Below are 142,448 nucleotides of genomic sequence, written 5' to 3' on the forward strand. Positions count from 1 at the left end.
AGATAAATGCTCTTGCTGTTGAGTTTGATGAGGTATGTGCAATCCTCAAAATCTATATGGCACTGGGCATTGGTGGTCCATGCCTTTAATCCCAGCACTCGGGAGGCAGAGGCAGGTGGATCTCTGTGAGTTTGAGGCCAGCCTGGTCTCCAGAGCAAGTGCCAGGATAGGCTCCAAAGCTACATAGAGAAACCCTGTCTTGAAAAACCAAAAAAAAAAAAAAAACCTATATGGCACAGGGTGAGATCTGATTCTTTCAGGTTGGGTTGTCCTATGGCACCCACACAGGTGCCATAGCATGCCCATACTCACACACTTAGAAACCAGCACACACACACACACACACACACACACACACACGAGAACTGACACTCAAAGCTGACCTCCAATATTCATGTATATGGGCCCATACTCTCATAGACAAAAACATGTACTTATATAATATACACATATCATACAGACACATACAAAGACTAAGAAAAGAGAGAGGGGGTTAAAGATGGCTCAGAAGTTAAGAGGACTTATTATTTTGTAGAGGATCTAGGTTCAGTTCACAGCACCCTCATGACAGTGCATAATTGTTTGTAACTCCAGTTCCAGAGGATCTGATGTCCTCTTTTGACCTTCAAGGGTACCAGTACACATATATGTTGCTCATACATACCAACAGACAAAATACTCATACACCTAAAATAATAAAATAAATATAAACAATTTTAAGAAGGAAAGGATCCAGATGAAGAAGTACATAGCCCAAGGCCCGTAAATGTCCCGAAATGCAGTAACTTCTGTCTTTATTGAGTTGATATGTGTTTGCCAACTGAGAAACTCTGAATTCTGCCTTTGTGTGTGTGAAGACTATTGCACAGACACAATTGATTACGCCATTGTCATTGATCAACTAAGCTTTCAGTTCTTCTTCTCTCTTGGGAGACTGAAAGATGAGCTTAAGTTTTAATCCTCTCATCATGTGGTTGGTTTCCCTGGCAACCAGGCCCTTTAACCATCAATCATCTTGCTAACATACAAAAAAAAGATACTTATCTCTTTGGAGATTCCAAGCGCTTTTAGAGTTATATGCTAGAAGCCTGGGACATATTTGTATTATTTCATAGTTTCACATCTTTAAATTTTAAAGAAACATCTGCAATTCCTGCATGAGTCATAATTCCTACATAATGAACTACTGCAATCTTGCTTTCACAACAATATATTTTGAGGATCAGAAAGTTGTTCAGAGCTTTGCTAAGTACCTAGTGAGGGATAGGATGGTATGGAAAATTCAAGATGGTATCACTACATACCCATGTCTGGTGACTTTGTAGAGATGGCTATAAGAATGGATTTAGCTGAAATTTTAGTCTTAGAACAATTAAGCTTCTTACGTAGAAATTGGCTTTCCTCACATGGATTATCTTAGAAGAAGCAGGTGGAAGCTGGATAAGCTTTTTATAACCTAACAATGGAAGTTGTGTAGTATAATTGCTGCCATATTGTGCTGGTTGAATTAGTTACAAACCCACCTTGATAGAAGGGGAAGGAATGTTGACCTTGTTTCTGAATGCAAGAAATGGTAATGAATTTGAGGGTATTTAATAAAACTCTACAGTGTCTAATAGCTATATAATAGTGTGAGAAACCTAGACTGAAACAGCTCTCCTGACAAAACTCTCTCTTACTATTCTAGTTCGAAGTCCCCACAAAATAACAATTTCTCATGTTGTTGTAACCTTGGCAAAGCTAATTGTGTGCATGTTTAGTGGTAGAAACAGTTTTAGGGTGGAGGAAGTAACATAGGAACCTGGAACATAGAGCAAGGCTATTCAGGCTTGCTCCAGGAATATGACAGACTGCTTTTACTCATTGATTTAGTTAGATAAATCAATCCACAAAGTATGATTTTATTATACCATCCATTTCATCTTAGACGTTCACTGTAAATAGTTTTCAACTACATTTCTTGGGCTTATAAAGGGTATTGATTTTTTTTAAACCAAGAAACAAGGCTACATAAACATAACACACACAAACTAAAGATATTCTTTGGTTTTTCCCCCTACCTTTTGTGAGACAAAATTCTTGTGACATAGCCTAAACTGACCTTGAGTTACAGTCCTTCAGCCTCAGTATCTAAGTGTTGGGATTACAAATATCTGCCACCACTTCTGTCTGCACTTCACATCTTACTTTTGCTTAAAATGAGGTGAATGAGAGCACAGAAAAAGGTGTGCATAATCTCTCTCTTTCCTGTCTCCCACCCTCTTCCCCTTGTAGAACATACACATGGACTATCCTCTTTCTCCCATTCCTACTCAGATTTCCAAGACATGTGGAATGTTTCTTACTGTATTCAACCCACCTGGGATCAGAAAGGGTGAAAAGAATATACCAGGCAGAAAAAGGAGATCAAAGAGAGTCAAAAGAAAGAAGTCTATTTTTAAGTTTGTCTTAGGAATATATTTTCTATACTTCACCACTGAAGAGATGTCTAATTGCGGAGCTCCACAGTGTCAGAGAATATATGAGAGCCTGGACCTGAACTCATTATGTATAGGAGGAGGATCTTGAACTTCTGACCCCCCCTGCTGCTATATCGAGTTTATGCAATTGTGTGGATCAAATCCAGTGCTTGATAGGCAAGCACTTTAGCAACTGAGCCATGCTCTGATCCAATTCATTGTTTTTTTTTTTAAATAAAACTTCTCAAATTTTTACCAAACCATTTGTTACAGTTATTGATTTATTTTTTGGAGGAGGGGTATTTGTGTGCATCACAACATACATGTGGAGACCAGAGGTCAACATTTTGGGAGACAATTATTTTGTTCCGTCATGGAGATTGAAGTCAGGTTGATGTACAGAAGATCATGTGAGCAGGTTGAGGGACTTTGATACTCTCTCTTTTTTGTTTCTCTACAGTTAAAACATGGGCCACTTACTCTCATTGATGACTTACTCTGTGCCAGTCATTGTACCAAGCATATTATATCCATATTATTCTACTTACGTGCAATAAGACCACAGGACACTTATCTTGAGAGGGCAGAGATAAACCATGAGCTAACCAGTGCTATGAGGCCCAGGTGCAAGGAGGACAGCTACAGCTTCACCCCAGGACACTTGCCCTGGGTGGGCAGACATCAACCATGAGCCACCCAGTGTCATGTGGTGCCAAGAAATTGGGTGCCATTATAGGGAATGAGTATATGGTGGGGAAATGGGAGAAATGCAAGAGAGGCAGAAAGACTCATGTTCTGGGGAGAGAGGTGGTGAGGAGCCAGCAGACACGAGTGACCTGCTTGCCACCCAGGGCCATGATGATGTTCATACCTGGGCTGTTTCCTAGGCTTATGTCTGGGTCCATGTCCCTGACACAGCAATGATGCTCTGTGTTGATGTCTGTGGCTCCCGTTACCACTGAGGGCTCTGTAGATGTCGGGAGGCTGGTCCACTACCTGTGACCATGTCTGTATTCAAAAGATGTTCCCCCACAGGGGTCATGCTGATCTAAGAGGCCTGTGCTGCCATCCGGGTCCGTGGTGACATCTGGGCCCGGACTATTGCCGAGGGCCATGTCTGGGTCCATGGCCCTGCTGTAGCTGAGCTCTGTTTTGATGTCAGTGGCTCCTGTTGCAACTGAGGGCCGAAGACAGGCCCATAGTCTGGGCCAGGCCCAGAACCAGGAATATGAGTAGGCCCACCCCAACAGCCACCCGATACATGATCTGCTGGAGAATGTGAAGGGGTTGGACCTGCAGATCCAAAGCTGCAGAATCTCCATGACACAAGGCATCAACAGGATATCCAAGGGGAGCCCCAGGGAGGGTCCAGTATCGAGGGTGTAGCAGAAGCCAGAGGGTTCGAACCAGACCAATGACTCATTGAACGAACAAGTACAAGTAAACATGTATGGACTAAAGGGTATACTGTGTGACTCACTGTGTTATACTGCAGCTTCTATGTTGAGACTTTATTTCCTCATGTTTGGCATTTTATTTTTTTTTGGGGGGGTTTGCAAGGACAGAGGGTGGATATGTTTTCTTTTTTATAGGCGTATTTATTTTTACGTGCATTGGCATTTCACTTGCATATATGACTGTGAGGTACCAGATCCCCTGGAACTGGGGTTGCAGACCATTGTGACCTGCCATGTAAGTGCTGGGAACTGAAACCTGGTCTTTTGAAAGAACAGCCAGTGCTCTTAACTGCTGAGCCATCTCTCCAGTCTCCAGAGGGTGGATATGAAGGGACAAGGAGATGAACAGGATAAGGATGCATGATGAGCAAAGAATTAATAAGAAAGATCCCTAAGAATTTTATGAGTTACGTGACATTATCCCTAATTGTAGGTGAGAAATCCAAGGTTCAGTAAGTTGCAATAACTTGTGGTTCACATTGTGATTATAAAGCAAAAATTAGCTAGGAACGCAGGTAATCTGTCTCCCATAGCCTGCAGATGGTAATCTCTGTGGTTTTCTCAGCTGAGCAAGATAGACAAAAGTAATCATAAGGTTATAAGAACAAAGTGTATCATCAGTAAAGCCGTTACTTAGGGGCTATGTGTAAGTAACTGCTATAAATGCCCATTATTTTTCTCCATTTTTTAATTTAAATTAGAAACAAGATTGTTTTACATGTCAATCCCAGTTCCCACTCTCTCCCTTCCTCCCCTGCCCTTTCTGCTCTCCAGGGAGGGTGAGGCCTTCCATGGAGAATCTTCAAAGTCTGTCATATCCTTTGGGATATGGTCTAGGCCCTCCCCCATGTATCTAGGCTCAGGGAGTATCCCTCTATGTGGAATGGGCTCCCAAACTCCATTCTTATGCTAGGGATAAGCACTGATCTACTATAAGAGGCCCCATAGATTTCTGAGGTCTCCTGACTGACACCTACATTCATGGGGTCTGGATCAGTCCTATTTTGGTTTCCCAGATATCAGTCTGGGCACCATGAGATCCCCTTTGTTCAGGTTAGCTGGTTCTGTGGGTTTTGTGAGCCTGGTCTTGACCACTTTGCTCATCACTCCTCATTCTCTGCAACTGGGTTCCAGTTGAGTTCAGTGTTTAGTAGTGGGTGTCTGCTTCTACTTCCATCAGCTGCTGGATGAAGGCTCTAGGATGGCATTTAAGTTAGTCATCAATCTCATTATCAGGGAAGGGCATTTAAGGTAGCCTTTCTCTCAGCTGTTGCTTAGATTGTTAGTTGGTGTCATCCTTGTGGATCTCTGGAAATCTCCCTAGTGCCTGATTTCTCTTTAAACCTTTGATGGCTCCCTCTATTATGGTATCTCTTATCTTACTCTCCTCTATTCTTCCACCAACTCAAACTTCTTGCTCCCTCATGTGCTCCTCACCCCTTCTCTTCACCCCTTCTCATTCTCCTAGATCCCTCTCCTCTCCCCCATGCTCCCAATTTGCTGAGATCTTGTCCCTTTCCCCTTCTCTGGGGGACCATGTATGTCTCTCTTAGGGCCCTCTTTGTTTCCTATTTCTTTGGCATTGTGGAATGTGGGCTGGAAATCCTTTGCTCTATGTCTAAAATCCATATATGAATGAGTAATACCATGTTTGTCTTTTTGTGACTGGGTTACCTCACTCAGGATGGTTTCTTCTAGTTCCATCTATTTGCCTGTGAATTTCAAGATTCCATTGTTTTTTTTTCTGCTGAGTAGCACACCATTGTATAAATGTACCACATTTTCTTTATCCATCCTTCAGTTGAGGGGCATCTAGGTTGTTATCGGGTTCTGGCTATTACAAATAATGCTGCTATGAACATCGTTGAACAGATTCCTTGTTGTATGAATGTGTTTCTTTTGGGTATATGCCTAAGAGTGGAATTGCTGGATCTTGTGGTAGACTGATCCCCATTTTCCTGTGGAATCGCCATACTGATTTTCTAAGCAGCTATATAAAACCAGTTTAGATACTTATATGTTGTAGGTAATTCTACAAATGGCAGTTAGCATTTCCAGTTTACAGGGTACTAAGAATTAATAAATCATCATATATATGGATTTATTAATTACTCACAACCACCTGGATAATAGGCAGTATTATGATCACAGTGTACAACTGAGGAAAATGAGGCAGGCATTCAGAATATAATTAAGATAGTCACAGTCAAGTGCCAAGTAGACTCAGCAAGTATTTGAACACAGGAAATTCAACTAGGGATCCCAAGTTAATGATCATTATACAGTAATGCCCCTTTAGATTGTATCAGTACCTGGAAGCTGAGATTAAAGATACTGTTAATCTTTTTGAAAAGGTGAAGGTATATAGCTTCCTGGAGGTGAGCAAATTGTTTCCATTTTGGTCAAATTTGTTAAGAATCATTGGTGAATAAGGAGGCTCTGTGCTAAACATTTGGGAAAGATGAAAACAGCAATCCTCAAAAGATGACATCTTATTATTTATTTTCTTTTTTAATAAATAAATTTATTTACTTTATATTATTTCTCATATATCTATAAGGTTTTCCTTTTCAACTTTAAAGATTATCTTTATATACTTGGTCCCTTAATTCTAGAGCTCATAGATTATCATAAATTAGTGTCATAGTTGCCTTCAGCTGTCAACCTGACACAACATAGAGTCACCTGAGAAGAGGGAACACTGTTGTGTGACAAAACTTTTCTTGGGGAGATGCAACACACACATGTACTCACCCTAGATAGGGAACCCACAAGAGACCAAAATATGGGCACCACCAAAGTCCATCTTAGCGAGCCAATGAGTTTTATTAGGGTTACAGGAATACGGGTTAAGGATTACTTACAGAAGCAGAAATGACTCAAAGACAGCTTCATCACCAAGGCCCACCCCAGCATGGGTGACAGCTCACAAAAGCTGGGAAACCTGGAGCACACTGCACAGCTTGCCAGCAGCTCAACATGTTGGAGAGAATCCTATCCAAATGACTCAGGTCTAAACCTCTTCCATGTGGCTTGGTTGGTTTATACTTCTTCTAGGTCTGTTCTCAGTCTTCTTTTTCAATTTGACTTGTCAGAGTCTTCTTTGCAACTTTTTTTGCTTACTCTGAGAGGGAGGGGCCTAGTGAATCTCGTCAGATTCAGGGACTTCCTCGAGATATTTTGAATTGCTTACTTTCCTGCTTAAAGAGATCCCCTGCCAAATGGACTGTTTCAATCCTTGAGGAAACTGTTACACAACAAACCTCAACCCAAGAATTCTTCAGATCAGCTTGACCTGTGGCCAAGTCTACAAAACATTTTCTTAATTGCTAATTGATATAGAAGGGCTCAGCCCACTGTGGCAGGTGAGCTTGAGCTGTATAAGAAAGGTAGTTGACCAAAGCAAAGGGAGTGAGCTAATACGCTGCACTCATCCATGATGAGAATCTGCTTCAGTTCTTGCCTCTAGGTACCTGGCTTGAACTCCAATCCTGGCTTCCCTTGAACTACTGTTGTGGCTTCCCTGTAACCAGTAAGCTGAAAGAAACTCTTTCTTCCCCAAATTGTGTTTAGTTAGTGTTTTATCACAGCAACAAAAAAGAAACTAGAAAAGTTAGTTTTGGTTCCAACTTTTCCCTCTTCCTACTTCTATAGAAATGGTACCTTATGTGTAGACGGTTGCCTCCCTTGTCACATTCTCCTTATCTTACACCCACCAATAAACTCGGTACAGAAACGATATTTGGAAACCCTCATTGCTATGATAACTTTGCTTTTCTTCCATTGGATCTCCTCAAGAAATGTCAACCTGTTTGACTACCCATTACATACAAATGTATAAACTAATTGATTTCAATGTTTTCTTACATCTGTCGACACCTACAGCTAATCTCATCTCTCTCTTCTTGTAAACATGTGTCAGGCAGACAGGCTTCTATGCTCAGAAATGATACCATATTCATTCTTATCTCTTTGTGTGTTTTCACTTGTTTATCAACTGGTTCTTCTATGACTGCCATATATTCTAACCAAGGTAACACAATTCTACTATTTCATATATCAACTTGGGTTTCATAAAATATTGTGAATACCTTACAAGTTCATGGTATCTTGCTATAGCTCCCTTTGTTCTTTTATGTCAGTGACTGATAATTTTTTAATTTATTCTTCTTTCATACACTACATCCTGGCCAGAGTTTCCCCTACCTCTACTTCTTCCAGCCCTCCCCTCTCCCCCAGATCCACTCCTCTTCCATTTACCTTCAGAAAAGAACAGGCCTCCAGGGTAGTAACTGAACATGGCATAACGAGATTCAATAAGACTAAGCATGAATCCTTATATCACACACAAGCGCGCGCGTATGCGCGCGCGCGCGCGCGCGCGCACACACACACACACACACACACACACACACACGAGCAAAAGAAGACAAATATACATCAAGAACCTCAAATCAATCCAAAGCAAGCAAAGAAAATAAGTAAAAATCAATGAAGGGAACAACAACAAAATTCAGAAAATGTGTCCTTAGAAAATATGATGAAAATCAGCAAATATCTAGCAAAAAAAATGACAAAAAGAGGAAAGAAATGATTAACACCATGAATGAAATAAAATATCAGTGATTATGATGATTTGGGCTAAGGCAAGAGGATCTTGAGTTTGAAGCTAACCTGGGCTACACAGTGAGACTGCTTCAGAAAAACAAGAAAGCAAACAAGCAAAACTAACAACAGCGAAAGCAAACAAACAAACAAAAAAAACAAAACAGCATCACAATAGGCTTAAAGACATTGAAGGATAGTAAGGGAATACAATAAAACCACTATACATAGCAATTGGTCATTTAGAATAAATGGACCACTGTCTTGAAAATCATAAAGTACCATGGGAGGGCTATAGCTTCAAAGTCCATTATGTACCTGTGTGAAAACATCTTTCTGTAGCCAGTACCATGTATAATGAGTATATACTGATCAAATATATATTACAAATATAATACCAAAATTGTCCTCTAAGGACAGAAGTTTATACCATGACCAGTGGAATTTATTGAAGAATAAAAGTAAGTACATAGGAAGACATAAAAGTCAACAGCTTTGTTTCTTTTTAATTTCTATTTTCTCTGCATAATTTAAAATGCAACAATGAAGTAAAGATTAAAAATTTATATTACACACACTGTATATGAAAAGATGCAAAATTGTATTAAAATGACAACATAGGGCTGTAGAGATGGCTCAGTTGTTGAGAGTGCTTGCTGCTCTTGCAGAGACCCATGTTCAGTTTTCAGCACACATGTCAGTCAGCCACTCTTGACTCCAACCCCAGGGTACCCCTTTCTGATCTCCACTGGAGCAAGATGATTAGTAGTATCTCTCTATTATTTTTTTATGTCTGTAGATAACTCTATAATAACCTCAAAATAAAGGTATAATTAAAAATCAGAACACACAGGAAAAGATAAAATTTCTGAATGTCAGGGTAATATCTAGAATAGGATTAGAGCTGGCTTTTCTTTTTTTCATCTGGGCTTGACAAGACTTTTAATTGGTCTCATATGAACTATCGCATTAGTATATTCATTTGTGATATGTGTGCAGATTAGTGTGGACTCAAGGGTCTCTTTTTTCTCTTTCTGTCTGCCTTGCCCCAAGCTTCTGAAGTTATTTAAACAGTCTCTTCTCACAAAGCATTGACTTCATGCCACTTCGCTCCTATCTGCATTTAGATCTTCCATTTACTCTGTTGAATCTACCACCTGCATAGTTAGGATCAAAGACATACCTTAAGGCTAGGACTGGGAATGGCTTGCAGGTTTTAATCTGAGGAAAACACCAAAGGATTTGGGACATTAATGGTAGGGGGTACAAGAGCCTTAACTCCATCTCTCATGCAACAGCAGAACACAGAAAATGAGGGCAGGGCTTGGGGGATTTGGTGGTGTTTTTATTTTGTGCCCACACATTCAGCTTTAAAAGAGAATCAGAAATTAGACATCTGCATTCTTTTTCCTTTCTAGAAATGCTGATTCCTGTCTTCCCCGGGAATTAGTACTCCCCTCACTCCTAAGTGATATGGCAAATCTCTGTAGACCATTTGAAAGACTCCAAGGTTTGCCTTTGATTTATAAAGAGCTTTCACCTCATTCTTCTTACTCGAATCTGTTTGTGTTGTTTTTTTTAAATTGCTTCTATTTCCATTTTCAGGTATCGAGCGAGCAGTTTTGTTTTGTCAACAGTTTGTTTTTTCTCGATTTTCTCGTTATTCTTTAAGAGATTTATTGATTTTTCTTCAATTTTTTTGTTTTTTTTCTACCATTTCTTTAAGGGATTTTTCTATTTCCTCTTTAAGACCCCTTGCCATCTTCATAAAGTTATTTTTATGGTAATTTGTTTGTGCTTCAGCTGTGTTGGAATGTTCAGGTCTTGTTGATGTATGATAGCTGGATTTTTTTATTTGAATTAGAAACAAGATGGTTTTACATGTCAATCCCAGTTCCCTCTCCCCCTCCTCCCCTACAACTCCCCCTAACTAAAACCTACCTATCATATATCCTTTCTGCTCCCCCTGGAGGGTGAGGCCTTCCATAGGGTGTCATCAGAGTCTATCATGTCCTTTGGGATAGGGCCTAGGCCCACCCCCATGTGTCTTGGCTCAGGGAGTATCCCTCTATGTGGAATGGACTCCCAAAGTCTGCACCTATGCTAGGAAAAAGTACTGAACCCATAGATTTCTGAGGTTTCCTCACTGAAACCCATGTTCCTGGGGTCTGAATCAGTCCTATGCTGGTATTCCAGCTATCATTCTGGGGACCAAGAGCTCCCCGATGTGTAGGTCAGCTGTTTCTATGGGTTTCACTAGCCAGGTCTGGACCCCTTTGCTTATGACGCATCCTCTGCAACTGGATTCCAGTTCACTTCAGTGATTAGTTGTGGGTATTCTGTGGTGACATATTGCCCTTTCTGTTTTTTCTTTTATTTTTCTTTTATTAGTTCTAGTTAGGGAACAAGCATGTTTCACATGTAACTCCCTTCTCCCTCTCCCTCCCCTCACTCCCATCCCTCCTCCCCTACACCCAGCCTACACCCCACCCCATCCAACCACCAATTCCCAGGCAGGGGAGGGCCCTCAACAGGGGCTCTGCAAAGTCCAACAAATCTTTCTGGGCTGGGCCTGGGCCCTTCCCCATGTGTCCAGGGCCAGAGTGTAACTGTTCATCCCACCCGTGGGATGGGCTTTCAAAGTCTCTTCTTGCACCAGGCAAAAATACTAATCCACTTCCAGAGGCTCCCTGGAGTGCAGAGGCCTCCTTATTGACATCCATGATCAGGGGTCTGGATCAGTCTTGTACTGGCCTCCCCGACAGCATCTGGGGTCGATGTGCTCTCCCTTGTTCGGGCCAATTGTTCCTGTGGGTTTCTCCAATCTGGTACAGACCCCTTCACTCTTCATTCCTCCCTCTCTTCAACTAAATTCCCGATTTCAGCTCAGTGTATATCTGTGGATGTCTGTCTCTGCTTACATCAGCCACTGGATGAGGGCTCTAGGATGGCATAAAGAGTAGTCATCAATCTCATTTTAGGGGAAGGGCTTTTAGGTTATTCTCTCCACCTTTGCCTGGATTGTCAGATTGTGTCATCCTTGTAGGTCTCTGGAGATCTCCCTGGTTCCAGATCTCTTCTTGGACCCATAGTGGCTCCCTCTGATATGGTATCTCTCATCCTGCTCTCTCTCCTCTATTCTTCCCCCAACTCAATATTTCTGGCCCTCCATTTCCTCTCCTCTGCTCCTCATCTCTTGCTCTTACTGTAGCAGCTCCCTCCCCCCTACCCTCATGCTCCCAATTAGTTCAGGAGTTCATGCCCCTTCCTTCCTGGGAACCATCAATCCCTTAGAGACCTTCATGTTTCCTTGTTTCGTTGGTGAAGAGGATTATAGGCTGGTAATCCTTTGCTCTAGGTCTAAAATTCATATATGAGTGAGTACATACCATGTTTGTCTTTTGGTGACTGGGTTACCTCACTTAGGATGATTTCTTCTAGTTCCATCCATTTCCTTGCGAATTTCAAGATTCCATTGCTTTTTTCTGCTGAGTAGTACTCCATTGTATAAATGTACCATATTTTCTCTATCCATTCTTCAGTTGAGGGGCATCTAGGTTGCTTCCAGGTTCTGGCTATTACAAACAATGCTGCTATGAACATGGTTGAACATATGTCCTTGTTGTATGAACATGCACTATTTGGGTATATACCCAAGAGAGGAATGGCTGGATCTTGAGGTAGACTGATTCCCATTTTTCTGAGCAACTGCCATACTGATTTCCAGAGTGGTCTTACAAGTTCGCACTCCCACCAGCAATGGAGGAGTGTTCCTTTTTCTCCACATCCTCTCCAGCATAGATTGTCATTGGTATTTTTGATTTTAGCCATTCTGACAGGTGTGAGGTGGTATCTCAGAGTTGTTTTGAGTTGCATTTCTCTGATGGCCAATGATTTTGAGCACTTTCTTAAGTGTCTTTCAGCCATTTCAGATTCCTCTGTTGAGAATTCTCTATTTAGTTCTGCACCCCACTTTTTAATTTCATTGTTTGGTGTTTTGGTGGCTAGCTTCTTGAGCTCCTTGTATATTTTGGAAATCAGTCCTCTGTCAGATGTGGGATCGGTGAAGATGTTTTCCCATTCTGTGGGTGATCGTTTTGTCCTACTGACTGTTTCCTTTGCCTTGCAGAAGCTTCTCAGTTTCAGGAGGTCCCATTTATTAATTGCAGACTTCAATATCTTTGCTACTGGCGTAATGTTATGGTGAGATCTTTGATCCATTTGCACTTAAGTTTTGTGCATGGTGACAGGTATGGATCTATCTACAATTTTCTGCATGTCTGAATCCAATTGTACCAGCACCATTTGTTGAAGATGCTATCTTTTTTCCATGGTATAGATTTAGCACCTTTGTCAAAAATAAGGTATTTGTAGGTGTGTAGGTCTGTATCAGGGTTTTCAATTCAATTGCATTGGTCTATCTGTCAATTTTTGTGCCAATACCAAGCTGTTTTCAGAACTATGGCTTTATAGTAGAGCTTGAAGTCTGGGATGGTGATGCCTCCAGAAGAACATTTATTGTATAGAGTTGTTCTGGCTATCCTGGTTTTTTTCTTTTTTTTCCATATAAACTTGAGTATTGTTCTTTCAATGTCTGTGAAAAACTGTGCTGGTATTTTGATGGGGATTGCATTGAATCTGTAGATTCCTTTTGGCAACATTGCCATTTTTACTATGTTAATTCTACCTATCCAAGAGTATGGGAGATCTTTCCATTTTCTGGTATCTTCTTTAATTTCTTAAAGTCGAAAAGTTCTTATTGTACAGGTCTTTCACTTTTTTGGTTAGTGTTACCCCAAGATATTTTATGTTGCTTGTGGATATTGTGAAAGGTGATGTTTCCCTGATTTCTTTCTCATTGGATTTATCATCTGTATATAGTAGGGCTACTGATTTTTTTGAGTTAATTTTGTATCCTGCTACCTTGCTGAAGGTGTTTATCAGCTGTAGGAGTTCCCTGGTAGAGTTTTTTGGGTCACTAATGTAGACTATCATGTCGACTGCAAATAATGAAAGTTTGACTTCATCCTTTCCAATTTGTATCCCTTTGATCCCCTTTTCTTGTCTTATTGCTATAGCCAGAACTTCAAGTACAATATTGAAGAGATATGGAGAGAGTGGACAGCCTTGTCTTGTTCCTGATTTTAGAGGAAACGCTTTGAGTTTCTCTCCATTTAGTTTGATGTTGGCTATTGGTTTGGTGTATATTGCATTTGTCATGTTCAGATATGTTCCTGTTGTTCCTGTTCTCTCCAAGATATTTATCATGAAGGGATGTTGGATTCTGTCAAAGGCTTTTTCAGCGTCTAGTGAGATGATCATGTGGTTTTTCTTTTTCAGTTTGTTTATATGGTGGATTACATTGATGGATTTTCGTATGTTGAACCATCCTTGTATCCCTGGGATGAAGCCTTGATCGTGGTGGATGATTTTTCTGATATGTTCTTGGATTCAGTTCGCCAGTATTTTAATGAGTATTTTAGCATCGATGTTCATGAGGGATATTGGTCTGTAGTTCTCTTTCTTAGTCTTATGTTTGTGTGGTTTGGGTATCAAAGTGATTGTAGCCTCGTAGAAAGAGTTTGGCAATATCCCATCTGCTTCTATTGTGCGGAACAGTTTGAGGAGTACTGGTATCAGCTCTTGTTTGAATTTCTGGTAGAATTCTGCAGTGAAGCCATCTGGTCCTGGGCTTTTTTTTTTTTTTTTTTTTTTTTGGTTGGGAGGCTTTTGATGACTGCTTCTATTTCATTAGGGGTTATGGGTCGATTTAAACTGTTTATCTGATCTTGATTTAATTTTGGTAAGTGATATTTATCCAGAAAACTGTCCATTTCCATTAGATTTTCGAAATTTGTGGAATACAGGTTTTTCAAAGTATGACTTGAAGATTCTCTGGATTTCCTCAGTGTTTGTTGTTATATCCCCCTTTTCATTTCTGATTTTGTTAATTAGCATGCTCTCTCTCTGCCTTTTGGTTAGTTTGGCTAGAGGTCTTTCTATCTTGTTGATCTTCTCAAAGAACCAACTCTTTGTTTCATTGATTCTGTTTAATGTTTTTCTAGTTTCTACTTTATTGATTTCAGCTCTCAGGTTGATTATTTCCTCGCATCTACTTCTCCTTGGTGAGTTTGCTTCTTTTTGCTCTAATGCTTTCAGTTGTTCTGTCAATTCTCTAATGTGACTTTTCTCCAGTTTCTTCATGTGGGCACTTAGTGCTATGAACTTCACTCTTAGCACTGCTTTCAGAGTGTCCCATAAGTTTGGGTATGTTGTGTCTGCATTCTCATTAGATTCTAGGAAATCTTTAATTTGTTTTTTTTTTATTTCTTCCTCAACCCAGGAATGGTGCAATTGGGTGCTATTCATTTTCCAAGAGTATGCAGGTTTTCTGCTATTCGTATTATTGCTGAATTCTGGCTTTAATGCATGGTGATCTGATAAGATACAGGGGGTTATTTCAATTCTTTTGTAACTATGGAGGTTTGCTTTGTTGCCTACTATGTGGTCAATTATAGAGAATGTGCCATGTGGCGCCGAGAAGATGGTATATTCTTTTGTATTTTGATGGAATGCTCTATAAATATCTGTTAACCCCAGTTGGGTCATAACTTCTTTCAGATCCTTTGTTTCTTTGTTAAGTTTCTGTCTGGTGGTCCTGTCTAGTGGCGTAAGGGGGGTGTTGAAGTCTCCTACTATAAGTGTGTGTGGTTTTATGTGTGGTTTGAGCTTTAGTAATGTTTCTTTCACTAATGTGGGTGCCTTCGTATTTGGGGCATAGATGTTCAGGACTGAGACTTCATCTTGATGGACTTTTTCTGTGATGAGTATGAAATGCCCTTCTTCATCTCTTTTGATTAATTTTAGTTTAAGGTCCAGTTTGTTGGATATTAGGATTGCTACACCAGCTTGTTTCTTGGGCCCATTTGACTGGAAAATCTTTTCCCATCCTTTTACTCTGAGGTATCGCCTGTCTTTGAAGTTCAGGTGTGTTTCTTGTAAACAGCAGAAGGATGGATTCTGTCTTCGTATCCATTCTGTTATCCTATATCTTTTTATGGGTAGGTTAAGACCATTGACATTTAGGGATATTAATGTCCATTGTTCATTGGTTCTTGTTTGTTTTGGATTCATTGTTGGTGGTGTCATTGTGTGTGGTTTTCGCCCTCCTACTTCTTTTTGTGTTTGGTAAAGTTAGATTATCTATTGCCTGTGTTTTTGTGAGTGTAGTTATGTTCGTTGGGTTGGAGTTTTCCTTCCAGAACCTTCTGTAGTGCTGGATTTGTGGATATGTATTGTTTAAATCTGTTTTTATCAGGGAATATCTTGTTTTCTCCATCTATAATGACTGAAAGTTTTGCTCAGTACAGTAGTCTGGGTTGACATCCATGCTCCCTTAGTGCTTATAGGATATCTATCCAAGACCTTCTGGCTTTCAGAGTTTCCACTGATAAGTCGGGTGTGATTCTAATTGGTTTGCCTTTATATGTTACATGCCTTTTTCCTTTGCTGCTCTTAATATTTTCTCTTTTTTCTGTAGATTTGGTGTTTTGAGTATTATGTGTTGGGGGGACTTCTTTTTGTGGTCCAGTCTGTTTAGTGTCCTATAAGCTTCTTGTACTTTCATAGGCATATCCTTCTGTAGGTTGGGGAAGTTTTCTACTATGATTTTGTTGAATATGTTTTCTGTACCTTTGAGCAGTGTTTCTTCACCTTCTTCTATACCTATTATTCTTAGGTTTGGTCTTTTCATGGTGTCCCATATTTCCTGGATATTTTGTGTTAGGGATTTGTTGGACTTGAGGTTTTCATTGGTTGATGAGTGTATATCCTCTAGGCAGTCTTCAATAGCTGAGATTCTCTCTTCTGTCTCTTGGATTCTATTAGTTATACTCATGTCTTTAGTTCCTGATCGTTTATCCAGTCTTTCCATTTCCACCATCGCCTCATTCTGTGTTTTTTTTTTATTGTGTCTAATTCAGCTTTCATGCTTTGAACTGTTTTAAGAGCTTCCTTCCCTTGTTTGGTTGTTTTTTCTTGGGTTTCTTTAGATTCTTTAAGAGGTTTGTTTATTTCTTGAATATTTTGGTTTGTCTTTTCCTCTATTTCATGTAATTTTTACTTGCTTTTTCTTCTATTTCTTTAAGGGATTTTCTTGTTTCCTCTTTAAAGGTCTCTATTATCTTGCTGAGATAATTTTTGAGGTCCATCTCTTCTTCACGCACTGTGTTGGGCTTTTCAGATCTTGCTGGTGTGGAGTCCCTAGATTCTGGTGGTGTCATATTGGTCTTTCTGTTGTTGATCAAGTTCTTATTCTGTCTTCTTCCTATATCTTTTTCCAGTGAGTGCAGGTGGGGTCTCTCTATCTCCTCTTGTTACCCAGTAGTGTGTGGGGGGCAGGAATTCAATGTCTGCAGCTCTGTATGGTCTTGCCTCTCCTGGTAGTCTCCTCACTCTGAAGGAGTTAGGCCTCCATAGGGGTCAGGTGTGTGAGGGCAGGACAGTAAGTAAGAGTGGGGTGTTTCCAGGCTCTGGGAGTTCCTCACTGCTTGGGCAGGTCTACCCCAAGCAGGAGCAGGCCCGGGGTGATCGGGGTGGATGGGGCTTTGGAAGAGAGTGGGTAAGACCAGTGGATCACTCACCTCGTTGTGGATCGGTCGGCGGAAAGGGAAGGAAGAATAGTCTATACCCAGATTTAGGGAGCTCCTCCCTGCCTGGGCGTGTCTACTCAAGGTATGTACAAGCCCGGGGAGATCTGGGTGAATGGAGCTTTGGACAGGAGTTGGGTAAAAGCAGGGGTCACTCATCTAGTTGCTGATGGGTCAGCAGAAAGGGAAGGAAGAGTAGCCTGTACCCAGATTCAGGGATCTCCTCCCTGCCTAGGCGTGTCTACTTCAAGCAGGCACAAGCCTGGGGAGATCTGGGTGAATGGCACTTTGGACAGGAGTTGGGTAAGAGCAGGGAGTCACTCTCCTGGTGATCAGTTGGCAGAAAGGGAAGGAAGGTCCGATATATTGCCCTTTCTGTTATTGTGTTCTTATACTGGTGTTTAGGATCTGGATTTGGCATGATTATGGTCTGGGTGTTGATTCCTGTGTTTGTCTTTGTTGGATGGGTGTTTTCTTCCTTCGTTTCTGTTTCCTCTCAGGTTTTCTGGCCTAGGTGGCCAGGGGTTCTAGTGACTGATGAATCTTCAGGTCCATTAGGGCATCTCCATTGGGGTTTGGAGGCCTTGGGTCCCTTGATTTGATCTGACCACCAGTAAAGCCTGAGTTTTCTTCTAAAATCTTGGCCCAGACAGGCTTCTGGTAGAGCTGCTGGGACTGTTCTTCTGAATGGTGTGGACTGTACATGGGCCTGCGGTGTCTGTTCCTCCAACTGCTGTGAACTGTATCTGTGTCTATGTATTAAGCAGGAGTTCTGGGGAAGGGCTGCTTGCTGACTGGTAAGGGTGGTTGTGGCTGGGGTTGGAGAGCAGGACCCAGCAACAGTAGCAGGGCCAGGGACAAGCTGATACATTGTTGGCCTTGTGAAGGGTCATGGCACTTACCTGCTTCTGAAGGCATGTGGTGTGAGTCAGTATTAAGTAAGAGCTATTGGCTTGGATTCTTGAGGGAGGGTTTTTTTTTTGAGGATTTTCATTACATTTTCTAACATTTCATTACAAAGTTATCAAAAAATGGAAAATTTTACAGTGCTATACAGACTTATCACATATGAATTTTATAATTTATGTTTTATTGAGCTTCCCTTATAATACCCTTATGCATTTATACATTCATTTGATTTCTTTGCAGATGTCAGTACACTTCCTTTTAATCACATTGCTCTGCTGGATTGATTATGGCTCTTTTAAATTTGCGCATAAAATTTGCATACACAAATGTACACATCTTACATCACAGATTGACTAAGTTATTTTCTAATTTATTTATTTATTTATTTATTTAGTGTGTGTGTGTGTGTGTGTGTGTGTGTGTGCATAGGCATATACTCAGGCACATGTGTGGAGTTCAGAGGATAACCTTCAGAAGTTGATTCTTTCTTTCTACCATGGCTTCCAGGATTTAACTTAGGGTGTCAGGCTTTCACACAAACAAGATAACCAGCTGAGCTACCTTGCTAGTTGCTAATAAATACTTATTGGTATATATTTGTCATAGTTGGCTTCCATTATCAACCTTTGACACAGCTCAACTGAAGAATTGCCCACACTATATTGGCATGAGGCATTTTCTTGATTGCTAATTGATAAGGGGGGCACAACACACTGTGAGTGGTGTCACACCTCAGCAAGTGGGCCTGGGCTATATAAAAATGATAGCTAAACATGAGCCTGGAAGAAAGTCGGTAAGCAGCATTCATCCAAGGTCTCCCCTTCAGTTCCTGCCTCCAGGTTCCTACTTTATATTCCTGTCCTCATTTCAATCAGAAGTATAAGATGAAATAAATCCTCTCCTCCCACATGTCTGATTTTGGACACGGTGTTCATCACAGCAACACAAAATAAACTAAGATAACATTCATTGTATGTATTTATGGGCTTTATGCATTTTCATACAAATATGTTGAGTACTTTGACCATACTGAGTGTTTTTAGGCTGTAAAGAACTGAGAATCTACAAAAGTGAGAATTCCTGTCTCTTCCTGTCCCCTTTCCCCCCACCCAACTCACCTGGAGAAGACACTAGGAAATCAAATTACCTTGTTATTTCTTTTATGAATCTGGCGATGAAATCTAGGAAAGTTATTCTGACTTTCTTCCTCCCTTGAAGAATGTCCTTCCCAGAAGCTCTGGAAAGACAGAGGCTACAAGAATGCCAGTAAGCAATCGCTGGGCTACTCCTGCCCCCACTTAGGACAGAGGTGAGCTTCAGTACCTGCCTTGGGCCCAACTTCTGCCTGCCCACTCTGGGAATTCTGTCCTGGGGACTGCAGGCAGGTCGACTCAGCCCCTGAGGACCAAGCAACCCAGAGTTTTCTGACATCACTGTGCTGTGTGCTCTGCTAGTCCCTCTCCCACCCACAAGGAGAGCGAGTGCCTCAGACCACCTGCATCCACCGTGAGACCCATCAGAGTATTGGAACCACTTGCACCCACCAGAAGAGATCCTTGGACCCATACGTACCAGTAGAGGAAGAGACACCACCTGCACCCACTGGAAGAAGAGATGGGAAGACGACAATATAAGAACACATTCAATAACAGAAAAACCAACATGATACCACCAAAGTCTAGGGACTCTAAGCCAGCAAGACCTGAACATCCCAACACAGATGATGAAGAAGAGAACGACCTTAAAAAACAACTTCATGAAGATGATAGAGACCCCAAGAGAGGAAATGAAAAAGTCCTTCAAATAAATGGAAGAAAAGACAAATGAAAAATTGCAAGAAACAATTCCAACAGTGCAAGGTTTGAAAGCAGAGATAGAGGAATTCTGGAATGAGAAAAGATGGGTAAATGATCAGGAACTACATATGCAAGCACAACCAACAGAATATAAGAGATGGAAGAGAAAATCTCAGGCATTGAAGATACACTAGGAGAAATAGATTCATTAACCAAAAAATCTTAATTCCAACATATCCCTAACACAAAATATCCAGGAAATATGGGACACCATGAAAAGGCCAAACCTAAGAATAATAGTTATAGAAGAAGGTGAAGAAATCCAACTCAAAGATGCAGAAAACATATTCAACAAAATCATAGCAGAAAACTTTCCCAACCTAAAGGAAGACATGCCAATGAAAGTACAAGAAGCCCACAGAACACCAAATAGAGTGGACCACAAAAATGTCCCCTCATCACATAATAATTAAGACACCAAACATACAGAATAAAGAAAGAAAATTAAGAGCAGAAAAAGAAAAAGGCCAAGTAACATATAAAGACAAAATGATCAGAATTACACCTGGCTTCTCCATGGAAATTCTGAAAGCCAGAAGGTCCTGGATAGACATTTTATCAACACTAAGAGACCAGCACAGACTAGTATACCCAGCAAAGCTTTCAGTCACTATAGATGTAGAAAACAAGACATTCCATGAGAAAACCAGATTTAAAAAATACATAGCCACTTATCCAGCCCCATAGAAAGTACCCAAAGGAAAACTCCAACCTAAGGAAGTTAACTACACTCACAAAAACATAGGCAATAGATAATCCCAATTTACCAAAAGCAAAAAGAAAAAGCAGGGTAAATCCACACACAATACCACCACCAACAACAAATAAAAAACAAACAAGAATTAACATGCAATGGTCCTTAATTTTCCTCAATATTAAGGTCTTAACTTGCCTATAAAAAGACACAAGATAACAGAATGGATACGAAGACAGAATCCATCCTTCTGCTGCGTACAAGAAACACACCTCAACTTCAAAGACAGACATTACCTCAGAGTAAAGAGTTGGGTTAAGATTTTCCAATCAAATGGACCCAAGAAACAAGCTGGCGTACCTATCCTAGTATCTAACAAATTAGACTTCAAACTAAAATCAATCAAAAGAGATGAAGAACATTTAATATTCATCACAGGAAAAATCCATCATAAGACGTCTCAATTCTGAACATCTATGCCCCAAATTCAAAGGCACCCATGTTCATAAAAAAAGCATTATTAAAACTCAGATCACAACCAGAAGCCCTTCCACTATAATGAGATTGATGACTACTCTTTATGCCATCCTAGAGCCCTCATTCAGTGGCTGATGGAAGCAGAGACAGACATCCACAGAAATACACTGAGCTGAAATCTGAAATTTAGTTGAAGAGAGGGAGGAATGAAGATCGAAGGGGTCTGTACCAGGTTGGAGAAACCCACAGGAACAGTTGGCCTGAACAAGGGAGAGCACATCGACTCCAGATGCTATCTGGGAGGCCAGTACAAGACTGATCCAGACCCCTGAACATGGATGTCAATAAAGAGGCCTCTGCACTCCAGGGAACCTCTGGAAGTGGATTAGTATTTTTCCCTGGTGTAAGAAGGGACTTTGTGAGCCCATCCCACGTGAAGGGATACACTCTGGCCCTGGACACATGGGGAAGGGCCCAAGCCCAGCCCAGGAAGATTTGTTGGACTTTGCAGAGCCCCTGTTGAGGGCCCTCCCCTGCCTGGGGAGTGGTGGGTGGATGGGGTGGGGGTAGATTGGGGGTAGCGGAGGAGGGATGGGGGTGAGGGGAGGGAGAGGGAGAAGGAACTTACATGTGAAACAAGCCTGTTCCCTAACTTGAATTAATTTAAAAAACCTCAAATCACATATAAGACCTCACATAGTTATAGTGGGAGATTTCAACACCTCACTCTCACCACTAGGCAGGACCTCCAGACAGAAACTTAACAAAAAGACAAAGGAAATAACAGAAGGTGTAACCCAATTGGGATTAAAAGACATCTATAGAACATTCCATCCAAACATAAAAGAATATACATTCCCTTCAGTACCACATGGGACCTTCTCTAAAACCGACCACATAATTGGCAACATAGCAAACCTCAATGGGTACAAAAAATTGGAATGACATCCTGTGTCTTATCAGTCCACCATGCTTTAAAGTTAGAATTCAACAACATGAATTGCATAAAACCTACAAACTCATGGAAATTGAACAATGAGCAATTGCATCATTCCTGAGTCAAGGAAGAAATAAAGAAAGAAATTAAAGACTTCCTAGAATTCAATGAAAATGAAGACACAATATACCCAAACTTATGGAACACTTTGAAAGCAGTACTAAGAGGAAAGTCCATATCTCTAAGTACTCACATGAAGAAACGAGAGAAATGTCACACCAGAGAATTGACAGCATAACTGAAAGCTAATGTGGAAAATTACCAATATGGAGCCAGGTAGAAATACAAGGGATTTTAATAGGGAAAAAGCCTTACTTACAGAGCGACCTAGCCAGCTGGTGGGCAGCAATCTGTACAGTAAGCTGAAAGTGAAAGAGAAACAGAAACTGGCCACCTGACCACCTCTCATTCTATGTCACCCTGACCACACCCTCGAAGGCATGGTCAGGCACACCTGTAGCCAGCCCCTAAGCAGGCGTGGCTACAACTTCCCCTACAAAAAGCACTAGAATAAAAAGAAGTAATTTCATCCTGGAGGAGTAGATGCCAGAAAATAATCAAATTGAGGGCTGAAATCAATACAGTAGAAACTAGGAAAGCAATACAAAGAATCGTTGTAAAGAAGAGTTGTTTCTTCCAGGAAATCAACAACATAGAAAAACGTTTATCTAAACTAACCAAAAGGCAGAGAGAGAACATGCAAATTAACAAAATCAGAAATGAAAAGGGAGACATAACAACAGACACTGAGAAAATCCAGAGAATCATCAGGTCATACTTTGAAAACCTGTATTCCTCAAAATTCAAAAATCTAAAGGAAATGGATAATTTTCTGGATAGATTTCACTTACCAAAACTGAATCAAGAACAGATTAGCAACTTAAATAGACCTATAACCCCTAATGAAATAGAAGCAGTAATCAAAAATCTCCCAACCAAAAAAAGTGCAGGGCCAGATGGCTTCAGTGAAGTATTCTACCAGAAATTCAAAGACGAGCTAATACCAGTATGCCTCGAATTTGTCCACACAATAGAAGCAGAAGGTTGATTGCCAAACTCTTTTTACAAGGCTACAATTACCTTCTTACCCAAGCCAAACAAAGACACAACTAAGAAAAGAAAGCTACAGACCAATATTCCCCAAGATCATTGATACAAAAATACTCAATAGAATACTGGCAAACTGAATCCCGGAACATATCAGAAAAATCACCTACCATGATCAAGTAGGCTTCATCCCCAGGATGCAGGGTTGGTTTAACATACAAAAATGTATAAATGTAATCCACCATATAAATAAACTGCAAAAGGAAAACCACATGATCATCTCACTAGATGCTTGAAAAGTCTTTGACAAAATCCAACACACCTTCATGCTAAAGAAAGATCAGGGATACCAGGAACATACCTGAACATAATAAAAGCAATATACAGTAAACCAACAGGCAACATTAAACTAAATTGAAAGAAACTCAACACGATTCCTCTAATATCACGAGCAAGACAAGGCTGTCCACTCTCTTCACATCTCTTCAGTATTGTACTTGAAGATCTAGTTAGAGCAATAAGACAACAAAAAAAGATCAAGGTGATACAAATTGGAAAGGAAGAAGTCAACCTTTCACTGTTTACAGATGATATGATAGTTTACATAAGTGACCTGAAAAACTCTACCAGAGAACTCCTACAGCTGATAAACACCTTCATCAAAGTGGCAGGATACAAGATTAACTAAAAAAAAAAATCAGTAGCCCTACTATATACAGAAGATAAATGGGCTGGGAAAGAAAAGAGTAACACCACCCTTAACAATAGCCAGTGAGTAGTTTGTTTTCTGTTTTTATTTAAATTAGAAACAGTATTTTTTTGTATGTCAATCCCAGTTCCCTCTCCCTCCCCCTCCCCTCTTCCCCTGCCCTACAACTAACACCCTACTTATCCCATACCCTTTTCTGCTCCCCAGGGAGAGTGAGGCCTTCCATTGGGGGTGGGGTCTTCAGAATCTGTCATATCCTTTGGGATAGGGCCTAGGCCCTCCCACATGTGTCTAGGCTGAGAGAGTATCCCTCTATGCTACGGATAAGTACTGATATACTACAAGAGGCCCCATAGATTTTCAAGGCCTCCTAGCCAGTGAGTAGTTCTTACCATTGTGTTTTTATTATTATTATTTTTATTATTCAAACTACTGGAGATCCAAACCAGGGCCTCCTGCACATTTCCCAAGTGCTATTCTCAGAGCTTGCTCCAATTGGTCTCAACCTTCAGCGGCATTCTTCCTTCCTTCCTTCCTTCTTCCTTTTTAGTCTTTTATTCATTCTCATAAGCGTGTATTGATATTGTTATTGTTGTTTTACATTTCCTTAATTGAAAATAAGAGTGGATAAATTTCCATGTGTCTAATTGCCTCTATATATCCTATTTAAAGTACTCATTAAAGTTTTTTTTTTTACTCATTATAATTATTTAGTAGGTGTGTCTGTGTTTGTGCCACCCTGTGCCTGTGAAGGTCAGAGGACAACCTTCATGAGTTTGTTCTATTGAATCCAAGTTGTCAGGATGGCATAGCAAATACTTTACCAATTAAACCATCTTGCTGTGCATCCCTCATTTTTTCCATTAAAAATATAATCACATCATTTCTTCTTTTCCTTCTTCTAACTCCTCCCATCACACTCCCTCAATCCCTCTTAAACTCCTGGCTATTTCTTCCTTAATTGTTATTGTTACATTCATACATGAAAATAATAAAAGAAAAAGCAAGTATGTGTGCGTGTATACACACACAAACACACACACACAGGGATACATGAGAGAGCTCTATGCAACTTGCTGAGTCCTTTTAGTGTTGCATGTATATGATTTTAGGTTGACCACTTGGTACTGGACACTAATTAGGAAACTTTTCTACAGGGATAATTACTTTTGTTCTCAGAATTCCTTAGCTGCCTGTAGTTCCTTATATAAGGGTGGGGCCCCATGAATTTTCACCCTCCTACCTTAGTAGGTCTATTTTTGTTGTTTTTGTTCAAGTTTTGTTTAGGCAACCATCTTGTTGAGGTATTATGAGTAGATTTTCAGTAATTACATTACATACCATATGTATGAATGTATGCATATATATACACACACTTATATACAGTTTATTGTTTTTTATTCCTAAGTAATAATATTTCATTGTGTGAATAAAAATTGTTTATCTATTCCTTTATAAATAGACACCTCGGATGTTTTGTGTGAATAAATTTCTACAAATCATCATACACAAGTCTTATTCTAAATATATATTGTCATTTATCTTGGATAAAAACACAGCAGTTCAATTGCTGGATAATAAAATAGTTACAGGTGCAATGTTGAAAGAAAGTGTCACACTTTTCCAAAGCGTCAAGAAATACTTCTATTGTCCAAGGTGACTTAGGCCATCTCTGACTCCTGGTTTTGCCAGGATTAAAGTGATCTTCATTCTGGAAATTGTGGAGATGGCATGATTTCCACCCCCTTCCTGGATCAGAATTGATTTAGGAATCTATGTGGCTCTCTTAGCAGCTCTGCTCTCACAGCTGTCAGCCCTGGTCAGAGGGAGGTGGGAGGTTTAATTATAATTCTTCTGACAGTTCTGAGCAGAGAAGCCAGTGCCTACTGCAGCAACAGCTGAGCCCAGCCTGAAGCTGCCATGTGGAAGGCCCACCTCACAGTTATTTGACTCCTCTCCTAGAAGCTTGCTTAATGGACCACGAGTTTCATGTTTCCACATGCTCAGCCCTGTTCAGATGCAGGTGGCAGCCACACTCCAGCTTAAGAGCCTTTATATCATTTTCCTCAGCTTACCCGTAGTGTTAGCTGCCATTTCAAGACATGTGCAAGACCACTGCAAAGTGGAGTTTTCAGAACAACTCCGATTTTAATTAGTATCAGCAATAAAGGAAGAGCTGTGTTTGGTTCATTTTCCTATTTCATACAAGATCTAAGCCCCTCTTTAAAAATGTCTTACTGAGATCTAATTAACATACTATAGAATTCATCCATTTAAATATAAAGTTCAACAATAGAGTTGCATAATTATCATCAAAGAACACTTTTATTATCCTTCAAAGAAGCCTACTATCAATTAGCAATTATGCTCCATTTCCCCATGCACTCAACCTCTGAATACCATGAATCTATTTTCTACCCCTGTGGATGTGTATGTTTCTGGATATTTCATAAAAATGGACTCATAAAATATATGGTCATTCATATATGGCTTCTTTTAATATAATGTTTTGACCATTCTTGTTAAGGCATGTGTCAGTATTGGATTCTATTTGATTTGTTCATAATATTTCACCATAGATTTTTTTTTTTTGGTTTTTCGAGACAGGGTTTCTCTGTGTAGGTTGGAGCCTATCCTGGCACTTTCTCTGGAGGCCAGGCTGGCCTCGAACTCACAGAGATCCTCCTGCCTCTGCCTCCCAAGTGCTGAGATTAAAGGCATGCTCTACCAACACCCGACTCATCATAGGTTTTTTAAATCACATTTTGGCTGTTCATTTATTTACTGATGGACATTGGAATTATTTACCTTTATGACTATTATGACTAATGCAATATGCATCTGTATATAAATGATTTTTATATTTCCTTGGTATATGCCTAGGAGCAGAATTGCTGGATCATATGGTAACTCTAATTTAATTGCTGGAGAAACTGTTTTCTAGACCATTTTCTAAAATGAAAGTACTATTCTGACTACCAGGATATGAGGGTTCCAGTTTGTCTAGTCTTGTCAATACTTTCATAAATTTTCAACTCAAATTTATTGTTTGAATATTTCATACAGTTATGCAATGTATTTTGACCAAATCTACCCCCATTACCTCTGGGATACCCCATAACCCTTTTCTGTTCCAAATTCACATCTTTTTTATTATTACCATTACTAATAACTCCCCAAACCAAATTAATGCTGGCAATATATGCACTGTATGGGCCTATGGGGGGAGGCATAGGGAACTTACCAGTGGCCATCTACCCAAAGAAAGTGAACCTCCCTTCCTTAGTAGCCATCAAATATGAATAGCCTCAACTCCCAAAGGGTTGGGCCTCATATACCACTCCCCAAATCCATGATAAAATTTTGACTGGCTTGATCCTGTACAACAGCGGCTCTCAACCTGTGGGTTCCGACTCCCACGGGATCACATATCAGATATCCTACATGCCAGTTATTTACATTGTAATTCATAACATGAAGTAGCAACAAAATAATTTTATGATTGGGGTGTCACCACTGTATGAGGAACCATATTAAAGGGTTGGAGCATGAGGAAGGTGGAGAACCACTGCTGTAAAGGTTTTATGCAGGCAACCACAACTGTGGTGAGTTGGCATGTGTGTAAGCCATACCAGGCAGGTCCAGAAGACAGATCTTCCTCCCGTCCTTGGATCTTACATTAGTTTTACCTCCTCTTTGGTGATGTTCCCTGATCGTTGACTGGGAGGCAAAAAGATAGATATATCCCATTTAGGATTGTACTCACAGTCACTTATTAGCACTTTGACAAGTTATGAATCTCTGAATGAACCATTACTCACTGCAAAAAGAAACTTCTCTGACCAAGGCCAAGAGCAGCACAGATCTATAGGTATAAACATAGATTCAAGAAGGAGATTTGATAGCATGAACATCTACTGAAACATCACCAGAAGCTTTTCACTAGGATCCATGATCTTTTCAGTCATGGGCTTTTGATCAGGATTACAGTACCAGACATGAAATACCTCAGATGGATTAGCCTGAAATCCAAGGAAAAAGTGATTGATTATGCCATACCATCATTCCATTATTGCATCATGGGCACAACTTTATTGGTATGTTATTATTGTACCATGCAGGGTCCAGCGTTGGGTGAGATTATTGACATCTTTTCTCCCTCAGTAACTTGCATAGCATGTTCCAGTACTGTGAACACTGGCCAGTAGAGAGAGTTAACTGGTCAGTTGGGATTGATTTCTCTATGTCTTGTAATCAAAGTGGTGGCATATTCAGCAACTTGGTCTTGCCATCTAGTTTGGATGTGCAAAAGGATCAATAGTGATATTCTTTGGGTGTCCCTCAAATTTCCATGACCAAATCACTCATAAGGAGGCACCCTATTCCTGGAAGTAAGAATAACAACCAATGTCTTCTGGGAGCAGTATTGTCCATATATGTAGGGTGAAATAGCTTTGTGGAAATCTACTAGATTATGATATAATTAAAAATATATATTTTAAAAAGAACTTTTGATTATGTCTTTTTTGTTCTGTTTTCCTAGTGAGTATGAAATAGAATCATATAGTGGTTTGAATTTCTCTAATGACTAATTATATTAAGTATCTTGTCATGTGTTTATTAACCATTTGTGTATTTCTTTGGAGAAATGTCCACTCAGAGCACCAGGCAGAGAGAGGGGGTAGAGAGGGAGACACACACACACACACACACACACACACACAGAGAGAGAGAGAGAGAGAGAGAGAGAGAGAGAGAGAGAGAGAGAGAGAGAGAGAGAGAGTATGGCATGGGCTTTTAAAACTTCAAAGCTCAATCCCAATGGCATTTCTCTTCCAAAAAGGCCACACACACTCCAACAAGTTTTGTTCAAGCTAAGGTTATGAAGACTTCTCAGCAATTTTTCCCACAGAGTGGATATACCTACATTTTACAACATTGGTTGCACACTTGAGTTCTGCTTGGAAGTTTGCTATACACTTTTCATAGGATACAAGTGTAAAATCACAGCAATGATAGTACCTAACTACATTAAGCTTGTACATGGATGACCTTGTTCAAGTATCAAAACAAATAATTGAGGTAAATACTAATGTTTCCACTTTAAATATGGGTTGGGGGGAGAGGATCAGAGGTGTCACCTGCAAGGAATGAAAGCCCTAGAATTGTAGCCATATTCTAACCATAAAATAAACATGGAGGTCAAGTTGGAAAATTTGGAAAGAACTGGCTATTGAGAAATTTGTAAGAGTTATGGTACTTAATAATCACTGAGCTCTTCATGAAAAAATGTGTTAGGATGGCTCTTACTATGAGTCTCAGAGATGTTCAGTATTGTCTCTCACCTTATCAGTATTGTCTCTCACCTTACCTCCAGTTCTTCCCAAGTTTTCATCTTCCCATGTTCACCATTTATTTTCAAGTGAGACCAAACTGTTTCCCATTCTGTGGAGGTGAATCACAATTAATTGGAGCCAATCAGTGGTATCACTCCTCTTACAAATGATTAGTCTGGGTCAAGTTTGATTAAAACTGTCAGTTCTGGATATGATACATAGAGCATTATAATGCTGTGCTTAACTTGAACCAACATTGCAGATCAACTCTCTGTTTTTTTTTCCCTGAGGGCCAATGAATTTTAAGACCAGCAACTTTTAATAGGAGTACTAAATGTTTCATTGTTTAATTAGAGGGCCCTCAGTCTTGGGTCCCTTTTGAATTTATGAATTTGGATTATATGAATGGTTGTATTTTACAACTTAACTACAGCATTATATCCTATATGTGCCTTTCTTTTACTTTTAAAATTTGAGGGAAAATTAATAGGTTTTGTTATCTCATCTTCACAATGCATATCATGTTCTTCTTTCGTATTTTTCCCTCATTATCTTCTCTAATACCTCTGCCATTCCTACTGGTCCCCTTTCTCCCCTAAAATCATCCCACTAAACTTCTCTGTCATATCTATCTGTCTGTCTATCTATCTATCATCTATGTATAAATCTAGATTCTCCATATTACAGAAACATAATATTTGTCTTTCACTTTGGTTATTTGCTTGACATGATGACTTCCAGTTCTATCCATTTTTATGCAGATGAAATTATTTTTTTAGGATAGACAAGTAATAATCCATTCTGTAAATTTATCACATCTTCTTTCTTTTTTTTTGTTTTTTGAGGCAGGGTTTTTCTGTGTAATAGCTCTGGCTGTCCTGGAACTTGCTCTGTAGACTGGGTTGGCCTTGAACTCACAGAGATCTACATGCCTTTGCCTTCTGAGTGCTGGGATTAAAGGCATCTGCCACCACTGCCTGGCCCACATTTTCTTTATTCATTCATCTGTTGATGAACATGTAGGCTGATGTTACATCTACTGAATGGAATAATCTATGGTTCATCACTTTGAATCTTAGCAGCGCCTTGACTGTTCCAGTCAATTAAGTAATTCAGGAGAGGTGCCACATTATTTTAGCATCTAAGTATTTAAAAACAATCACACTTTTTTGAGATGAAGGCATTTGAGTTCCTGAAATCACTCAGCTGTCTAAATGCAAAGCCTGTCAAAGGAGCTCTGTGGTTATAAATCTTCTATTGGCACTCCAAATGCTATGTTCCCAGAGATGTGAAGTGGGCACCACACTCAAGCAGACATAACAAAATAATCATAATCATATCTCCCACAAATTCTCCTACAGGCTGTAACAATAACTTTTTTCTGCCAGCCGCCTGAGTTCTGCCACCACATAAGGGCCCCAAAATAGCACACAGTCTTATATTAATTACAATGCTGCTGGCCAATGACTAGGATTTCTTACATGCTAGCTCTGTCTTAAGTATCAACCATAATCATCAATCTATATATTTTATAAAGGCTTATCTTATAGAGGACGCCTGCTGTATATGTCCTCTCATCCTGGAGATCACATGACAACTCTTGTCTCTACTCCATATCCCAGAATCCTCCTTCTCTCCTAGTACCACCTATCTTGCTTTCCTATTGACCAACAGTGCTTTATTTATCAACCAATATGACAAAGATATACACAGAAGGACTTCCCCCATCAACAGGCAAATTCATGTATCCCAAAAGTTATTTCATTTCTCTATAAATAATATTCCTCCTTTCCTTCTAAAATTCATTTTTTTCTAGAGTTTTCCCTCTGCTCCTCCCTCTTCTCCATTAAAACAGTTATTGCATAAATCCTAACCCCTTCCTGAAGTCATATTCTTTATGAACTTCCAGATACACAAACATGACTAACTTTAATTTTCCTCTTGCTCATCAGCTTTTCTTCAGTTTACTTTTCAGACCTCAAATATATAAAGAACTGGAGAAATAGTTTTCCTCTTCAACACCAGCTACCTCTCTATGAGACAAATGAAACCAGTTCAAGTAGAGACTCCACAAGGACTCAGTACGAACAACTGAGGCTCCCAACTCACAGCCAGATATTTGAGTGAAGTAGCCTAGAAAAGATTCCAGCATTCTACCTGAGGCACAAAAGTTTTAGGGCAGGCACAAATCACTCTTAACATGCACTGTCTAAATTCCAAACCCCCCAGAATCTATGAGAATAATAAATTGTTGCTTTATGCTTTTGAAATAGTAACATAATTGTAAGAACTTCAAGGACATTTGTATATGATGCTTTTTAAATAATACTATTATTTAATTTTATAACTAAGAGCCCTGAATTTTATATGCATCATTTCACTTAATTCTTACAAATTACTTCCAGGCTTGTTATATTATCTACATTATATAGCTGAGTAAACTGAAGCTAGATAAGAATAGATAATATGCTGGGGCTAGACAGTTAAAGTATACATGTTTTCCCCAATGTTCCATGATTTACTCAGGATGACCATGTATTATATGGAACAAAAGATAGGATTTTAAGATGTGATTCCAGAAATCTGTTTCCATTTCCATTTCTTGTCTTTCTCATCTACTATAAAGCCATATTCACTAAATGACTGTGATTAATATGCTACATTAGGTTCTGGTTAGGTCCCTTGTTTTCATCTACTTAATGTGCAATGTTTTAAAAGTTATTTCTATTTTACATAATTATATTATCTTTACAGGTGCCACTGTATTAACATGGAGGTCAGAGGACAATTTGTGAGAGACTGTTCTCTCCTGCTACCATACAGAGACCTAGAATTTAGCAAAGATCATCAGGCTTTGGATGTATTTCCTTTACCCATTGAGCAATCTTGCCATGTTGCAAAAAAATTAAAATTACATATAGCCTGATATAGCCTGTTTCCTATCCAGGAGAAAGTTTGGCCAGTGTAAAAAAACAGCAAGGGGTACTTCCTATAACTAGTAGTTGAACAAAAGCAGAATAATATTCTAAACCTATATCAACAATGAGCATATGAGTGTTTATGTAGTCTTCCCAAACATTTAGAAAAGTATGAGGGATATGTGTGGCCATGAACTTATACCAAATTCCAGGAAATACATCCCAGGCAGCATATGCTCAACTATAGGTAGAACCACTTATGAAGGATGTTTCAAAAATATCCTCAGAGGCAGAAATGATGGCTCAGTGGGCAAAGGCTTTTGCCACTGAAGCCTGTTGATCAGAGTTCCATTTCCACAGTCCATCTAAGGGTAGAAATAGAAAACTGACTCCACAAAGTATACCCTTTGATATCCCTACTTGTGCTGGAGCATATTGGCCTACAAGCACACAGCTGTCATGCACATAGGTAGACATACACAAAACTAAAAATTTCCATGTATAACCCAGTAAGTCGAAAACTGAAATACATAATACAGTTTTAAGGAGGTTTCATTCCAACAAATTGTTTTGAGCTTGTGCTCTGTGCTAGGCTTTGTGCTAAACGATAAAATGACTAAGAGACAAAGAAGGAAGGAAGGGACAGGCACTGTCCATAGAATTGATGGTGTTCTTGATTGAGTCTTCAATGAATGAAGTTATTATACCAAGACCATGGGCGAGTGGCAAACCTAAACAACGGATGATGATGCAGCATAATTATTGACCTGGATTTGTATTTGCCTGGAAAATATCTTTCCCCCATTTTCTTGAAAATAGATTTTTTTTAAAAAATCACATAACATATCTGTTATAGTTTCCCCTTCCTCTCCTACTCTCAGTTCCTCCCCATCTTTCCTCCCATCCAGTTTCACCCCCTTTCTGTCTCCCATTAGAAAAAAAAAAGGCTTCTAAGGGGTAATAATAAAATAAAATAAAATGTAATATCATAAGATGGTATAAAAATAATGTATCAGAATAGAACAAAACAAACAGAGGAAAAGAGCACAAGAAAAGACCCATTCATAGACTAATATACCTACTTGTTCGCTTACTCAGGAATCTCATAAAAACACTGAACTGGAAACCATAGTGGATATGCAAAGGACACTCTTTTTTACTTCCTTTGCAGCAGGGTTCCCTGAGCCCTGGAGGGAGGCATTTTATGGGCACATATCATTTAGGGCTGAGTGTTCTGAGGGCTTTCATTCTCTGCATAATGTCGGGTTGTGGGGTTCTCTATTTTTTCTCACATGTTGCTTCTCTGATAATGGCTGAGCAAGGAACTGATCAGTGAGTATAGCAGAATGTCATTAGGAGTCATTTTATTTCTACATTTCTACATTTCTTTCTTTATTTATTCATAGAAAAGTGTATTTGGTTTTACCCATGGTCCCTGGGCTATGCAGTCTCAGGTTCTTGGTCATCTAAGCAGTGTTGGGTATGGGTTCTATCTTGTGGAGTGGGCTTTAAGTCAAATCAGATATTGGCTTGTTATTCCCTCAAACTTTGTGCCACCGTTATACCAGCATGTGTTGCCGGCAGGATACATGTCATAGTTAGGGATTCTGTTGCTGGGAGGAGACATCATGGCTACAGCAACTCTTATAATGAAAACATTTAATTGAGGGTGGCTTGCTTACAGTTTCTGAGGTTCAGTCCCTTATGATCATCAAGGGGTGCATGGCTGCATGCAGGAAGGCATGATGCTAGAGTTGAGAGTGCTAAATCTTACAGGCAATAGGACGTCAACTGACTGTCACACTGAGGAATCTTAGGGAAAAGAGGCCTCAAAGGCCACCTCCACAGTGACACACTTCCTCCAACAAGGCCACACCTCCGAATAATACCACTCCCTTTGGGGGGCATTTTCTCTCAAACCTCCACAATACCATTGTAGATCAAAAGGTTTATGACTGGGTTGGTGTTTAAGTTTCTTTTTTGGTAGCCTGTAGAGGAAGTTTTGTCTCAAAGATGCTAGTATGTGGGGTTGAATGGTCTATGTATGTAGGTACCAGCTCTTCTTCTCTATGTTCACTGTGTGTTGTTGTTGTCTTCATCAATTGGACCTGGCCATCTGATTGTGGAGAGCAAACTATAGTGTTGGCAACAGCCTGGATTGTTTGGGGCTCTCCATGGGACCCCTTTGGTCAACAACTCAATTAGATATAGCCCAATCCAAAGAATGGGAGCTTCATTTGGTGACCAGACGTTTGTATTTTCAAGTTTTCTGCCACAATATTCTGATGTTTATGCTATTGCCTTTTTAGGGGAAAAGGCTTGGAGCTTCCTAGTTCTCCATTTTGCTGATGCCAATGACTCCATCCCTTTACTTTTAACCCATTTGTGTTTATATGAGTTTTGTATAGGCAAAATGAAGTTAGGTTCTTTTTTTATATTTATTATGATAGTGTCTACTTAAGCCATTTTCATTAAAAATGAATGGAGTTACATAGTTTCTCCCATCTTTATAACTGTCCACCATTGTTCCTCAAATTCATGATTATTTTGCCTCAGCTTTCCAAGTACTAGGATTATTTATATTTCCCACTATACCCAGCATCTGAATTTATTTATTTATTTATTTATATTTAAAATGTATTCATTTATTGTTGTTGTGTGTATGCACAGTGTGTGGTGTGTGTATATCATGGAGTGCATGTGGAGATCAGAGGACAATTTCTGGAGTATGTTCTCTCAATCCATCTCTATGTGGCTTCTGGGGATCAAACTCAGGTGGTTAGGCTTGCAAAGAAACCATCTTTATTCAGGACACTTCTGGATTCCTATATGTCCAAAATGTCTCATTTTTCTCTGCTACTCATCTAACAGTTATATTGTTGTTATGTTTGAATCTCTGTACTATTTTAACTTGGACATTTGAGGATATTGCTCTTGTTGTTCCCACTTCTGATGTTGCTAATGTCATAATGATTCTTATTCCATTGTTGGTGGTCTTGATTTTTCTCTTTGAAATGCTTTACTATTTTTATATTATTCTTGACAGTCTAACATTCCACTATGGTGTTAATATATGTGTTTTTCTTCTTCTTGGAAAATAACAATTGTTTAATGAAGAAATAAAGTAAATAACCTGCCTTTAATTAGTGGGGTGGGGAGGAGGGAGGGAGGGAGGGAGGGGGAGGGAGGGAGAATATGTTCAACCTAGCCTTTAAACTTGGTCAAAAGGTAATTAGCTACGATGCTAGCATTAATAACATCCAAGTAACAAATATTACCTACTAAGAATTCAAAGATGCTGGAAGCTTTGCTCCATGAAAACAAGGAAGCACACCAAGAAAGAAGACACAAGACTTGGTAATTAGGGATCCAATAAGGAGAACTATGAAGGGATGTGATGGGAAATGTACTTCTGTGTATGTTCATCTTATTGATTGTTAAATAAAGTACTGTTTGGCCAATGGGGCAGCAAGTTAGATGGGTCTAGGAGTCATGGAGGATTCTGGGAAATGTAGTAAAGAAGTGGCGATCCAGGCAGGAAGTGACATAGCACGGAGACTCATATTTAAGCAAGGACAAGCAGGAAGTGGCCCTTTTCCCTCTTCTTGCTGCTCTGTGCTCTGAGCCATCATGTGATCCCAGGGATGAGGACACCAGCAGAAGGCATCTGATAAGTCTGATAAATACATAGATTCATGGTAGTTAAGGCTGAGCTAGCAGATGAGAAATCCTAGTCATTGGCCAAGAAGCATTTGTACCTAATAGAAGTCTCTATATTATTTGGGGCCCTAACACAGTGAGCAGAACTCAAGCAGGTGGCAGAAAGATTTATCGTAAAAGGGATGTACTAGAATACTGGCTGTGTATCAGGTCTATAGATTACAAGGTTAGAGACTTTGGGAAGAATGCTCTTAGGTTTGGGAAATATGAAGAACTACTTGAGAAAAAGAGGATGGTTTTTAAAAAATACACACATACCTTCTGTTAGTTATTTTGTTTCTTTGCTAAGTTTCTGTCTGTTAATCCTGCCTTTGGTGAGAGCCAGTGCTGAAGTCTCCTACGATAAATATGTGAGGTTTTATGTGTGATTTTATGTTCAGAATTGAGACTTCATCTTCACGGACTTTTCCTGTGATGAGTATGAAATGCCCTTATTCATCTCTTTTGATTGATTTTAGTTTGAAGTCTAATTTGTTAGACATTAGCATTACTGCACCAGCTTGTTTCTTGGGTCCATTTGATTAGAAAATCTTGTCCCAACTCTTTACTCTGAGGTATCGCCTGTCTTTGAAGTTGAGATGTGTTTCTTGTATGCAGCAGAAGGATGGATTCTGTCATCGTATCCATTCTGTTAACCTGTATCTTTTTATAGGCAAGTTAAGACCATTGACACTGAGGAATGTTAATGACCATTGATTGTTAATTCTTGTTTGTTTTGGATTTGTTGTTGTTGGTGTTATTATGTGTGGATTTCCCCTTTTTTTTCTTTTGGCTTTTGGTAAAGTGGGATTATCTATTGCCTATGGTTTTTTTGAGTGTAGTTATCTTTGTTGGGTTGGATTTTTCCTTCCAGTACTTTCTGTAGGGCTGGGTTTGTGGGTATGTATTGCTTAAATCTGCTTTTGTCATGGAATATCTAGTTTTTTCCATCTATAGTGATTGAAAGCTTTGTTGGATACAGTAGTCTGGGATGGCATCCATGTTCCCATAGCATTTGTAGAACATCTATCCAGGATCTTCTGGCTTTCAAAGTTTCCATTGAGAAGTCAGGTATAATTTGGATAGATCTGCCTTTATATGTTACTTGTCCCTTTTCTTTTGCTGATCTTAATATTTTTTCTTTATTCTGTAAGTTTGGTGTTTTGATTATTGTGTAGTGAGGGTACTTGTTTTTGTGGCCCAATCTATTTGGTGTTCTGTAAGCTTCTTGTACTTTCATAGGCATATCCTTCTTTAGTTTGGGGGAAGTTTTCTTCTATGATTTTGTTGAATATGTTTTCTGTGCTTTTGAGCTGAATTTCTTCACCTTATTCTATACCTATTATTCTTAGGTTTGGTCTTTTCACGGTGTCCCATATTTCCTAGCTATTTTGTGTTAGGAATTTGTTGGACTTCAGATTTTCTTTGGTCGATGACTCTATATCCTCTAGTGAGTCTTCAACACCTGAGATTCTTTCTACCATCTCTTGTATTCTATTGGTTATACTTGCATCTGTGGTTCCTGATCATTTACCCAGATTATCTATTTCCAGCATCCCTTTATTCTGTGTTTTCTTTATTGTTTCTATTTCCTCTTTCAAACCTTGAACTGTTTGAATTGTTTCCTTCACTTGTTTGGTTGTTTTTTTTCTTGGCTTTTTTTTAGATCCTTTAAGAGATTTGTTTATTTCTTGAATTTTTTTTGCTTTGTCTTTTCCTCGATTTCATGTATTTTTGTTTGTTTTTCATCTATTTCTTGAAGTGATTTTCTTGTTTCATCTTTAAGGGTCTTTATCAGATTTATAAGATAGTTTTCAAGGGCCATCTCTTCTTATTCCCCTGTCTTGGGCTTTTCAGGTCTTGCTGGGGTGGAGTCCCTAGATTCTGGTGGTGTCACATTGGTCTTTCTGTTGTTGAGTGTGTTCTTATACTGTCGTCTTTCCATCCCTTCTTCCAGTTGGTGAAGGTGGGGTCCCTTCCTCTCCTCTAGTATCCTCAAGTAAAGGACAGAAGGTGGAGGAGGGATCAAGAGTGAGGTGTACAGATTTAGGGTGGTCCTCCCTGCATGGGTGGGTCCAATCTACTCGAGGGGCAGGCCCAGGAAGATCCAAGGAGTGGGTGATGGGGGGAGTTGGGTCCGGGGCAGAACACAGAATCACCTCAAAGCAGTGGGAAGAGGGCAAAAGGGGGCCAAGGTTGAGTTGTGGCCAGACTCAGGGTGGGCCTTCTTGTCTGGGAAGGTCTACTATACTCTAGGGACAGGCCCAGCAAGAAATCAGGAGAGGGTGATGAGGACAGTTGGGGCCAGAGGAATGCCCAGACTCACCTCAAGCAGAGGGCAGAGGCAGAGGAGGACCAAGAGTGAGGTGTGATCTAAAGAATTCTACCAGGTAACTCCTACATGTGATAAACACCTTCAGCAAAGTGGCAAGATATAAGATTAACTCAAAACAATCAGTAGCCCTACTATATACAGACAATAATGTGCTCAGAAAGAAATCAGAGAAACATCACCCATTACAACAGCCACAAACAACATAAAATATCTTGGGGTAATGCTAACCAAACAAGGGAAAGACCTGTAAAGCAAGAACTTTGAGACTTTAAAGAAAGAAATTAAAGAAGATACCAGAAAATGGAAAGATCTCCCATGGATAGGTAGGATCAACATAGTAAAAATGACAATCTTGCCAAAAAGCAATCTATAGATCCGATGCAATCCCCATCAAAATACTGGCACAATTCTTTACAGACATTGAAAGAACAATAATCAACTTTATATGGAAAAACAAAAGACCCAGGAGAGGCCTTTCCTCTGACCAATCCACAACGAGGTAAGTGAGCCTCTTGCTCTTACCCAACTCCCTTCCAAAGCATCATTCACCCTGATCTCCCCGGGCCTGTGCCTGCCTGGGGTAGACACACCCAGGCAGGGAGGAGCTCCCTGAATCTGGGAACACTCCACTCTTCCATCTCTTTCCACAAACCGATCCACAACGAGTGAGGAGGGGCAAGACCATCCAGAATTGTGGACATTGAATTCCTGGCCCCAACACACCACTGGGTCACAAGAGGAGATAGAGAGACCCCACATGCACCCACTAAAAGAAGATATGGGAAGAAGACAGAATAAGATTTCACTCAACAACAGAAAGACCAATATGACACCACCAGAATCTAGGGACTCCACACCAGCAAGATCTGAAAAGCCCAACACAGAGCATGAAGATGAGATGGACCTCAAAATTATCTCAGCAAGATGATAGAGACCTTTAAAGAGGAAACAAGAAAATCCCTTAAAGAAATAGAAGAAAAAGCAAGTAAAAAATTACATGAAATGGAGGAAAAGACAAACCAAAAAATTCAAGAAATAAACAAATCTCTTAAAGAATCTAAAGAAACCAAAGAAAAAACATCCAAACAAGTGAAGGAAGTTCTTAAAACAGTTCAAAGCATGAAAATGAAATAGACACAATAAAGAAAACACAGATTGAGGCGATGGTGGAAATGGAAAGGCTGGATAAATGATCAGGAACTAAAGATGTGAGTATAACCAATAGAATTCAAGAGATGGAAGAGAGAATCTCAGCTATTGAAGACTCACTAGAGGATATATATTCATCAACCAAAGAAAACCTCAAGTCCAACAAATCCCTAACACAAAATATCCAGGAAATATGGGACACCGTAAAAAGACCAAAACTAAGAATAATAGGTGTAGAAGAAGGTGAAGAAACACTGCTCAAAGGTACAGAAAACATATTCAACAAAATCATAGTAGAAAACTTCCCCAACCTACGGAAAGATATTCCTATGAAAGTACAAGAAGCTTACATGACACCAAAGAGACTGGACCACAAAAAGAAGTCTCCCTGACACATAATATTCAAAACACCAAATCTACAGAAAAAAGAGAAAATATTAAGAGCAGCAAAGGAAAAAGGCATGTAACATATAAAGCCAAACCAATTAGAATCACACCCGACTTCTCAATGGAAACTCTGAAAGCCAGAAGGTCTTGGATAGATACCCTACAAGCACTAAGGGAGCATGGATGTCAACCCAGACTACTGTACCCAGCAAAACTTTCAATCACTATAGATGGAGAAAACAAGATATTCCATGACAAAAACAGATTTAAACAATACATATCCACAAATCCAGCACTACAGAAGGTTCTGGAAGGAAAACTCCAACCCAACGAACATAACTACACTCACAAAACACAGGCAATAGATAATCTAATTTTACCAAACACAAAAAGAAACAGGAGGGCGAAATCCACATGCATTGACACCACCACCAATAAATCCAAAACAAACAAGAACCAATGAACAATGGACATTAATATCCCTAAATGTCAATGGTCTTAACCTACCCATAAAAAGATATAGGCTAACAGAATGGATACGAAGACAGAATCCATCCTTCTGCTGTTTACAAGAAACACACCTCAATTTCAAAGACAGGCGATACCTCAGAGTAAAAGGATGGGAAAAGATTTTCCAATCAAATGGGTCCAAGAAACAAGCTGGTGTAGCAATCCTAATATCTAACAAATTAGACTTTAAACTAAAAGCAATCAAAAGAGATGAAGGGCATTTCATACTCATCACAGAAAAAGTCCATCAAGATGAAGTCTCAATCCTGAACATCTATGCCCCAAATACGAAGGCACCCACATTTGTAAAAGAAACATCACTAAAGCTCAAACCACACATAAAACCACACACTTATAGTAGGAGACTTCAACATCCCCCTTAAACCACTGGACAGGACCACCAGACAGAAACTTAACAAAGAAACAAAGGATCTGACAGAAGTTATGACCCAACTGGGTTTAACAGATATCTATAGAACATTCCATCCAAACACAAAACAATATACCTTCTTCTCAGAGCCACATGGAACCTTTACTAAAATTGACCACATAGTTGGCAGCAAAGCAAACCTCCACAGTTACAAAAGAATTGAAATAACCCCCTGTATCTTATCAGATCACCATGCATTAAAGCTAGAATTCAAGAGCAATACGAATTGCAGAAAACCTACATACTCATGGAAATGAATAACACCCAATTGCACCATTCCTGGGTCGAGGAAGAAATAAAAAAAGAAATTAAAGACTTCCTAGAATTTAATGAGAATATAGACACAACATACCCAAACATATGGGACACTCTGAAAACATTGCTAATAGGGAAGTTCATAGCACTAAGTGCCCACATGAAGAAACTGGAGAAAAGTCACATTAGAGAATTGACAGAATAACTGAAAGCTTTAGAGCAAAAATTGGCAAACTCACCAAGGAGGAGTAGATGCCAGGAAGTAATCAACCTGAGGGCCGAAATCAACAAAGTAGAAACTAGGAAACAGTACAAAGAATCAATGAAACAAAGAGTTGGTTCTTTGAGAAGATCAACAAGATAGACAAACCTCTAGCCAAGCTAACCAAAAGACAGAGAGAGAGAGCATGCTAAATAACAAAATCAGAAACAAAAAGGGGGATATAACAACAGACACTGAGGAAATCAAGAGAATCTTCAGGTCATACTTTGAAAACCTGTACTCCACAAATTTCGAGAATCTAAAGGAAATGGACAGTTTTCTGGATAAATATCACTTACCAAAATTAACCCAAGATCAGATAAACAGTTTAAATCGACCTATAACCCCTAATGAAATAGAAGCAGTCATCAAAAGCCTCCCAACCAAAAAAAGCCCAGGGCCAGATGGCTTCAATGCAGAATTCTACCAGAAATTCAAATAAGAGCTAATTCCAGTTCTCCTCAAACTGTTCCGCACAATAGAAGCATATGAGATATTGCCAAACTCTTTCTACGAGACTACAATCACTTTGATACCCAAGCCACACAAAGATATGACTAAGAAGGAAAACTAAAGACTGATATCTCTCATGAACATCGATGCTAAAATACTCAATAAAATATTGGCGAACTGAATCCAAGAACATATCAGAAAATTCATCCACCATGATCAAGTAGGCTTCATCCCAGGGATGCAAGGCTGGTTCAACATACGAAAATCCATCAGTGTAATCCACCAAATAAACAAACTGAAAAAGAAACCCACATGATCATCTCACTAGATGCTGAAAAAGCCTTTGACAAAATCCAGCATCCCTTCATGATAAAGATCTTGGAGAGAACAGGAACAACAGGAACATATCTAAACATGATAAATGCAATATACATCAAACCAATAGCCAACAAAAAACTAAATGGAGAGAAACTCAAAACGTTTCCTCTAAAATCAGGAACAAGACAAGGCTGTCCACTCTCTCATAGCTCTTCAATATTGTACTTGAAGTTCTAGCTAGATCAATAAGAAAAGAAAAGGGGATCAAAGGGATACAAATTGGAAACGAAGAAGTCAAACTTTTACTATTTGCAGATGACATGATAGTCTACATTAATGACCCGAAATATTCTACCAGGGAACTCCTACAGCTGACAAACATCTTTAGCAACGTAGCAGGATACAAAATTAACTCAAAAAAATCAGTAGCCCTGCTGGCCCCCACAGAGTGCAGAGAGTCCAGAGGTGAGCTGATTTGGCCCCTAACTTGGGCCCAAATTCCATCTGCCTACCCTGGCAAACCCTGCCCAGGAATCTTCGACAGGATGACTTGACCCCTGAGGACCAAGTAACCCAGTGTCTGCTGACATCTCTGCACCAGTGCTGCTCTCACCCACCTGGAGAGCGAGTGCCTCTGTCCTGCCTGACCCCAACTTGAAACCCATCAGAGTATCAAAGTCAATTGCACACACCTGAAGAGAACACCAGACCCATACACACCAGGAAAGGAAGTGACACCAACTGTTCCCACTGGAACAAGAGATGGGAAGATGACAATATAAGAACACATCCAGCAACAGGAAAACCAATATGACACCACCAGAGCCTAGGGACTCTACACCAGCAAGACATGAACATCCCAACACAGAAGAAGCAGAAGAGAGCAACCTTAAAAACAACTTCATTGAAATGATAGAGAATCTAAGAGAGAAAATCAGATAATCCTTCAGAGAAATGGAAGAAAAGACAAACCAAAAGATGCAAGAAATCAAGGAAAGCCAAAAAATCCAAGAAAATACAATTAAACAGCTGAAGGAAACAGTTTGTGACCTGAAAACTGAATTAGAGACAATAAAGAAAACACAAACTGAGGGAATGCTGGAAGTGGAAAAGCTTAGTAAACAATCAGGAACCACAGATGTAAGCATAACCAATAGAATACAAGAGATGGAAGACAGAATCTCAGACGCTGAAGACAAACTAGAGGAAATAAACTCGTTAAGCAAAGAAAATCTGAAGTCCAACAAATCCATAACACAAAATATTCAGGAAATTTGGGACACCGTGAAAAGACCAAACCTAAGGATAATAGGCATAGAAGAAGGTGAAGAAACCCAACTCAAAGGTGCAGAAAACATATTCAACAAAATCATAGAAGAAAACTATCCCAACCTAAAGAAATATATGCCAATGAAAGTACAAGAAGCCTACAGAACGCCAAATAGAGTGGACCACAAAAGAAAGTCCTCTTGTCACATAATAATTAAAACCCCAAACATACAGAATAAAGAAAAAATATTAAGAGCAGCAAGGGAAAAATGCCAAGTAACATATAAAGGCAAACCTATCAGAATTACACCAGACTTCTCCATGGAAACTCTGAAAGCTAGAAGGACCTGGATAGATATTCTACCAACTCTGAGAGAACATGGATGCCAGCCCAGACTACTATACCCAGCAAAGCTTCCAATCACTATAAATGGAGAAAACAAGATATTCCATGACAAAATCAGATTTAAACAATATGTAACCACTAATCCAGCCCTACAGAAAGTACTGGAATGAAAATTCCAACCTAAGGAAATTAACTACACTCGCATAAACATAGGCAATAAATAATCCCACTCTACAAAAACACAAAATAAAAGGCAGGGTAAATCCACATACAATACCAGTACCAATAACAAACCAAAAACAAACAAGAATAAACACTAAATGGAACTTAATTTCCCTCAATATTAATGGTCTTAACTCACCTATAAAAAGACACAGGCTAACAGATTGGATATGAAGACAGAATCCATCCTTCTGCTGCATACAAGAAACACACCTCAAATTCAAAGACAGACATTACCTCAGAGCAAAGGGATGGGATAAGATATTCCAATCAAATGGACCCAAGAAACGAGCTGGGGTAGCTATCCTTGTATGTAACAAGACAAACTTCAAACTAAAATCAATCAAAAGAGATGAAGAAGGTCATTTCATATTCATCACAGGAAAAATCCATCAGGAAGAAGTCTCAATTCTAAACATCTATGTCCCAAATAGAAAGGCACTAACATTTGTAAAAGAAACATTATTAAATCTCAAATCACAAATAAGGCCTCACACAGTTATAGTGGGAGACTTCAACACCCCACTCTCACTACTGGACAGAACCTCCAGACAGAAACTTATCAAAGAGACAAAGAACAAACAAAAGTTATGACCCAATTGGGATTAACAGACATTTATAGAACTTTCTATCCAAACACAAAAGAATATACCTTCACATGGAACCTTCTCAAAAATCAACCACATTCTCGGTAACATAGCAAACCTCAACAGGTACAAAAAAATTGGAATAATCCCCTGTGTCTTATCAGACCACCATGCTTTAAAGACAGAAATAAAAAACGAATCAAAGTGCAAAAAACCTACCAATTCGTGGAAATTGAACAACACACATTTGCAACATTCCTGGGTCAAGGAAGAAATAAAGAAAGAAATTAAAAAGACTTCCTAGAATTCAATGAAAATGTTGACACGACATACCCAAACTTATGGGACACTTTAAAAGCAGTACTAAGAGGAAAGTTCATAGTTCTAAGTGCTAACATGAAGAAACTAGAGAATAGCCACAGAAGAGATCTGAGGTCACAGCTGAAAGCTCTAGAAAAATGGAAGCAAATTCACCCCGGAGGAGCTGACATCAGGAAATAATCGAACTGAGGGCAGAAATCAATAAAGTCAAAACAAAGAAAACAATTCAAAGAATCAACATAACAAAGAGCTGGTTCTTTGAGAAAATCAACAAAATAGACAAACCGTTATCGAAATTAACCAAAAGGCAGACAGAGATCATGCAAATTAAAAAAATCAGAAATGAAAAAGGGGACATAACAACGGACACTGAGGAAATCCAGAGAATCTTCAGGTCATACTTTGAAAACCTGCACTCCACAAAATTCGAAAATCTAATGGAAATAGACAGTTTTCTGGATAAATATTACTTACCAAAATTAAATCAAGATCAGATAAACAGTTTAAATCGACCCATAACCCCTAATGAAATAGAAGCAGTCATCAAAAGCCTCCCAACCAAAAAAAAAAAAAAAAAAAAAAAAAAAAAAGCCTAGGGCCAGAAGGCTTCAATGCAGAATTCTACCAGAAATTCAAACAAGAGCTGATACCAGTACTCCTCAAACTGTTCCACACAACAGAAGCAGATGGGATATTGCCAAACTCTTTCTACGAGACTACAATCACTTTGATACCCAAGCCACACAAACATAAGACTAAGAAAGAGAACTACAGACCGATATCCCTCATGAACATCGATGCTAAAATACTCAATAAAATATTGGCAAACTGAATCCAAGAACATATCAGAAAAATCATCCACCATGATCAAGTAGGCTTCATCCTAGGGATGCAAGGCTGGTTCAACATACGAAAATCCATCAGTGTAATCCACCAAATAAACTGAAAAAGAAAAACCACATGATCATCTCACTAGATGCTGAAAAAGCCTTTGACAAAATCCAACATCCCTTCATGATAAAGATCTTGGAGAGAACAGGAACAACAGGAACATATTTAAACATGATAAACGCAATATACACCAAACCAATAGTCAACATCAAACTAAATGGAGAGAAACTCAAAGCGTTTCCTGTAAAATCAGGAACAAGTCAAGGCTGTCCACTCTCTCCATATCTCTTCAATATTGTACTTGAAGTTCTGGTTATATCAATAAGACAAGAAAAGGGGATCAAAGGGATACAAATTGGAAAGGATGAAGTCAAACTTTTACTATTTGCAGACGACATGATAGTCTATATTAGTGACCCGAAAAACTCTACCAGGGAACTCCTACGGCTGATAAACACCTTTAGCAGGGTAGCAGGATACAAAATTAACTCAGAAAAATCAGTAGCCCTACTATATACAGATGATAAATCCAATGAGAAAGAAATCAGGGAAACATCACCTTTCACAATATCCACAAGCAACATAAAATATCTTGGGGTAACACTAACCAAAAAAGTGAAAGACTGTACAATAAGAACTTTGAGACTTTAAAGAAAGAAATTAAAGAAGATACCAGAAAATGGAAAGATCTCCCATGCTCTTGGATAGGTAGAATTAACATAGTAAAAATGGCAATCCTGTCAAAAGTAATCTACAGATTCAATGCAATCCCCATCAAAATCCCAACACAGTTTTTCACAGACATTGAAAAAACAATACTCAACTTTATATGGAAAAATAAAAAATCCAGGATAGCCAAAACAACTCTGTACAATGGAGACATCGCCATCCCCAACTTCAAGCTCTACTATAAAGCCATAGTTCTGAAAACAGCTTGGTATTGGCACAAAAATAGACTGATAGACAAATGGAAAATCCTGATATTGACCCACACACAGGAGCAGAGGAGAGGAAATGGAGGGCCAGAAATATTGATTTGGGGGAAGAATAGAGGAGAGAGAGCAGGATGAGAGATACCATATCAGAGGGAGCCACTATAGGTCTGAGAAGAGATCTGGAACCAGGGAGATCTCTAGAGACCTACAAGGATGACACGATCTGACAATCCAGGCAATGGTGGAGAGGATAACCTAAAAGCCTTCCCCTAAAATGAGATTGATGACTTCTCTTTATGCCATCCTAGAGCCCTCATCCAGTGGCTGATGGAAGCAGAGACAGACATCCACAGATATACACTGAGCTGAAATCAGGAATTTAGTTGAAGAGAAGGAGGAATGAAGAGTGAAGGGGTCTGTACCAGGTTGGAGAAACCCACAGGAACAGTTGGCCTGAACAAGGGAGAGCACATCGACCCCAGATGCTGTCAGGGAGGCCAGTACAAGACTGATCCAGACCCCTGAACATGGATGTCAATAAGGAGGCCTCTGCACTCCAGGGAGCCTCTGGTGGTGGATTAGTATTTTTCCCTGGTGCAAGAAGGGACTTTGAGAGCCCATCCCACGTGAAGGGTTACACTCTGACCCTGGATACATAGGCAAGGGCCCAGGACCAGCACAGGAAGATTTGTTGGACTTTGCAGAGCCCCCATTGAGGGCCCTCCCCTGCCTGAGGAGTGGTGGGTGGATGGGGTGGGGGTAGGCTGGGTGTCGGGGAGGAGGGATGGGGGTGAGGGGAGGCAGAGGGAGAACGGACTTATATGTGAAACAAGCTTGTTCCCTAACTAGAACTAATAAAAAAGAACAAGTTCTTATCTATTTATTAATAATAACCTTGAGAGAAAACATACTGACTTACTAACTTTCCAAATGACAAGGTAGAGACTGGTTGAATATATTTGTTAAAATAATCAAATGTATGCTCCTTATGAAATGTGCCCTTCCTTGATAAAGTCACACAGGCTAAATGTTAAGGCATGGAAAAGATATTTCTTACAAATGGAAAACAAAAGTAAGAAGCACGTGCCAAAGTAAGCATCAAGTACTCATATCAGATAAAATGCACTTGAAGTCATGCACTGTAAAATGAAAGAAATTATGTTATATGACAAAAGCAATGATTCTGCAAGAGGACATTACAACCATAAATATATCATATACAAACCAGACCACCCAAGCACATAACCCAAATGTTATAAGAGGCAAGGGAGAGGTAGATTCCAGTACAATAACAGCTCAGGACTTCCACACCACAATTCAATAAACGTGCAGATTATCTAGCTATAAAAAAAGAAAGAGAAAGAAAACATCAGAGTTAACTATACTATAGGCCAAATGGACTGAACAGATGCATACTGAACATTTCTTACAAGAACTACAAATTCACAGTGAGAAGCACTACTTTGCTTTAGCTCTTGGATAAACCATAACTTGGGCTGTCAACAATTTCAAAACATCCTTACTGCCTTAGGTATTGTTCTGTTGCTATGAAGAATCACGTTTAAGCAGTAGCCAAAAGCTTTACATCATCATACACAGGTAGCAGACAATGTGTGTGTGTGTGTGTGTGTGTGTGTGTGTGTGTGTGTGTGTGTGTGTGTGTGTGTGTGTGTGTGAGAGAGAGAGAGAGATAGAGAGAGATAGAGAGAGATAGAGAGAGAGAGAGAGAGAGAGAGAGAGAGAGAAAGAGAGAGAGAGAGAGACTGGGCCTGGCTTAGACTTTTTAAAACCTCAAATCCCAACCCCCATTGACATATTTCCTCCCAAAAGGCTACACCCACCCCAGTAAGGCCACAATTTCTAATCCTTCCCAAACAGTTCCACCAACCGGAGACCAAGATGAACCAATGGGGGGCACCTGCCTTCAAACTACCACTTATTGTTCATCTTCCCTGAAAATCAATGACAAGATGGACTTTAGAAATTGAACAAATATAAGAAAACAACATGTAGAATGACCTATTGGGGCAGTATGAAAAAAAGGCATATAAGAGAAATTCTTGAGAAACAAAAGTGTTAATATAACATACCAAAGAGGGAGCTCTTGGCCCCCAGACTGACCACTGGGAAACCAGCATGGGACTGATCCAGACCCCATAATTGTGGGTGTCAGTGAGGAGGCCTCGGAAAGCTATGGGACCTCTTGTAGAAGATCAATACTTATCCCTAGTGTAGGAATGGACTTTGGGAGCGCATTCCACATAGAGGGATACTCCCTGAGCCTAGGCGCATGGGCCCTCTCCCAAAGGATATGACAGACTCTGAAGACCACCTATGGAAGGTCTCACCCTCCCTGGGGAGCAGAAAGGGTATGGGATATGTAGAGTGTTAGTTGGGTTGGGCAGGGGAGGAGGGGAGGGAGAGGGAACAAGGATTGACAGTAAAACAATCTTGTTTCTAATTTAAATTAAAAAAAATTTAAAAAGTGAAAAAAGATTTGAATCTGTTATCCAGGGATTCCTGTGGAATCACTAGAGATTTGGTTCTCAGTGTGGAGGAAATGGGAAGAGGTGGAACTTTTAAGAGGTGAGCCTATACAAGGTGGTTATGTCATTGGAGATGTGACCCTCAGAAAAGATTAACATTGGTCATGGGATGAGTTCTCATGAGAATGAGTTATAAATAGACCAAGCCAGTCTCTAGACCCCATCTCAGACTTCCTGTACTGTTATGTATGCCCTTTTCCTTCTACACACTTACTCCATGATGCCACCTATCAGGCTATGCTTTAGCTATATGGTTCACTAGGGCCAAGGTGTTCTTGTATTATCAATACTATGATCTGAATAAACGTTTTTTTCTTCGTAAATACCAAGAATCATGTACTTTAATAATAACAAAGTGGACTAATGTAGCATGAAAGGCAGCGAAAGCAGTACCAAGAAAGGAATTTAATAGCAGTGAATTTCTGCATAAAAATAGATTTCAAAAATAACCTAGCAAAAACTTAAGGACACAAAGTTAGCAGAAAAACAAAAACCCAGAGCAAAAATAAATGAAATTGAACCTAAAAATACAAAATACAAACAAATCAGCAAGTTGGTTGTTTGCAATGATATACAAAATTAAGAAATTCTTAGTTAGACTAAGAAAACAAGAAAGAATTCAAATAAATGAAACAGAAGCTGAACAAAAAGATGGAAAACAAACAGTGTCCAAATATAAAAGATTATGAACAACTATTGCCATCAAATGGGAAAAAAACAGAAGAGAGAATAAACTCCTGGATCCATTTATCCCACCAAGATTGAATCATGAAGAAACAAAAAAAACCTCAGAGCTATAACTAATAACAAAACTGGGTCACCAATAAAAGGTTTCACAACAAAGGAAAATCCAATATTGGATGTCTTTTATGGCTGTGAGGGAAGAATCGCTACCAATTCTCTTCTATTTTGAACAAACAAAAGCAAGTAAATTCTTCTGAGTATATTATAGATGGCCAGCATTATTACTAAAACCAGAGTAGGGGACACACACACATACACACACACACACACACACACACTCATGCATACATGATATATGGAAAGGTGGGGATTACAGACCCCAATGAACACAAAGGCAAAAATTCTCAACAAAATATTAGCAAACCAAATCCCGTTATACAAATTTAAGGTCACAAACCACAAGATGACCTCAATAGGTGTAGAAAAGGATTTTGTAAAATTGATACTACTTTATGAGAAAAACCCCCACAAATTAGGTATAGAAGGAGCATTCCCACAGCCATTATCAGACTGAACAAGGAAAAACAATTTCTCTTTCTCGAATCATTTCACTGGCTGAAACCACCAGTACACTATAGTGCAATAGCACAGCTTGGAATCATCCTTACCTTGTTTCCAATGTTTTTTTTTTATTTAAACTAGAAACAATCTTGTTTTACATGTCAATCCCAGTTCCCTCTCCCTCCTCTTCTCCCCTGACCCCCACCCAACTCCCTATCCCATCCCCTTTCTGTTCTCCAGGGAGGGTGAGGGATAATCTTCAAAGGCTGTCACATCATTTGGGGCAGGGCCTAGACCCTCCCCCGTGTGTCTAGGCTGAGAGAGTATCCCTCTATGTGGAGAGAACTCCCAAAGTTCATTCGTGTACTAGGGATAAATACTGATCCACTTCCAGGGCACCATAGATTGCCCAGACCTCCAAACTGGCGTCCTCGTTCAGGGGGTCTATATCAGTCCCATGCTGGTTTCCCAGCTATCAGTCTGGGGACCATGAGTTCCCCCTTGTTCAGGTCAGCTGTTTCTGTGAGTTTCTCCAGCCTGGTCTTGACCCCTTGCTCATCACACCCCAGTTTCTGCAACTGGCTTCCAGGAGTTTGGTTCAGTGCTTAGCTGTCAGATGCAGTAACTTTTGTATCGAAAAACCGGAAGTGCCACATACATGAAAATTGTTAAACATAGTAAAGCTTCAGAATGTAAAATTAGTAGAATAACTGTTTATCGATACTTTGTTGAAGAATAAGTGAGAAACAGTCCCATCTTAAGGTTTTATTTTTTAATTCATTTTACATACCAACCAAAGGTCCCTCTCCTTCACCTCATCCCACTCTCCACAACCTTCCCCCAACCCACTCCCATCCACTCATCAGAAAGGGTAAGGCCTCCTATGGGGAGTCAACAAAGCTATCACAGCTTCAAAAACATGGTGGAAATTTTAATTAAGGCAGTGAAAGATCGCTGTAATTTGCAAAGTATAAAATTTTTCCCAGAAAAAGTATATAAATTGTTAAGTGTAGATTGCCTTGTTATATTCTGCTTCACGTCACTGCTCTTTGCAGGTGTTAGTGTTTATGAATTGAAATTTTGTGACTATTCTGCACTGAAAATTCTATCAGTGTTACTTGTCCAACAGCATTGCTTTCTTTGAGTCACATTTTGGTGATTCTCCCAAGTTTTCAAACAATTTATTGTTATTATATCTTTTATGGTGATCTGTGATGGGAATGTTGTTTATATTTCAATTGTTCTGTAAGAATCACAAACTGTGCCTGTGACTTTAACTGGTAAATGTTGACTGCCTTCTAATTGTCGCACCTGTTCACATACCACTGACTTTCATTGGGTCTTCCTATTCTCACAGATATAACAATATGGACACTAGGCCAGTTAATACTATACAATGGCTTCTAAAGAGTTAAGAAAAAAGATACTTCTATGTAAGTTCTTTCCCTTTATTGTTTTTGAGACAGGGTTTCTCTGTAGCTTTGGAGGCTGTCCTGGAACTCAATCTGTAGACCAGGCTGGCCTCGAACTCACAGAGATCTGCCTGCCTCTGCCTCCCGAGTGCTGGGACTAAAGGTGTGCGCCACCACCGCCTGCCTCTGCCTCCCGAGTGCTGGGACTAAAGGTGTGCACCACCACCACCCTGCTGTAAGTTCTTTCTTTCCTTTACCAAAGTTTTCATCTGGTAAATTCAGAACCACCCAGTATTAAAGTCTATTTTATTGAATGTATAGTCAATTTTTATAATTGGGTAAAGCTGCAGGTCATGTATATGTGTATTTCATGTAGTTTTCTCTGCACCGCAGCCGGTGTTTGTACGGTGACTTTGACCATCACAATTCTGTTGAGTCACAAAGCCCAAGTGGCCAAGCTGACTTGCAGCAGGCGGGCCTGGTCAGTTCTGTGTCTACTGCCGTGGCGGTGAGGACTGAGGACCCCGCCGGGAAAGTTATGAGATCTATCTGGGTATTTGGTGCACTTCTGAAATAAGAAGGTAAGAATTTATTGATTAAGGGATAAAGAGATACAACATATGAACAGAACGGAGCACTAATCATCCATACAAAGAGTGAAATCTTCTCACTTGTGGTAATATCAGTGAGACGGTGCCAGAGGATATTAGGTTAAATGAAATATTTCAGGCACAAAAGAACAGCTATTGCTCGGTGCCATTTATGTATGGAAACTAGAATTTCATTTCACAAAAGAAAGAACAGTTTCTACCAAAAGCTCGGAGGGGCGAATGTGGTGTCGGTGGGGAAGGCAGACAGGAACGGAACAGAGAGTTGATAGCTAATGAGTTCAAGTGTATGTTTGGATACAGGAAATGACTTCTAATGTTCTATAGCACTATGATAGTTAAAGTTGACAAAATTAATTACATACTTTCAAATAGTCAGTAGAATTTTGAATACTCCCTATACAAAGCAGTGATAAGAGCTTAAGGTAGTGAATATGCCATCTGCTGTGATCTGATACCCTCCCTTCCTCTGCAAGTCTCTGTCAGTCCCTCCCCTCACAACTCCCTCTTTGCCTTCCTGTCCCTCTCTCCGCTTTCACTGCCCTCTCCTCCCACTCACCCCTTTCTCCTCTTGTCCCCTTCATTCTTACTTCCCTTGCTCTCCTCATGCCCTTTCCTCACTTCCGCCCCTCCTTCCCAGTTCCCCCTCTCCCCTCTACTCACTTTCTTCCCACACTTCCTCTCTTCCTCATTCCCCTTCTCCACCTTGCCTCTCCTCCCCTTCTCCCCTCATCTCTGTTCCTCCCTCCCTCCCACCCCCCTTTATTTCTCTCTTTCACTTTTAACATCTTTTCTCCTCCTCCCCCTTTAATACATTTCCCCCATCTCCTATCTTCTGATAGTTCTGTTCTCCCCTCTTCCTTGCTTTCCTAGCTTCCTCCTTTCCCATCCCCCTTCCTCTCCCCTCTTGCCATCCACTTCCTCTTTGCTCCACTTCCCTTCTCTTCCCCTCCTCCATTCCTTCCATCCTACCCCTCCCTCCTATTGGGACTTGGTATCATCTGTACCACAGCCTGGAGTGCCATGGATACATGGGCCACACCTATTTTGTTGAGTCATAATGCCCTAGTGGCAAAGACAAGCTGGATCAGCCAGGTCCTGTCAGTACTGTGAGGGCTGTGGAGGTGTACATATCACAGTCCCCTAGAAGAAGTTATGATCAAGATCCAGTTAATATACGTCTGAAATAAGACGGTAAGAATATGTTGGTGTTTAAAGGGTATACTTAGTATCCACAAGTGAATTAAATTAAATTATTTGCTGTTTCTAGTTATTGAGACAGGTTCTAAGGATTGTGTTAATTTGTTGAAGCAACATTTGAAAACTTACTCACTGAATAGTATTGAGATCTGACCCTTGTTATAGATTCAGAGGCATTAGAACAGTAAAGGATGAGATGAAGTATCTATGTATACAGCACCTAGTTGGACAAACTAATTACCTAATGTCGTCGTATCAAGGCAAGACCAACTTTATTAGATATGAAAAACATTCTTATAGAAAGAGGACACAGCTTACACACTAAAGCAATAGTGTGGGCATCTGGATAGAAAATGGAAGAGACTGAAATCTAAGTTAGGCTGGATTCAGTACTGTGACTAAGTCACTCATAAAATTAGGCTCTGAGTCCTACTTCAAGCTACAAACTCTGACTCAAATCTTATAAGATTATTTTAGGCCAATTATAAAATCATTCAGAGAGCTGAGAATTTGAAACCTCGACCCAGCCATGTTAACTCTCGAATAGTCAGAAACATCATGTGATCATTATCTTAGCTTAAAACTATGTTGAGACAACCACATGCCATGCCAAAACTTTGCCTTCAAGCACAAGTAGTCAGATACCAAATGCCAGAGTTCCGTCTTTAGTGATCTGTTGCTAAGGAACACTTCTGTCATAATCAACCATTATGAGGTCAGAGTTGGAGGACCAGGATTTCATGACCAGCCTCTGCTAGATAGGAAGACTGATATATAGTAGTAGTGGAGGAGGGGAGAGAGATAGAGGAAGAAGAAGTGAAGAAGAAGGTGAGAAAGAAAAATAAGAAAAAGAGGAGGGAGAGGAGGAAGAAAGATTTAATTCAGCAAATCAGATATTTATAAAAATGAGGACGTGTCGGAGGAAAGGACACTCTTGTCCTTGGTATTCTAAGGATTTGTGATAAACATTAAGGAAAGAATGAGGTAAGACCCTAGAGCACAAATGGACTTTGGGAGCCCATTCCCTATGGAGGGATACTATTGCAGGCCAGATACAGCAAGGAGAGCCTAGGCCCTCCCCCAAATGATATGATGGACTTTAAAGGTCCCCTATGGAGGGCATCACTATCCCTAGGGAGGAGTTGGGGGATGGGTTTGGGGGGTTGGTGGGGAACATGGGAGGATGGGAGGGTGAGGGAATGGGGGGATGGATGTGTAAATATGAGTAGTAATTAAATAATAAAATGTACTCTTTTAAAAAAGAACATTAAAAGAAATGTTAATGTAAAAATAATAAATAAATAATAAATAATAAATAAATGATAAATAATAAATATAAATAAATAAATAAATAAATAAATAAATAAAAGTATATAAAAAAGAATGAGTTAAGAGGCCATCACCGGAGCCAACAAGAGCAGTGACATACTTCCTGGGAGCAGACCTCTACTGCTGTTATAGCCATGACCTTTGATTCTCAGAAAGTCACTAATTGGACATTGTATGGATGCTGTAGCAATGTCCTGGCCATCTATGACTTTTGCTGCTAGGGCAAATAATCAGACCACTGGGAAGATAGCCTCAACCTTGCTTCCCCATTCTACATCTCATGCAAATGTATATAATGGGAAGAACCTGTTGCTTTTCTTTTTCTTTTTTGCAAGAACTTTTGCTTGCTTTATTGTAGGGTTTATAAAATTCTTTTTAAAAATCTATTTTATTTTGAAAGAATCTTTTCTAATTTTACATAGCAATCCCAGTGGGAACCTAAGTTTCTTAACAGTTTTCATCTTTTAAGTGTCTGCAATTCAAGGGTACAACTTGAAGGAGGTTGGAATGGATGCTGAGAAGAAACTTCATACTACAACCTAGGTGTAGCTCATCTTTAGTATATTTTATTGTCTATGGAATCTGATATTTGAAAAAGTCATCAGATTAGTGTAATAATGATAGGAATTTGAGTTGTTTTCAATTATTTCATCATTTAAAATAGATTAATGGATATAGTTGTATCTGTTTTCTTCAACATGTGTTTTTCTTAGACAGTTGCTTAGTCTGTCACTGCTATCACAACAAAATACAACAGAATGGGTAAGATAGAAATCCCAGAAATTCATTTCAGTGGTTCTAATGAGAAGGAAGCCCAAGATCAAGGAACCTATGGCCTTGGTGGAAGGGTAACAAAAAAATCCTATGTTGCTCCCTTCAATATATCTTGTAAAAGCATTGCTTATAGGTAGGAGTGGTGGTTCAGGAAAATCACCTTTTTGTGGCCAGTCTACACTGTTATAATGAGTTCCAGGGCATCCAGTGCTGCAGAATAAAATTTCCACTCTTTACAAAAACTAAAAAAATTGGGGGGCTTAATCTTACTCAGGAGGGGGCTACTCAAGACCTTACCACATCACCAGAAGACTCACCTCTTAATAGTCTCACCCAAGATCACCACCTAAAAATGAGTAGAATCAGAATTTGAATCCAGGCAGTCTGGCTCCAAAGTCCTTGCTCTCATCATTATGCTGTCCTATATTAAGATCCTATTGATGTTGACATCTGTTTGGTTCCAAAGATCTGTCTTCCAAGCAAATGCTATAGTTATACTATGTTCATTTCCACAGCTTTATAACAAATCTTGGTAGGTTAAATTTTGATGTATAATCAATCTCTCTCTCTCTCTCTCTCTCTCTCTCTCTCTCTCTCTCTCTCTGTGTCATCTTCACTATATTTAAAGCTTATATTCAGTCATGACAATTTTAACGTCTTTTGGTATTTCAAAAAGATCTTTTTGGACTTTTTCTTGAAATGTTTAGATGACTTTGGGGGAGGATCAATATTCTTATGGTGTATCTTAGTGTCTTACTATGAGCATGGTCTGAGTTTTTTATTCCCAGCAACCATTAACTGCCAATAACTCCTGGGGGAAAGGCAGATCCTCCTAAACTCCTGCCCCATCCATAATAGAATTCTGAGGTCCTGATCTTGTACTGATCTTCACGGAACACCAGCTATTGTGAGTTCATAAGTTCCATGTCCCGAAGAAACTCCTCAGCTTACCAGCTCTTACACTCTTTCAGCCCCCTCTTCCTGAACCCTGGAGAGGGTGATAGAAATGTAACACTTAGGCATGAGCATTCAAAAGTTACTTTTTCTCAGCACACGCACCAGTTATGAATCTCTCTGAATTAGCTGTTGACAACTGCAAACAGAAATCGCTCTGACCATGAGTGAGAGCAGCCATATTTTTAATTAATATTTAATCTTTAGGTAGAAATATAAACATTTAGAAGGTTGCCTGACATATGTCCATTGAGCAAAAATAACAGTAATTAGTTTCTCCCTAGGGCTTTTGGCCAGTTTTATAGAACCAGATGAATTCCATTCTATGGAGTAGACCTCAATCTCCCTTCCTTGAAACCATTTCCCTTCTTATAGGCTCCTTTGTAGTTTCATGACCTCTACCTATACCCACTCTCCCCTCATCCACACGATATAATCCTGGAGTTACACAAGAGAAAACAAACCCTTTTGTCTCTCTCATCCTAGGATACCTCACTCAGTATCATATTTTCAACTCCACTCAATTTGAAAATCTAATTTCTATTTTTACCTGTGGATGATTAAAATTGTGCAAAAAATTAGTTTTATTATCTACTCATCTATTAATGGACATCTAGGCTGTTTGCATTTTCTGGCTTTTATGAATAGAGCAGCAATAAACACTGATATGTGTCTCTTTGGTAGGTATCGTCTCCTGGGTATATACCCAGGAGTGGGAAAGTGAACAATTAACCAATATTTTAAATCAACCTAAAACATTTTTGGAGAGATGCTGGGCATTGTGGCCCAAGTACTGACACATACTAGTGCAGAACAGGGGAAGAAAAATTTCAACAATTTAGAGGCCAGCCTGAGCTACATGGTGAATTCCATTTCAACTAGGACTACAAAGCTGGAACCCATCTGGATAAAACAACTGAATGGAAACTTGGAGGAATGCCACTTTTCAACTCTAGCTTTCATGATTTCTGTAACTCTTTCTCCATGTATTGTTCATTTGCTATCCCTGATTACTTCGTTTTTCATAGAACCAGTGTTGGATGCACTAGCTCAATGTCAAAACATTTACAGATTTTTATTTTCTTTGAAGAAGGTAAAAGGAAGAGAGCTGGAATTTCTAAGAAACTTGGTTTGGCTTGCTGAGTCTAGCCACTAGGCAGATTAGCCCAAGGTTTTAGACAAGTAAAATTGCCAATTTTCTAAGAGAAAGAAAGGGCTAGCACATCGCTCATTAGAGCATTCTGAGCTTGCCTGTGCAATCTTTTTTTCCTACCCTGCAATTTCCTGTGGGTTATAAATGAAACCTTTCTAGCTGTTAATGCAGGCTGTGAATTGAAGAAAAAAAGCATGTAATTAATCATAGGAGGTTGGGGGTGCTCGCTAAGCTTGAGTTACAGGGGAGAAGCTGGACAAGGCACTAGGACCTAGAAGGCAACTATCCACCCTGGCAGGAATTTCTTGCTTGGAGCTCAGACAACAAAGGCATAGAGAGATTGGTTTTCTTTCTCTCAGCATCTCCACCCAACCAGCAGAAAACCGGTGAGTGGGGCTTTCGAGTGATTTTCAAGGAGAATGTAACAGATGTCAAACGGGAAAAGCACAAGGCACACAGCACTCTTTCTCTGTGTGTCTGTCTCTTTCTCCTTTTCTTTCATTTGCCTTATTCTATAGGATTTTTGTCCTCTAAGAGTCTACCTGGGATTTTCCTTTGGAAAAGTGAGTTTGTTGTTCCTTTGTTTTCACTATAATGGTAATTTAGAATAATAGCACTTCTGATTTTAAAGCATAAGCTTCATTTGCCCAGCATGCCTGGGGAAAATGCTTGATACTTGTCTTGAGGAGGTGGGGTCTTACTACTGCAGGTTGTCTGACAGAAACAATGCTGAGCTCAGCATAGGTCATGGTGACACTGGGAAAAGGGGGACTGAGCCTGGCAAATACACCAGCTACCAGTTCCCCTTTACCTCCTGTCTCCCTGGTTCCTTGTAAATCTTGATGTGGCAGTTATATAGCAGCTGAGCTCTCTTGCTTTGTGAGTCTTTTCCCCCCATCTGTGAGGTGAATGTTAATAGTTTGGTTCCTTGGATGCCACATTACCTTTGTGAGTATTCAGGGCTTTGGTTGTATTATTTGGTTGCATGTTTTCATTGTTTTGGTGCTTTTTTCTACTGGGGAGGGGTTCAGCCATGTGTGTGTGGGGGGGAGATCAAAGCATGACAGATGACCATTTTTTGCCTCCATCAATGTACCTAGGCAATAGACAAGTTTGAAGTGAATTGCCTGCTGCGAGGGCAAAATGTTCCTCCAGTCAGGGGAAGAAATGAGAACAATGAAAGGTGTACTCGCTTGTAAAGGTCCCATATGCTATTCAAGGACTCATTTGGGAATCTTTCCACAATGAAATTATTCCATTAAAAGGTGTCGCTGCATTTGCCAGGAGAGGATGAAACACCTGAAAAGACAAAAAGGATTCTGTGACCAGATAGAAACAAGAGGAAAGCAGAGCTAATAGCTTGTTAAATACTGGTTTTTCAACATCCTCCTCCGCCTTTTCAAACCCCAGCTTATTTCTTATGAATGCTGTATAGCGGCACCAGCTTGATGGGAGAGGGTTTGATGAATAGCACAAAGACACTGGGTTTTCCCTGGAGGCTGTCCCTTTAAAAGAGACTCCTAGTTCATTCTGGGGGAGGGGATACACATATTAGAGTAGGAAAAAAAGATTTGGAATAAAATTAAAATATCCTTCTTCCTAGTCATTGTATTGTGATGCAAAGACTGCTTCCTAAGCTGGAGATGCTAACCTTGGCTAGTTCCCTGTTTCTCTTCAAGGGGAATTTTGTCAGGCTAGGGATTTATTTACAACTGTTAGTCATGTGGCCATGTGTGAAGTAGCAGATGCCAGTTTTAATGTATTTTGCCCCAAGTTACAATTTGATAGGAGCCACTGTCAGTAAGTTCCAGGGTTTTAAGCTATTTCAACACCTCCTCCCAAATTTGGAACAGTGCCAAAAGTGCCACCCTTTCTATCTCTTGCTCCTGTCCCCCTCCCCAGCATCCAGTCCAACTGCCCAGCCCCCTCCTCCTTTTCTATTAAGATCAATATTCCTGCAGGTCAGGGACAAGCAGCAGATGGGTCACGGGCTTTTTTCAACCAGTTCTTTTCACAGGCAGCAGATTGCAGCTCTGGATCTGGCTAATATTTGAATTCCTTTTTTTTTTCTCTTACCCTTCCTTATTCTTTGCCTCTCCTTATCCCCACCCCTTTCTCTAACAATCAGGTTGCTGTGATTCCAATAAAATATGGAACTTGATTTTGGACATTTTGATGAAAGAGATAAGGCATCCAGGAATATGAGAGGAACACGGATGAATGGTCTTCCAAGTCCTACTCATAGTGCCCACTGTAGCTTCTACAGAACCAGAACCCTGCAGGCACTAAGTAACGAGAAGAAGGCCAAGAAGGTACGTTTCTATCGCAATGGGGATCGATACTTCAAGGGAATTGTGTACGCTGTTTCTTCTGACCGTTTCCGTAGTTTTGACGCTTTGCTGGCTGACCTGACTCGATCCTTGTCGGACAACATCAATCTGCCTCAGGGAGTGCGCTATATTTACACCATCGATGGATCCAAGAAAATCGGAAGCATGGATGAACTGGAAGAAGGTAATTTAAGTAGTGGGTGGCGGCCCCTGGAGGGAAAGGATGTTCTTGTTTATGATTGCATTTTTAGTCTTCTTTGAAAGAAACTAGGCTATTTGTCTGACAAAACATTAGGTTGACTGATGCTCAGGCTTCTGATTACAAAGTCACCAACAGGGACCATTAGCTGTCGCTCTTCATGGGGTTCCATCTCTGCTGAGGTTGAAATTTACATGGGTTTGCTAATGCTAGATATGCTTATCTGCCTGGTTATACAAAGGAAAATCTGAATTGTGACATTCAATCTAGGTCTTGTTCCTAATTAACTCTGTGTGGCAGCATCAAAGCAAGCCATGAAATCATTAGGGGAAGGAAGAATGGTTGGCTTAGCAGATAAAACAATTGTGCCCATATTTCCTATGAACTGCTAAGAAGTTGCTTGGGAATTGGTGCTCTTTAGAAATACATGCCCCAATGCAGGACTTCCTGGATATGTTCGCAGAGGATTAGACTTTTAGGTAAGTGGTGGCTGCTCAGCTGTTGCTTCTAAAAAGCTCACTTCAGGGTGTGTCTGACAGGCTGAGATCATTGGGAGAAATTCGGAAGAAAGCTGTAGGTATGTCTGGTATTTTAATGAACACCATTTCTATTAGAATAGGAATGAGTCACTCTACCTAAATCCTTTCAGATCCTCTCTATAGTTTGGAATTGCAACTGAATATTATGAGTTGGCAGCTGAAAACCTTGACAACCTGTGGACCCACGTGATAATAGAGAAAAATCCATTTTCTTTTTTTTGTATATTTAGAAAATCTCGTGTCATATTGTTAACATTTTATATTGCCATATAAATTATTGTAATCAATTTAACCCATAGCTACTTTAAAAGGATAGCCTCAAGGAATAGAGACAATGAAAATGTTCTTCCAGTCTTTCCTACATTATTCAGCTCTCCCTCCCTCCCCCAATGCCCCCAATCTCTGAGCAGAGGTGAGTCAGTGCAAACAGATCTCTAGGGAATCTAGATTATAAATAACCAACAAGGAAAGAGAAACAGTGCATTTGGTGACTTCGTAGGAGTACCCCAGCTCTGCTTCACTGTGTCGAGGTTTCCTGTGTTCCTAGACAAAGGGACATGAAGGTTTCCCTTATTTCCCTATTTCCTTCATGTAGTTGTGGTTCAAAGTAGTAATGTAAAGTGATTTGGGCATAGTGGTTCCAGCTGAATCTTAATGATTCAAATCTAAGAGTTTTCTACATAGCTGACCTTGAAAATCCACTCGGAGGGGGATGATTCCATCATATACAGAGAGGATAGGCAAACACTGATACTAGACTTTCATGATCATCAAAGGGTTAATTGTTCTAGTGCATATCTGAAAATAAAAGGAGGCCAGTTGGGGTCAATTCCAAATCTGCATGCTCTGTCGAGGGAGCTGTCCAACAATCAATAAGGTGTGTGTCTTCAGTTGCTGTGAAATCTATATCTCAGTCAAAGTTGAGGGATTTCTCTGTAATACCTTTTACAAACAAAGCACACTGATTCTCCCAGTTTGTCTTAATATCCACTATCTATGAACACTCAAAGTCCATAATACACACTAGGTCAGAATCTGAACTAGAGATAGTATTCTGAGTAAGAGTGAAAATGTTATATTTAATATCAGTGTTTTGCACAGATTTCCCTCAATCAATGTTTTACAAATTTGCCCCCACCCGTGTGTGTGTGTGTGTGTGTGTGTGTGTGTGTGTGTGTGTGTGTGCACTGAGAAAAAGTTTATGATAAACCATATCAATCTAGTCTGTGCAGGTGATCAGTATGATTTTTCAAAACAGACCACAGCTTTATTCCCACCTGTGTTCTCCTGGTTCCTGCTAAACTGGGCCCAAATACCACTTCTGGGTGCAGTGGCATTTCCTGATGTTTCCAAACAGTATAGAATCTGATCTGGATAGGGATCAATTAAAGTTTCTCATCTTGTCTTCTTACAAGCCCCAAGCAACAGTGCCAACGCTTTTTCAGTCATATGTTGAGAAAAATCCAGCGCTATTTCTGGGGGAGTATTGATAATGTGATAATTTTTCCAACTAACATATAGATAAGTGGAAGTGCAACTGGCATGAGGAAGATCCGGAAAGGGCTTTCTTTGCTCTTCATTTTGTCAGAGTTTCTTATCTAGAGTAAAAGGTCAGAAATCCCTTTATTTTGTTTACTTCTAGAAGAACGTGGATAGAAGAGCAAAAATTATTAATGTACACTGTTTCCAGTTAAGATTTAAACTGAGGATGTTGGAAAGATTCCTCGTGAAGAATAAGGAATTTTGGGTTCTCATCTTGGAGCAGATTAAATGGAAAATGAAATATTGGGAATGAGATTTGTTTCAAATTCAGATCAGTTAGCTTCTAGCCTGTAGAAACTTGAGGAAATCAGTTTTTTAGATCTATACAATGAAAGCAATTGCTCTGAGAATCAATTCAAAAATGATACGAGGTGCTTTCTATTTTTCTTCATACGTAGTGATATTCAATAAAGGGTAGCTATTACTGCCTGAGTTTATCCTAATCTGTACTTGGTTAGCTATGATTATGAGGCTGTCTCTATCATCACTGGTACTAATGGTCTCTCTTTTGAAATAATTGCTTTAGTCTGGTCCAGTGGTTTACATCTTTTAAGCCAATTATCAAGGGTCTAAGGCAGGAGGATAGTGAGTTTGAGGCCAGCCTGGACTATAGTGGTCTGGGAACACATTACAGATCAATGAGACAGGACCTTGAAGTCTTGGGCCTCTGAACTCATTTTGACACTCTTTATTGAAAAATGCTTTTGAATATTAATACTTGGAGAGTGTTAGATGAGGTGATTTTGAGGAGTCCTTTCCATTAACAATGGTGATAAAGAGTTCCTAGCTGTAGAAATCCTCACTTCTGTTCCTTTTTGTTTTGTAGATCACACAATATATGTTCCCAAATGATCAGAATGTTAAATACTTAGCTTAAAATTAGATAAAATAAAAATCAAATGCTAATCACTCTGACCTTATGGCACCTCTGGCGCTCCTTTTGTCTGGTGACTCTAGTAACTCTCTGCTGCTAGATGTGGAAAGCATCAAGGGAAACATTTTGAACCTAAGCCCCATTTTTCATGTCAGCCTTTCCACAGCTTCTTGCATACAACGAGGGTCTTGGCAAAACCACAGAGGATGTGGCCCTCATTAGCAGTGTCCCCAGATGGTCAATGAAGGAGATCCATCAGTGGTATTTCCTTTTGTTTGTCTTTTCTTTATATTTCATTAGAGAACCATTGTCTGTTTCCATCATATCTAATCTTTTCTTTACTTCCATGTTTATATACATGGGAATGTATATAAGGTATCGATTTGAGGCTTGTACTTGTGAGTAGTCAGTTTTTGTGTATTAAGACAGGTTTGAGCACTGTTAATTATGTAGAATATTTGAGGAACACTTAAAAGAGGGACAGTCCTGGATAAATTGAGCTATATAATGACACTGTGTAACCCATCCCCGTTACCATAGTGTACTTGTTCCAATGAGATGAAACCACCTTTTTACTAAGGCTGTTGTTACTAAAGCAAGTGCATCACCCAAAGCGGGGATTTTAGGATACTCAGGAGTGATGCATGGACATGATAATACTATCTTTTAATATTTTGATGTAATAATACAATGAAGTATCATTCAATAATTTCTTTTTTGAGTTAGGAATCCCCAGAAAAGAATAGAAAGCACAGGGAAAAAGTGACATTTTTTTTGTCATTAAGAGATTATAAATATATATGACTCCTTGGAAAATTGAGCCTTCCTAAAGGTGAAGAAGAGTACTCGTTGTATCATTTTGATGTTAATACCAGTCCCCTTATGCCCTTGTAGCTGCGTTTCCACTATTTCACTTCCCTCACCCTGCATCCCAAAGCAGGTGAATTCCAGTTTGCTTGGCTGAGAAACAGTTTTCTTCCTAGGTTCCCAGAGAGTGGAAAGTAACCACTGGAGGCTGTGGCAGGGTGGAGACTCAGCTGTGGAAAGGTGTAATATGCCTCACTCAGTTCCAAGTTCTAGGTAACCATGTAGGAAGCACCAGGCTCTGAAAAATAGACCTGGGAAATTTTGCAAGATTAGAACCAGGAAACTCTGTCTATAACAAAGCAACACATCTAGGCCTTTCCAATAATAGGACTAGAAGGTCCTTGGGGATGGGCATCTATGGTTTTTGCATTTGATTATTGCAATAACTATTTCCTTAAGCTTGTTTGATATTGAAAAGAGAAAAGAAATTCCCTCTTACACATCTTTAGGCCCACAAAGGACTGCTATCACATAGTGAAATGCCTTCATTTTGTAGATAAAGAAGTCAAGACTTATGGAGATTAAGTGACATGCCCGAGGTCATATGGCTCCTAAAGTGTCTGGTTGGGATTTGAATTAAGATCTGTCTTCTTCATTCTCTCAACTGCTGAGATTTACAAGCATGGGTCAACATGCTCTTCTATAAGGCACTAGTCTTTTTGTTGTTTCTTTCAGCGTCCTGTAGCCCAAGCTTGCTATGTAGCTGAGGGTGACCTTGAACTCCTTCCCCTCCTACCTCTTGAAAGTGCTGGGATTATAGATGTGCATAAGCTTGCCTGGCTAAATAACTATTCTTAATCATCATAAGTGTCTGGCCCTAAGTGGGCATCAGCAGTTGCAGTAGGCAGCAATGACTTTGCTGTGTGTGAGCTATAAAGATCGTGCATTGGTAATTTACAGCTCTAAGAGGCTTCCTTTCTAGGAACATAAAACATTAAGTCATTAATTAATTAGTTAATTGACAAGGTCTCATTAGGAAGGCCTTCTTTGGTCAGGAACTCACTATGTGAAGCAGGCAGCCTCCAGCTCACAGAGATCCTCTCTTTGCTGTTTCTTGAGGTTGGGGATTATGGGAATGCACCACCATGCCCTGCCTGTAGCAGGCAATCTTATCTTTGAAGCACAGAACTCCAGAAATGCTCACATCACACAGCACAGCTCAGGTCAGCTGACCTTGATGCATTTTTGCTCTTCTTTAGCTTGGGTTCCTCCTCACCCTACACCCTCTTTCTCAGCTTATACTTCTTCCTCTTCCTCTTTCCACTTTTCTCTTTGTTACCTGTCCCTTTAGATGAGGGGCTTAATGATAAGGAGAACTTACGAAGTGCTTACTATGCTCCATTCTCTAGTCTCAGCACTGGACTTGTGCCCCCACAGCAACCCTATAAGGCAGGTCTTATTATTAGCCACCCCCCACCTTGCAGACAAGAGGCTGCTGCCAAGGAAGTCAGGTAATTTGCCAAAGGTCACACAGCTAGAAAGTGTTAGGGATTGCAATCTGACTGACATCATACCAGCTGTTCTTTTTCCACTGCTATGTATTCAGGCCAAAAGTAGAGAGTGGAGTGATTAAAATGTACCCTCAGAAGGTGCTCAACATAGATTTGGCGGAGGGCTGAGCCCTGTGGAAAGTTCTCGGGTGCCATATGATACTCTAATTATTTGCCATCATATTCATTTTCATCTGGGAGTAGTTAATTATACTTGTAGTTCAGAGGCTTAGAGGTTTAAGAGGGGAGCAAAAAAAAAAAAAAAAAAAAAAAAAAAAAAAAACAGCCCAGAGCCCTAATAGGGCAACACAGCTGACTCTTCAGAAGAGCATGTGGATGAGTGAAATCATAAATATAAAGCCCTGGATGTTTCCACTTCACCAGTTGTCTGACAGAGTTTGAAAGTGTATGGCAAGTAATGGAAAGCATCTGACCCAAAGGCAGCGACCTCTTGGAAGATGTCCATGAATATGATGAAGTGTAGAGGCAAGAGGCCATTTCTAGTGTATGTGGTGGGAAGGATGTTGGCTACGAATATACAGAGGAAATGAATGGGTCCCTTTATCCTTGTGTCACACTTTATAGGTCCTAGCCTCTGAACACTGGAGTTGTGTTGGATTTGCATGTCATAAGGCCAACAAAATCAGAATCTCTTTCCTTGCAAACTCAATTCCCATCCTGACTGAACACACGTGCTCCAAGTAGGGCCAGTGCCTATGATGGCCTGTAATCCATCTCTTGGTTTTCTTACTGTAACAGACCATAAGAGAGATTAAGCATCTTTGTGTGCTACCCTCCCCCTACACAAACATACTAATCCCCTCAAACTACCCTGGAGATTGCCACCGAATCTAAGAACTAACTGAGAAATTTATTAATTCGCATGACTTAAAGGATTTGGTGCGATCAATATTTGCAAAGGGAACAAATTGTCAGCCTGCAATTTCTGAATGTCTTTGTATAGTTTTCCTACTGAGACCAAAGGAAGTAGAAGAGTCATCCGACTTTGTGTTTAATTCTTTTTTTCTTGTACTGGCTAAGGATTATATATTTGTCTGTGTATTAATTTTATTACTGATGACTTAAAGCCTGATAAAAATCACTGTTTCTGCAGTTCAACCTCTGGATGAACTTCTGTATACCTCGAGGCTAATGTGCTTTCCTCGGCAATTTCAGCTTTTTTTTTTTTCAATATACTTCTCCTTCAGGCTGATCCTAACTCTCCTAATTTTCTTCAGGTTCTAGTTCCCAGTGTCTAATGCCCTCCTCTTGCCTCTGGACACTTTATTTCTTCCATGGTGTCAGTCATTTCCACCAGCCCACGGTGAATGTAAAACTCATACTAGACCTTTTTCAATTCAATCAGGCTGCATAATGCACTCTTCCACTCATTACTGTAGCAGCCAAAAGCAACTGATGGAGATGGCATCAAATACACAGATGTAATATGCAATATTTAGGAGGCTGGAGAAAGATGCAAGGGAGTAGTAGAAACAGAAATACATATTTTCTAAAGAAGTGCTAAACTTACAAACACTAAGAATGCTCTGTGTGTGTGTGTGTGTGTGTGTGTGTGTGTGTGTGTGTGTGTGTGTGTTTGTGTGTGTAGCTCATTTTCATAGTTCCTTCATTTGGAGAAGGATAACATACTTACACACACATTTAGATATTAGACTCATGTGCAAACACACACACACATTCACATGAACACACCCTTTACATTTCAATAACCCAAAAGCCTGTGCAAAGGAATGTTTTGCTTTGCTTTTGACCAAGTGTGTACTGAATGTCTGATATGCAAGATTGTTTGGTTCACTTCAATTTGAAATAAAAATAAATCAGCTTCAGACATTTTCCTTGGCTCATAATACAGCCAAAAGATGAGACTAGGAGTGCAAAATTAGCATAGGAGCATCAGGACATAGAAACAAGTTAAACATGCTCCAGTGGTACATGGAAGTTAATGAACACCATAGAAAGTGAAAAGCCTTTACATTCCAATAGCATCATATTGATTGTGGGTGTTTGCTGGTTTAATTACCCTTAGATTTACAAAGTTCTCCAACTAGATATGCCATTACATTGAAGAATGTTTAGCTGATTACTTTTGAATTTGAGTAAATCAAGTCGTCAGAGGGTCCATTTAGGAACTGGACATAAGGATGGCTATTTTCTCAACATTTCACCTAAAGCCTTATTTCAGTGTGAGTGTATATATAGTAGCATGTTTTGCATCTGCATATCTACTTCGGGACTAATCAACTAACCATTTCCTTCTTCCCTTAGGGGAGAGTTATGTTTGTTCTTCAGACAATTTCTTTAAAAAGGTTGAGTACACCAAGAATGTCAATCCCAACTGGTCCGTCAACGTAAAAACATCTGCTAACATGAAAGCTCCCCAGTCCTTGGCAAGCAGCAACAGTGCACAAACCAGAGAGAACAAGGACTTTGTGCGCCCCAAACTTGTGACCATCATCCGCAGCGGGGTGAAGCCTCGAAAGGCAGTGCGTGTGCTTCTTAACAAGAAAACAGCCCACTCTTTCGAGCAGGTCCTAACTGACATCACAGAAGCGATCAAGCTGGAAACCGGAGTAGTCAAAAAACTCTACACCCTTGATGGAAAACAGGTCAGTGCCTAGACAAAGGACTTTTCTCATTTTCTCAACTCTGTAGATCAGTGGCTCTCAACCTGTGGGTCATGACATTTTCACAGGGGTCACCAAAGACCATTGGAAAACACAAATATTTACATTACTACTCATAACAGTGGCAAAATCACAGTTGTAAAATAAATGAAAATAATTTTATAGTTGGGAGTAACCACAACAAGAGGAACTGTATTAAACAGCATTAGGAAGGTTGAGAACCACCGTTTTAGATGCTCATTTTATACCTAAACCATTATTCATGGCTGAGGGTCTCTCCCTCCATATCCCTTCATCCTTAACTGATACTCTTTATCTCATTTGGGAGAAAGATATTCACAATAGACAAAGAAATGAACCAGAAATTGACTACTTTGAAACTCATTTTACTTTTGATTTATCGGGTATAATGGTCAGTTAGCCTACAGATTTTTATTCACTAAAAATGTTTGCAAAACCAGGATTTACAAGTATATGCACACACACACACACACACACACACACACACACACACACACACACACACACACACACACATGCACGCACCCTTGATCATTTTATATATATGGTTTGTCCCACTCATTTTTTGCATCCATTTGGATGAAAAGAAATTGAAGTGACTTATATTTACATGAGAGGAGGCAAGCGAGAGGAGAGCACTGAAACTTCTGCTGCATTGTCTTTGTCTTGCACTAAGATATATATTTCTCTCCCCTTTTCATGTGACATAGCTTTTTAAATTTGGTTCCATGGATGGCTTGTGGGAGAAAGGAACTATTTCAGGATTCTAAAATTAGCCCAAGAAAGATGTTACCATCTGTTCCTCTCCAAATCAGGTTCTTCATGTCATTGGTTATACTACTGAAGTGCCACCTATATTAGTATCTGGAAAAGAATGCAGTCAGGCGTCTCCCTAAGACAGATGCTCCATTCTCATGAGCATAGAGATCTGTAAATATGTAACAAAAATTTTCCAAGAGAGTTGTAACAGTGCCTAGTTCTATTGGTTCAAAAGGTCATTTTGGTTACCCTTCTAGAAGACAAGTGTAGATTATTATCAGTCCTTACCTCTTAAAATATCTTTCATAACTGAACAGTTACAGAGTTTCTAAGATGTAGATTTCTATACATCAAAATGACTAATGGGTATTTAAGTACAGAATTATGCCTTTCCCCATAATTACCGATGTGCATTGGATGTTACAAGATTTCAAGTTTCAGGAAAAGTCACTTATATACTTTGCATTGGCAATTTTGATAAATTTGTGTCTTCTTTTTTCTTATCTTTTTGTGCTCCAAGATGTCTAGATCCATAGCTTATAGTCCAGGTTCACTGAGAGACTCTGTCTCAAGGGAATAGGCAGAGAGCTGTACAGCATAATACCCATTGTCTCCTTCTGTCCTTTACACAAACACGGGCACATGCGCCATGCACACACACATAACACTCCATGAGCATCATCTCTCTCTCTCTCAGTCACACACACCTCACAAGCGCGTGCACACACACACACACACACACACACACATACACACCATGAGAATTCACACACACCACACCATTTACACACATGCACACAGCAAACGCATTCAAACACACAAACACAACGTACTACAAGAATCCACACATATACCACAAGGATTCACACATAGCACAAGCATTCACACATAGCACAAGCATTCACACACACACACATACCACAAATATTCACACATTCATCACAAGCATTCACACACACCACAAGCATTTGCACATATGTGTACACACACACAGCACAGAATTCACATGCACACAAGTGCACTCACCATAAGCATTCACCCACCAACCCAAGTGTGTGTGTGTATACTATAAGCATATACACACACACCAAACTTTAATACACATACAGACATGTATCCCAACAAACATTCACACATCCACACACATATCACAAGCATACACAAACATTTACACATACACCACAAGTATTCATAGACACACAACCAAACACTATTAAAAATCAAAGCTTAGCCCTCTGATAATGACTGCAAATATAAATAAATTTATTGGTATTCACATATATCTTAATAAGGATTAGTGCTCTTCGTCTACTTTACCTCTATGATTTTTAGTATGGGTTTCCAGTGTTGTGTGAAGATGGATCATTCCTTGGCTTTCTTGACTGCTCCTGATAATGTGTAAAAGGTAACGTACAAATCTTAAGTAAGCAAGCCTCTGTCCAATGAGTGTCAAGTCCTCTCCAATGTCTTCAAGCATCATTTACAATTTCTTTAGGAAGATGCTACCTAAAGTGCCATGATAAAAGGAGATTTCTTAACTTGTAATTTTTGTCTTCACTTTCTTCCCAAATGTGGATGATTTAAGGGGTAGAAAGTAGAAGATTCACAAAGAAAGCAAGAGAATGGGCAGACTATTAGAACTGTGGTACCACCACAGTACCACAATGCTGGATAAGGATGATTGATTCGTGTGGGCGGTTAGCATCCCATATGCCATCACTATTTGTTATATTTTTAAACATTTATTGGCGCTATAAATTGTTGTGCAAGAAATGTGTTTTATAATGACACTTTTGTGCCTGTATGACTTTGCAATTTGATCACATTCATCCCTCATTACCTTGCCCTCTTCACAAATACCTGATTTTCCAGTACCACTTGTTGAGAAGAAAAAGCAGAACTTTTACAGCTATCTCCTTAAGGAGATTAGCTTACAGTTTTCTTTTTTGTTGTACCATTATCTGGTTTTGGTATGAGGGTAATACTGGCTTTATAAAAAAGAGTTGCACCATTTATTCCTTTTCTAATGTATGTAATAGTTTCTGAAGCGTTGGTGTTCTTTTTTAAAGGTCTAGTGTAACAAGGTCTGGGTCTACACTTTTTTTAACTTTGGAGATTGTTTTTATTGCTGCTTCAATTTTGTTGCTCCTTATAGATCTGCTTAAATTGCTCATCTCATCTTGGTTCAGTTTTGGTAGTTTACATGCAGGTAGAAAAGGTATGACCTAATGATTTTCTAGATTTCATTATTATCTGTTGTAATGTCTCCACATTCTTTTGTGATTTTTAATCTGGTTCTCCTCTCTTTTTCTTTTTGTTACTTTGCCTAAGGGTTTCTCTAGTATTTTTTTCACTGACACTTAGTATTTTTATATTTTTATTTCATTAATTTTAGGCCCGATGTTTTCCCTTTGATTCATGCAATATTAACTAATTAGTAACCTTAATAACAGTGTAAAATGTTTTGCCAAGTAACACAAATGACGACATTTCACTATAATGATAATTGGAGGAAAGGGAATTATGCAAAGATAAGCACAATTGAAGTGATCATAGAATTCTACTTGTCAAAGGTGCAGAAAGGCAATTCAAGTGATTCTGAGGTTTCTATCTAAGGTGTGGCTGGATGATGAGGCCATTAAGGAGATTAAGGAGAGCCAACACAATAAAGTGGACTTTAGAAATACTGAGTTTTGGAGCTTTGCTGCATCTAAGCAAAGACTCTAGAAGAGCTACAAATGGATCTGTGTCTCAGAAGATGGGGTCTGAACTAGGGATACAAATTTAAAAGTAACTTGTAAACAATCATAGCTAAAATCAGGAAAGTAGATGAATTCGGCAAGGATGTATCTGACAGGTTGCCCCAAACCCCAAAGACCCTCTATTGGATTTGAGTTAGAGGAGTGGGTGAAAGGAGGGACCCAGCATGTTAGAGAACCCTGAGAAATCATGTGAAGATGTGTTCAGAGAGGCCAGGAGGACAGTTTTTACTCAGTTTTGGGCAGCTATATCAATGTGGCAGTTTTTTTTTTCCGAGATAAAGTAAGGATTGCAAATTAATTGAATTTAAGTGATTGGGATGATCATTATTGTTGCTAAAGGAAGAAAAACTCAGTGAGAACCTCGGAGGTAACTGGGCAGATAGAGTCATGATTATGTGAGACTGTAAGAAACCTGGTTTCCTGACAACACCTTATACTGGATGTATCAAAACTTACCTGTCCATTGTTCAATAGTTTCTTTTCCTGTTTTCTGTTGTATGGAGTTGGCTGAAATACCATTTCATAGAGCTGTACACCTCACTCCACATATTCACTTAAACAGGTAAAAGCTAGTCCTTAGTCCCACAGTGGTCTTGTTCTGTATTATCAATTGATGCCCCCCCCCCCCATGAATCAGACTTGTCTTTGGCCTGATTTTCTCAGGACATTGATTTCAGCATACAGATTTTGTTGTCAAAACTCTAACATTTTAATTTCAACACAAGATCAGCACTGATCAATTTAGAGCACATGTCCTAAATTATGTCATATGCAACATATAGAATGTTCTCTGGCCAAATAAATGTCATTGCACAGTATAGTGCTTTATTATATCAAGATTCAAAGAAGACATCTTCCAAGAAACCTGCTTGATTTTGTTTCAGCCAGTGTTCCTCAAACTATTTTGAACAACAAAGCCTAAAGTAATAGGTGACCATATGGTGAAATGCACATGGGGAATCACTGACCTCTGCCGTGGGTATTTGCATTTTAATTAGAGCATCTTGGAAAAGAAAAACCTTGAAGGCCCAGAGAAATAATTACATGGAAAGGAAACAGGCACCACTGCATTTTGACAAGGCTTAAAATCTGGAACAGGAAGGCTCTTTCAGATAGAGCATTGCTAGTCACAGAGGTAACACCCACCCCACCCCCACAGGCCAGACAAGGCTTGAGAGCCCCCATCTTCGCCTCAGCCTCTAGAATCATAGGGATTGAAAAAAATGGGGTGGTTTTTCTAGACAATGTATTTAAAGCCCTCCAAAGTCAAAAGACATTAAGGAAATCCTTTGGTCCTGTGCCTCAAAGTTTGCCTTCTCTAAGCACAGTGCTAAAGAGATAGCAACATCAATTTGCTACTATATGTAGTCCTGTACAGACCAGCACCCCTCCAATAAGCCCATGCTGTAGAGTCAATGGGGGAAATCAAACAGGGTTACTAGTCAGTGTTAACTTCCATAGGGAGTACTAATTAACTACACTGTACAGTTTCTATTGCCCAAACTCCAGATTTCTCCAGGTGGCAACAATTTGGCAAACCTCAGAAGTCTGAACAGTTTGCCCAGTAAGGTAACAGTTTTTATACAAGGTTTGAAGCCAGAGATCAGTACCTTCTGAAGTCAATCTGCATCTACACACACACACACACACACACACACACACACACACACACACACACACACACACACACAAACAATGCCACTGCTTCTTTTGAGTATCGGCTGCCTTGTTCCATGAACTCAAATGTAAACATTTGTGTATCTGGACAGTTCTGGTCTTAGTCACCTAAGGTGTTACAGCCTTGCTAGAAAGCTGAAATATTTGCCTCTGCAGTTTATGTACTATGGCAGTTGATAGGTGAGCTTCCTCTCTCTTTTCCCAAAGAGGATGCATTCTTGCTTTGATCAATGTCTCGTATTTGACTTGTTACCTACTGAGAACTGATGTTTGTGTTTTCCCAAATTGTTCTCTAGTGGGCAATCTATACTTAAGATTTTGGGTCTTCTAGAATAGTTGATGTACTTTGGAATGTGTTGCAGTTTTTCTTGGCCCTCAGCACTTTTGTTTTTATGAATTCTCTTCTGCATTAAAAAAACTTACCAATCTGTTTGGTACAAAGGGGAATATATTAATATTATGTATTTAAACATTTTCTCCCATCTGAGTTCACTTATGTTACTTTTATATTTTGTTTTTGAAGGGTGCAGCCCATGTCTCATGTAGACTAGAATAGCACTGAACTCATTAGATAACTGAGGATGACCTTGAACTTTGAACCTTCTGCCCCTACTTCCCAAGTGCTAAAATTATTGGCATGTGCCACTGTGCTCATGTTTTGTATGGTGCTAGGAATCAAACATAAGGCTTCATATATGCTAGACAGGCACTCTACCACCTAAGCTATATCTTCAGCCCTCATGTGTTTCTGTTCTGAAAATAATCAGATACTTTTACTTGTCCATAAAAGTATTGTGGACCCCAGCCAGGCACCATGCCTATTGTTCCTAGTGGATAACCAGCTCTGGGCTAGCTGCACTTGCACGAAGTAGTGAATGAGACTTCTGCCCTAAAATGTCCATCCAAAATTGTGGTGACTTCTTGGTAAAGAGCGTACTCTTTCTCTAGTTCTAATATACTTTATGTCATTGCTATTAGGTAGTTTCTATGGCTTGGTAGACTCAAGGTAGGAAATAGATATCTGCTTCCTCAGAATCTTTCACAAGAGGTTCCTGGGACTGATGGATGGTACCAATCCATTTCCAGGCTGGAATTGTTTCAGTCATTTAGCCTGCTGCTCTGAAGAAGACATCTCTGAAGGTGGAATGAAAGTTGATTAGCAATAAGATAGATTATGTTTATCAGAGAGAAGAGGATTGCTTACTTTTTATCCCATGCCTGTATTTAGTGACAATTAATATAGATACTTTTATCTCAACTCAAACCATAAAATTTCCTGGCTGCAGCCACCCATCCTGGCATGAGATTCTGAATGCTACACTGCTGTTATATTGGCTGATAGAATTTGTTGGTTAAAAGATGACCAATATACCCCATCTGGAAGCTGGTGGAAGTTGAGACTGGGGATGAACTAATACAGAAAATAAGAATTTATGGAATTCTCTGATGGGAAATTACTTTACATAGCCATACTCCATTTAACATTTTCTTAAGCAGGACTCTAGAGTCAATTGCTATAACCTAGCAGGAAAAAATTCACACACCCACCTTCAACCAGTTTAACAGCCCTGGCTCTGGTTCAGTTCAATGAGGAATATCGACTTAGGCTAGTCTAGAGGGACCTTGCTGGAGACCCAGAGGTCAGGCAGCAATCATATTCCTCCCTTCTTGTAGAGTAAAAAATCTGTTTAAATCAATAGGCCCCTATTCCCCCAGCTGAATGTGGCTTTCAAGAATGACAGCATCTGTTCCATATTGCCCTTGCCCTTGTCAAACCCCAACATGAAATAGAACAGAATGGTATGGAGTAGCTAGGTTTGTGTATGTAATACATACAGCATAAGTGTAAAGGATATGGGCCCTGGAATTCTTCATACAAAAGGCAGAGCTAGTGGGAATATAAAATGAGAGTAATCAGACTGAATACAATTACAAAGAATTAAGGTTGATCAGAGTTTGCAGTCCCTAGGAAATATCCCTTTGGAATATATAGAAGAATTTGATTTTCCATAATTCAAAATATGTTTATTAACTATGTGTTGATCAGATTTCTGTAGAGGAGTAGAACTCATAGGATATAGATTATTACACAGAGATTTTATTTTATGGAGGTGCATCATGTGATTATGGAGACTAATAAAGTTGAAATACATCAACAAGCTAGAGACCCAGAGAAGAGTCTTCAATTTGGAGTCTAAAGTACTTGGCAGATAACATGTGCAAAGCCTTGCAGTTCAGTAAGAAATAGTGCAAATGGCCCTAGACAAGAAACCCAGAGATACTTGCTCTGCTACAAAAGAGCTGGACTAATGTAGACCAAATTACTGCCACTCCCTAGTCTTCATCTGCACATTCAATTCTTTAAAGTTCTGTAATTCCTAAACTCAGATTTGGAAGAATAGCAAATAGTCCAGCTTAATGAACCTTCTGGCAATGTCTAGAAGTAGATCAATACTAAATCGATCAATTTTAATTATCATTAACTAAAGAATAAGCAAAATGCCTTGCTCTCCCAATTTGCTCATGTCATTCTCAATAGTAGATTTCATTAATGAGAACTATGTGTGGCAGCTCTTCACTATTGCCAAGTGCAGCACTACTCTATATAAGCAGCAGAAGGAAAAATAGGAACACCTTGAGGTGTTCATAGTTTTATAAATGGAGATGATGGAAGGACTATATAAAAAGTATTTAATATTTAAGGTGAACATACAAACAACTATTGCAGACATAGGCATTGCCCTTGCTCATGAAGGTTTCCTCAAAAGCTCGGGCACTGTTCAGTAGCTGTGATATGTTCAATGTGTGCTGCATGCTGATTGGATGAAGGAACGACCTGAGGGAGAGTTGTGAGTAGTATGGGCTGGAATGTCAGGATCATAAAGACCAATCTTAGATAATAACATTTTAGACATATAATGGACCTTCTACATGAAAATATCCATAAAAGTGGTCTGATGAGCATGGCATTCATTTGTAAGAGATCATCATAGCACCAGAATCAGAAAATATTAATCAATTAAACTGTTTCTAAGTCACTAAATGAAATTAAAGAACTGTGGACAGTCTTATTTTTTCATCCCATTTTCCTGGTCCCTCTAAGTTAGCAATAAATGTTCTATTTTAAATGCCAGAATATGAATCATTGGATTGAATTCCTAGGATATAAAGATGATACCCATTGCCCTAAAAATTCACAGGTTTTCCTAGGGGAAAAACATATAATGACACAGATCCATAGCACAGGACATTATTTAGCTAGCTTTAGCAGATTTGTAATGAAATTGTCTGTCTGGGCATAAACATTATTGAAAGCAGAATTAGCCTAGTATGAGACATGGTTTTCTGAATGAGAAGGAAATTCCCTTTGTTCCTGGTTCATGTCAGCTAGACCGAGTTAGCTTTTAGGCATTACACCCCAAAACCTGGAAAACCAAGGTAATTAATACTGAAGATGCTTCTCAATTTCCACCTATTCTGTATTTAATTAGATCCACTCTTTGTCTCTCATACTTCTGTACCAAAGTGAGAAGTTCAATGTTAAGTGGATTTTCTGGTTTTCTTGTTTAGTTTCATATTGTTGAGCTATGTTTGTCACTGTCTGAGAGATCATTTTTATTGTGTAATTTTCTACGGGCAAAATGGCAGTGCAAGATGAGGCTTGATGCATTCTTACTTCATTTAGTGAAGTTTCGTGATCCGCAAGACTTGTTTTAGTATAAATTATACTGAGAATATCAGAGAGCTTATCATACCCTTGTTATGTTATTTCCGAGTATTTTGAATTTGTCTTCCTAGCATATCTATCACTTTCCCTTTTCCTATCTGTAAAATTCGGAGAGGAAATAGTACACACTAATTTAACAAACATGTATTCTGCCTGACATTTCACTAGGTGCTAAGAATATATTAAGACGTGTGAGCTGCATTTTCATTTTCTGCCTTTGAGGAAGCCACTGCCGCCCTACCAAATGAAGAAGGGATCTTATATAAGATTATGTGTGTAAAAATGCTCTGTGAGGTGTAAGGCTTGCTGCAAATGTTGATTATGATGTGGATTAGGCAGCCTGTTCCCTCTTCTGACATCAGCCGGGCATAGTGGTTCCCTGTAGTGTCTGATTCTTGACAAACATTCCCTTCATGACAGTTGGAAGAATGTGGCTGAATAGTGATACCAGGTTTCTGCTTGTCTTATACTTCATACTTTTATTCTTTATCAATTGTCACAGCAACACAAATGGGTTTGACCAAACATAATTCTCTCCACTTGCCAGACACAGAATCTGATATCACACAACATGACCTCACCCAGTATCACAGAACTGACCCATAGCAGAGCCAAACCTAGAATTCAGATGTCTTGAACCCTAGGTCAGTGTTCTTTCCCCAGAGCAAGTTTACTGATCAAGCAAAATTCTTGCCTAAAGTTCACCACCACATGCTAATTAGGTTCCCGAAAACACAGATGTGAAGCAAGCTGTAATCTTTTTGAAACATCTTAAACCTGGGCAGCTTTTCTTCATCTGCTAGAGTTAAAGCACACAGCGTCTGTCAGAGGCATGGCTCAATTCCTCGGTTTTGAATTTCGATGTATCCGAAACCTTATCAACTACTGGCAGGCAGCTGGATTACATGTACATTTCAAGAATCAAAGGTTTGCATTAGATAGCTACATTAGGAAATTGGAATACTATCTTTGTGTTGGCCAAAGCTCTTTAGAGTGGATTAGAAATAAGAACCTATATCTTTCAATACAGGCTGAAACTGGAGGCCTCGTTGGATTTTTTTTTTTTTTTTTTACACACAGCCTAATTTTCAGAGCAAGTAGGTGCTGAGGAAATTCAACTTTGAACAAGCACAGTAACTAGGACTTATGGTTTATTATAGACATTTCCCATTTGCAAGTAAATGCCAGGGAATGACATATTCTTCTTGAACATACAACATATGTTTTTTCTTCTTTTTTTTTCAAAAAAGACAATTTCTTCTAAAAAATACATTCTGGATGGAACATCTTCTTCATAAAATAGATGAAATGACTAGTTACCTGCTTGAGTCTTGAGGGCAATGGTCTTTTATCCCATGCCAGTCTCTCTACTACCTCCTGCAAAAACCTTCCATTAATACTAGTGCACACAGGGAACTTTATATCACCCCAAATTCAAAGTTCTTCCAGAAGATACATGTGCCTCTGAAGTTTTCTATGCCATGGACCATTCACCAGTACTCTGACTTGACATTATACCCTGTCCAAGTCTTTGTATTACATTTTAGGTTCTCCACGTACACTTTGACACAGGAAACAAATGCTACACAAAGTTTGGAACCATGACAATTTCAGCTAAAATAAACATAACGCTAAAAATATCAGAATATCAAATAGGCTCAGTCAAACTTACTATTAATAGGGTTTGGAATATAGAGGCAAAAGGAAATATAGTCCAAGCACAAACTAACAGAATTTTTTCAAGAACCTCTTTTCCATAAAGTCTTTGTTAGCAGTGCATTGTGGTGCACAACTGTATTTCTGACACTGGTTAGTTGAAGGCCATGTGATAATTAGTTTGAGGTCTGTGTGAGCCATATAGTAAGCACCTAGCAAGGCCCTGTCTGAAAACTCAAACCTAAATGAAAGCAAGCCAATACACATAACAAAACACCCATTGTTCAGGAACAAAGAAAGGGTGAGCTGTGCAAAGACCTTGACTGTGAGTGAGAAAGCAAGAGCTTACATGGCAGTTCAATTATTATGTTGCTGTTCAACCAATTAGGCAGCCATTTAGTCTCTTAGAATGTGAGTTTCCACATCGATGGCAAGAGATAAGCAAGCTAGCTTTAACTAAATCACAAATAATTAACAGTATTTTTCAAAAAGGATAAAATCATAACCCATATATATGTGTATACATGCATACACATTAGCTGAAAATCAAGAAAAAAAACTAAAGAGGCATTAAAAAAAGCTTCACTGTGAATTTACAATATTGCTAAAGTGATAACGATCTAAGTCAAAATACTAACTGGTTTCTTTGCAAAAATCGGTAAGCTAATCTTAAAACTCAAAGTAGAATGACAAAGCAAGACACAGCCTGGGTATAATAGGAAATGGGAAATCAGATCTTTTGGAGTTAACTAGTGACTTGAAGAATATTATTTGGCTGTATTAAGAAAATCTGTTAAGAAAAATTATAAGCCAACGTTTTGCTCTGTTGCACACAGGCCACAAATACCAGGATCCATATGGGAATCTTATTGAAAATTTTAATTAAAAATGGACTTTAGGCCTGGTGTGGTAGCACATGTCTTTAGTCCCAGCACTTGGAAAGCAGAGGCAGACAGAGGTCTGTGAGTTCAAGGCTATCCTGGTCTATTCCATCAAATATGGAAGATGTGCATCACTGTTATAAAATAAAATAAAATAAAAGCCATGTGCACCATGTAGAGTATTTGATATTACTGGGAAATGTCTGCACTCCTACCCACCTTCCCTTAACTCTCTTTTTCACACCTAGAGGTGATTGCTAGAGCAGGTGGAGGTGACAGAGCTGAACCCAAGCAGGCCGATTTGGCATTGGTTCACAACAGGAAGGGGCTTCAGTCTCTGCTTATCTCCTCCCACTCTAGCATAGTATTAGACCCCCAAGACAAAGCTCAGATTGATGGCAGGCCCCACCCCACCCTTCTTCTCCTGGCTTTCTTTCTCGAAGTCATGCTTTCAGTGTTTGCAGTCTGGCAGCTGCGAGGCCTGGTTGCTAGGAAACAATTTCTCATCACAAAGAACCCTCAGCTGGGAAGGTCAGGGCTGTCAGTATGAAACAGCTGTACAGAATTTTTATTTGTCTTCCTCTTGTTTTGGTTAATCACAGGGCATGAAACCAGAATCAAACTTTTCATAGAAATGAAAACTGCTGGAGAGTACCAGTTCAGCTGCTGCTGCTTTGGTGTTATTTTTTCTTTTTTTCTTTTTCATTTTGCTGATATTCAAATCATAGCCTTTCTACTCTGGCTCTACACAGCCCCAACAAGCTGAGCAGGCTAGAAGTGAAGGCTGGAGGTGGAGGTCAGGTGATTTTTAGCCTTTGGCTGCCTGCCTGAGGCATCAAACACAGCTGAACTATGAGCTGCGTTAACCCCTTTCTCATGAATTGACCATTTCTTTAGGATTTGAGCTGCAAAATTAAACAATGCAGGATGCCTTTAGCTTTTTGGACTCAAGCTGTTTGTGCCAGTATATAACCTATAATGCAGGTCTTGTGAGGGTGAGGCAAACATGTTACTGAGTTGGAGGGCAGCATGTGCCTATTAGTGAGATCCTCTCCCAGAAATTAGCTGTATAACAACAACGAGACATTCACGATAAACTGCAGCTTGTATTTTTCACTTGATAAATGTATCAACCCTAATCTGTATGAAATAAATTTGGTATGAAGTTTGTATGGAATCAATACAAAAATAATACAAGTAAAGAAATGGATGATTATGAGGTTGTTTGGACAAGTATGGAAGAAATATAAGTCAAGGGCTATAGCTGTAGCTTACTGGTAGATTGCTTGCACAGCATGTGAGAGTCCCTGAGTTTGGTGTCTAGTGCTGCTGAACACTGTAGGCTGAAGCCAGAGGGATTTTCAGAGACCTACATAAAGAAAAGGCAAAATCCAGCTTTAGTACTTTGCTTCCTTTCTAGTTTTTCATCTTATGCTAGTGTGGTGATTAAACTTAAATGTGGTAAGTGATTACTACTGTGATTAGTATGGGATTACAAACTGGGGATCCTGAATTGTAGAACTGGATGGATACACTCAATCAGCTGAGTGACACTGGCCAGGTTATTGCTGTTTTAGGACTCCGATACCTTCCCAAATCCATAAAATAGTGGTTTCTCAGGTGTGTTTCCTCTTCCATCAATAGCATGAGCAAAGCTGGGGTTTTGTTATAAAAGTGGAGTATCAGGCTCCAAGTTGTGATCTGTAGCTTACTTCAATTCTGTTTTTCTTTCTTTAAAAACTTAATGTTTCCCAAAGTACTTTCCCTTTCGCATTCTTGATTCTTCTTACAAGGTGATATAAAAATCTCATCCCTCTGTGTTTATAAGTAACTTATTTCTAAAGGAAGGGAAGCTGATCCAAGAAGGGCAACTCATGGAGCTAATGACCACCCGCCAGCCTGCTTACTATGGTAGCTGGCACCCAGTGTGTTGTCCATGGTGCTGAATGTGGTTGTTAATGTTAAACATAGGACTCTTCGTGAGAAATACAGATAAGCAAAGGAAGAAATGCTGGATTCCTGTAATGGTCTGTCCTTTCCCTGTTTCATCTCCCAAAGGAGATAACCTAATGAATTTGGCAATCAAATTATGCCACTTAGCCAAAATGACCAGAATAATTATGCTTTTTATAGACTACCGCCTTCCTTTGGAGCTTTTCTATTGGAGTAGCAGGGAAATGGTACTCATAGCTTGAGTAACTGTATTTTGTTCTAACAAAGAGGAGGATTTGATGTAGAGTGTGTTTTTACGAAAAAGCAAAGGATCATCTTCCCAGTACCTCACTGTCAATGTGAATGAATATGAAAGGAGTGTTTCAAAAGAAAGCCAGCAAAACCACAAGCCTAGTGTAGAGCTCACAAATTGTCTTACCAAGCATTGTGTAAGGTGTGAGGATACACAAGCATCTTGCAGTACTTTGAGTACTTATAGAAACTATGAGAGATTTGTAGAGTTGCAAAGATGGTATAGAAATAGTTCTATTCTTAACAGTAATCCTTTATATAAGTATATACAAGAGTTTGCATTCTTAGATCCTATCCACGGACATTGTACAGTTCACATATCTTATTCAGATGCGATCAAGGTTATATACATTCATTTGTTATGACACACATGGGCACACACTTTCAGATTTTGGTATACTTTTATAGATTTTAAATTTGCTGTGTACTAGGTAGAGGACAAACTGAGGAAACCTATACCTATTCTTCTAAAGAGCTTGGCTTGAATATGACAGAAAGAGGTAGAAGGAATCCACTTCCAAATCAGCTTCAAGTTTTATGTGTAGGCATGTGCTGTGATCCTAAATAAGTTACTAAGTCTTTCAGAACTCAGTGTTATCATCTGTAAAATAGGCACACTGATACTGAATGGGTACTGTTTACTTAGTAGGTATTATATGCCAGCAATAATTCCTAATTCACAAGGCTCTTGTAATAATTATATAGCATTGCTGTAAAATACCTAGTGCATAGCAGACACTCAAAAATGGACTCTTGGTCTTATTGGCAAATATTTAACTTCTAAGGAAACCTGAATTCATCTGGGCCCTGCATGGTGAATCAGGATCTTTTCTTGGCCCATAGATGATCCTATCTAATGGTAATTCTTAGCATGTCTAGCAAATATGTCCCAGAAACATACAATTATTCCTGGAGAAAAGAGTAATACAACTAATCCTTGGATCAGCAAGTGTGATTCTTATGTACTAAAAACACTGAATGAAAACCAGAGCCATCCCCCAAATATGTGATTGTATAGCTTGAAACACAAAGTATATATACAGGTAAAATGACATAGAAGTTTAGGATGTTCATTTTTGATAAACATTTATGTAAATATCATTTATCTATCCTGTGGAATCACAAGCCAGGGGAAGGATTTATTGTGGCTTGACCTTGATCCCTCTCTTGTCCAGTTTTATATCTAGATTGAGTGACCAGTTCCTCTATTATGAGGATAATGATGGAAAGGGCAGTTTTACTATGTTTTGACCACAAGTCCAGTAGCTGAAAATATGGAGACATTACAGTGATTATACCTGGGGATATTAAGTCCATGGGTTCTGTGATAATGAAATATTGACTCCCCTAAGAGAACTACATTTCATTGCATTGGGTTATCACCTTTCCTCTATTGGAAAGCATCATTTGATTGCTGACTCCATCAAAACCCAGGCACTCAGTTTGGTAAATTGTCATCCATTTCCCTTCCTGGATAGAAGGATATGCAATAATCCTTTATAAAAGTAAAAGAAAGCTGAAAATCCATAGGAGCTGCTGAGTTCAAAGGCTGGTTGCTCCTATTATTCTTGTCCCACTTTTGTTGCTTGCTTATTGACATGAATGTCTAAAGCTTTGAAACAGATTTACCAGCCATTGGTAGGTGCCTGATGATGACAAAAGAAGTTCTGGACTTTTTCCAGCTGTCATCATGCTTCCTTTTTATGGCTCAGCTATAGAGTGTTCTACTAGATATTCACCTACTGCTCTTCCCAGAGCATGCCTTTCTCTTCCCCATGGCAAACCAAGAAACATCATTCAACCTGTGAGGGCAGACTGATAAACTGAGTGAGCCATTAGGGGACACTGAGTGATAAGATGCTTCCATGGGAAGTTGCCTTTCGTAGCAAGAAATGGCCCCCGATGTACATAAACAGCCACCTCAAACAGAGTATGGATAATTGTAGGACTTAATGGGATATTCATTAAGCAGACTGGTAGCATAATGTAGGCTGAGTGAGTCCCAGCCCTGCACATTCTGTGGTTCTGTGGAGATGTTAATCACGATGCTCCTGGCAAGTCTGTCAGCACTGAAGCTGATGATGTAACCGAGTTTGCAGCAAGCCCTTTGTCTGAGGGACTGCAGCACAGCTGCGAAACAGAGCACCAGGGAGCTGAATGTGTTAATGGGGAGAGGTGCTGTTTCCACTTCTTCCTTCAAGGATTATGTTGTTACTGAATGCTTTGTGTGTCCGTCAGCACAACCATGTCGGTGAATGTGCCGCTGGATAGTCTTATTTTGGTGTTTCTCAAAGTGATGATGGGGTGGATATCAGTGGGAATGCAATAGTTATAAAAGCTCAGATGGTACACTTAGACCTTTTGCACTTCACGGTGTGTAAAAGTTACCTAGTAAAAGGAACTCCAAACAAATATTTAATTCTATTTAATGATAAACCTGCAGAAGTTTTACTTACTAGAACAATATGTTTTAATATATCAAAAATAAGACAGATTGCTAAAGGGGTAGCTACATCAATTATACCAAATATTAATCATATAAATGAGCTAAACATACTTCACTATATGTTTATGAATTTTCATAAAGTGTTCAAAGAAGAAATTAGAATTACCTTGAATGGGTTTTAGTTTTCCATTTTGTTTTGTTTTAACATTGGTGTCTGGGGAATCCCTCAAAATTTTAGAGTATGATACAGCTCTAAGGTATGTTTGTTTGTTTTTTCCTTTGCTTGTTTTTTGAAGTTCCCCAGGTGACTCAAATACATATTGAAGGTTGAAAACAATTGCTAAGGTAAGTCCAGTTCGGTGTGTAGGATTGCTAATAATTAATGAAACTTAGGACTTCATAGCAAATTCTGGGCAAGCCAGCTCCTAATAAGTATCTCTGGGCTCCAAACAGGGAACTGCCAGAAAGGGTCTTGACAGACGAAGTATTTTTGTAATTCCAATGAGTAATATGCATGTGGCAGCTTCATTCTATACCCTAAAGAATTGTCCATCCTAAAAAGTTAGTAGCCAGAATTGAGAAACACTGTTATAGAAATGTATCTTTCAAACGGAAAAGTACATAAGAGCCACATAGAAATTGTTTAAAATGCTAAAATTGATAAAATAAGTATTTAATTCAGGAAATGTGAGGTGAGGTCTAAGAGTTTGCCTCTTCCTGACAAGCCATTAAGTGATGCCCATGTTGTCAGTGTAAAGATCTACACATTGAAGATCCAGAACCTATAGATATCTTCTTTATATTTCTCACAAACTGTGCCTATTTGAAATTCCCATCCTCTCTTGGATATATTCTAGGGCTGACTACTTTGAGAAGCAAGGGGGTTAGTAAACGCATGAATATACATTAATGTGTTTCTTGTTAGTGGTGGGGACATTAAAGTCTGGAACCAAAAGCCAATGTCAACAAGAATTTCAGGAATTGAGCCTAACTAACTAGAGAGATATTTTGTTCTTGGGCATGTTTTATGGGGCTATAGTAATATTTTAAAGCAGAGTTTTCCACAAAGACTAGATGTGCCCAGCAGTCTTATGTAGTTTCATATCCCCGGTTCCAAGAACAATTCCTGGCTCATAATAGATGCCTGAAATGCTGTTGTTGAACCATTTACAAAGAAGATGCTAGAAGAGTAAACACAGGCATCCAGGAAAGCAAGGCACTGTTATGGATGTTGGAAATCAAGAAAACAACGCACTTTAGCAACTTCCCACTTGAAACAATAGCTATGAAATGGATGCATCTTGGGAATTCACCTTTTTCCTCAACCATTGGAAGGGATCAGGAACAATTAAAACAGTTGTGTGTTTTTCTTCTTCCATGTTGTAAGCTAGAGAAATACATAGCAGGGTGCCTTGAGGGTGAGGGACATTTTGCTTGTTCTCTTTCTTTTGGGAATAGGACAGTGAGCAAAGAAAGTGAGATAGCCTACATTTTTTAAAAATCGTTAATAAAAAATAAAATCAGACACTATCTTAGGGTTCTGGAAACTCTTTAACTGAAATGTCTGAATAAAGTGATAATAGAAAGCCAGATATCCTACAATAAAAATAATATTGTTAATGAAAAATGGAATTAGACACTATCATAGGGTTCTGGAAGTTCTTTAAATTAAGTCAGAACACTGAAATAGCTGTTGTTTTCTAAAAAGAACCACAGTATTTTAATTGTCTCTTGTCACTTTAGTCTCATGTCCAAAGACTCCAAAGTCAGACTGAGACCCTCTGTCCACATGTAGCTTCCCACGAAGCTGAAACTTAGCATAGTTAGCATTGCACAATGGGAGCACTGACAGCAAGTTCGAGTCAATACGGTATTTAAGATATGGAAATGGCAGGATCTAGGACCCAGAGCTTCCATTTCTAGTTCTGATCTAATGCTAGTTGGATATAGAAGTAGTATGATTTCAACCATGGCAGAAAGTATTTCTTCACTCCATTTTGTAATTTATAATGCCTTGGAAAGTAAATAGTAACATATGTAGCTACCATCAGCATTTGTATCTTGTGATGAATAAAAGCTCCAATGAGTAAGTTATGATGGTTTGCCTAACCTGCATAAAAAAGACATGTCCCTAAGGGAAGTAGATGGAAAAATAAGACATTAGGGGACTAAGACAATAAATATATTATAGTTGACTTTGCTCTAGGCTTTCCTCATATGCATGGCCAGTGATTTCTGGATGGAAAAACATAAAAATTGAGACAGGGCTTTCACAGAGATTCACAATGATGACATTGACCACCAAAGAACTATTATATAGCACATTGCCCAAAAATTGTCACTTCTTTAGATTTTCCCTAATGCCAGAGACATGCAGGACAAAGGAAGACTACAGAAGACAAAGGGAATGGGCACATGGCAGTTATTACATATTGCGCTTCACAACAAAGCCTTATCTCCACTGAATGCCAACTGGAAGTATTCCAGCATTTGGCCAGAGCCTGACCCTAGGTACAATAAAGTCCCCAAACTCAAGACAGCATTGTGGAATTTCACTGCCTGAACTTGTCTTGCTTTTCAGAGGAGTGTGGGTTATTTACAAGGCATAATGATATCTTGCAATACTCCCTTTTCTGCTGGGAAGAGATTTTATCACTTCTCTAGATTTTCACACCAGGGTCAGTCTCATTTGGCTCAAGTTCATTATGGCTGTAGACTTCACATAACCAGGGAACATCTTGTCAGGGAAATGCCAGATGGGCAGACAGGGAAGTGATCCAGCCCCCAAGGAAATTAAGTGTTCAACCTGTCCTTGCTCTCCCACGGTGCTGGTACATTAGCCAGCCACCCAGCCAGCCAGCCAGCCATCCAGAAAGACAGACAAATATACAGATATTCAACCTACCCCAGTGCTGGAGAATCCAGGGCAGGGGCTCACAGGGGGAGTTTGGGGAGCCAGAAATTCAAATTCCCATGTTGTAAGCTCACACAGTGAAATCTGATACCCACCATCCCTGTACTCTCAAAATGAACTCAGCCCCCTCCTTGAACCCCTGGGAGTCTCAGCCACAGAACCCCAAAGTACAATTAGCCCTCTCTACACCTTCCAGGGGTGAGACACAAAGTAAGACATTGAGAACAGATTCACAGATAAGGGGTGCATGGTCTATTTCAGTGTTCTAAATAAGGGATGTTGTCACTGCTTTTACAGTTTGTTTCTGAACAATTTCTCTGGATATTATGCCTTATAAAGATTTTTAGATTGAAAAATTTCAGAGTCACATTTGCATCCCCAGCACCTAGGACACAATTTGATATGTGGTGGCATTGAACATTTCCTTAAAGAATGGATCTCACATCTGGTAGTATGCTCCCAGTCCTTATTGGGTTTCTTGATTACAAGCTTTACTCCTTGACCCATGATCAAATCATTAGTCCACAGATGTCAGTAGAAGATGCTTGGGGTTTACTGTTTAATTGCTTTGGTAGTGAGGAGTCAGAGTGCACTACTAGATGATAAAATCCCAAACCAACTGATTTAGAAAGGATTTGTTAGGAAGAATTTGTTAAATTTAGGCTGAATATATTTAAATAGGCATCTGAGGGCAAACGAGAGATTGGTATATGGTTATTGGCATTAAGTTTGAAAACATGGGCTACATTGTGAAGATTCATAACATGGCATTATTCTTGAGCAGGAATTATTTTGCCCAAGCAATGAAATATAACAACGCCTTTAGACATTAATGATTATCTTTACTGTGGGCATACTACTGGCATGTAGCAGAGAGAGTCCTGGGATGCTGGTCAACATCCCACAGTGGTTTGGATGGGTGCCCACAGCACAAAATTAACTGACCCACAATGTCCATAGTGCTATGGTTGAGAAGATTTGCAGTAAGCAAAGAAGCAAGATTCAGATTACAGACAACAATTATAAAAATTACAGAGATGAAAACAAGACTAGAACAATAACACACCAGAGCAATATCAGTGGATATTTCTAGATGGCAGAATTATGAATCCTTTTTAACCCTTTCCTTTGCAAAGTTCCTAATAAAAATAGGTTGCCTTTAAATTGAAAACAGTCACATAAGCAATATGTGAGTGTATATCCTGCTTATTAAGTGTCACACATGAGACTGAAGGTTTTTTCCACTTGTGTTCTCTTCCCACAGTATGAGAATTGTGGTTTTGGCCCTCTAGGAGCTTAATCCATATGTTTACACATATATTATGTGCAGCTATATAGAAAATATGTAGAATTTTTGCCAATCTTTAACAGCTGCATTGTACGTGCCTCATTGAACGTACTTGCAAAGGCATCCTAAAGTGGGCATGGAGATGTAAAATTGCTGGGCCATAGAAAAGGCATATTTAAGATTTTGTTTAAAAAGATTTTGTCAGCTAATTGCCTTCCAAATCACCCACAGATTTAATTTCTCCACATTTTCACCAACCTTCATATACTTATCTACCTTGTATACAATTTGCCAATCAGATAAAAATAGTATCTTGTTTTGGTTTTAGTTTGCATTTTTCTTGTCCTGACAGAGCTGAAACCATCCTCATGCATTTATTGAACCTGCCATACAGTCTCTAATATGAATAGCGGTATCCACATGTTTTGCTTACATTTGTATTGTACTCCCTTTCTTAATCTTTAAGAAGTAAAGAAGGAAGGAGCAGGTTTGCAAAGAAAACACAGAAGTCAGTCTACCCAGTGTCTTTCCTAATCTCACTAGTCAGATCCTGAGTCTGTCTCATACCAAAGTCACTGTTTCCATTAATAAGAGCCCCAAACAAAGCAGCTATATTATGAACCAAAACACCTAAGCCCATTCCCGCCAGTTTTTCTTTCTTCTCTGAACTGAGCCAGTATCTGGACACTGAGCAGCCAGGAGTTACTGCCAGTCAGATTCGCTACAGCCACATACAAATGTGTTATGTGGTAAAGCATAAAGACCATGAAAGGCAGCGTGTGAACTGGATGGTATCTGTGCTCCGTGCAAATGGCAATTAGGACCATTAAATTTCACTTAATCTTCATTAAGAACATCTGTTGTCTAGCCTGCATGAGGAAGCCAAAGATGGGCTTGGGTGATCATGACCCCTACAAATAGTTTTATCTACTAGTTTTTCACCATGTTAGGCATTAAGCTGAAGGAGATGTGGTATATAAAATATATAATATATAATGAATAGCGGACATTCTTCAGGATTCTAGCATGAACCAGTTGTGCATGCCTGCAATCCCAGCACTTTGAGAGATAGAAGTAGGAGTATCATGAATGCAAAGTCATCTTTGGCTACATAATAAGTACTGGGCAAAGTGATCCATATGAGATTCTGACTCTATAGAGGTGGATAGGCAGACAGACAAATAGATATATAGGTATGTAGGTAGGTAGGTAGGCAGGCAGAGAGACACATAATTAGGTAGATAGATAGATATTATGCTAATATCTATCTTTTAAGGCTTGTAGATTGTGCCCCTGCATGGGAGAGCTCCAAAGAGTCAACCAAAACTTGTCCTCGAGATTGAGTATGCCTGAATTGAGCCATGTCAAATCTAGCTTTTGAGGACCCCTCCATTCTTTTTGGTTTATCCTTTCTCACGCATTTTCCTAGTCAATACCCTTGGAGCTGTGTTGTCTGCTACAGAATTGTGGATTTTATGGATTTCAGATCTCTTCAAACTTACTAGCTATCAGATCCTCCCTTTTTTTCTGTCCACTCACATTCCTCATCTTGCTTGTATTGTATTGTGGAGGCCAGAAGTGTCCATTTTCGATCCCGAAGGGATGCTGGAGAAGGCCAGGGCTTCCTGACTCTAGCTGGAGCATACACAGGTTAGACTTTTCCTTACCATCCACACACACCATGATGCTCTGCTTTTCTAATCGAGCAAGTGTTTTGTTGGGGGTGGACAGATGAGTTGGCAAATGATTCTTTTGTTATATGTAGCAAGCACCTCACTAGTTTTATATTTACATTTGTTTGATTGACTGTTTGGTCACAATCAGTTTTCACCATCTGTCTGTAAACAACATAGGATCAGGGACCACATCATTTTTTATTTCTTAGTAAACCCTCATCACCTATCCCAAATGTCAGTCACATGTTAATGGCTGACTAGCATTTGGTCAATAAATAATTTAAGCAAATGTCTGTGGCCCTGAAGTTCTGACAACAAAGGAAAGCTAGACACTCAGGCAAGGGAATTGGGGAAATGCAATTGTGATGGGCAAAGAGACTCGCTATCTCTCTTCTCTCACCACAAAGAACACGTCTCACTCTGTGGCTCCCCAGCCCAGCTGTGAGTAAGGCTGTCCCCAGGCACAATCGTCCCTCAGCTCTGACAATAGTACTATTACTTAGGATGTTTGGAAATGGCTGAAGTGAAGGCTTCCTTCAACAGTTTACTATGTTGATACTATTTGAAATCCACTATTTCCCTAGGACCGGTATCCATTAGCAGGCACAAATCCATCTTGCTCCTTGGAGCCTCAGGAAACTGAACAAGCAAGTTGTGAAGCTGGGATTTTAGGGGAACTGAGTGACTTGGGGGATACATTTCTGTTCCACTTGAAACTTAGACATACTAGTGCATTTATTGGGTCGTAATTGTCTTGAGAATTTACCAGGACACCATTCCTCTGACTCTCAGAGAAAATGACATGGAAGGTGGGGAAGAGTAAGGGCTCTATAGAGAAGCTGGAAATGGAGCAAACTAGTGTTCAGAAGGAACTTGACTGAAGCATTGATTTAAGAAACAGAAGCTGATGTGATGATGTTTTCTACTCTTTCAAACCATCCCTTTTCACTTATTTTTCAAACCTCGATTTCCACCCCCACCACAGTTCTTCTATTGATGACTTATTTCTTTTCCTGAATTTTTGCAAGGCCTTATCACTGTTGTTAACAGCAGAAACAAGATTCTAACTAGTTGTGTAGCCTTTCACACATGGCTCATGTTCTGATGTACAGGAACAAGGGCTGAAACCTTGAATGCTTTAACCATGCCAGTTCCACAGTTGCTACTCATCAGAATAGTGCTTGTTCCCAGAGCCAGCAATTTCCAGCGAGACCATGCTAATCTCATAAACTCAGGAGCTGGATAAAGCAGTTGTCTTGAGTATCACTAATTTCATTTTCATGCTTATGTTTGCCATCATTCACTGAGTGACAGGAACAAGTCAACTATGATAAGGGCCAACTCTGCCTTAGCATTGTGCATTGTAGCAGTAAATTTTACCATAAATGAAATGCATTGATGATTTAAAGCCAGTTAAAAGAAAACAAGAAGCTACAAATGAGCCTGTGATGGAAGATAACTTGGTTATTTGCTTAGTTGTGTATTTGGATTGGTTTATTTTTCACAGTTTACAAGGAGATAGTTCCCCACAGGCCTGCATATTGGATTTATAATACCAGTTGAGGAGTTTAATGCAGTTTGATTTCATCAACCTTCAAATGTACTGAAGGAGAGTGACAATTTTTTTTCAAGAAGCATCAATTCTTGTTTGTATCCACCAACAAAAAAATGCTGAAAAGTACTGAAAAATTATATTCTAATAATCATTTTCTATCCTTTCTGGGTATTAACATCAAGTTAATTATTAATTTATATTTTCTAAGATATACTTCTGTTTTGCAAAAATTAGGACAATATTTCCTTGTCTTTAGTCTTTTGGCTTCTCTTCCATTTTCCAAGAACTTTCCAGGTGGTGGTGACTCATTTGGAGAAAATGGCCTCTTTCACTTGAACCTTTCAACAGCATTGTTTGTAATGGTCAGGGGCCATGACTAGGAGAGCTATTTCTTGGAAAAAGTGTATTTGAATTGGGCAAATCAGAGGCTGAAAGTCAGGATGGCCAATAAATGTGTTATTGACAGAGACCTGGCTTAAAAAGAGAGCCAAGTCTAGGAAGGCAGTTTTCTCTGAACCGAGGTCCAACAAGCATTTCTGATGGGCCGCCTATCTTTCTTCCCTTCCCATTATTTTGGCTGTATGTTCTCATTGCTGTGCTTTGATTCCCCTGAGCTGAACTTGGATGGCTAGAGCATCCGCACAAAAGGGACCAGAAAAATGCACAGCTGCATTAGAGTTTCCAATTAGGTTCTAGGTCAGAAGCTCTTCATGACCTAGATAATAAGCAAAACAGGAAATTATTTTAAGAAATTAATAAAGTATATTAATAATTGATATACTTTATAATACACAAATACATATGTCTCATATATATATATATATATATATATATATATATATATATATAGAGAGAGAGAGAGAGAGAGAGAGAGAGAGAGAGGTGGCATCCACTAAGTAAATGGACTGCAATCCTAAATATGACATATTTCTTTGAGAACTTACTATGTATCCTGTCCTGTATTAGATATTAAGAGTACACAGAGACATAATATTAAACATGTTGCAACACTTAAAATATTTTCTACCTTAATAAAAGAATGACAAATTATTTTAAAGCATTTTCTTTAACATTTGAAACTAAAATCCAAGTGAATAGCTTAAAAGGTTAGCCTCCAGTGACTGGAAAATGAAATCCATCCAAACTAAGTTGCAAGTATGTGTTAATTAAATGACCCTTGATCTACTGTAAATGTGAAGAAAACAAACTTGAACAGCCTACAGTTTGTCTCCTGACCCAATGCAATAGGTCTGATTGTTATAGAGACTTTGAAATCACATACACATTCAGTCTAGCTAAAGTTCTTGGCCCTTCACCATGGAACTTCCCACTTATTTAGGTAAGTCCTGCAGTGAGAAGCAGGCTGTGGTCCTCTAAGGGGTTGATCTGCTTGCTCTAAGCCTGAAAGCTGGATTCCTGATCCCAGCAGCCCATTCAAGGGGCAAATGCAAACAACACTCCTTTGCTCAAAGTGGAAAGGTTTGAGTTGAGTGCTTTCCAGGCGATCACACTGGTGGCCATTTTATGAAGTCTATTTCTGTCTTGTACACATCCCTCAATTTGCATTCCTGCTGAAACTTGCCACTAGGTCTGCTTCTCTGTGTGGGAGGTAGAATGTATTTAGAGGGTAGAAAATAAAGGCCCCTTTGTAAGGGGGGGGAGAATACAGAACTTTCACTAAGCATCATTCTTAGGTGTCTTCAGCCAAGCACTTGGTCCCCTTGCCTCTTTGAAATTTGGTGGGGAAACTCTTTAGTTCCTCAAGCATTTGATTTTTTTCTGAGATTAAGTGAATTTGGCTCATTAGATTCAAAGAGCATGAAGATGATCTAACAAAAGTAGAAATAGTTCTAAAGATGGTTTACGTGCAAAGGGTGTGTTAACGTACAATCATTGTTCCTTGATATCTTTTACCAAATTTTGGGGGACACCGGATGTCTGCTAATATAATTCTATGACATCAGGTTCAGGTCTGGTCCTCTCTGGGGTCTGCATACTGTCCAGGGTTGTGAGGTTTCCAAGAGAGAACTAAGAATGAGCAGTCCAGCACAAATGAAGTTATCAGAATCCTGCAACCAACTGACCCTTTCTCAGCAATCAGTCCTTGGTCATTGCCAATGCATTGGGACTAGACACCGCCCCCCCCACGAGGATGACTTTAATTCTGTATGCAACTGGTTTGAGTCAAAACTTGGAATAGCCAAGCAATTTGGATGACTGTATAAATAGTGTCCAAACTTTCATTTTTGGAAGATTAAATGTAGATTGTACAGAAGAAGACAATTAAATTGTACAAGGAGAAAGTCATATGAAAACCATGTACAGAAAATGTGCTCTCTAAGGGACAGGAAACACATCTTTCTTTATTATTTCCTAATAGTTAACTATAGCAAGTGAAGCACCATGAGCACTAAATGATATTCATTCAGTAAGTGGACCAATTGGGAATAAATTTTTGACTATAGGATTAATTCTGAAGTGTTTTAGTAATTCCAGGAGATTGTTATCTATAGATGTTTCATAAAATAATAGTTTTTAAAAGTACTACTAAGTAGGGAAGTCAGGCACCCCACAGAGATGAGAAATAAAGTAGATCACTCTTGCACATGTGCTCTTCCTTGCTGCTTTCATTCCTCTCCCTGTCCCCCCCTCCTCTAAAGTAGGATTTACGTCACCTGCTTCACTTAACGACTGTGATTCCATGCATGTGTTTTGGGAAGTAGCTCTAATAATTTGTCATGAAGTACTGATGACTTTCAAGGCACAGCCATAGGTAATATTTCTTTATGTTCTAATCTGAAAAACAAAATACCCTACAGGTAGTCAAAGTGCATTTGCATCACTTATCAGCTAAAAACCTGAGATGTCTCATTTAAGTAACTTGTCTCTGATTACATTGTAGTGTGTGACTAAATCTCCCATGTTTCACAATTATGGAAGAGAAGTTTAATAAGGAAATAGCAGCTAGTTCTAGTGCCTTCACAGTAATTCTTTTGGGAATTGTTTGAAGTTCCTTCAGCATCCCACTTTTTAGGCACAGCAGACTGACACATGGAACATGGCCAAACATCTACTCCCAGCTTTCTTCAAATGTAAAACTGTGGTTTACCTGGCTGCAAGTGCCATTGTGTAACACACCCTCTGTCTGCTTATGTCAGCTGACATGGAAGCCTTCTGAAATGTGATGTTTCAGGATGTCTCTCCCCATCCCAGTCCATCTGTCTGTCTTGTACTAGTGATAATGTGATTTGTTTCTTTCCTAGAACTATCACTTTCTTCACAGCTATTCTAGATGAACCAGGTTCATTGTAAGCCCTATTATTGGTCTATCAAAATAGAATGAGTAAATCAAGACTGTAGTGAAATCATGGACTTTAGAAGGATGTCTAAACTAGAAGAACTTCCAAAAACCAGAGGTCTAGGCAGGCTGCGTCATTAACCAGTAAAGCAGTTGGAAACTAGGAGATAAGCTTTTATTAGGTTTGAAGTAAGGCCAAGGGTCAAAAAGCACCCAGCAACAGACAATGGGAACAGCTGCAAGGAGATGCCCTGTTAAGTGAAGTGTGGTGCATTTAGTGGCATGCACAGCTTTCACACACTAAATGTCATATAGCACATCTACAAGTTATTACAAGCAAAACAGTCTAAGTTACATCATTCTGCAAGCAGCAATCACAGAATAATTAGTATCGATAACTCATTCTTCCTAAATGAGTTCTTCCATGTTTGGCTTATCACTTCCTTTAAGGTTAATGGAACTGCCAGAATTTCCTCATATGCCACTTAAGTACACTCAAGTGTCCTGCTCTTGGTTTTGAGTTTTGAACAGGATATGGTTTATATTTACATTGAAGGCAATTGCAAACACCCTTTTGCTGTTGATAACTGCATTCTAAAGCATATGAGGATACTCTATGCTTTTGTTGCTTAGCTGTCATTTCTTCATTTTCCATTCTGTCCCTGAAACTTTGGCTAGGACAGTTTAGCGACTATGTGAACTGTGGTTGAAAAAAGAAAGGAAGGAATTGTCATAGCCAGAAACATAGAGGAGGTGAGAATAGCATGTGTAAAACACTATTAGTATTGCTTAAGTGTGAGTCCCATCCCTTTTCTGTTTCAGGATACAAGAAATCCTTCCTCTTTTCTACACTAGCACACACATGCTCCAAGTCTTCCCCTCCAGGCACACTCTACACTCTATCATATTCTTCACTGCTATATGACCTTGTCAGTGACCCTAATGAGTAGGCTCCCTTGTCTTTTTTATTACAGTGTGCTCGTCCAGCTGAGCATAGGCCGGGAGGAGAGAAGTGGGTGAAATTAGGCTGTCTATTCCCTGGCACCCTGCCTGAGAAATCACTAGCTCTCTATACTTAAAGGTCACGACTCCTGTCAGGGAGTCCTCTTCATATAACTCTGATTCTCTCCTCCCTGGGTTCTGGCAGCTGCTCCTTTTCCTTTAGGCTTAAGACTGGTAATGGACACCCCCATTGATGTACCTGTGATAACACAATATCTCCTCTGGTTTCTTTGTATTCTTCCTCCCCTTCTGCAATCTGTCCTCTTTGTTAAACTCTACTTAGTGTATCCACTCTATTTCTTCTACAGAAACCCTGATGGAAAATCCTATCAAACTACTTGATTGTTTTCTCCCTTGACATTTTAGGGAAGGGACAGTAAAACACACAGTCTCAAAGAAGAAGGTAATATGTGAGGAAATGTTGCAGGTTTATGGCTTTTGTTATGCTGTCTGGTCACGTTGAGACCAAAAGTTCCTAAGAAAAATTTCAGAATATTTATGATAGTGCTGTCTACCCTTTACCAATTGAATAGTCATGCTTTTTGTCCTATCCTCAATCAGCCATGAGAAACATTAGAGGCCATGACTTGAATGCCTATTCATTTGAGCAAAGTTAGTATCCTTATTAAACTCCAGCAACCTGGGAGGCACTGGCCTGAGGCACATTCGGGTCTCTACTTTGCTGTAAATCAGTTTGCACTCCTTTGCTTCCCTTGGACTTAGTTTGCAGAGAATGAGCTTATATCCCTTGGCTTCCCTTGGAATAGTCTCAGGAAGCCTGGGAAGGGGGGTACAGTTAAGCCTCTGGGATTCCACAACAGCTGCCAGCATTCTGGCTAGAGTGTATCTGCTCATTAACTGTGTCCAACCTGGAATGTTTCATACTGTCAGAGCTAGAAGTGTCCTCGGAAGTCAACCAGTCCAGAGACTCTCAGAATCTCTAGATGGCCTTCAGGGAAATTCCTAGCAAACCCCCACCCCTAACATACCCACTTCCGTTGAAACTTAACTATCTATGCACACTTTTTTTTTTCTGGGGAGAAGACATAGCTTTTGTCAAATTCTCTAATGGACTCTTGACACAAAGACAGCATAACCCTTGATGGGCCAGCATCATTACTTTACAACAGAGGAAGCTAGGCCCGGAGAGAAAGTAAAGACCCAGTGGCAGATTTCAACTTTCAATGTAGGCAGTAGCTGTCTTTTTTTTTTTTAAGTGTAGATTTTTTCCTTTACTCTATTAGAATCTACAACTATATCTTTACCCAGATTTGAATGTAGCAGGCACCAGATAACTATTACTTGCAATAGATAACTGCAATAGGTCCTACAAATGAACTCACATTATTAATTCACCTTACTAAACTGAACCTGGAATTGTGTGGGGCCCAGGGCCAATCTTTGAGTTTAATGGTGCCAAGCGATCGGTCAGGATTTTTCCACCCCAGTTCTCTCTGATGAATAGAGTTCTGTCTCGTCCCTGTTTCTCTGAGCCAACTTGTCCCCGGGGCCCCGTGGAAAGGCAGGTGTCAGTCCTGGGCATGGACTCAGCAGACTAACTCCAGCTCCTCTGCAGCTGCTCTCATGCCTGAGAGGTCTCCAGTGGGAGCTGATATAGGCTGTTGGGAAAATGGCAAAAGAAAACGAAGGAAAGAACACTCCTCAGTACTGAGGGTTTGCCAGGCTTCCAAGGGGCTGGTGACACCTGAGATCAGGTTATTAAGTCATAAATCAGCCCCTGGCAAAATACAGTAAAATGTCTTCTTTCTTCCTGTCTCTTCTTTGGGCTTCCTCTTTCTTAAAGCAGTGCTGTCCTTTACCTCCTACTGTGTTTCCCTGCCAAGGGCTTCCCTGCTTGGTGTATAAAGAGCCTTGACTGTATGCCTTAGGTACTCTGTGTGTCAGAGTGGAATAAGTTATATCAAGCTCTGGTGTAAGCTGTGGCACTAACTAGAAATGGGACCTGTAAAAGTCACTTAACCCTGATGGCCCTTTTTGCTTTATTTATTAAAAGAGGCTAATGAGCTAGATGAGGTAATGGAAGTGAAAGAACTTGACAAATGTAAATCAGCAAAAGCTCCACAGAGTGGCTGCGGCCTTTCACCATCCAAAGACAACTACTATAAACACTGAAAATAGGAGAAATTAAAGTGTCAATATCTCAACTGAATTCTGACTTGCTGCAGTCCAGTCTTGAGGAATTTCAAGAATGGGCTAAACAGAGTCACTGCTGGCTTTTGGGCTAAGAAGGCCAGTGGAAAGATCAGTTGACCTTAAACACAACACATTCCTCAAGTTTCTTATGGTATTTTACTTACTGAGTACCTATGAAAAGGTTTTTCTCTATTTGAGAACTCTTTATCAGTAGAGGATTGAGTGAGATCTAATATGCTTTAGTGTTGGAGGATCACAGTGAGTTAGCTCAGTATTACTTGACATAGAAATAAGTAAATCCACCACAGAAGGGTTGGGAATTCCCAGAGAATAATACAAATGGTGGGAAAGGGGTATCAATTTCCACATCCACAATCAGCCACCAAGATTGTTTCCTGGGCCATGGAATGGGTCACTACGTCAAACCTACCTCCACCACGAGGGAAATAAAGTAAATGAGAGACATGGGCAATGTTCTCAAGAAATGGTTGAAAAATGGGGAAAGGAAAGCAATCCATGGAAGGTGTGAGGTTGAGAAAAAGATCGTATTGTTTTTAGGCAAATGGTTGGAAAACTGATCCGGAAGTTGATTTTAAAAATTCCAATCTTTGTGTTATGCAACTTTCTCCAAACTAGCTCCTCTCAGGATTCCAAATGATTTAGTTTAACCAGATGCACACTCACAATAAAATATACTAAACACATAAAGAAACAGATCACCATAAGAAAAAAGAACAACAAATTTGTTTCTTTCAGCCATTAGAACTGTCAGAGCCATAGCATCAATGATTTTATTAGGAAGTGACTAAAGAAGTCACATAAAATATTCAGGTGGAATAAGAAAAAGAGACTATCAACTATGTAGTACTCCAGAATCTCAAAGGAGAAAGTTTTGAGCAAAGATTTGCTCACCTGATGACCATAGTTGCTAGGCTTCAAATGAGGCTAGAAAGTGGAATTGGATTTGACAACATTTAAGTTGCTGTTGATCTTGGCAAGAGCAGTCTTTCTAGATGGAATCCTGATTACATTAGCATGGGAGGAGAATTAGAGGTTGGGAAGAGAATATAACATAGAATAAATGCTGAAAGGTTTTCAGTGTACTTCTATCAGCATACAGCCATGGTGCAAAATGAAGAGTTCCATTATATCTCCGTGTGTGTGTGTGTGTGTGTGTGTGTGTGTGTGTGTGTGTGTGTGTGTGTGTGTGTGTGTGTGTGTGTGTGTGTGTGTAATGATTTTTGGCCATATTCAACTACTATGACCATCTTTTGTTCCATATCTCAACACTGCTGTATTGAACACTTTCCTTTTCCCAACAGTCCCTCCTAGAAAGTTTTCAAAAAATAGTAAAAAAATGGAGAAATATAAGTATTGTTGTTTTTATTTCCTCAAAGGCTTTAGGGAAGTGCAGATATTGAATAAAGAGATCTATGCCAAAAATTAAGGAGCTGCTTAAAAAAAAAGTTTCTTTGAGAAACCCACAAACAAAACTCCAAGAAAAAGAGTTTGATAAGAAAATCAGGGTCACCTAGAAACATTGCACAGATTAAGAAGCCAAGTCGGTGTTGGCCTCTTACCAGAGCCAGTCCAGAGCTGGCAGTCAGGGAATGTTCCAGAACAAAAGTGGCAGTAACTTCTAGAAAGCCTCACTGGTAATGTTTACTGAATCTTTCATTAACTCACTTTGCAAAGCTTGCCAGCCACACTCTATGGCCAGGGCACATTGTTGGCAAGACTGAGAAATCAATGTGGTTTGTCTGCGTTGCCACAGGGGTTCCCTCTTCCTCACCACTGGAGCCAGCCCTCCTCATAGACACACTTTGCCCTTCCCGTCACCCTGAATTCTAGAAGGAGGCAATTAATTGGATGTTTTGTCTGTGCATCGGGTTAGCATATGGATCTGGGCAATTGTGCTGTGTAGTGTTTTGGGTAGGGTAAAAACAATTACCATAGCTACTAAGATGTAGCTCTGTTCCTCTAAGGCTGTTAAGAGTATGGCAGGCTCCTGCCTCTCAGCCTTTGTTCATACAGCTACCTTTGCCTAGACCTCCTCCTGTTTCCATTAACCTATAACCCAGCTCTGTTTCTAGACTCAGTTTGTGAGTTGTCTTCCCTGTGAAGTCTTCCTCAGTTCTCTGTAGAAAACATTTTTGTTGGCATATATCCATTGATGGGTTTCATAAGCACATTTTATTCAAGCTTATCATATATGTTGACCATATTTGCCTTTGCTAGCCCCCCACTAGTCCCACTCTTTGTTCCAGATCCTTTCACTTTTACTTTCATGCCATGTATATAAATGACTGTGTGAAGCCATGATGATCATTATTTTTGTTGTATTCTTTGTCTTCTGCGATTCTTCATGCTCTTTGTGCCTCCACAGCAGTGCTAACAACAGCCCGCCTTGTATTCTAATTATTTGTGTAGTTCACACATGCTTATTACATTGTCAGTTGTGAAGACAGGGGCCTTTTACGGTTCGTTTTCTCACATAGTTCCTCTGCTTTAGAAAGTGTTTAATGGCCAATAAGGGGAAGTTGAACTTGCACTAAAAATATTACACATGTCAAAAGTGAGTCTCATAGATTTATAAATATTCCTGAAGAACTTTCTTTCTGAAGATTCAGATAAATGAATTATAGAATATAGTAGCAGCAGGCACATGCAAAAACAGCCACTATCTGTAATATGTGAATGGAGAATCTAATCAAGTCACAGTGAATTTTTCGTTTGCAGCTAATAGACTCAATCTGCTTGCACACAGTGGTCTGTTGCCTCCATTTAGCCACTTGTCTTTTGACATTTAAGACACTGGGTCTTCCAAATAATATATTGTTCATACTAATGTACAACCACGCTGGTGTCTTTCTCCCCACACCTGCTTTAAAAAAAAGAAGAGCATTGAGGTAACGGTTCAGGGTTAATGTGAGTTAATTTTTATTGATTTGTGCTAGTAGTTGATTAATTATAAAGATGGTCGTCATGCCTATGTGTTCTGTCCTCTGCCTTAAAAACTCAAGTAGGAATCTTACTTGAGCTGATGTCAGCAAGACCTTTATTCTTGGGGATGCTGTGATGAATAGTCTGTTACCACATTTGTTGTCACTTTATTCTAAAAAGATTGCTTCAAGAAAGCTAATTAGAAAATTATGCATTTCAAGTGTGAGCTAAGGTGGACTTTGTGGCACATTGTCACCAGAAAAAAATTTTTTAAAATAGGCATCAATTGTTTCAGTCGAGATTTGTTTCTTATATCTCATTATTATTGTCCCTTTCTTTTCTGTTCTTCTTTCCTTCATTCTCTTCTTAAAATTCTTCCTTCTCGTTGTCTCTGTTTTCCATCATGTACTCAGTTTTCACTAAAGGGAAAAATTTTACTTGTCCATGGATTAAAAATATGGTTAACAATGAAACTTCATTTTTTAAAATGACAGTATAATGTATATTGGACTCTCTAGTCTCCTGTGAGACTAGAGACAGGAGACTAGAGGGTCTCCTGTCAAGAGGTATAGGGAGTCATGTTCTCTCAGGCAATTGAATTATTTTGTTCTGAATTGAAGCAGGATGCCTGAGTGCTAGTCCCAACTCTTTCATGAGCCAACTGTGAATCCCTGGGAAGCTTTGATATTTTTGTGCCTTGAGATCATGTTTTAAGATGGAAAATATTCTATTTTCTCATCATGTAATGAAGATGGGGGCTGCTGTGTCTCAGCATCGAAAGTATTTGGGAAAAGCTTGGTATCCACACACACAAGATGTGTTTGTCTACATTTTGAAGCAAGTAAAATAGGGAGAAGGATCACATAAGAAACCTGATGCTGAACAGCTGGATTGAAACATGAATGTGTTTGAAGCCAGAACACCATTGTGAGTTTGTCAAAAGCATAGGGAACATTGCCTTTCTTATAAGATCCCCAAAGGGAGGACTAGCCAAAAGCTTTTTGCTAAACCTGAGAGGAGGAGGAAATACTTGGGCTTGGCAGAGGATGGGTAGTTGTAACTGCAAGTACTCTAACAATCTGTGCTGCATTCTTATCCTAGAATAAGATATCATGGCATGTGACTGAGACAAAAAAGAAATTATTCATTAAAAACTTAAGTTTTTCAACAACTTAAGATATTTCCATGAAAAACAATGTCTGGGTCTATAGACAGTTCTCCATTTTTGTCCTTAAATTTGTGCTTTTGTTAATTTTCAAAGTCTCTGAATGGTAATGTCTGTTCCCATCCACAATAAATTTCTTCTTTCTACTTTTCTTTTTATATCCATTAAAAATCCTCTGAGTATTTCTCCTTCATCTCTTCTTTGTATATAGTCTAAACTGACACAACCTAGGCTAAATTCTTATCAGACCATAAACTCTTCATCAGGATTTACAATAAAATTCAGAGGGAGAGACAAGCCTGGACTGTGGTCCAGTGGGTTGGACTAGGTAAATGGCCATGAAAACACAGACGAGTCTTGAAAGAAAGTGCTAATTCCTAGAGATAACCAGGCTAGCTCAAGGGTGAAGGCAGTTCTCACTCATGAACAAAAATGAAGGCTGATAGTCAGGTCAAGGGCAGCCTCAATCAAGAAAACAATGCAGACCCAGCTAGTGTCTAAAAGTTAAAAGCTCCAGATTGTATTGACTCGGTGTCCAAGACATTGTCAGGAGATCTGGAGTAGAGTTTTTAATGTAACTAAACACTTTTATTGGAATTTAGTTCCAGACCACATGCAGAATGCCCCTTGGACTAACCTTATGAACAACAGACTAGGTCACTTGGATAGAATTGGTAATCAATAGCTTCTATGACACCTATAGGTTCTCTTGTCCTTGAAACTAAGTTGAAATGTGCTCTGTTTCAATGTGTGTCACTCCATCAGAGTGTGAGCTCTGTGATGTGATATCTGTGATTCTTGTTCTTCTGTCAGTTCCCAAGATCTATGTAAATGTTCATTTTGCTGGATGGTAAAAGGCACATTAGATTAGATGTTTGCTTAGATTTATTGATTTTTTAAAACCGGGGTAATTTACTTATTTCTGATGTTCAGGCATCTTTAAAGAAGTGAACACAATAGCATTTTCTGAGTCTGACTTGAGATAACAGATTTAGAAGTACTCAGGCCAATATAGGTCCTATCTCAGAGTAAGGATTCTATCAGTAGAAGCTCTGATTGTCATCACCTGATTTTGTAGTAAGTCAATGAAGGCTAGACAGGTTGGATGAAAAAAGGGCGTGGTGTATTTGATGAGGTTGAGACTCAGAACTAGAAAGAAGCTTAATAGAAATGACCCTGGCAGTCCGCCAAGTCTCCCTTCCTTCCCTTGGCATCCCATAGATGGTTGGGAGGCTTAGACAGTAAGGGGTAATCTGTAAGCATCTCCCTCTTTGTAAGGCTTGCAATCATCTTGGCTGGGGAAACAGATTGAATAGATCTTGGGCGGGGGATGATGTTATTAATATAAACAGTTTTTCAAATGTAATATACTGCTTTCTGCATATAGCAAGCTGTTGTTAGTTTATGAGGTCTGTGCCTTTAGAAAGCCATTGCTGGCAGCTTGAATGAGATTCTTAGAACAATTAGAGGCTTTGAACACTTACAAGCCAAGAAATTGGAAAAGCATGTTTTTGACTCTATGGGTCCTCCTGGGGTTTGCCTGATGTGCTGGACTAATTATCAGATGTAATTAGGAAAGCTGAGAAGTGGGGAGACAACAGGGATCAGGCTACTTTCCCAGGGACCCTCATTTCAGAAGGGAGATGGGAGACTGTCTCCACTATAAAGTAGCAGCAATGCATATCACATTCAAGGGTAAAAAGGGTCCTGGGAACACAGCTTTATGGGACCTATTGCCCGTGATGAGGTTTAAAGTGGTCAGTGGTAGATATTCTGTTAATTTTTCAGAGTGGAATGAAACTCTGGCTCATTACTGCACTGGGTAATTTTTTTCAATCAAGAGTTCAGTCTTTGTAACATCCAAAGAAATTTAAAAAATGGTACTACCTTTAGAATGTGTATATGAAGAGAGAATTTCCAAACTTTGGGTCTGCTACAAGGTCTATACATCAGAAACTGCAGACAATCTGTCTCACATACCTTGGTCTAGACATAAAGTTTGTCTAGACCATGAGTATTTTGCCTCTGAGGTACTAGAAAGGGTACCATTTGTTGCGACCTGTGTTAGCTGGCTTTTCTTCAGAGCGAACCATTCTATTTGTGCATCATCTCAACCTTAGTCTTGATGACACAGAGACAAGGTGAGCATACATATATCATGGAAAGGCAGTGATATGTTTATGGTCATTCATTAGGGATCATAGTACAGATTATGAATGTGGTAGGTATTTTGTGAAGAAAGAGAGAGAGATCCCTGGTTGCTAGTGATGATGGCTTAGGTGTGAAGTTGTGTACCTTGTTTACACAATGTGAAGTTATGTTATACGGATACCAAATACTAACCCAGTATTTTTGCTTTCTCCATAGGTCACATGTCTGCATGATTTTTTTGGTGACGATGATGTGTTCATTGCTTGTGGTCCTGAAAAGTTCCGCTATGCTCAAGACGATTTTTCTTTGGATGAGAATGGTAAACACTATCATTGGGCTTGTTTCACTTTTGTTCTGCTCCTTTTCATCCCTTAGGATTTTCATGAGCTCATGTGGCCTGGAGAATATTCAAAAACAGTAACTCAAGGGTTGATATTGCTAGTATTTCTCCTTTGTATTTGAATACATGACACACTAAGTGAAAGGTCAATTGGATCTCCCAGAAGTGAAGCCTTCTTACTACATGAAACTTGCCATCTGCCCCAATAATGACCACATTTCTTGAACCATATACTGTACAATGTGAACTAACCTACACTATCAAGAAAGAACTTTACATATTTTGCACATACACATTTCTTTCTAATCATTCTTCTCTGGCTTTTTGGTATGTGGTACTGGGCCATTTTTAGGAAGTTTTTTTTTTCCAGTCTATTCTTAGTGTCAAGCCTTGTTACCTCCTTTGTGTTTGCTACCCCATTCTCCCTGCATTGTGGTTCAGGATGCCAGAGCAGTACTTACATCAAGAAAAACCTGAACATTTATTAGTTCAAGCTCCCGGTATAAGTTAGAAGTGAGTTAGGCCACACAACAGAATTAGGATAGGATACTGATGGAAAGACATATTAAAGATACACGTGAGAAAAACAAAGAGCATTTCACCAATAGACAACCCACAAGCAACTCAAGGCAGGGTCCCTTAAAAAGTGGCATTTCTACAGTTTTTCTTTTAGAAAAGGCAAATGACCATGAAATAGCTAACCAAATCCAGGCCATATCCAATTTCTTATTCCCTCTGCATCTGCAGCTCTTGACAATGATCACTAAAGTTCATCAACCCAAATAAAAAGTGGAGCAAACAGAAGTGAGCTGTCTTCTCAATTCAGTTTCCTAAAAAGTTCAATTGACCAAATTACCCCCATCAGTCTTTTGAGTGTACCTTCAAGTAGGGGTCAACAAGGAGGTCTCTAAAAAATCTTTCCTCTACCAGATATCTCAGCAATTAAGAGCATTTTTGCACTTGTAGAAGCCCTAGGTTTTGTTGCCCACACCCACATAGTGGTTCACAACCATCCATAAATCCAGTTCCATGGGATCCAGTACCCCCTTCTGACCTCTACAGGCTCCAGGCACACACATACATAGGGGAGCTGGGAGGAGGAGAAGGAGGGGAGGCTGGGGTCAGGATTCTAGTATGAGAGAAGAATAAATAAGAAAAAAAGTACATCTAAATAAACAGTATGGGGGACAGGAACTCAGGAGCTACTGAAACTTGTATTGCTACTTTCCTGCTTTGTGGCCCTAAGCAAGAACCTTAAGTTTGTAGTTCTCTCTCTCTCTCTCTCTCTCTCTCTCTCTCTCTCTCTCTCTCTCTAAGAAAAGAACACAATGATTTTCCTAATAAAGTGCCAGTCTCAGTGACTCGAATTACCCCTAATTCAGGATGCTGAGTGATCTTCATAGAATGAGTGTTCCAAATACACCAGACTACAGCTAGAACAAGTGCAGAAACATTTAGCCTACTCTTTTCTACAGATTCATAAGTGTTCTAGAGTAATGAGCATCAGACTCACTATTGACCCATTTATTTTTTAAACCTGCATAATGGATTACAAAATTTACTGAAAATAGAAAAGGGCTCTATAAGTTAGTATAGCAGTAGTAATGGTAATTTTGAAATGGAATGACATGATGTTATTAAGGTATCTTTCACAATGAGTAGCAGGCGATAATAGACAATGAGTATGTGCTTACTCAGGGACTCTGCATCTATGCAGCCTCGACATCTAAGGTATGTCACCTGTACTCTAATAAAATAAATGCAAATCTTCCACAAGTGCTATTTTCAAGTATGGCTTGGTCAATTTCAGATCAAGCTGACATGTGATCTAGATGACTTGCTTTAGAGTATCTGCCCTTGCTCTAAAATTGAGGAACTTAAACACTTAGTTTACCCCAAGAGACTTTTGGAAACTTCTCTGATGCCTCCCTTACCATAGCCATAATTCCTACAAAAACATGAGAAACACCTTGTAATTCTGAGCCACTTGAGATGGGTGTACTGTGCTGAGAGTCTCAGTTCTACTTTCCCCTAAACTGCTTGTGTCCCTTTGTCCCCAGAATGCAGGGTAATGAAAGGGAATCCATCTGCTACAGCTGGGCCAAAAGCTTCCCCAACACCTCAAAAGACACCAGCTAAGAGTCCAGGACCAATGCGTCGCAGCAAGTCTCCAGCTGACTCAGGTAACGACCAAGACGGTGAGTGTTCTTTTCCTATTGTTCATGTTAACTTCATTTATAGAACATGATGCTCTCTGCATAAGATAAATGACTTCCTTAAGGTTACCAGTGTCCCCACGAAGACCAATTCTATCATTTAGAGATATAAAAAAATCTTCGGGGACAAACATGTATGTTCCCCAGGAACTGCCCACCTTGGTTTTTGAGACAGGTCTTTACTGGGATTTGGGGCTTTGCTGATTAGGCTAAATGTCCAGCATGTGGCAGGAATCTGTCTATACCTCTTCAGTGCTAATATTACAGGCACATGCACCATCACTCTGACTTTTTAACATGCTTAGCCCTTAGGCCATTGGGCCAAGGGACACAAGATTCTATGTAAGAATTATAGTCTGTGGACTGTTCTTTGTTAAACCTAAGCACACATTCCGGAGTGTTCTGACCTTCCTGACAAACTAACTTTGTCTCATAGAACTAATACAGATTATAATGCAAGCTTTGTATGTTATATGCATTTTTAAAGCTGTATGGGTTTCATATGACATCATCAATGCATATCGTTTAATTTGAATACTTAGTGGTTACATTTAAAATTAAGAGAAAACAATTAGATTTTATTTACTAATCCATTCAAAGATAATCATCTCAGCATGTGATCAATATGAGAAACTATTGAGATGCTTACCTTCTTTGATATTGCTCTGCCTTTTATACTTAATACACACATCTGAAATCCTATTAGGCACATTTCAATGTGACTAGTGACTATTTACTATATTAAGCAACACAAGAATGTCTTATTTTGCCAAAACATTTTTAATCATCTCTGTTGTCCATCATAATAGTACTAAAAATTAAGTTACAAAAGGGTTGTTTTTCTTTAACATTGAGAAACTGAGGGCAGTTCAGATTCTTGGGGTCTTCCCAATGTTGCACAGTTATTTAGTATTCAAGGACCAGAACCCAGGACTCCTCTCAGCAGGCATTGGAGGCTGGGTAAATACAAAGATTTCTTTTGGATGGTCCTTGCTTCTCAATGTACTTCTCCCTGGCCCACCTCCAGTTGAAGGGTATGGGAAGGCCAAGAGAAGTTGGGGGTGGTTTCTAGGTTGTTATCCTGTGCTGAGTTGAACACAGTGTCACAGGTAAGTTGGTGCCTTTATTTCAAATGGTCTGTCTGAATAGATTCTACTAATTCCTCTAATGTCATTCCAAAGTGAACTGATATCCTTGGCAGGGCTGTATGAAGACAAAAACTCTCCCATGTTTTCACCTTCTTGAGTAAAACTCATTTGCATTAAAATATCACAATATTGACTACAGTTATATTTCAGTGGTAGGCACTTGCCTAGCATAAGTTATGTCCTACAAGTCCTCCAACTCCTCCAAGCCTGGAGGCACACCAATCCTGAGCCTGTGCGTACCCCTAGACACTCACCTTATGCTGCCCTATAAGATCTTTGCCCTGTGGTTTCTCTGGGTCTTTTACCAGCCATCTGCCATGTTGGATGGGTGAAATGCCTGAGCCAACATGGGGATAGCTCATTAAACAACTCCAATAAAGCCTCTTGCTGTTTGCATAAAAAATAACTTATGCCCTAGGTTCCCCCTACAAATATAGCAGGTTGGATAAATAAAGGTGTTTTCCAACAGGGAAGACTTTTATCCAATTTATTTAAAGAATTCACAACAGTATAATTTCCAAAACATGGTAGGAAATAGATTTCAAGTTCACATTTCATCTTGTAAATCTACAGTATCTCACAATCTATGATTGTATTTGGCTTGAGAAATAGCCCAACAAACAAATCCCTGAAGAACTCTTTCTGGGCTCTCATTTCTTGCTTCCTTGATGGATGAGTCTGGGAAGAGGAACAAAAGCATTTCTATTTAGCAGAAACAATTAACCAAAACGATCCAGACACTGCAGCCAAGGGCACTTTGGATTGGATGTGAGACAACCATAGGTCTGTCTTTTGGATTGCTCTGAAGTGTGTCTTAGCCACCCTGGCTCCACTTGGGTAGCCTTCCAGAAAAAGTTTCTATGTGAATAAAGAGGAAGCAGGGAATGTTTAGACCAGAACTAAAGAAATGTTAGAGCATCTCAATATGTGAAAATGTGGAACTGACTGAATTGTGAGTTGAGATCTCCCTCTAAAAGGCATTAAGCAGATATCAAAAATAAGACTGAGAATAAATCACACAAGGATCACAATGGGAGATAAGTGGGAGATTGTGAAATGGATTCTGTGTTTCAATCCTGAAGCCATCATCCATAAATAAGGGGATGAGTTACATACTAAACAAGGCAAATCTTCTCAAATCTTTGTTCTTTTGTTGATTAAAGAGATACTAATAATCAGGAGAACCATGTGAATGTTTTAAACCATGTTTAAAATGTTTTAAAATAACCAATAATAACAACTATTAATAGGGGGCTCTGGAATTACTGGATTTTTTGGTAGGCTGAGGTTACTTTAAGTGAGTATTTCAAAATAAACATCATATGAAAACCAACAGGCTTGATTTTGAGTGTGTTTCAATGTCGGTATTACAATGGTCAAGTGGATAAGCATGAAATGAATGAGCACTAAAGTCAGTTTGGTATCTAGTTGTCAAGAGTTGGCAGTAAAGCACATGGCAAGAGACCCTTCCTTTTCTGTTCCATTCTGGCCAAGTGAACTTGAACTAAAGAAAGTGTAATACACCTTGTATTACTCACTACCTAGACAACTCTTTAAATACTACACTTGGGACCACTTATATACATCTTGTGTGCAGCTACATACATCTTAGTCATCAGGGTTTGTTATCCTCCAGACAGGGGAACATACAACCTGGAAACTCAGCATGAACTCTGCATGGCTGCTGACATTGTTCACTCTTTCTATGACTACCCATGCTTGAAAGTGGACTTTTCTATCTATTGTTCTTTGAAAACTAGCACCCCAGCTCCCCCTTCACATACGCATACACAAACACACATTTTATTGTAATGTTTAAATCCTTGTAGATCCAGGTAGATCAACCTACTAACTGGACCAGTCATCCAGTTGGCGTATGCCCTGTTCCATTTAGACAGGACATATTGATGGGACTAAGAAAGTAAAGATGAGTGCAGGACCAAGGACAGACTTAACCACCCTCAAAATCCTGTGAGACAAGACCATGTGGGGTTGAGCTCAGCAATTGTGCTGCACAGCTGGAGAGTGCCAGCTAAGAGAGTTGACAGACAGAACACCGATACATGAGAGGAGTTATGCCATACTGGCTCCCCTGTGTTCTATTGTTTTGTGACTTTGTGTATGTGCCCAGCTGATTTGCTTAATTGAAAAAATTCTCTTACTTTAGAAACGATTTCTAACCTGAACCAGATCAGACAGGTTGGATGTTTTCTTGAAGGTGAGCCTTAGCTCTGGCTGCTGCTCCTACACTTTTCTTGGCCCTTTCTTTTTTCTCTGCTACCCCTTTCTATGTTTTCCCTAGAGGAAGAAATCCCAGGAACATTTGTTTTAAAAAGTAAAGGCCTATGTCACAAAAGTTGAAGACAGCCGGGGGTTGGTGGCACATGCCTTTAATCCCAGCACTCAAGGCAGGTGGATCTCTCTGAGTTTGAGGGCAGCCTAGTCTACAGAGAGTGCCAGGTCAGCCTGGGATACAGAGAGAATTGACCCAGTGTGGTAGGGATATGGAAACAGCATATAAGTCCTGTATATAAGCATCTAAACATATGCAGAGAATGTAGAGAAAAGCATATGTGGAGTGGATATGTGTGTACTACCTCTGAAGTTGTTGGCTGAAAAGAGTTTCTGAGGATGCAGAGAAGATCTGGGAGTGGAAGAACCTGAATACCCAGATCTGTAGTCAGTTGATCAAAGCTTTGCATGCTGATCCCTCTTGTTGTCTCCCTGCCCTTCTGCCCTCCTCTATACTTGTGTGATAGCTAAAACACTATATATACAAGGATCCCATTTTTCTGTCCACATTACCTTAGTTGGAGCTATAAACACTAATTGTCTCTTTCTGCTCTGAACCCATCCTATCCCATCCTAGTCTCATTTCAGAGGCTGGAGTAAGTTTTAAATTTAAATTTTCGAGTATATGTTTCAGTTTAAAATGCTCCTGAGACTTTTCTTCAACAATCAAACCTAAACTTTTATGTTAGAAACTAGAAAATAAACCTGGGAAGTAACCTACTGAATTCCTTCCCCAGCCTGTAAACTGCTGGAAAAGTCCTGAGGTGCTTCTAAGTTGCCCACATTGGACTTAAATTGGCAATCTTTCTGCATCAATCTCTCGAGTGCTGAGATTATAGGCCTATTCCACTACTCTAGATCCACTCTAAATGTCTTAGTGGATCACACAAAAGACCCACCAAAATCTGGCTCACATGTTTAGTCTTCAGTTGTATTTGCTTGAACATCCTTTCTGTTTCTCTACCCTTGAGCTATTGTGAGCGACTTGCACTCTGGAAACACACTGTATTCTTTTACACCTTGCCTTCTGGTGCAATTCTAATTGCCTAGAATGCACTTTGCTTAGCTAGTTTCAATTTATTTTCTTAAACATAGCTTTATTGATATGAACTAATTTAAACACACTGTGGATTTTAGTTAGCTACCGAGTTTAGTTTAGTTATCACCATTAGAATAACCATGACTCTAAAACAAAGCTCCCAATCATTAGCAAAAAACATTCTACTTCCTTCCACCTCTTCCCTCCTTCAGGCTCTGGAAGCCACAAGTTTACTTTCAGGCTCTGGACTTCTACCTAGTCCAGATTCAGTTTTCAAAATACTCAAGTGCTGCTTCTTGTTTACTTCCAAGTCCCCTTATTTAAATTCTGTCCTTTGGACTCTAATATCCGTTGCAAGCCTTTATCCACCTACTTACTTTACTTAATCCCTGCTTCCCCCTCCCCAGAAGGAATGTATTTACTTTTCAAACCCCTGTCTCAAAGGTGGTGTTCCATGGCTATTGGCTAATGGTATGAATGACAGGGAGGAAAGCTTCTATAGGATTAAAGGAAAGATAACTGAGTAAAGTCAGTCAGTGGCTTCGCAAGTGGTCAGTTTTCAGTTCATTTGAACATGGATAATCTCAGCAACCACTACAATGGTGCAGCATTGGTATTTCTGCTTCTTCCATTGATGGGTGTGTTTTCAAAATTAGGGAAACATCCTAAGTGGTAGAGAGGAGGTATATACTCAGGGAATATTCATGATACAGAAGTTTAAATCATCTCAATTTATTAGACTACCTTTTTACTTAAGTGTTTTCCCCCTCTGCCCCACTCAACTATACACCTCTGAGATACTCCCTTCTCTTTTAATAGCACACTTCAGAATATCTTTGTAGCAATATAGGTCCTATGGTTAAATAGTTCAGCAAGAGAAGGCAGAACATGTCATGGAAAACCATTTCATTATCACATTTTGATGTGACACCTTTGTTTTTTTCACATTAAAAGTGCTCATTAGCAAGGGGATAGAAAACAGCCTGAAATTGCAGTGGAATACAGAGATGGTAAAAACTCAGTCATCTCATTTCCGTTATGCGCTTGACTTGAGGCAGATTGTACCTTGATGTTGTTCACAATTACCTAGAATTAATTTTCATGTCTCTATGCATTTTGCTCTGTTCTCATTTTAATTCTAATCTCTCTATCTTTCTTGCCTCCATTCCAGATCTTTCACTGTGTTTTATTCTCTGTTCTGCTCCATTTTTTTGTCCATTTGAGCTCTTCTTTAAAATTTACTTTGTGCTTCTCCTCCAGTTTATTTCCTTCTTCTTACTGTTTCTTTCTGTTATTTCATTGTTCTGTTGTTTCTTTCTTTCTGTTTCTTTCCTTCTGTTGTTTTCACCCAGGACATGGTAGTAAAGAAAGAGAAGGTGAATAAGAAAGGGTAGAGATTCATAGTGGGTCTGTCATACATCAGTGTCATTCAACTGATTCCAAAAGGAGTCAGTATATATACTAGCCCAAAGTACTAATATTTCCTCCTCTTAATGTAAGGCACACGCATTCTCTGTATCTTATCTTTCTTTCCTCCAAAATTAAAGCAAAATAATGCTTTCTCAATTTGCCCCCAGAGATGTGAGGATCAATCCTGGTGATTAAAATGAAAAAAAATGAAAAGAAATAGATCTGTGTTACTGAGAAGCAATGGGCAGGGTAATGGTTATGGATATCTTGCAGTGTGCCAGATCACATTAACTGGGGATGGTCGTTCTTAGAGCATTTATACAATGGGTTTCTTTTCACTTTGGTTTGATTCTATCAAATCATTTGGTTGACTGTGTACTTGTTTGAATGTTTTTAGTGTCTTAAGAGGAGAAAGAACTTGCTCTTTTATATGTTGTTGGTTTTCATTCTTTCCTTTTCTCTTGTCTTGGGTTAGCAAATGGAACATCCAGCAGCCAGCTGTCAACACCCAAATCGAAGCAGTCTCCTATCTCTACACCCACTAGTCCGGGAAGCCTTCGAAAGCACAAGGTATTATGTCTCTTATACCTTACTAAACCCCTTTGCACTCAGTTTCTTAAAAGGCCGCATAGAGGTTTGCTCACCCACTGTACTTCAACAGCAACTTTTTTTCAATGATTTTTATTAGAAAGAAAATTATTTTACATGTCAATCCCTGTTTCCTCTCCCTCCCCTCCTCCCCTGCCCCCCCAACTAACAACCTACCCATCCCATACCATTTCTGCTCCCCAGGAAGGGTGAGGCCCTCCATAGGGGGTCTTCAAAGTCTGTCATATTCTTTGGGATAGGGCCTAGGCCAACCCCCTGTGTCTAGGCTCAGGGAGTATCTGAAGCTAGAACTCATCTTTGTTGACTCCACTAAGTTGAAGCCCCAAGAATTCCAGCATGGAACAAGCCTTGAGTCAGTTTTATTGATTTCTCTAACCCTTGTTTTTATCATTTTTTCCAGTTACATTTTAGCATTTTACCTAAAGTGTAGTACTAAGGTCTCAAATATTTGTTCTGAAGTAATGACAGAAAGCAAACCACAAGTACTTGCTCCACAAATTCCAATATATAGCAAATGGGGTCCTGAGGTTGCCTTATGTCATTAGCCACCAGTCACTGGATGATGTAACATAAATATAGTAATTGAAAGTTGCACTTAGTTGGGACTGGAGAAACTGCTCAGTAGTTAAGAGTTATACTCTCCTTTTAGAGGACTAGGTTTAGTTCCCAGCATCCATACCATGTGACTCACACTTATGCTCAGACACAAATAAACATTACAAATTTTTAAAGGTCATGACAAGTTACTCTCTTTAGATTTGCAGGACATCAAGGAACAAATGGACCCTAGTTTTGTTGTGTGCATTCCTCATTGGTAAGGAGATTTTTGTGCAGTGTCTGCATAAATGAAACAAAGCTCTAGATTCAACAAACAGCACTGAAAAAAAAAGCCACTAGCAATCCCATAGCATCTGTTTCCAAGCATATCCCCTTCCAGAAATCTGTCCTTTGTAGAGAATCTGGTGTGTTCACTGCTTTAAATTTCTTATACCTTAGATAGTGTGGGTGAGTTTTTATACCTTAGATAGTGTGGGATAGTGAAGCAAGTTATGTTAAGATTTTGGCCCAAAAGTTTTGGTGTCAAGTGCAAGAAGGCAAAGTCTTACAAGTATGTTCAACTCAGCCATAGACTGACCTGAATGGGAGATTTTGTAGATGGAAATATTTTATGAAGTTTTACAAAAGGAAATTGAAACCAATCCAGATAGCTAAAATACCTTAGTAGCACAACAATATTAGCAACAGAACTAGTATGCAGGTCACCACTAATGCTATGCTAATCAGTTTACACTAGCTTTTGGTTGATGTTTTTAAAAAAATATGGAAGTCGGAAAGCTCATGAGGCCCCAGCCCTACAAAAAGAACTACAGGCAACTAAGGAATGCTGAGAGCAGTATTTCTCAGGGAAGAGCACACTAATTGGTTACCCAATGCCAAATGGTCAGCCCTGAAAACATACATACAAATCTCATAATAATACCGACTGATTACACCCCCCCACACACTCACACACAAGTATGCCTCACTTTTTAACTACATTTGTAGTGACATCATGCTCTTAACCTTAACTTGGTCACAGAAGGATTATTTGGACCATAGAAAGCAGTAAGATTATCATTTTCCCCACAGAAAGTCAATTGTTAAATACTTAACAGCAGGACTAGAGAGATGACTCAATGGGAAAAGGCACTTGTCACCAAGCCTGGCAACCTCAGCTCAATCCCCAGAACCCACAAAACCACAAGGCAGAAGGAGAAAAATGACTCCTAAAAGTTGACCTCTGACCTTCCTATGTGCTGTGGTACAGGAAAGTGAACACACACACACACACACACACACACACACACAGTGTAACTTTAAAAATATTACATAGTATACCACTATCTGATAAATCTAGCCATTATCTTTTTTTACAGAACAGTTTTAGTTTGCTGTTTAATTTGGCGTTTGCACACCCTGTCATTAATAATGCCTGTTCCTTTCCTTTGATGACCCATTTTCTTTTTTTTTTGTATTGATCCTCACAAGAACTTTTGGATTATCCTTCTTGACCTATTGGATTTCAGAATACGCTTAGCCGTCTCTGTAGTCTGTGTTCCCAGGAGACTGTGAGATGGATGAAAATCACTTTACAGTCAGTTTTTGGTTATTTTCTAAGTAGCAAAATTTGTTAATATAGACATGAGAGGATGGAAACAGCCTGTCTCTGATATTTCATGTCATGAACATCTATCTAAACTATATTGCTTCTGAATGCACCTTCACCCTACGTCTTTGTGCAACTCCTTTCTTTTCTGGGAAGTGTGCTCTATGCCAGCACTTTCCACCGACCTTTTCCAAAGTGCCAGAGGCAGCTTGGGCATTTTCTCTGCATGCTTGTATCATCCAGCCTTTCGACTGACATGTATATCCAGTTCATTTAGGTTGAGGACCCATTCTTTGTAAATCCTTCAGGTGAGTTTTGGAATTGTCAAATTTGTTTCTCTTGGTTGGACTTGTAGACATGTGTGACTTATTTATTTTTTCACTCAATTCTGTAAACAATTTTAGCCACTGAAGAACTAGACAAAACTCCAAAGTGGCAGCATTGTCAGCGCTGTGCTGTTATCTTCTCTGTATTTTTCTTAAGACAGAAAAACAAAATCATACAACAACTTTCTAGTCAAACTTTCAAATTAAATATACATTTATATTTGGTATAATGTTATTTTTTAAAAACATTTTTCTATCTCTTCAAACTTATAGAATAATTGTAATAATAAAGATCCTGTATTCTTTTTATACACATTCCTCAGTCATTTCTGTTTTGCTCCATTTACCTTATTTTCTTTGTTCTTTTTCTTTCTGTATATGTATTTGACATTTGACATTTTAGTGAGTAATTTGAGATTAACATCCAATGTACATTTCCTAAGGACAAAAATGGTTTACAACCAGGGCACAATTTTCAACATCATGAGATTTAATCAACAAAGACAAAACTGTTATAGTCTGTATTCAAATTTTATCAATTGCCTCAGTGACATTCTTTTTCTGGTCCAGGATCTAATCTACAATCAAGTATTACATTCATCTGGCAGTGTTCTTTTAGTATGTTTCTATCTGGAAGGATTCCTGTGATTTTATCTTTCAGAACAGTACATTCTAGAAATGAAGATGTACATCCCTTTCTGTGCATCTTGTCAAGAAGCAATGGCTTCACATTTACATGACCAAAAATGGAGATTGAGCTAAAAGCTGGTTGTGACTTTGGTTCAGTCCTTCCAAATCTCAGCTCCAAGCTTTGCATCTGTCCTTTCACTCTTCTTGCTACCTGAACCTTAGAACCACCAATCTCTCTGGGCAGTGGCCAGAGCATATCTCATCTGAACTTTCGTCCAATGAACCTGAAAGGTGTGAGTCATGGTGGAGACAGGAAGCAGGTGGCCAAGGCAATCTCTTTCCTCCTATGCAATTGGAAACAATCTTGAAGTCCTAGCATCCCCTTGGTAACTTTTGATTGCTGTTCTGGGGCTCTAAGCTGTAATCAGATGCTTGGCTTCTCTTAGGCAGCTCATGGAGAATCCTCTCTAATGCAGCTGCAAAGAGGTTAGCCAAAGTCCGCATACTCAAGTGCTGCAATATGGACACACAGTACATTTTAAGGTAGTTAATGAGAACAACATTTCATTTTATATTTCTATAGTGCTTTAACCTTTCCCAAGTCATGTTCTCACTTATCCTTGAAATATCCCCGTGAAAGAGAAAGGACAGATAGATAGCCTTCCCATTGTACAGATGAGGGCAAAAGTTAAGAGATTAATGGCAGCTTCAGCATCATTTAACAATATTTATTGAAGACTGCTTTTGGAGCTAATACCAGTTTAAAATGTTTAAAAATATAGAAACATAGAAAAACTATTTGATTTAATTAAGATGATTTTCAGATTAGTGATTACACTCACAGTTCTAAACTTGAAGAATTTAATGCAAAATGGCAATGAAAAGAAAATGTATCAGACATAGTGCCTGAACATATAACTAACATTATTTAAATATACAGTTACTTCTATTTGCACATTTCTTTTGCAATCCTAGCAGTGGTCAGAAAGACAGTTTGAAGACTAGAGTAGGGTCCTGGTCCTGAGATCATAGGCACAATTAACTGGAATAGATGTGGCTTTGGATAATATAAGGAAGAGCACAAAACAGGGTGGAAAGGACATTTGATGGGGTCCTAAGGAAGGTGGAAATTGGCAAAGACTTCACAGAGGTGATGTTTAACTTGGGTCTTGAAGGCTGAATAAGCTTTGGAAAGGTTGTCGAGATAAACAGACACACAAACTTTAAAACATCAGTAAAAACAATGCTATGCCACAAAGAAACTACAGGGTAAGTTGGGAAAATAGCAAACCTAACTAGAAGCTAGGTCTCCCCAGTGTCCTTCCTGACTTCTTTTGGCCTATAAGCTCCTTGGACCAAAGACTGGCTTTTTGTTTTCTCTAATGCAACAGTATTGCCAGAACAGCTGTATTTGTTACAAACATTTTGTTCTGTAGGGCTCCAAGGGACTAAGCAAATGAATTTCAGGTGCAAATTATTTGTATTGTTAAGCAATATGTGTGTGTTTCTGTATTTCTACATACCAATCAACAAAAACAGAGTGCTGAGGTAATTACTTTTCCTGAACATTGTTCTTTACTTACAACCCCCCAGACTTTAAATATGAAATGAATTGATATAGGTACAGAAGCAGTTCATACCTAGGTTTATTCCTACGGGTCCTGCCCATGGTCTGAATCTTTACTTTTTCTAAGTCACAGCAATTGCAAGTAGAGTTTTCACAATTCTATCCTTAGCCTCTCCTTGTTTTCTTTTGAGGTAAAGTCTGCAACAATAATCTAGTATAATTATTTCCACCAAATGGAAACAATAACAACAGATAACACTTAAAAATAAAATATAGTTCAACAACAATCAACAATGCCCAACAATATGCATTTAGCACAAAACCAAGAATTGAATACTAAGCAAAAGAAACAAGACAGAAAAGAGTGAGATAGATGATATAATTCCTATTTGCTGTTAATTAATTTAAATGTTAGGTTAAATATTAGTAGATTAATCACAGGCTCAAATTAAAAGCCCGTGATTGCCAGAATAGATTTTTGAAGACATGACCCATCTTTATGTTGTCTAAAACAGAAGCAATAGACTGAAAGATGTAAATATGCTGAGAGCAGAATCACAGGAAAAAGCTATGAAGGAAAAGTGAAGATATAGATCAAACAACACAAAGGAGTAGATAAGTTGGATGAATAAATATACAGCTCCAAAACACAAAGAATAAATCATTAAAAGCTATGATGGCAATAAAAATGTTAGAAAAATATTGATCTTAAAGCAGATTTGTTATTAGGGAAAAATAAAATTATTGATGGCAAAAGGAAGGATCAATAGTTTTTCAGAAAATGTATTTATAAATAAAGGTAAGCCCTTTAAGAACATTGCATCAGTATATGTGAAACAGAAAATGATGGAATTAAGGTAGGTTACGCAAATGTAACCCAACTGTATCAACTGAAAATTTCAATACCTCAAATTGAATAATGAATATAATCATGAAAGAGAAATCCAACAAGTAAGTCCTTTAGGTTCTTGAGATTGACTTCAAGATCTTCCTTCTAGTTCTGAAAACTTATGAACTATGAGCTCAATAACTGTATTTTCTTCAGTTGTATTAAAAGACAAGGAATGCAATGGATACTGCAAGTTAGTGAACTCCATGTGAATTTCTCAGGAAATACATGAAGCTTGTGAATATTATAAAGGCCACTTGGAGACTTTTACCCTAGTGAAGCACTGGGCTTCAACATTCAGCTCAACATTCACTTGTTTAATTGCTATCATAATACAATCTAGATTATAACTTTATTTAAATTCTGTCTAAAAGTTTTGCTACAGGGTAGCACGGTTTCTTTTCCCTTCCTTTGGCCTCTTATAAACATACAAATTATGTCTCTATACACAAAATGTCCATCAACAAACACATTTTTGTAATTACCAGATCATACAGTTGTAGTTTGAAATAAACCAGACACAGAAAGAAAACTTGCATGATCTCACTTGTATGTGGATTTTTTAAGAAAAATATCAATTACCTAGAGATGGAGAACAGAGCAGAGGTTACCAGAGGGACTAGAGAAGTGGAGAAAATGGCATCTGTATATCAACAGATGCAACATAACATACAAGTTATATGAACAGAACAGACAGGCTATATGAAGAAATATACAAATCTACAAAGTCACTGAATTTAATAAAACTATTATGAAGGAAGTATATTTAGTTGCCCTTCTTAAACAAGAAAAGAACTATGTGATTCCATAGATATTTGCTTCTCTATAGTAACTATTTTTGTTATCTATATGTATCCTACAACCTCATGTTGTAAACATCAAATATATATTTTTCAATCAACATGAAAAGAAAAGAATGACAAAATCTATTGTATACAGTCCCTGGAATGTATTTGCAAATTTGCCCTACTGTTTTTGTTTTTGTTGTTTTGTTTTTACTAATGAGGGTCTGAATTATCATAGCTCCTTGAGAGACTATCTTTAATATTTGTGCTAGGACAAGTATGCCAGCAGTGAATTCTGGTTGGGATTGCCCACACTTATAGTAAAAATTTATATTCAAAAGGATTTTCTTGAGTTCCTTAACTATTTTGATCCAGTAAGACTTTGTTGTTGATAATCTCTGTGAATGTTGGGTCATGATTTCAACAATCAGGTGGTTGACAACTGTACTTTTTCCTTTTACTTGCTTCTTGTGCAGGGCTCCAAAGTCATCTGGGGCTTAAAGATTAAGACCATATTGTGTTTTTACTGAGCATACACCCAGTCTCCAATTCATACATAACATAGTTTTGAAGTTATCCATGGACTGCTAATTTTTACAGCTTTTCCTTATAGTGTTTTTAGACATTTTATTTACCCCAACTTTTACCTCTGGACACACTCAAATTTTATAGAAATCTAGAAATCCAGTTTTTCTGAGACAGGATATCACAATGTAGCCCTGGATATATTAAGTCACAAATATCTGCCTAACCTCTGCTTCCCAAGTGCAGGGGTTAAAGGCATGCAACATGACACGAAGCCTGGCTATGAAGTTATGATTTTTAGACAATTTTATTGATTATTGCTTCTTGAAAATGTTGATTGTAGCAAGTGTTCTCTGAATCAAATCAAATAAAGTAGAACTCTGTGAGAAGGAGTTTCCAGAAGGCTCCTATATAGGTCAACATGACAGTTCTTTGGAAATAAGATATTGTGGGTTCTCCCAACACAACTGCATTACACAGTGGCTCTTAGGTTAAGGTTTTGATGAATATGGGAGGTTGCTGCTTTCCAAAGATTCTGTGAAGTTTGCCAGAGGAAAAGGGAAAGCAGGGAACGTCAGAACACCAAAAATTTTAGTAGTCATACTTAAACTCAGCCATTTTTTCCTGAAAAATATTATTGTATTGTACTATTGTATAAGCCTTTGATTCATTTGCAGAGCTCTGAAAAAGTTGATTTTGAGAGTGTTGTCATACTTATGGAGAATCAAAATTTCAGAGCCCCACTACTGTGAGTCTGAGGCTTAAAGATGCTTTTGGCCATGAACAGTTTTCACTGTAGGCAAGTGTTTGAGACCTAATCCAGTTACAGATTCATTCTACTGTCTGTTGCTTTGCTGCAGTTCAACTTTATACATGTTTTTTTTTTGCACTTGTATTTCTTTCTCATCATTGTTATTCTTACACACACACACATGCTCACACAATCAAGTGAGAACATACCAATCTGCAAGATATTAACTTCTAGGGGAAGCTGGGTAAGGAGCATTTTGATATAATACAGAGCTGCCTCTCCATTTACTTTTAAAACTCCATGTGAATGTATTAATTATTTTAAAATAAAAACAGGAAAAATGATATTTCAAGCAACTAAAATGACCTCCAAACTCAAGGCCCTGAGTACAGGAGAGTTAACTTTGTGTCTTCTCTTTTTACAGGACTTATATCTGCCTTTGTCCCTGGATGACTCCGATTCACTTGGTGATTCCATGTGAAAGATGATAGGCTACATAAAAAAAAACCTATCATCATTGTGGAATACATTTGTTCAAGTAACAAATAAGGCTATTGGTGCTTAAACATTTTTGTTGTTGCTGTTATTTTTCAAAACACTCTGTAGTACGTAGGGTTTATTTTCTTGTGACTTTTCCTCTGGGCCACTAATTCACAATTAACAATAATGAGAGATAGATTGATAACCATCATTTTGAGTGACTTTCAAGAACTGCAAAATGTGCTAGTCTAAGACCTTTCTACTGAATGCTTAGGGGGCCTTTGTATTTTCCCCACTCAATTTGTTCAGATACTAGTCTTTCTTATGTGGAAGGCTGTTTACATGCATATCACTTAAAATGTTTGTGTGTGTGGGAAATATTCATATGCAGATCTAAAAGTGAAAAACCTAAGTGTCCCTTGCCTCTGTATCTTCAAAATGCTGGAGGATCTCAGGAGGGTGGTAAGTCAGATCCTTGGCCTCACTGTTTGCTCTTAATTGAGCCCCCAGTGTATTGTATAGCACTAATCCCGTCTGTCAAGGAGGAGAAACACCAGCTACTTATAATAATGTGACACCATGCGCTTAGGGCAACAGTATAGTGTAGGGCTAGCTGAAAGAGATGAGGCAGAATTGGGTGAAAAAACTGCCCAAATTTCAGTAGGATTTATAAAGCACAGTAGATTCCTGGTCAAACCCTCTTTTGGGGAAATTTGGAATCAATAAACAATTGATGAGTTTGGGTAAGTGATGTCACATATATGATTCCTCCAAGAGGCTTTCTAACATACAAAGTTAGTGCATGAATAGTATGGTATTCATCTAGCTCTGTTCTATTGAATGCCTTGTAAACAACCAACACTACAAACACTGTGAGAATTTGTTTTCAGGTCTGACACCTTTGGTAGCTTTTTATAGCAAGAAACCATATCCTTTTTTATAAAAACTCAAGTCTGTACTTCAGGAGCAAAACTCTTCAGGCTCCTATTTTTATAAACTGGTGACTTTTTCCTTTGTCTAAAAAACACAAGCAGAAAATTTACCAAAAAAAATGCAGCAGAATACTGTAGTTTAGAAATCATGCTCTCACTGCCAAATAGAAAGCTCCGGGAGAAAACACAATGACTAGAGGCCAATTCAATAGAATCAGTCTTTTGATACCTTTTTAACAGTTACACTTACAGTAATAATTTCAATGTGGACCAGACATTCTAATTATATTTTAAATGAAATGTTTTGGCATATTTTAAGTAACTCTTTTTTATCTAGAATCCTAATATTTCATACTGAAGATGCAGAGACCTTTCACTTGTCTTTAGCATTAGAAAGGATTTCTCTTTACTAAGGATTGATCACTTGAAGTAACTCCCAGTCTTTGAGGTGTATAACACTGATTTTTGTCGGTAATCATAGCCCATAATAGCCAAGACAACTAAATTTAGGTGAAAGCCATGCATGCTAAGTCTGTGTTTGATTTTAATAGCTAGGAATATTTCCTTTCTTTCTTTGTAATTGTTAAGTTAGTTTGAAAGATGCAGCATTCAAAGCCAAGATGTTTGCCTGTTGAATGATATGCAGTTGTCCCTCCATTCTAAGTAGAATGAGTGTGGGGTTCCTGTGTGTGTGTGTGTGTGTGTGTGTGTGTGTGTGTGTGTGTGTGTGTGTGTGTGTGTGTGTGTGTAGGATGCTTCATAATTAGGAAATACTGCAGGACAACTCAACTTGGATTGATGGCAACTGGGTGGCATTGTTAATGTGCAGGGGGAAATAGGATGGAAGGGGTAGTTAGATGCCCCTTGATCATTTTAAGATGTCCCTAATTACAAGATTACAAGAAACATTTTTTTTTTGATCACGAAAAGTGAGATGATGGAAGTTCTGATTTCTGGTGAAACTGGTCATTGAAGAACACGAAATGATGAGGTTCTGCTCTTGCCCTTCCTTTATCTTTATGCTCACAGGAAATTATTAAGAAGCCCTTGTTTCTTTCTAGAAAGCTCAATGATTTCTTAATGCTTCCCAGAATATTTGAGTTAATTAGGGCAAATTGGCTATTTTGGATGGATAGAAATTATGGTGGGAGGTCTATTTTTAACCTCTGGGCTAGACGCTCCAACACACTCCATGTCAGTCTTTCAGAAATCACTTGTAGTCCTGTCTTCATTTAAGATGAGAACACAGAGATCCAGACAGCTTAATGATGTACGGAAAGAGTAGAAACAGAAAAAACTCAAAGTTCCTCATAGCCAGGCTTCTCTGTAGTTCTCTGAGTATTTCCTTACCTGTGGCATATAGATGACTAGAAAATACTATGGACATGTTTTCTTAAGAGTGTTCTTGGAACAGACATTCTTCCATAACAACAGTGCCATTTCTGTCCTTCTTTGAACCAATTACAAGGAAACCTTTTACAAATATTTTTCATTTCTATACAGGCACATATACATGTAAGAAAACATTTAGTTTTATGGCTACTTTATGTGGAAAGGCTTGGTGTAGCTCAAACTCAAGTCTTCAATAATTTCACTTTAAATTGGCTCATATTCAAGTAAAATTTTCTGCAAAACTGAGCTCATACATCCCCCTTATTAATTTCCAGTTTTACCTAATCCAGTTTTACCACCTTAGACCCAGTGTGTTGAGTATACATGGTCAGCAAGCATTTGCCATTGCTTCCCACAATGTCTCACTCTCTGTTACAAACACACACACACACACACACACACACACACACACACACACACACACACACACACACACACTCCATGTTGCTTGTTCCTACCTCCTGACTTTTCTTCCCCACAGAAATAGAAATAGGGGCAAAAAAGGGAAATGTATATATGGGGGCCGGGTGAACAGCTAACTTCGTAAGTAGTGGTAATTAGAATTAAAGTGAGAGAAAAGCTTCTTTTCTCTTAACTGTTTTGGAAAGGATAGCCATTAGCATGACTGCTTTCTGTCCTTATGGACTTGGTGTTAGCCTAGACTGAATCATAGCATTTTCTAGCTGGAAGGAAGCTTAAGATCACATCATCCACTCCAAATTCTTCACTTTCTTAAAGCCAGGAAACAGACAAAGAAGTAATTTCCCCCCAAGGTCGCACAGCTGCCTGCTGGCAGTGCTGGGATTAGAACCTACACCTCTTGGCTCTTGTTCCAGGGACTTTTCCAACTAGCCAGTATTGTCTTTTGTGAGGCTTCTGAAAATTTTTTCCCAGGGTCATGTTGCATCCTGGATCCATATTCTACTTTGTTGATCTCAAAAACAAATCCACTCTAAAAACTGCTCTGGTCCTTCCTCCTCACATTCTCATGGATTCATCCACATGGGTTGCAGATAGCCCCAAAGAGAGGGAGGCACTGATGCCCAGAGGGTTGATGCCCCACCTTGAGGAATCTTCCAAATAGCCCCCCCCTCCCTGAGATCTTGCTCTGTCCAAGTGGAATGGAAAATGACTACTTCAGTGTCATTATTATACTTGCTCTTTCTCCCAGGACAAGGGAGTGGTTTCTTGTTTCCAGAGCAGAGAAAATAAGAAGTGAAGAATAGAGCAATAGCTTTGTTTATCCTGACTTTCTGAGATGAATTTTTCTTTTTAGCATTTTAAAAATTAGCCTGGCTCCATGAGGGTTTCTTTGCAGCAAGGTTCTCTGGGAACTAATTAATATTGATTGAGCTCTGGAAGACCTCTTACTAGGTTTACCAATGTTCAGGAACTTCTCTTTTCTCCTCCTCTCCAGTTGGGTAGGACCGAGGAAACCTAAAGTGGGCGTGTAGCTTCTATATCTTATATACTTCTTAGAATCATCCAGCCCAAGATTAAGGCAAGTAACACAATGCTTGATCTGTATACAGTTCTGTCTCCATCCCCAGTCTCTTCAATATTCTAGATAGAGATTCCTCATCCCCTTTCATATCTGATTCCAAATGGGTTTCCATTTTAGAAAACAAAGAGGTAATACAAACTCCACCTCCTTGGTATGAAAGAAGTAGTATGTCCATGTGTCCCAAATGAGCTTCTGCAGTGATGAGAATGTTTCAGGAGACTAGGCTGCCTCAGGAACAACTGCGTCAAGAGAAACCCTATGGCAACATAGCTTTACTGACTTTCTTCATGGTGGTCTAGCTTACTATGGAAATACAAGGCAATGGATATTTTTCTTTTCTTTCTTTTTAAAATGGTGATTGGAGCTCATTCTTGGGCACATGAGGTCATTTGGATCCATATCTAGGCCCCATTTACATATTGCCTTCACTATATTAAGAGGTTTATCTTCTAGGCTCAAACTGGTTTCCTAAGAAGGTCAGGGTTTGGGATTTGAGAGATGGCTTAGCAATTTAGAGTACTGGCTGCTCTTCCGGAGGACACAGGTTCAATTTCCTGCCCCCACATGGCATCTCACAGCTGTAACTCAAGTTCCAGGGGAACTGACACCCTCACATAGCCATGCATGCAGACAAAACATCAATGCACTTAAAATAAATTATTTTTTAAAAGAAAGTCTTGGGTGTCTTGGAGCTCATAGGAGTGTCTATAATCCTATGGTTTAGACTTGGAACCTAGAGAGAATAAAGGCTGAATACTGACCTGGCCATTTAAAACATGACAGAAGTGATCTAGGACCTCTTTTGTAGCAACAGAACCCTGAAAATGTTAGGACTTCTCCCTACTGTGGAATTTAGGGGATGCCATGCTTCCACCTCTACCCCACTAAAAACACATGTGTAGCATCACTCACTGTTCTGGGAATCATGCAGTATTTCCTCTTCTTTAAAAGCATGGCCACCTGGAACAAGAGAGCTCACTGAGTTTTCATGCTTTCTTTTTGGTTAGAGAGGAGGCATCTCCTTTGGGTACAAAATGTAGTTTCCTTAACTATCACACCCAAAGCCTCATTTATTCTTTGCATCTAGCTTTAGTGTTGTTTTGCATATCTCCTCTTTAAGGAGCAATGCAGAGCTCGCGATTTGGCCAAGCTGCCATGAGATTGGCTATTATTTGGGAAGTGAAGTGATTCTTAGTTTATGGGTGTCAAAATCTTGTGGAATTAGAAATGATTTTCCACCTATCTGGGCGTACTTGGAGCTAGAGAATTCTCATTGGAAAGTAAGGTACTTTCAGGCTTGGGCAAGAAGGGCAGGTGATTTGGAAAAGGTCAAATATAAGAAGTCAGAAAAGAAAATCTTGTAAGCTAAAGCAAGACCTGAAGGCATAGGAATTTCTCATTTCTGGGCAATAACTCAAGGAAATAAGTGGCCTTTTGTCATTCTACTTGCCATATTCTTTCCCCATCTTGATGCTTGTTTTTGCTCTCTGTTATCAATCTCTCATACCATAGGAGAAAAACCCACCCACTCATTGACTTGTGCAGTCCTTCCCCCTCTTTTGGAATCATTTGCTTCTTCTCCGCCTCACCACTGGGTATATGCCTCTTCTTAGCTTGTAAATTTGGTCTTGGGATTGAAGAGAACTTGTTTTCAGTCTCAAAAATTCCAGGTCCTACCCCTATTCAGCCACAAGTAGGTTGGTGGAAATCAACATGAATCTTGCCCTTGCTTCTTTTCCATTTTAGTCTCAGCAGATCTTTTCAAGCATCATTGTTACAGCTCATGGATGTTCAGGGCTTTACCTTCTAAGCAAGCATTGTACAGAACACTTTGTGCTTTTTTTTTAGTCTGCCATTTCGTGCAACAGTATAGTGTGCTCAGATAAATAATCAGCTGAACAGGAAAAAAAATCCTCCCGTCCATTCAATTTGGCTAGGTAGTCTTAGTTGATTTCATTTAATTTGCTCATAGTTTAAGAAAGCTGCAATATAATATCATGGGAGACCGCAGGTAATTGTTCCTGTCATTCGGTTAGGTTGAGTGGGGAGGTGAAGCAGGAACAATTTGTTTAAACTTTTACTACTACTCATTAAGCTCTCTGTTATAACATTATGATGTGTTTTCTGCCTGTTGAATTGTTTCAGCCAAACTGGTAGGCAATTGAGTTTAATATAAGCCAAAAGATTATTTAACAAATTCAAGCTATAGAAGAAACTACTAAGTTGAAATTCATTTGTCCTTCTGATACTACATTTACCTAAACATTTTCCTTTTAACACCAACTGCTCATGACCCAGCACAGGCAGTCCATGTATGATTAATTAGCAGCTTAAAAAGCCCACTAATTAATTCAACAGAGTGCACAACCCCTGGGAATGGCACTGCTCAGCAATACCATATGCATTGCCCAATTTTCCAATGACTTTTCTTTCTAAATTCTCTTAAAGGGGTTTAAGAAAGTAAGAGGTTATGCTAAAACACACCCAATGTTTGGTAGTGTATTATATTGCAGCATTAATCCAACAACCCCTTATGACTTGTACACAGCTAATGCATGGTTTGAGACTGGATTTTGCATTTTTTTCATGTGCAGTAAATTATTTTAAATGTTTTTGGTCACCTTTTTGTGCCATTAAACTTGTACAGAAAATGCTTTTATGGCCATTTTCAAAGGGAGAAAGTTTAAAATGGAAACAGCCCACCCTTTCTGCCCTATAGCTGTAGTTAGAATTGAGTAACTGTAGCAAAACAGCTGTAATTGGTGGTTGTAGTATTAGAGGTGTTAGCTTGCTAGTGACTACCTTTGGAGAGTAAATGCATGGTCTTGTACATCACATTTCTTAAATAACTCATTTTAACCTCTGGAAAGAATATATTATCCCATGTGGCCCTCTTCCCTCTTTCCACTCCCTGCTCCCAGGTTTCTTACAATTAACTGTAAATAACTGATTTAGGGGCCAAGAATTCCTGCCAAGTAAACTCAGCAAAGAGAAAATAAACCAAAAAGGGGGGAGAGGTTGAAAAGAATTTTACGACAGTTCCTCAGAAATTCTTGACCATTTCTCAAGGAATAGTATGCTGATTAAAGTCTCACCTCTCTTTTATGTACAAATACGAGGAAAACTGGGGGTGTCTTTGGTTGCCAAATTACATTACAGAATTAAATAATTCTTGGAATCATACAACCCAAAGATGTGCCTGATACCTGCATTACTTTTGAGGTATCTGGAGACATCAGAAGGTGGTGTTCAATAATTATTGGGGAAAAAGAAAAGCAAAACAGAAACATGCAACAGATAGTCATGGGTTTCAGCTACCCCTCAGCCAAACAAAGGCAAGATCATGATGTGTTTAGATGCATTGCTGCCTTTTTCCCCTGGCAATACAGCCCACTCTCAGACTGTGAGTGATGTAAAGGCAGTGTTTCAAGAAGACACTCTTCTTTTTGGTTTACTGGTCTCTCTTGGACTGGTGTGTTAGGCAAGGCCCATGTAAGCTGGGTAGAGCAGACCCTTTATATCTCCTGTGACCCTTTATATCTCCCCCACCATAATTTGATGAGGGCTCTTTGGTTTGAGGACTTCAAGGTTGCCTAGGGAAGTTCCCCCATGTGTGTGAGGTATTGTAAACTGTGAACACTGTGCATCTGCAGTGTTCAATATTGGGCAGCCAAAGAGCTGCTCTTGCAATCTTTTTTGGCTCTCAAACTCTGTTCTCCATCGCATTCTCATTTCTGTGTACATTTGCAAGATGTGTGTAATGTCATTTTCCAAAAATAAAATTTGATTTCAATATTTCTGGCTGACATTCTCGTTTTTCAATCATCAAACCAATGATCATATAACCACAAAATGTCCAAGCTGGAAGGAACGTTATACATTAGATTGTTCAACCCCTTAATTTTATAGATGAGGAAGCTGAGAATTAATGTATGATAGAAATACCATAATTAACAGCATGTCTGCAACATATAAGATCTTGGATCTCTATAGTTGAGCAGGAATCAAATCTCTCTTAGTATATAAAATGTTTTGGCTAAGGTAAGGCTGTGTCACCAAATAAGAGGCAATTTCTATTACTGTGCTTTCAGACAGTGTAGAAAGACGTCAGTTCTTGAAAATACCTTTGATGTTCATCAGGAGGTTACTGGAACAGCCAAGCCACTCTGGGAGAAGGAACACATAGATGTTGAATTCATAAATATCAGATTCATCCTTGGGCATAAATTACTAACTTCCCACATCAGAGCTTAAATAAGCTTGGGAAGAGGTTAATGAAAAGTGTAGGAGAAAACAGCACACAGAGAGAAGCTGAGATCCTGGGACCACTTTGATCAGCACAATTCTGTAAGGGCTAACCATACAGTGCCTGCCTAGCCTTTGTTGAAGAAACATAGACAGTTTCCAGGACTGAGAGGATTAGTAATTCCTCCTCCAAGTGGAAAGGATCAATCGGGTGGAGACAAACTAGATCAAGATGGAACTTCTTGGTATTCCTAATTCAAATAAAAGTTAGATGTAGACTTACTAGGTCTCTTTGGATAAAAATTTCTATAGAAATCCATTGATCTCTGGTGGAAAGAGAACAATCAGGTAAGCACCGTGTGCACGTGTGAGTTTTATAGAAGCAATGTACTCAATTTAAAGGACTACATTTAGTTTTGAAACCATATCCTTTTTCACATTTTAAGTATTGAAAATGTTCTTTTTGCAAAAATTGGGCAAGGAAATAAATAGGTATTTGTTTTCAACAAACTAATCAAACAAAATTTAAGGTAACTAATCCCTCAAGGGGCTCAAGTCAAATCTATCTCTTTTCTTTTAAATTCCAGTCTGCTGAAAACACTGGTTTCGCCTAAAAGAATGAAGAAATGTAGAAATGGGAATTGATTGTATTGTAAAAAATGGGTATTTGGTATTTAAAGGGCGTTTCTCCTAAGACCACCAAATCTTGTCCCCTCTCTCTCATTACTTTTTATCCACTTCTCAGCCTCATACTGATGGACTGACTGTTCATCGGCATGGCCTAGGAAGCATGTGGGTGATGCTAATCCTTAGGCCCCTCTCTACAGAGATTGAATGTGGACCTCTGAGAATAGGACCCAGTGATTCTGGGTGAACTAGTCCTATCAGAGGGTTCTGAAACTCTCATTTGGAATCTCCCTGCTCTGATGAATTCCATTTCATCTTCCCTAAGACTTAGCTAGGATGCACGATCCCACCAACCATTTGGGTTAAGTTTTTGCATCTCTACTTAAAAATCAGATGAAAGAGACTGGTTTTTTTCTCAGAAAATTTTTATAGTCATAGTTTATTTTTTAGAGAAATACTATTTGTAAAATTCAAGACAAACTTATATAAATAAAGAAGTTCTTCCCAGCTATTGCCAGGAGTCAAGATGGGGTCCTGAGATGAAGACCAGAGATGTGGTGGGGTAATGGTGATTATAGAACTGTGGGTGTAGAAGTGTCAAAAATTGGTGAGCCAACTGGAATATGGAAGAAATGGGAAAGAGAGAAAACCTAGACTTAATTTATCCTGAATCCCCCACATGTGGTTCCCCGAGTCTCCTCTGTTCTGGACAGCTCAGTAGGCTCTCATATACCCCCCCCCCCCGACTTCAGTCCTGGCGCTCCAATGCCCATTCACATTTCACTCTTGCTGACACAGTCTATCCTTCTTTCCTTGCCTAGAAAAATACCCTCTGAATGCCCTTCCACATTTCTCCACCTGTCTAAATGTCACATGTAGCCAAAACCTACCAGCAACGGAACCCAAGGCATATTTATAAGAAAAACAAACCCAAACATGGAGAAAAACTGGCAAATTGCTATTCTGAACTTTCCAGGGCAGGCCTGATCTTATGTAATTTTCCCCCCTTTCCAAATAAAGGTGATTTGTTAAACATATAACTAAATGTGGTTTTGCTTTTATACATTTCTAAAAAACATTTCCATAAATACACTCACAAATTGGAAAACATCCCTTGTCAGGCCACACATCTGCACTGAGGGGTGTGGAAAGAAGGGTTCCTTTGGGGGAGAGGCTTTCCCCAGGTTTCCTTGTCAGCCTGTCTGTACTACCCAATCTCTGTGACAGTATGGGAGTAGTGCCCCCTTTATTTCTGATCCATTCTTTTCAGTAAAGTCTTTCAAGTGCCTCCCACAAGGAGACAGCCTTAAATAAGAAAGTCATTTCTCCTTGAAGGCTACTAGTCTTTTACAATCAAGAACAGTCAGTGTAAACAGTTGTACCCTTTCTTTTCCCTGCCTGTGTACCCCTGAATAGTTCTGAGAGTGTTCTCATGAACTGAGAAAGGGCTGAGTCCTACATTTCTGAATTAAGGGCCATGACTTCTCCCATCCTGAAATGAACCAATGCATACAGAATTGCAGACTGTCAAAGACAGACAGGGCTTTATAAACCATTCATCCAATGTTTTCCTAAGTTTCTTGGGGGGAAATTACATGGAGGAGTTATTACACAGACCAGTTCCAGGATCCTATCCCATTCCAACTTCATTGGACTGTCCAGCAGGCTGTACAGTACAAAAGAGCTTCAACTGCTATTTAACCTGTGGGTTTTATGGATAGTGTCACCTGAGCACCTTGTGAAAAGAGAAAGCCTGATTTAGGTGTTGTGGGGAAATCAGGTTCTGCAATTCTCATGAGCTACTCATTAACTTTCCATGCTTCTTGTTCATGGGCTGCACTTTCAGTAGCCAAATACCAAGATCAAGACACACTTTGTTTAGAAAAGGAAGAAATGGAGGCCTAAGGAATAAAAACAATGTTTTCATGTTCAAACACAGTTAGAGGTAGAGATGCCTAGCAAGAAGGACTGCTGACTCCTGAACCAGTGCTCTTTCCATATGACCAGGCTGCTTGTTATCAGCAGACCCTTACAGAACCCTGCCTAAAACAGCACTGTTTCCAATCAAAGGCTAATTGGGAAAATGATGTTTCCTGAAAGAGAAGCAGCCCTGGCTTGTCTCAGTAATGAGTGGGTACCCTGGCAGGAAAAAGACAAAGGGTGGGGGAAGGGACAGAATTTATGTCTCACTTTAATTGAAGAAATGAGCCAAAGCCTCTTTACAAAGAGCCGGGAAGGGGGAAGGAATTATGGTTATATAATGTCCTTCTTCATCATCTAGGTGCGGGAGAAACACACACACACACACACACACACACACACACACACACACACACACACACACACACACACACTGAAGCCCTGTGGAAGTGCTGTGATGCAGGTGCTGCAAGGAGCTGCAAGCACCCAGAAGAGTGTTGGAGTAGCGTGATGAAGGTTGGTAGATATAAGCTTTAGTATAACAAAGCATTAATGATGAAAAATGAGCTAAGAATTACTCTGACTAGAATAAATCTTTACTTTAATGGTTCCCTTCAAGCACAGACTTCACTCAGGAGGTGAAACTTGAGCTGAGGCTTAAATAAATTGAAGTTTGTTAGGCAAAGGGTGTGGTGGGACATTTCTGACAGAAACACTCGTAGGAGCAAAGACAGAGAGGTGGGATCTATTTCTAACAAGTTTGGAGACCAGCAAGGGCTTTCAGTGGGGTAGAGAAGCCTGAGATATGCAGTGCAGAAGGGTGTGAGTAGTTGGAGGCCATATTGGAAAGATCAACTGGGAGTCATTCTCTTGAAAAATATGCAAAAAACAAAAACAAAAAAAGCTGGGCCCAATGCTAGGCTCTAGAGGGTAAACAGACATGGCCATGCACAGCCTAGAAATCCAAATATTTATAAGAAGACATTAATTTGTGGTACTTTGTGTCGAGTCCTGTGACACAATGGAGCACAACATGGCAGATGACTCACATAGGATACCTGATCTACCTGATTAGGGCTAGGAGAAACTTTTCAGAAGAAAGTAACAAGTTACCTGAAAGCCACAGGTGAATAGGTTAGCTGAAGGGAAGAAAATATGCTAAGAGAGGAGAAAGGAATATGTGAAGTCCCTGAGAAAAAGGAGCTCTGTGTTGGAGCAACTGAAAGAAGTCTACCATGGCTCAAAAGTGCAGCAAGATAGAGGAAAGGTGGTGAGAGATGACAGCAAGGAGGCAGACACAGGTCAGACTGTGCCGGGCCTGGAAGCCAAATGAAGGAGTTTGGATTTCCCCCTGGCAAGCCCTCAGGGAGTCATGAAAGAGCTCTGAGTAGGAGAGTGAGATGAACAGATAAAAGTGTAGTTAAAAATCACTCCTACGACAGCCATTTGGAGGCTGAGTCTTGGGGAGAAGGGAACATGAGGCAAGAAGTTCTTGGGGGCTGATGTCATGATCTAAATGATACATTGTGGCAGCTGAGACAAGAGTAGTGGTCGTATAGACAAAAAAAGAGGTGAAACAGATTTTGAAGAGGAAGCATCAACAAAATCTGAGAGACGACTAGGGAGGAAAATTTTACATTCTGGCTGGAGAAAGTGAACTGTGAGTCAGGCAGAGCTCAAGGACCCAGGGACATTTATTTGGAAACTTCCCGATGAGCAGAGGCAGGCTCCCACAGAATCCAGACTGTGGGCACTCAAGGAAAGGAGATGGAGGTTGAAAGGGAAGTCATCTTCCCACCTAAGTGTCTGGCTTTCTCAAAGTGGAACCCAGTCTCAGCTGCTCAGGCTGTATTACAGCGGGACTGGATAAGTGGGCGGGACTACCAACTGGAAAGGACATGTCTTTCCTGCTGAGTCAGGTGCAGTAACTCACATCTCTCATGCTCTATCCAGAACAATCATCAAGAAAACTCAGCAACATAGGTGAGATTTTTCTCATGCTTACACAGGGGAAACAGGCTCAGAAAGGTGGAGTGGCCTGTTAATAGTCACATAGCCAGGAAATGACAATTGAATGACCTTCCCATTAGACTGTGATCACCTTGGATATTTTTTTTTTAGTTCAAATTAGGAACAAGCTAGCTTCACATGTCAATCCCTTCTCCCTCTCCCTCTCCCTCTCCCTCTCCTCCCCACCCCAGCCTCCCACCAGCCCCCCACCCCATCTCCCCTCCGCTCTCCAGGGCACCTTGGATAATTTTAATGATCAACCATGTCTGCAATAAATCATAGCCTATGATTGCCATTAAATCAGACTTTCAAATCTTTTCTAGCTGCAATGACAAAGACATTACAAGTTGATTAGAGGCTGCCATAGCCATTTTGTTTTGTCCCCTAACAAGGTAGTCAGTATGGGAATGAAAAACAACAACAACGAAGAAGATGTGGGTGTCACAGGACGATGATACTCAACACAATGTCTCTTCTCTCGAGCAATCAAAAACTAATAGGAAAAGACAAAGAAATTCCCCCAAAAGCTTACCACAAGTCTCATCTTGAAGATGGCTGGAACACAAATATATTGAGCTCAAAGGAGTTTGAAGAAATCATTCAATTAGAACTTTGACTTGTGAGCCTCATACTTGCAGGGTTTATTTTCCATTTTAACACATTCTCTTTGTCTTAAAAAAAAAAAGGTCGGGGGGGCACTTGCTGAAGAGATAGCTTTGAGGTTAGGAGTATTTGCTGTTTTCCAGAAGGCTTGTGCCCCGTTCCTAGCCGCCATGGTGGCTCACAACTGCCTGAAATTTCAGCGTCAGGTCATATGATACCCATTTCTGACATCTGCCAGCACCCACACACATGTGTACACAGTACAGACACACAGACATATACATAAATGAAAATAAGATAGAACCTTTAATAAAATTAAAATGTCAGCTTGTGTTCTTGGCCCAAAAAAGTAATAATTATGTGAGGAAATGAATATTTAGGTTGAGTTTGCCATTCCATATTACATATATATGTATGTATATTTCAAAACATCTTTTTGTACATCACACACCCACACACCCCATACAAAAATATTGCAATTTTCATGTTATGTGGATTTTAAACTAATTGCATTTTTTTTCAGAGCTGTTTAAAACTGTAGGCTGTGGTCAATGTTTCCTTGGGAGTGCTTTCTCTCTCCAGAAACCTCAGCTCCTCCCTATCTTAAATTTTCCTCAGTGTTTCTGCTAAGTCTCCTTCAAAATCTTCTTCAGGCCATGGAAAGAATGGAAAAGACTCTCCAATCAGCCCCCTTCACATCGCCCTGTCTTTTCAGTCTAAATAGTCCCGAGTCTCCCTTGCTTATCCCCAGTGGTTATTCATAGTCTATTTTGCATCTGTTCATGGAACCAGCATGTTCAGATGTACTAGATGAATGCTGTCAATGAGAAGGGGAAGGTGTGGACAGCTTGTCCCAGCTCTGGAAGTTATAAGGAGCTCTGTGCTTGTCCGGCAACAGCATAGCTTTGAGGCAGCCCTGTGCTTCCTCTGAAATGTTCTTTTCACTGCAGGCACAAAAACACAGTAAACCACGATCCAAAAAAAACCTGTCCACCCGTGAATGGAGCTTTGTAAGCAGGTTAATGTATAACACTTCAGAAAGCTGGGGAGAGAGTGTGTTTACTTTTCCAACAGGAACCACATCAGGGGTGTCAGATGCCAATAATCCCAGGCTTCTGTGGTCATATGCTTTGAATCTGCAGCCAAACTCTGGCATCCAGAGGAGAAGCCTAGTGATTTGCAGCCTCTTCACCACCAAGGATCTTTTTCTTTATTATTTTTCCCCTGTGAGCCCCACGTTTGGAAAGATTTCTTTCTGGTAAAGCTACACTTATTATAGAATAATTCGTTTTCCCAACGTTTTACTCACTCAGCTTCTAATCCATATGAGATAACCACACAGCACTAATACAATTTCAGTCAAAAGCAAAGAAACACGATATCTTACTTAGCCCTTCGTGGCTTTGTCTTGGCTGAATGTATGATTCCTATTAGATTTCCTGAACAGTGAGAAACAGCTCGAGGGTACTACTCACTACATTCAGAGATCCCCGATTGAGGGCTGCCAACACAAGGTGACAGCAAATTGAAAGGACGACTATCAGCTTACAAAACTCCAAAGCTCCTAACCCACTGCACAACTCACTCACTTGTTGTCTCCCTGCTTAATTTCACTAACATTTCAGTAACTCGAGTTCTTTTTTTCCTATATGAATGACATGATGTCAAAGAAAACTCCCCGAGGAAAAATAACTGGTGTTTAGCAGACACATATGAAACGGCTTCCACTGTTACTGGGAGAGCCTCATATGTGAGGATCTACCCCATCCTCAGGCCTGACCCTCCCCAAATCTGAAACATCTACCCTCTAGATCAGGGAAAAGTCATAAGTTGTCTAGAAGCTCATCTAAGCCTAATATCCTTTAGTTTTTAGAAACAGAACATACCTCTGTTTCTGTCTATGCCACTCTACTAGCAACTTCTTGAGGCAAGGGACCTTGTCTGAGTTTTCTGTTTCTGTATACAATCAACCAGTACAGGGCAGTGGCTGACATCAATAAGATCTAGTGGAAAGAATCACAATAACTTCTAGGCAAGATGAATAATTCAGTTACTAGGAATAGAAACTAGATTATGAACTTAAGAGTGTCGTCTCCATTTCTGTTTTTCCAGTGTTTGACACACAGTAGCCATTCAATAAATGCTTGCATGAATGAATGAATGAATGAATGAATGAATGAATGAATGGATGAATGAATGAATGGTTCAGTGCATTACTGAAGAGCTGGAGAACATCATTGCAGGACCACAGGTTAAGAATGACAGGCAGAAGAACTTTCTCGCCATTTCTTTTACCAGTTGTCACCGAATTCTGCTCTGTCCATGGCTGCTAACTGATCATTACATCGTCTTCTGGGAGACGCAATAGAACTCCTGTTTTAGCCGTTGACTTCATTCCTCTCCCACGTTACCATTGTTTACGTGCACAAACCCACAGGCGCTGGTTTGATAAAAAGAACATGGGTCAGAACCTTGGCGCAACATTGTGCAAAGTTTGCTGATCCTTGCTCTAAAAGCAGCTCGGAAAGGACTGGAAATGAATGCAGCCTAGACATGTCTCTCTCCCTGTGGTGTCACTGGGTGTAATTTAAGCAGAGACATTCTTGCAGTTGTTACACCCAGGCAAGTGTGGGGAATGAAACAGTTGTCTGTGACTGATTTAAACTGTGGTTTTTGACAACTGTGCCCCTGATTGAAGTGTCCCATCTGTTAATTTTAGTGTCCAAGGGAGCTTGTGAAATGATCTTGAACAGCAGCAGGATCAGTTATGTGGGGTCCCTGACAGCATGGGAAGATTTTTTCTTTTCCCAAATCAAATTGAGAATTTTCTCTGCATAGAAGTGCCATTTAATCAAGATAGTTCTTTTTGCCAGGATCCTTGAATGAGGGGGCAAGGTAGGAAAAACATGGAGTGGTGGTAGAGTGGGGGAGAAACCTCTTCAAATTGGTCATGAATAAGCAAGACTATCCTTATGTGAAGGTCACAAAAAGGTCCCCCTTCTCAGATTTCCATTCCTACCCTCATGATCACCCTATCCCCACCACCCCCACCTCTAAACCTCAAGTCTCCTGTCAGCTCCTGCTTCTAGCAATGGCTTCACATGCTCCCATTTTAGATTTCAGGGTTATTAGGGCATGAGCAACCATTACCATTTACTGAGTCTTTGTCTCTTGTTTGTGATTGCTAATGTGAGGGGAAGAAGGGTGATGTTGTTTGGGTAGAAGAAGGAAAAGGACAAGTGCTGAGAGTAAAAGGTGCTTCCTATGGAAGGGTATCTTGAAGAAATATCTGGCCAGTGACAAGAGGTAAGGGTTCTGTGTATAGAAGGGCAGAATGGAACTAAAGAACTCAGAAGACATAAGGGAAATAAATAGGGAGGAAGGACCCCAAGGTACACAATTTTAGGTAGATGTTGCTTACCATGTCTATTCTAGAGGAACTTAACAGAAACATTTAAATTCTACTCCCACCCCCGCCCAGCAGCAGGATTTCCAGACACCCAGCTCTCTTTACAGCTATATTTGTCCAAACAGGCTCCTGTCTCCACATACCAACGTACAGATCTCATGTAAACTCGCTCCACATTTAGGTTTTCCTGTTGGATCTCCCATTGTTTGCCAGCATGGACTCTGAAACCCATCCCAAACAACACCACATTTCCTCATGAATTCAAACCTTAAGCTCCACAGATCTCCTTTCCATGTGCCTCGAGTGCCTTCTCTCAAAGGCCCTATTATTCTTCCAGTTCCAGCTCAACTCACCTATTACACAAAGTGAGTTTTCTGGCAAGTCAGGAAGCTTTAGGTATATGACCACTCTAATCTCAGAAGCTCTTGTGGATGGCCTTTTCCTGTGGCAGGTATCAGGTCTGCATTCTCTAGGCTCTGGTTTATTCATTGTGTGCTAAGTGCCCCGTGACTCACTATCTTCTCAAACTCTCATTTTTTACCTGCTTTTCCTCCACCCATTGTCTACTGTTTTGCTTTTTTTAAAATTTTTCCTGAACATAGTCACACTTAATTTTACTAGGAAATGGATTGTATGAAATGAGAATATTACATTTCTTCTTTTTCATTGCTCCCAAGCAAAACAGAAGCCATCTTGGAGCTAAGAATGACCATCCTGTCTCCCTGCTTCTATGTCTTCTTGGGGATTGGGAAGAAATTTTATGTGTGTTAGAGTCATCCCTTAAATCTTAAGCACTGAAGCTATGAGGATGAATATGACATAGTCACTGCCTTCAAAATGAAAACAAAGATCAAAGAACGACCTGGAATGAGGACTATGCCTTTGAGGCAGTTGCACAGGGAAAGGTAGTTAGGGTACAGAAAGAGCAAATGGGAAAGTCCTAGGAAAGGAAAAGGCATGCTAAATGTTGAGACAATTCAGTACAATATTGTGCTAGCTTCAGCCAGATAGCATAAATAAAGGCTAAAAGTTAAGTAAAGCTGGCTCTGAAGGTTTTGTGGAAAGAACGCGAAGTCGGAAGTTTTCAATATCAAAGTAATTCTCACAAATTTTCAATGTATCCAAAAATAGTGATTCTCAACTGAGAAAATTCTTTCCCAGATGATATTTGGTCACGTGTGTGGACACTTTGGGCTGTCACAACTTAGAGAAATAGACTTTCTCATAGGTAAATCTCAAGGATATGACTAAATATTTTACAATGCACATAATAGGCCTGTCCAAAGAAATAAAATTCTATCCTATATGTTAGTAATCATGAATTGAAAAATTATATCTTTAAAGAATAATGATGGGGTGGTGAGATGGCTCAGTAGGTAAAGAAACTTTCCATCAAGCCCAAAGACCTGCATTTAATCCCTGGGACCCACATGGTAGAAGAAGAGAATTTATCTCCACACACAAGTTGTCCTTTGTTTCTGCACGTCTTGTCTTGTCATGACACAATGCCTCACCCAATAAATAAATACATTAAAAAACATAAGCCTAAAAGTGGTTAGGGATGCTCACTACTCTTGCATCAGATCCGAGTGGTTGCCAGCAACCATGTGAGCTCATTCACAACCATCTGTGTTTAGTTATAACAATAGAAAAGTAGCTAATACCCAAGCATAGGTCTTGTGCATGCTACACTGACAATCTAGTGCTGAGATACTACCCCATCCTCTCCTTAGGTCTATTGTGTTTAAAGTTCAGTTAGCCCCTTGAATTAATAAATTTATGTCTTGAAAAAATTTTAAAAATGTATACTTACTATATCCTCTTATATATCTTGAGCCCAATTCTTTTTACCTTTTCCTTCTGAAATCCCTGTGGTTCAAGGGCTAGCATCTTTATTATTTATTATTTATATAGAGCCAACTCCATGTTCCCATCATGTATTGTTTCAAGGCTACATGGAACTCCATATGTAGCCAAGGCTGGTATTAAATGTGTGTTTCTTCCACACCAGTTTTCTGAGTCTTGGAACTAAAAGTGGGTGAAGCCACATGTGGCGGTTGAATAGGAACGGCCCCCATACACTCATGTGTTTGAATGCTTGGTCTACAAAGAGTGGCACTATTAGGAAGTGTGGCCTTATTGAAGAAGAGTGTACAAGATTTGAGGTCTCATATACTCAAGCTCTGCCCAGTGTTGGACACAGTTCATTTCCTGTTGCCTGTGGATCAAGATACAGAATTCTCAGCTCTTTCTCCAGCATCATGTCTGCTTGCATGCAACCCACCATGACAATAATGGACTACATCTCTGAACCTGTAGACCATACACAGTTATTTCATTTATAAGAGCTGTGGTCATGTTATCTCTTGACAGCAATAGAAACACTAAGACACCACATATGACTATTTTTCCTTACACTGGATAAATTTTATTGATCAGTTTTCAACTTCACTGGTTCTATAATCTGTGTTTTCAGTTCTACTCTCATATTAACTCTCTATCTCTATCTCTATCTCTATCTCTATCTCTATCTCTATCTCTATCTCTATCTATATCTATTCTGTATTCTTCTTTTTGTTTACTTACATTTTCTGTTTATTTCCTAAGATTTTTCCTATTTTTAAAATATTTTTCTTTTTATTGAAAGTATATACTTTTTCTTATGTAATATATCCTGATTATGGTTTCCCCTCCTTCTACTCCTCCCAGGCCCTCCCTACCTCCCTGCAGTCTAGATACATCCCCTTTCCATATCTCATTAGAAAACAAACAGGCTTTTAAGGGATAGCAATATAATATAATACAATAGGATATGATATGACAAAACAAAAACAAACAAATAGAAGGAAAAGAGCCTGAGAGAAGGCACAAGAGTCAGAAACCCTCTCCTTTACATACTCAGGAATCCCATAAAAACACTAAACTGGAAGCCATAATATATACACAAATGATCTGTAGGGTATAAAGAGAGAAGAAATACATACATATATATATATATATATATATATATATATAATGTATATATACATATATATGTATATGTATATATATAATAAAAATTAAAATGGTAAGATAAGATTTTAAAAATTAAAAAATAAGAGGCCTGTCATGAAATTGAGAGATGGGAATCTCCAAAAATGAAATTGAGCTCATTTTCTGTTGGCCTTCTAGTGCTGGGCATGCAGCCTACCATTAAGAGTACATTGTTTCTCCCGTGAGACCCTCTTGAAGAAAAGTAAATTTTCGTTTGCATATAATTATCAGTTGGAGACAAGGTTAGGAATGGGGGCATGTGTCTACTTCTTTCAGCACTGAGACCCCATCTGGTGCAGGCCTGTGCAGGCCCTGTGCATGCTGCTTCAGTCTCTGTGAGCTCATGTGTACATCAGTCCTGTTGATTTAGATGCCTGAATTGGTTATTGCATATTAAAAACTATTAGCCTCATCCAGCATCATGCTGTTTACTATCTTTGCAGCTGTATGGAGGTGGAAGCTCAGCTCACTGCTGTACTAACTGGCATGATTCTCATGGGGTACTAAAATACTGAGTGTATGCACAGGTAGGGTGTACATACTCCAACTTAGCTGCATGGAAACCCACAGGAGTGGCATGCACATATTCCACAGATAGTTGCAGTAGGGTGGGTATTGCCATAAAATGTTTTCTATGGTTAGCTTATCCCTTTCCTAGTTGTGTGGCTGGAGGGACAATCTTTCTCTATCACATTTTTATTCTGTCGACTGCAAGTTCCTGGTTGGAAGGTTCTACAGCATCTTGTCTGACATATAGGGATCTCTAGAAACAAACCCAGGTAATTTAAAACAGCATAGTTCCTCAAGTCCTTGGGCGCTTAGGTTTCCTGCTTTTCCTCCACCCCTTCAGTCTTCCTGTATTTGTTTGTTGTGCCATGCTTAGAGATTTTTAGTTTTAAGAGTTGATCTGACCTAGAAGAATAACAGCGATCTCATTTATATATCACTAGAGATTCTTTTTTTGAAATAAACATACCATATATTCTGGACAAGCTTTTCCCTTCCCTAACTCCTCCTAGATTCCATTCCCCCAAATGCCATGCCCTTTCTTTCTCTTTAGGAAACACAGAGGCAAAAATCAAACAGAATCATAACAAAACAAAAAAGACAAAC

General features: G+C 39.3%; 1 protein-coding gene across 4 annotated transcripts; it reads left to right on the forward strand.

Moving 5' to 3' along the window:
- The first annotated feature begins 59,309 nt into the window (after positions 1–59,309).
- Positions 59,310–121,661, forward strand: Dcx (doublecortin). 4 transcript variants are annotated; one of them, XM_035450215.1, is made up of 7 exons: positions 59,310–59,502; positions 59,831–60,216; positions 67,830–68,170; positions 104,724–104,826; positions 106,908–107,030; positions 113,428–113,522; positions 121,605–121,661. In XM_035450215.1, exons 2-7 carry the CDS (start codon positions 59,853–59,855, stop codon positions 121,659–121,661), a joined length of 1,083 nt encoding a protein of 360 aa, XP_035306106.1. In that variant the 5' UTR covers positions 59,310–59,502; positions 59,831–59,852. The 4 variants fall into 4 exon arrangements, with proteins under 4 accessions (XP_035306106.1, XP_027289384.1, XP_035306105.1 ...); XM_027433583.2 differs by lacking the exon at positions 59,310–59,502 and adding an exon at positions 117,207–117,209 and having other exon boundaries at positions 59,853–60,216; positions 106,908–107,045; XM_035450214.1 differs by lacking the exon at positions 59,310–59,502 and adding an exon at positions 117,207–117,209 and having other exon boundaries at positions 59,853–60,216.
- Positions 121,662–142,448: the final 20,787 nt, after the last annotated feature.

The sequence above is a fragment of the Cricetulus griseus genome, chromosome X (genome assembly GCF_003668045.3).
Source record: "Cricetulus griseus strain 17A/GY chromosome X, alternate assembly CriGri-PICRH-1.0, whole genome shotgun sequence".
Classification (NCBI taxonomy): Eukaryota; Metazoa; Chordata; class Mammalia; order Rodentia; family Cricetidae; genus Cricetulus; species Cricetulus griseus.

Excerpts from the sequence above, each read along its gene's own strand:
- Dcx (XM_027433583.2), top strand. The coding sequence starts at position 59,853 with ATGGAACTTGATTTTGGACATTTTGATGAAAGAGATAAGGCATCCAGG. Across the intron at positions 68,171-104,723 it reads ACACCCTTGATGGAAAACAG|GTCACATGTCTGCATGATTT; the intron begins GTCAGTGCCTAG and ends CTTTCTCCATAG. Across the intron at positions 107,046-113,427 it reads CTCAGGTAACGACCAAGACG|CAAATGGAACATCCAGCAGC; the intron begins GTGAGTGTTCTT and ends GTCTTGGGTTAG.